General features: G+C 52.5%; 5 protein-coding genes and 1 long non-coding RNA gene across 16 annotated transcripts; 4 read left to right on the plus strand and 2 right to left on the minus strand.

The window, feature by feature from the left end:
- The first annotated feature begins 4,739 nt into the window (after nt 1-4,739).
- Nucleotides 4,740-25,950, plus strand: EIF3L (eukaryotic translation initiation factor 3 subunit L). 3 transcript variants are annotated; one of them, XM_022596824.3, is made up of 13 exons: nt 4,740-4,842; nt 5,395-5,443; nt 6,338-6,548; nt 7,634-7,713; nt 10,680-10,741; nt 13,786-13,855; nt 14,052-14,125; nt 17,373-17,544; nt 19,274-19,428; nt 20,203-20,373; nt 21,187-21,684; nt 24,452-24,532; nt 25,729-25,950. In XM_022596824.3, exons 1-13 carry the CDS (start codon nt 4,810-4,812, stop codon nt 25,765-25,767), a joined length of 1,695 nt encoding a protein of 564 aa, XP_022452532.2. In that variant the 5' UTR covers nt 4,740-4,809; the 3' UTR covers nt 25,768-25,950. The 3 variants fall into 3 exon arrangements, with proteins under 3 accessions (XP_022452532.2, XP_089777430.1, XP_030616681.1); XM_089921304.1 differs by lacking the exon at nt 24,452-24,532; XM_030760821.2 differs by lacking the exons at nt 4,740-4,842; nt 5,395-5,443; nt 7,634-7,713 and having other exon boundaries at nt 6,359-6,548.
- A 5,002-nt stretch (nt 25,951-30,952) lies between these two features.
- Nucleotides 30,953-38,324, plus strand: LOC149748073 (uncharacterized). Its single transcript, XR_016395058.1, has 3 exons — nt 30,953-31,428; nt 32,293-32,405; nt 37,225-38,324. It is a non-coding gene; the product is annotated as an uncharacterized LOC149748073 (long non-coding RNA).
- A 4,170-nt stretch (nt 38,325-42,494) lies between these two features.
- Nucleotides 42,495-70,941, plus strand: MICALL1 (MICAL like 1). 7 transcript variants are annotated; one of them, XM_089921300.1, is made up of 16 exons: nt 42,498-42,974; nt 47,151-47,199; nt 47,641-47,782; nt 52,514-52,602; nt 53,725-53,867; nt 55,988-56,433; nt 58,007-58,064; nt 58,672-59,030; nt 60,454-60,869; nt 63,415-63,549; nt 64,163-64,289; nt 64,425-64,515; nt 64,662-64,735; nt 67,740-67,854; nt 68,025-68,071; nt 69,122-70,941. In XM_089921300.1, exons 1-16 carry the CDS (start codon nt 42,829-42,831, stop codon nt 69,241-69,243), a joined length of 2,559 nt encoding a protein of 852 aa, XP_089777426.1. In that variant the 5' UTR covers nt 42,498-42,828; the 3' UTR covers nt 69,244-70,941. The 7 variants fall into 7 exon arrangements, 6 of the variants coding, with proteins under 6 accessions (XP_089777425.1, XP_089777424.1, XP_089777429.1 ...); XM_089921301.1 differs by having other exon boundaries at nt 60,454-60,863; XM_089921299.1 differs by lacking the exons at nt 67,740-67,854; nt 68,025-68,071; nt 69,122-70,941 and adding an exon at nt 65,163-67,733 and having other exon boundaries at nt 42,495-42,974; nt 60,454-60,863.
- Nucleotides 70,942-71,311: 370 nt separating this feature from the next.
- On the minus strand, nt 71,312-78,803 carry C11H22orf23 (chromosome 11 C22orf23 homolog). Its single transcript, XM_089921306.1, is given in 6 exon segments — nt 71,312-72,570; nt 72,763-72,949; nt 73,042-73,177; nt 73,885-74,067; nt 77,648-77,710; nt 78,695-78,803. Coding segments are annotated over 6 exon segments (744 nt in total). The 5' UTR covers nt 78,798-78,803; the 3' UTR covers nt 71,312-72,498.
- Nucleotides 78,804-79,347: 544 nt separating this feature from the next.
- POLR2F (RNA polymerase II, I and III subunit F) lies at nt 79,348-90,398 on the plus strand. 3 transcript variants are annotated; one of them, XM_022596994.2, is made up of 5 exons: nt 79,348-79,475; nt 80,772-80,841; nt 85,423-85,553; nt 89,616-89,718; nt 90,224-90,398. In XM_022596994.2, the coding sequence occupies exons 1-5, from the start codon at nt 79,456-79,458 to the stop codon at nt 90,263-90,265; spliced, it is 366 nt and encodes a 121-aa protein (XP_022452702.1). In that variant the 5' UTR covers nt 79,348-79,455; the 3' UTR covers nt 90,266-90,398. The 3 variants fall into 3 exon arrangements, with proteins under 3 accessions (XP_022452702.1, XP_089777431.1, XP_022452701.1); XM_089921305.1 differs by lacking the exon at nt 90,224-90,398 and adding an exon at nt 90,013-90,173 and having other exon boundaries at nt 89,647-89,718; XM_022596993.3 differs by having other exon boundaries at nt 79,354-79,475; nt 89,647-89,718.
- Nucleotides 90,399-94,288: 3,890 nt separating this feature from the next.
- Nucleotides 94,289-103,882, minus strand: SOX10 (SRY-box transcription factor 10). Its single transcript, XM_022596987.3, has 3 exons — nt 103,299-103,882; nt 98,453-98,721; nt 94,289-96,057 (listed from the first exon to the last, which is right to left on the minus strand). The coding sequence occupies exons 1-3, from the start codon at nt 103,730-103,732 to the stop codon at nt 95,354-95,356; spliced, it is 1,407 nt and encodes a 468-aa protein (XP_022452695.1). The 5' UTR covers nt 103,733-103,882; the 3' UTR covers nt 94,289-95,353.
- Nucleotides 103,883-112,708: the final 8,826 nt, after the last annotated feature.

Genomic DNA, 112,708 nt, shown 5'->3' on the forward strand with positions numbered 1-112,708 from the left:
TTCCCCGACCAGGGATCGAACCCATGCCCCCTGCAGTGGAAGCTCGGAGTTGTAACCGCTGGACCGCCAGGGAATTCCCAGTGACGTTGTTTTTCTTAAATGGAGTTAACAGGAAATTAAAATATCGCTTGTCTTTATCAAATGTGGAGTAATGAAAACTAGTGTGGAGGAAAATTATTTAGTGTCTAAAAACATGACATACAGTGATTATGTGACTCCCTAATGTCATGCTAGAGTATTTCTAATAAACCCACATAAGGGACATCTGACTCTCTGGGGAAGTTTAACTTTGACTAACAATTGACTAGGACTCGGTGATGTTTTATAAATCTGTAAAGTTAGAAGTTAGCTTTTAGGAAACTGATAAGGTGCAATAATTTCTGTATGTCCAATGGAGAAGATAACCCCAAAGGTTATGGTTTTATTATTCTGTAGGGCAGGAAACAGATTTGGATCTAATTTAGTAATTGTATTTCATCATTCCTTTGCCCATAACTATTCTCAAATTCTTTTCAAGCCATCTCTGTCATACTGTTGTTTCCTTTATTAATGATTAAATAAGCTCACTCTTTATTGGTAGGAGAATTACATTTTTAATCTCTTAGTGGCATTAATCTTTTGTCTATTGTGTAAGTTCCAAAGTTTTTTGGTTAGTTATTTGTTGTTAATTTTACTTATAATTTTTTTTAATAAATTTATTTATTTATGGCTGCATTGGGTCTTCATTGTGGTGCACGGGCTTTCTCTTTGCAGCAAGTGGGGGCTACTCTTCGTTGTGGTGCATGGGCTTCTCATTGTGGTGGCTTCTCTTGTTGTGGAGCACGGGCTGTAGGTGCTCAGGCTTCAGTAGTTGTGGCACATGGGCTCAGTAGTTGTGGCTTGCGGGCTCTAGAGCACAGGCTCAGTAGTTGTGGCGCACGGGCTTAGTTGCTCTGTGGCATGTGGGATCTTCCCGGTCCAGGGCTCGAACCCATGTCCCCTGCATTGGCAGGCAGATTTTTAACCACTGCGCCACCAGGGAAGTCCCTACTTATAATTTTTAAATCAAATTTATTGAGGTATAAAGTATATACAGTAAAATCCACACACACACAAGGGGATTAAGTGCACAAGGCTGGTGATTTTTGACAAATGTATACACTTAGGTGACTACCACCCCAATCAAGATATATAGCATGACAATTATATTTTTAACAATTTGAGAATTGATCTATTGATCTTTTAGACTGCAGAGAGAGGGCACTGTGTTTTAAGAAAAGTAAGTGAATATTTATTTGCAGGCAAGAACAACAGTCTTCAATATTCTCTGTGAAAGAAGGCTACAACTTAACATGCACTCAGGAAACATTGTTCTTTTCTGTCTAGTGGATTCCTATACCAGATCATCCCTAAAGACACTTCTAGCTCTGATTTGTAAAGACTCAGCTACTGGTCTCTCAAGGCCTACATACTCCTGCCCCAAAAGGCAGTGAGCAGAGGCTTCTGAGATCATCTCAGGAGAGGGAAACAAACCAGACAGTACATGAGCTACAAACAAACTGGAGATTCTTGGGAAGTGGGGCTTGAAATTTGAACATAGCTGAAGAACACAGGACGACTATAAAACATAACTAATGGCTTTTCTGAGTCAGAATTTCCTGCCTCAAATCCCAAGCAAAAGAAGATCAAGAGAAATAGGGTAGCTTTTCAGCTGCTGAATCCTCTCAGCCAACTCTCCCAGGTAAAATTATTCCAGGAGCTTTGTTCTGCCCCCAGTTTCTTTCCCTTTGAAGTACTGGTTTTCCATTAACCAGGGAGACTTACAAAATCAAACACCCTGTGATCAAACATTTCATAGTCTACAATGGGGTCCAGCTGCTCTCAGGTCAAAGTTGGATTTCTAAGCAGACTAAATGTGCTGCCAAGCAATGTCCGAAATTTCCATTCAAATGCAATTCTACAAATAGGGAGAACTGGAAGCAGGAACGGTGAGGAAGCTGCTACAATACAAATGAGGTGATAGTGGCTTACACTAGAATGATAGAGGCAAGGTGGTGAGAATTGAGTCTGGGAACATTTTTTTTGTTTTTTTTTTTTTTGCGGTACGCGGGCCTCTCACTGCTGTGGCCTCTCTCGTTGTGGAGCACGGGCTCCGGACATGCAGGCTCAGCGGCCATGGCTCACGGGCCCAGCCGCTCCGCGGCATGTGGGATCCTCCCGGACCGGGGCACGAACCCGCATCCCCTGCATTGGCAGGCGGACTCTCAACCACTGCGCCACCAAGGAAGCCCCGAGTCTGGGAACATTTTGAAGGTAGAGCCAAGCAAGGGCAGATGCATTGAATGTGTGCTGTGAGGAAGACTCAAGACAAGGGTGGGGGTTTCCCTGGTGGTGCAGTGGTTGAGAGTCTGCCTGCTAATGCAGGGGACACGGGTTCAAGACCTGGTCTGGGAGGATCCCACATGCCGCGGAGCGACTAGGCCCGTGAGCCACAACTACTGAGCCTGCGCGTCTGGAGCCTGTGCTCCGTAACAAGAGAGGCCGCGATAGTGAGAGGCCCGCGCACCGCGATGAAGAGTGGCCCCCGCTTGCCACAACTAGAGAAAGCCCTCGCACGGAAACGAAGACCCAACACAGCAAAAATAAATAAATAAATAAACTCCTACCCCCCCAACATCTAAAAAAAAAAAAAAAAGACAAGGGTGGTTCTGAGTCTTTGGCTTGAGGGACTGAAAGAATGGAGTTGCCCTTAAATGGGGAGAACTGTGAGAGGAACAAGGTTGAGGCAAAAAAATCAGAAGCTTGGTTTGGAAGTGTTAAGTTTGAGGGCCTATTAGACATTCAGGTACTCACATGGGCCATGAGTCCACTTCATGGGTGGGGTCTGGGATGGAGATAGAAATGTGGGGAGTCAATGGCAGATGGAGGATATTTAAACTGGACTGGATAAGCCACCCAGGAAGGGAAGGTAAACAGAGGAGACCCAAGGACCAACCCCAGGGAGGAGGGTCAGTCCACTATTTTAGTGATTGGAGAGGAGGAATCCACAAAGGAAAGTGAAAAAGAGTAGCCAGTGAGGAAGGTCCTCCCAGAGCCTTTACTATTCTCTAAGTTAGGGTATGCATTCTGGAAGAGGTAGAAAGTCCTAAATAAATAAATAAAATATATGTTAGATGGTTATAAACAAGGGATACATGTTTCTGGTGACTGAAGCTTACATGAAGAATAAAGAACAGAAAATGACAAAACCAAAACTAGGTAGGAAGGAGAATATTTATTTAGAACAAGAAATCACAACACAAATTGTGGGAGAAATCTTGCAGTTACAAACTGCAATTTGTAATTTGAAAAAGCTGACAACACAAACATCACAAAATCCAGAAACGAATTTAATTTTCTTGAACACGTCCATAATATATTTTTCTTTTTAAGGTTGCATTAACTTTGATCACCTTTTTAGACAACAACAATTTTGTATCATTTTCCACAATGAGAATGGAAAGATAATTTAGTCTTTCCTCTAGCATGTCAAATCAAAAATTTTTTATTACTGTATTTTAGAAAAAATTTCTTCTGAGTTCACAATTCTTTTCTAGTAATGTTATGAACATTTGGGGAGTTGTCAAAGTTGAGGGCAAACTGTATCAAATTTTTGTCATAGATTAACTGTAATTTCAGGTAATTTCAAGCATTCTAGTGCCCTGATTAACCTTAAATACTTATTTCATTGAAGACACTCATTGATCACAGCGGGCTAGGTGTATCTTACACACAGAAGGCCAGCAATAACTATTCACGTTAGGGTGTCACATAAATATATCCTACTAAACTCAAATGTTCCCAACAGGATTTCCTTTAGCTGAATCCCAAACGCCACTAGACACAAGGGGAAGTGTGACAGGGGAGAAATCGGAGTAGAGGAGCACGTTGCTGGGTTACCCTCCTTGAGCCGACGAAGAGTCTCGATGGGTCCTTAAGCTTAGTTCCACGACGGTTATCACCTCTAGGTAACAGACAACGAGGGAACGCAAAGCAAAAACGCGGTACAAGGAGTTGGGGCGTGGCACTGCTATTCTAAATGGCTAAACTAAGGCCCTTGACCTACATATCGGTTTGTGTTGGTTTGTTTTATAACCCACTCCCTAACTCTAGGGTTTCTTCAGGAGCCCAACCCACCCGCATGCCCGATTCCGAACACCACCCACAGCGCTCAAGGCTGCACGAGAGGGTGGGTCCCACGACTCTCTCCTCACATCACAGCTGGCTTCATCTTTGCCTGCTCCAACCTTAACGTCCAAAGTCGGCGGGCGCCTTTTCTCAATGCCCTCTCACTGTATTGGACTAAGCCTCAACTTTTACACCCAGTAAGTTTAGACTTTTGAGGGCGGAACGTTTCAAGACTTTTTTTTTTTTTTTTGCCGCAGGCAAACCTCTTGCAGCTAAATCCACGATCAGGCCCCCCCATATCCGATTTTCCCTTCCTGCGAGAGGGCGGCCGAGGAAGCTGTCAGCCATCTTTTGAGTGGCATTACTTCTTGTTTCAACTACTTTGCCCATCCTTTATTACGCCGAAATATTTAATGTGTTTATTTCTAAATTTTTGCGAGTATTATAGAATCACCTTCCTTGTGGAACCTCTATTTGAAGGAGGAATAATGTATGGGTTTGTTGCTTTCGCCCTTCCAAACATGGCTGCCTTAGGTTTCCGGCGGCTCCGGAAGAGCTTCCGGTTTCCCGGCAGCCTCGAGGGGGATGGACTTCCGGCGTCAAGAGGCAGGCGAGGCCCGCCTTTTCCGTTCTTTCCGGCCTAGGTCCGCGAGCGGCGCAGCCATGTCGTATCCTGCAGACGATTACGAGTCTGAGGTAATCTGGTCTTGAGCGTGTGCTGAGCTCCGCGACAGGGGCAGGGCTCTTTGGATGCTGGGCCCCGCGGGGAGACGGTGTCCGGGCCTCTCCGGGAGCACTCGCGGGCCGCGACCAGCCCCAGCCAGCCTCCCCGCTTGCGCGTTTCTCATGCCGTTGCCACCCGCAGCTCCCGGTTCTTGATCAGCCCGCCTCGGCCCGCCCATCTCGTGTGTCCGGTCCCCTGGTCCTCTCCTTTTCCAAGTCCGGGAACGGAGGCTAGTTATAGGATTCTGTGTGTCTGTAACTGCACTCTGATTTCTTATGGTCCGGGTTCAGTCTTGTCAGGCCCCGCAGATTCCCACAGCCTCTTCCTCTTGTGCTTTGCTCTACCTTATTGCAGCCGTAACGCGGTATTGTCGTTGTCTGTTTATTCTCCCTTTTCTCACAGGCGTGTGAGTTCCTCAAAGAACGAGACTGTGTCTTACCCACCTTTGTATCCTTAGAACCTAGAACGAGCATTTTGGATTCACGAGCTGGTGACTGTCTTGTCTGTGTCTCTTTCGTTTCTAGGCTGCCTACGATCCCTATGCTTACCCGGGCGACTATGATATGCACACAGGTGAGTCTACAGGTTTGCCTGGCCAGCTTCTAGGGATTGGCACCTTTTTGGGTGTCTCAGAGCAGCTCTGACGGGCACCTGCTTAAAACTAGGTCTTGATGGTCCAGGTTTAGAGTCAGTTACTAGCTCTCACCAGGAAAGCTATTAAACCAGGTCTTATTCATGGTCCACCTCAAAGTCTCAGAAGGGAAGGGTTACTGTCCTGACTGTGGTTTCCTTGTTGAAGCCGAAGAAGAAAATCTTGTTGTGAAAAATTAAAGTAATTGAAACCAAGTCCAAGTGAAATCTTTTTTGGAAGGTTTTTGATGTTTCCTGAGTTGTTACAGTAACTTGGTTTGATTTAGCACTTAGTAAGTGCCATGTGTTGTTCTGGGTACTTGGGGTGAAGTATTTCATTTACCCCTTACAGCAGTTCTCCAAAGACATAAATTAACATTACAGGTGAGAAAACTTGAGGACAGAGAAGTTTAGTTACTTGCACCAAGTCATATGGGTAGAAAATGGCAGTCATTCATTTATTCAAAAAATATTAAGTGCCTACTACTTACTGCCCTTCGCACAGTTCCCCCCTCCCCCCATAACTGTTCCAGGTCCTGAAGGTACACCTGGGTGCAAGACAGACAGGGTTCTTGCTTTCATAGACGCTAGGTTCTGGTGCGGGAAACAATAAGCAAATAAATAACTTCAATAAATAAAATAAATAAGTAGTGGGAAAATGTTCTGAGCAAACAGGCCCGTGGGGATTGGGAGTGACATGGAGAGGATTTATATTTCTGAGTGTTTAAAAGGGAATTATACCCGATTTTATAGACTTGATTTTGTTTAGCGGATGGCCTTGCCCTTTTGTTATGTTCTGTATGTGGATTTGAAGTATTTATTGTATCTAATCTCTAGGAGATCCGAAGCAGGATCTGGCTTATGAACGTCAGTATGAACAGCAGACCTATCAGGTGATCCCTGAAGTGATCAAAAATTTCATCCAGTATTTCCACAAAACTGTCTCAGACTTAATTGACCAGAAAGTGTATGAGCTACAGGCCAGTCGTGTCTCCAGCGATGTCATTGACCAGAAGGTGTATGAGATTCAGGACATCTATGAGAACAGGTATGGGCCATTGGCTGAAATGATCTCTTACTGGGTGAGACTGGCTTAGTAATGCAGTCCCTAAAAAGGGGTGATGTTATTCATTTCTCTGTAAAGAGAGTGCCCGAGGGGTTTCTGTGATTCTTTGGGGACTAGGGCCATGTTATTTTGTTGAACTCATTGCCCAGAACTTGTACAAGGCCTAAAATAATACCATCACTATCAATAATTATAATAGCAATAATATGTATGATCATTATAGATCAGGCAATGTTCGGAGCGCTTTTTCTGTATTTACTGATTTACCCTTCACAGTAACCCCATGAAGTAGGTTCTGTTGTTTTCCTCATTTTATAGATGAGAAAACAAAGCACAGTAAGGATAAATCTCATTGCTAGCTAAGTGGATGTGCTGAGTTTTGAACCTGTCCAGTCTGTCACCAGAACCTAATTTCTAAACTGTGCTGGACAACTTCTCAACACAAAACAGGGTGAGCCGAGCTCTGAGTGGTTGCTTCTGGTTTTGAGGGGACGGCCCTTATGTAATGGGCGTTAGAAATGAGACAGGTCAATCAGAGTTGGATAGTCAGGAAAGACTTCGTCAAGGAAGTAGGGTTGTGAAGCATCTTGGGCAGCAGTGTTTGCATTGGATGCTTGAGGGCTGTTGTGGCATCAGCCTGCAACAAATAGACTGATCTGCTTCCATGTTTGGAGAGGGGGAGGAGGCACAGTGCTCCAGGAAGTGGAAGGGGAGGTGGAAAGCTGAGGGAGGGGGGTGGGGGTGTCTAAAAGGTAGTTCTCAAGTCAGGGAATAGTAAGCAGTGAAATATGACTAGAGTTCATGATACAGAGGCAGGAGATGATCCTGAAGAGCTTGGTAGGTGCCTAGCTGATGTAAAAGAAATGTTTCACCTTATTAAGAAGGATTGTCTGGGGTGTAGAATTGGGTTGAGGAAAGTTGTAGACTTGGAGGCTCTGGCCCTGGCTCTGTTTCCGTGACTTCTTCCCTTTTTGGAGTTTGGGTACTTATTTATAAAATGTGAGGATTGTCTCTTCTCAGCTCCTTCCTGTTTTGGAGTTCTAGAATATTTTTTCTTGATTTTTCAGCTGGACCAAGTTGACTGAAAGATTTTTCAAGAATACACCTTGGCCTGAGGCTGAAACCATTGCTCCACAGGTTGGCAACGGTAGGTGTGAGTGTTTTGTGTCCCATGTGTTGGATGGGATCCTATGACTGAGGCTCATTAGAAAGCTCAGGACGATCTGTGTCTGTTTTGCTCGCCGTTTTATTTCCCCAGGGTTTGGTACATAGTAAATTCCTTAGTAAATAACTTGTTGAATGAAAACTGAATAGATGAAGAGGGGACAGAGGTGTTTCATATGTGGTGAAAGCTGAAGTTGGGATTTTTGTCTTGACTGGTTTCCTTTTCCCTCCGTAATTTTTGGGGTCATTACAGTTGCTCCAGAATGGGCTCTCTGGCCTCCTCTCACATTTCACTTTCTGATGGTGTCTTTTATATATGGTGTGAAGTAAGAAGAGCCAACTTCATTCTTTTGCATGTGGATAGCCAGCTGTCCCAGTACCAGTTTTCAGAAAGACCATTCTTTTTCCATTGAATTGTCTTGACACTTCCCGAAATCTGTTATCATGTAAATGTAGAGGTTTATTTCTGGACTGTCACTTTGATTCCCTTGATCTATGTCTATCCTTATGCTTGTACCAACCACACTGTCTAAATGATTGTAGCTTTGGAGTAAGTTTTGAAATTGGCAAGTGTAAGTCCTCCACCTTTGTTGTTCTTTTTCAAAATTGCTTTGGGTCTTCTGAGTCCCTTGAATTTCCACGTGAATTTTAGGATCAGCTTGTCAATTTCTGCAAAGAAGCCAGCTTGGATTTCAATAGAAATTATGTGGGATCTGAAGATCAATTTGGGAGAGTATTGCCATTTAACAATATTAAGTCCTGTAATCCATGGACATGGGATGTCTTTCCATTTATTTAGGTGTTTGATTTCTTTCAACAGTGTTTTGTAGTTTTGCGGTTCGCAGGCCTCAGGCTCCGGACGCGCAGGCTCAGCGGCCATGGCTCACGGGCCTAGCCGCTCCGCAGCATGTGGGATCTTCCCGGACCGGGGCACGAACCCGTGTCCCCTGCATCGACAGGCGGACTCTCAACCACTGCGCCACCAGGGAAACCCTGTTTTGTAGTTTTTTAATGTACAAGTCTTTCACTTCTTTTGTTACAGCTAACGTTTTTTGAATACTAAATATTAGTATCATCATCGTTACTCAGGTTTAGAACTCTATTCTTTTTTTTTTTTTTTTTTTGGCCACACAGTGTGGCCTGCGGGATCTTAGTTCCCCGACCAGGGATTGAACCCGTGCCCCCTGCATTGGGAATGCAGACTCTTGACCACTGGACCTCCAGGGAAGTCCTAGAACTCACTCTTTTTTTTTTTCTTTTAATTTAATTTATTTTTTATACAGCAGGTTCTTATTAGTTATCTGTTTTATACATATTAGTGTATATATGTCAATCCCAATCTCCCAGTTCATCCCACTATCACCCCCCTGCCACTTTCCCCCCTTGGTGTCCATACGTTTGCTAGAACTCACTCTTAAATGTGTTTCCATGTTGCTCAGACATTACGCTCTGTTTAATATTTTGCCTATAAAGAATATAATATTGTGTATGTTGAGCACAATAGGAGTCCTGTAATACATGTTTTTAAACAGGTAAGGATTCACAGGACTCAAAGTATAAAAGATTTGGTATAAAAATCCCCCTCCCATTTCTATCCCAAGTTGTTCATTTTTCTCTCTGGAGCCATCTAGTGTTCACCATTTTCTTGTTTATCCTTCCTCTGATAGTCTATGCATATATAAGCAATTAGGAATAACTTGTTCCTTTTTTACAAAGACTAGATAGATGCTTCTTTCTTTCCGTTTTTAAAATTTATTATATTTTTGGAGAGTATTCTGCAGCTCCAGGACTCCCAAGACCCCCCCCAGGTTTGATTATTTGCTAGAAGGATTCATAGGACTCAGTCTGACAGCTGTGGGGCTTTCTATGGAGCTACCAGAGCAGATCATTACAGACTCAATGTCCAGGCATTTTATTGGGGGCTGGTCGTGTAGGCACATCCTCTGCCTAGCATGTACTGAAATTCCAGACTCCCAGAAGGAAAGCAGGTGTTCAGTATAAACCATGTTGTTTGCACAAACAGTTGTTAGGGATAGCAGATCACCCTTATGAGATTGGTGGGAAACCCTCCTGAAATCTAGGTCCCAGATGCCAAGCAAGGACCAGCTTTCGCAGCAGGCCTTTCTAAGGCTAATAGTCTCAGACCTGTATGTTAACTTCTGCACAACATTGATATCCAAAGAGCTCATCCCCGCTTTTTAAAAAATTAATTAATTAATTTATTTTTGGCCGCGTTGGATCTTCGTTGCTGCGCGCCGGCTTTCTCTAGTTGCGGCCAGAGGGGGCTGCTCTTCGTTGCGGTGCGCGGACTTCTCATTGCAGTGGCTTCTCTTGTTGTGGAGCATGGGCTCTAGGCGCACGGGCTTCAGTAGTTGTGGCACTCAGGCTCAGTAGTTGTGGTTCACGGGCTCTAGAGTGCAGGCTCAGTAGTTGTGGCACACGGGCTTAGTTGCTCCGTGGCATGTGGGATCTTCCCGGACCAGGGCTCGAACCCGTGTCCCCTGCATTGGCAGGCGGATTCTTAACCACTGTGCCACCAGGGAGGTCCCCACCTTCTTTCTTTTTAATGGTTGCATCATATCAATAGGATAAATTCCTTAAAATAGGATGTCTAAGTCAAAGATCCCCATGTATTTGCAATTTTGATCCTGTCATATCGCCTTCCATGGAGCCATTAGTATTTACGTCTTGGTTAAGCAACTGTATGGGAAAAATATCTAAGTGGTGAAGGGAAACGGGCCTGAATGAGATTAAGATGAGGTTGAAAGGATAAAGTGGGAAATGAAGTTTCTCGTTGCATGTATTCTTGGGGTGTAAGTGTTAGAATTTTGATGTTGTTTGGTTTCTGAAATCACATTTACCACTTTACTTCCCACCATGGGCTAAAATTGCCAGAAGACCCCGGTTGTTTGGTGGGTTACTAAAGCACCCCTCTGCCATCTCTTTCAGATGCTGTCTTTCTGATTCTGTACAAAGAATTATACTACAGGCACATATATGCCAAAGTCAGTGTGAGTATCTAAACGTTGCTGGCAGTTTTTAAACTCTATGCCATTTTTGTCCCTGGAAAACAGTTGCTAGTTTATATTGGTTCAGTGTCCAAGAGTGGTTGGCATGTTTTCTGAGCTTTCTTTTAAGAAAGGATGGAGGGAATGATAGAACCCAGAAAGCTGGGTGTCTGTTTTAGGCAAATGGTACCACTGCATAGCCTGTCCATCCTTTTTAATTTCTTTATCCCCACAGTTCTTGACTGGACACTTATCACATGCACTGGGTTGCAGAACATCATCCTAAAAGTGTGTTCCCAGGTACCTTCGGATGCCTCTGCTTGGAATGCCCTTGCTTTTTCCCTTCAGTGCATTGCCACTGAGCCTCCTGCCCTCTGAGAAATACATACAACTGTTGCTGTGTGCCAGGCACAATTCTAGGCACTTGGCACACATCTGCATGTCTCTAATCCCCATGGTGATCCTGCAAAGTAGGCAAACTGAGGCGCAGAGAGGTTGCTTTTTCTCAAATTCGTGCAGCTAGTAAATGGCAAAATTCTTTGAAGCTAGGCCTGTCTTATTGTGACATCATTGTTTTTTCTACCACACTCTTCCAACTTTGGGCACTTGCTGGATTCTTTTCTTCCTGATTTCTGAATTTTAGAGTGCCCTAAGTCTCTTAAAATACTATCTACACTGTTTACAGGCATACCTTGGAGGTATTGCAGGTTTGGTTCCAGACCACTGCAATAAAGTGCATATCGCAATAAAGCCAGTCCCATGAATTTTTTGGTTCCCAAGTGCATATAAAAGTTATGCTAGGGACTTGCCTGGTGGTCCAGCAGTAAGGAATCCGCCTTACAATGCAGGGAATGCAGGTTCGATCCCTGGTTGGGGAACTAAGATCCCACATGCCACGGGGCAGCTAAGCCTGCGTGCCACAACTAAGACCTGACACAGCCAAAAATTTATTTTTAAATAAATAAATAATCTTAAAAAAAAAAGGTTATGCTACACTGTTACTGTAGTCTGTTAGGTGTGCATATAGCATTGTATCTTTTAAAAATGCACATACCTACCCTGGTTCAAGGCATTATTATCTCTTGCCTGAATGACGGCATAACTGCTCACCTGGTGTCAGTTTCCACTCTTGCCCACTTACGTTTATTCTCAACCTAGTAACCATGGTGATCCTTTTAAAACATAGTCTCATCAAGTCACCCCCCTCCTCACAATCCTACCGTGACTTCCCATCATACTTAGAATAAAATCCCAAGTCCTAGTCATGGTCCTGCTTGACCTGGCCCCTGACTTCCTTGCCAGTCTCATTTCCTGCATCTTTCCCTCCTTCCCTTGGCTCCTAGTCATACTATGTGACACTTCAGAGCACATATCGCTCTCTGACATTGTCTTATTTACTTGGGTTTTGCTTGCTTCCCTCACTAGAGGGTAAACTCCAGCAGGGCACGGACTTTGTCTTGCTCGCTGCTCTAATCCAGTGTCTGATCCCCCATGTTGACACGTTAATTGTCGGAGCGTGTATGTGCGTGTGTAAATTAAAGAAGCTGCCACCACAGTCTCCTTAGGGTATTTCCATCTAAAGAGTTCCCAGCTTCTCACACTCACCCTCACCCCCCTGAGGATGACTTGACCTGACAAGAGCTCTGGCCTTGGCCCAGGAGCCCCCCACGACCAGTGGCGGTAGTTGAAGGAGTTCTTGTTGCCAAAGTAATGTGGGGGGCCATGTTTTTCTGGCATCCCAGTGAGCTCTCTGACTACCTCATTTGATAGAAAGTAAAGATTCTCTTCTACCATTGATGCTATGGCTCAGGTACTTTGCAGGCTGGGCTAGTAATCTAGCCAGCCTGTATAACATGGCTTTCGGCAGAACGTGGCATCAGAACCCATAGTATGGCTGGTTGCCACCTCTGATCTTTCCTCTGGTCTGTAGATGAAGATTCAGCAGAAGTTTGTTGACCCCGTGATCTCTTCACTAGGTACCAGATGGGGCAGTTTCACGTACGTGATGGGGGGGAGTTGGAGGGGGAGGTTTTCATTGAAAGAGCATTTACTGTATTAGGCACTTTCACCTCATAATCTCATTTTTCATAGGGATTAAGTACCTTGTCAGACCCCACAGTTAGTAAGCAGTGGGGCTAAGACTCCAAGGCAGTGTTCTTTCTACTCCATCACAAAATACACCATACATCACGTTGTTCCCCAGCTCAGAAGTCTTCAGTGGTTCTAAGTTGCCAGCCACATGAAGTCTAGATCAGGGGTCAGCAGCCTGCTGTGTACAGGGCCAGATAGAGAGTATCCTAGGCTTTGAGGGCTGTCACGGTCTCTGTCGAATCTATTCAGCTTTGTAGCAGCCATGACAGTGCGTACACGTGGCTGTGTGCCAGTTAAGGTTCTTATTTACAGAAACAGGTGATGGTGGATTTGCTGACCCCCTGGCTTAATTCTTGTTTGGCACTGTAAGACCTCTGCATTTCTGGCCCAATGTAGCCCAGTGTAGCATTGCCTGCCTTACTCCCTAACCTTCAAGCACCACGATTTTACTTCTTTGCCTTCATTAGTCCTGTTTTTCCTGAAACACCTTCCCCTCACTCCTCTGCCTTGCCAGATCTATATGCCTGATCTTGAATGGTCAGTTAAAGCTTTTGGTATAAAACTTAACCATTGGCGTGAGGTATTCAGTGCCCCTTTGAACTGCTGTAGCACTTAACTGTCTTCCCCGTCACTTGAGTGCTCTCACATGCTAAGAAGGGGAGAGCCGACGTCAGTTCTCATATATAGTTGGCCCTTGAACAGCACGGGTTGGCACCGTGCGGGTCCACTTACATGCGGATATTTTCAATAAATATTTATAGTGTTATAGGATCCACCATCGGTTAGATCTGCAGATGTGGAGGGCCAACGATACATTATACACAGATTATACACAGATTTTTGACCAAAACCCCTGTGTTTTCAAGGATCAGCTGTATTTGTTTTCTCCTGTCAGTGGCAGGCCATTAGTAGAACGCATTTAGATTAAATGTGTCCTTTCTCTGCTTTCTTTACAGGGGGGACCCTCCTTGGAGCAGAGGTTTGAATCCTATTACAACTACTGCAATCTCTTCAACTACATTCTCAGTGAGTCTGAGGTTATGAGACCTCGTATTGGCCTTCAGCTCTTTTTAGCAGGATTTTAGTGTGCAGGTGGGAAGAGGGGGAAGTCTTGTGGTTCATAGTCCTTTTACGAGAGAAATTACAAAATGCATTCTGCAGCCTTACTGAATGGGCATATAGTCATTGATCGAGTCTGACCTTTCTATGGTCTCCTGTCCAGATGCTGATGGTCCTGCTCCCCTCGAACTCCCCAACCAGTGGCTCTGGGATATCATCGATGAGTTCATCTACCAGGTATCTGGTCAGCCTTGGCCTAATTTGAAATAACTGGTCCAGACAAGGAGCAGCTGTTGCCATTGTTTGTGTTGTTAAAAAGATCATGGTGTATAGCCACCCTAGGGTAGTGTGAAATACCCTGTGGAAGTGGCCTCTATGTTGTGGTGTTTTGAAGTTTTGAATCAGTGAGGTCTAAGAGCTCCATTCTGACCTCAGAAGTCTGGAGAACTGAGCTCCTGACATTCACCACGTTCTTAACTGACCTTGAGAGGTGGTCTGGCAGGAAGAACACAGGTTTCCAGGCTTTGGAGTCAGCTAGGAGTGGGTACTTGTCTGAGGGCTGCTACGTGGTGGCTCTGTAGTGATGACGTGTTACTTAGCTCTCTGAGCCTCTCTTTCCTCGCCTACAGGAGAAAGATTCTATATCTTGATGGTGGTGCTAATGATGTGAGTATATGTTGGATCAGAATGAAAGAACATTTTTATCAAAAGGGAAAAATTACCTATCTCAGAGTGCTGTTGCTAAAAACCATAAAATAATTGATTTTGGAAAAACATCTTTTCCATGTTTTACAGGGATGGCACAGTTCTTACTAGGTATTTCAGGAGAAATCAGTTTCCTAATAAAGCAGTTATTTGAGCCCCACGGATCAAAGAGACTTTGAGTACAGAGTGCTGATAAGTTGTGGTTGGTGAGCTGAGGAAACCTTCCTAGGGCTCTTTGAGAGAGAGGCTTCCTGCTCAAGACAGGCTTCAGTCCTTTGTGCAGTGAAGGCCACAAACCACACTGGCCTTGTTTGCCCTCTCTGGCTCCTTGGCTTATTATTTGGCGTAATCTTAGAAGATTGGCTGTCCTGTTGGCTAGCAGCAAGTCAGCGAGGATCATCTGTGCTAAGGTTCTTCATCCGTCTTAAGATAATCCTAATTCCCTGGGCTTAACTGGTGTTCTCTTAAGGGGTTTAAGTGCTCTTGCTTCTAACAAAGACTGTCCAGTGTGGGCCAGGTGTGATTCCACCAGCCAGTCTTTGTGAAAAGTGAGAGCACTGGAAGCCGCTTAAGAAGAAAACACCAGTTAAACCGCACGGGGTGAGGTGAGGGGCTCTTCCCCACCGCTCTCTTCTTTATTCTTGTTTTTTGTCTTTTTTAAAATTTAAAAAAAAACAAAACTTTTTTTTTTGCTCCTTATTCCCCACCACTCTTTTCATTTATTTGTATTGATGCAGCAATATATGTATGTGTTGCTATTGTTGAGATTTTTTTTTTTTAACTGCAGGTAAAGTGAAAGTGTCTTCCTTCCTTGCCTTTGCAGAGGCATCAATTACTGTCTGGAAAGATAGTCATCGTGTAGAGACCTGCCTTGTTCTTTTGTGCCATGTACATGGTGTACCACTCTTCTGGTGTATGTGTTACAGATAAAGTCCATTTCTAGGGATGGTTATAAGTAGAATTGTTGGCTGAAGGATATTCGCTGTTAAAATTATTTTATAAATTTGTTTATTTATTTATTTTTGGCTGCATTGGGTCTTCGTTGCTGCGCGTGGGCTTTCTCTAGTTGCTACTCTTCATTGTGGTGCGTGGGCTTCTCATTGTGGTGGCTTCTCTTGTTGCGGAGCATGGGCTCTAGGAGCGCGGGCTTTGGTAGTTGTAGCACGTGGGCTCAATAGTTGTGGCTCATGGGCTCTAGAGCGCAGGCTCAGTAGTTGTGGCACACAGGCTTAGTTGCTCCGTAGCATGTGGGATCTTCCTGGACCAGAGCTTGAACCTGTGTCCCCTGCATTGGCAGGTGGATTCGCAACCACTGTGTCACCAGGGAAGCCCTTAAAATTATATTAAATCAGATATGTAGAGTCACAATTTGCGTGCAATAAAGTGTACCAATTTTAAGTGTACAGTTGATGAGATTTGACAAATGTATACACCACCACAATTAAGATATGGAACATTTTGTCACTTTGGATTTTAATGAATAGGAATTACTGCCCTCCTAAAAGGCTGTGTCAAGTTACACTACTACCAGCAGCATTTGAGAGCAAGTTTTCTCTACCGGATGGGATCGATCTAATTTTTGGCAGTTTGATAGGAAAGAAATGGTAATCATTTTAATTTACATTTCTCTGAAGAGATTGAGCATTTTCCCTGCTAATTGACCAAGTCTGTTTTTCTTCGAAGTGATCATCAGTATCCTTTGCCCATTTTTCTATTGGATGATCTTGTTCTTTTTGGCTTATGAGAATTCCTTCTATATTCTGGATACTATTCTTTGTTTTGTTTTATAAATTTATTGTTATTTTTGGCTGTGTTGGGTCTTCGTTGCTGCGCGTGGGTTTTCTCTAGTTGCGGCGAGTGGGTGCTACTCTTCGTTGCGGTGTGTGGGCTTCTCATTGCGGTGGCTTCTCTTTGTGGAGCGTGGGCTTAGTTGCTCCGCGGCATGTGGGATCTTCCCAGGCAAGGGATCGAACCTGTGTCCTCTGCATTGGCAGGTGGACTCTTAACCACTGCGCCACCGGGGAAGCCCCGTACTATTTGTTTATTATAAATTTGGAAACGTTTTCTCCTGCACTCTTGGAGGAGGATGATATTTTAGAGTTGAAAAGTAATCTTAGGTCATCTAGAACCTAGATTCTAAGTCCCTGGTTTCCAAACCTGTGTATGCACCAGAAATCAACCAGGGAGCTTTTAATTCTGACAGAGTAACTAGGTCTCCTATGCTAGTCTCTGGGTGACAGATGGAGCCAGCCCAGTGCTGGTCCCAGATAGAAACCCTGCCCCAAACAAATAGCTGTGGTATGTACCCTATATGTGCCTTACACTTGTCCAGGCTCTGTGGTTGGGACAGGGGTGACTCAGACTGGGTTCCTGTCACAGGTGAATTAATGGTCAGCTCTGGAAGGGAAGACACACATGCAGGTACCTGCCCCATCTCTACCATGTATGAGTAGATCTGTTGTAAGCCACCTGATTCTGGTGGCCAGGCTGATGGCACTGTGATGCCCAGAGACATTAAGTAACTTTAGACTATGTTTGACTCCAAATTGAATGTTTTTTTCCACAAATTACCTCTCATTTTAGAGCTTTTTGCTTAGCTGTGGAATAAGTAACATAGTCAGTAATGAACAAATCCACAGCTTAATCAAAGATGGCTTTGAAAGAACCAGTAGTGCACAGACTGGTGTAGCGGGAGAAGTGGTAGCAGTAGCGTGTTGTGCGCTGTGCTGTCCCTTTGGCGTTAACGCCACTGCTGCATGTTTCCCTTCTTCCTCAACAGTTTCAGTCGTTTAGTCAGTACCGCTGTAAGACTGCCAAGAAGTCAGAGGAGGAGATCGACTTCCTTCGTTCCAATCCCAAAATCTGGAATGTTCACAGTGTCCTCAATGTCCTTCACTCCCTTGTAGACAAGTCCAACATCAACCGACAGCTGGAGGTGTACACAAGTGGAGGTGAGTGCTGCCTGCCATCTGTGCCTCGTGAGTAGAGGCCGCGGGTAGTGCGGAGGAGCGATGGGCTGCTCCTCTTTGGTATTTGGGTGTGAACAGGAGCCGACGGCTGATTTGGGGGCTGCTGGGCTTGGCAGTCTGTTGGCCGACAGACTGAACAAGCACTTCCTGAGAGCTGCATTTGTAAACACTTCTACTCCCTCTCCAGGGCCTTTGTTTAGATAAGCACTTCTCAAACTTTTTGGTGTGAGGACCACTTTACAGTCTTAAAAGATTAAGAATCACAAGGTTTATCTATATACAGATCTTGTTACAGTGAGAAGAGTGGTGTTTTTGCAAACCTCTTTAATGTCTGGCTTCATAGAAGCGAGCTGGAGTCTCTTGCTTCTTCACTCAGTCTGTGGCAATATGCTGTTTTGGTTGAAGTATCTGAGGGAAATCTGGCCTCACACAGATATTTAATTGGGACAGGGAAGAGAAACTCAGTAGCCTTTACAGGTAGCCTGGCTCTTCTCTGGTTCTGCATCAGAAGTTGACAGCGGGTAGTTTCATACAGGTTAGTTGCAGTGTGGAATCTGAAGCCTTATCAGTGAACTTATACTTTGTTACATTAAAGTTTATTGGTTTATCCTGCAGCTTGAATGAATTTTTTTACCCATGCGTGATTTTGTAAAATACTGATTCATTGAGCTATCAAGATTTTCTGAAAGTTGACACATTTTATTGTACAGTTTTTTTTGTTGTTGTTGTTTTAATTATTTATTTATTTTGGCTGTGCCAGGTCTTAGTTGCGGCATGCGAACTCTTAATTGCGGCATGCACGCAGTATCTAGTTCCCCAACCAGGGATCGAACCTGGGCCCCCTGCGTTGAGAGCTCAGAATCTTACCCACTGGACCACCAGGGAAGTCCCAATTATACAGTTTTTTGAAACCACATCTGTTACTTTGACCATCAACCTTATCAGATAGGTCTTCATTGGGGAGCTGTTGAGTTCATAGTGGCAGATAGAAGTTTCATGAAATTCTGATTTTTACTTAAAAGCTCAAGTTTTCATTGGCAGCAAACACTGCCAGTTGTTTTCATTGACATCTTAACAAGCTCACTGCACTCATTTTTGAGAAAATACCCATGTCTCTATTCATAGTCTGTGTATCAGTTATTTTGCCAGTTAAACATGGGGTTTTGTGGGGCAAGGGAAGTGGCTGCTTCTTTTATTGCAGGTGAGTGGTGGTAAAGGATACAGTGATGACAGCAGGGTTTGGTGCCACTACCCGATCGATGCTAAGTTGTCCATAGTTTTACCCGCGTTGTTTTTGCACCATCAGTGCAAATGTCAACTCAGTGAGAAAGGCAAATAGTATCTTAGGAAGACAAATAGGAACACACCTAAATAGTGTTATTAGGAAGATAGCTTTGATCTCATGGACTTCCTGAAAGGAGGGGCCTTGCCAAGTAACTCTTATTGATGAGAGGGGTCCTCTCATATTCTTAGGTGTGTATGGATGGGGGGGGCTGCCACACCCCTTAGGTGACTTAGAAATGTAAGCTTAGCATAAGGCCAGGCATGATGTTTCTTGGTATTCTTTCTAAGGCAGTTTTTCCCTATTGCAGGAAGCTTTAGAGACTGGCAGTAGATGGAGAGTTTACTGAGGGTAAACTTCAAGGGTCAGGCTTGCCCTCCTTCCACTGCCTCTGCTGAAGTGCTCACAGTGTCCGTGTGTCTCTCTCAGGTGACCCTGAGAGTGTGGCTGGGGAGTATGGACGGCACTCCCTCTACAAGATGCTTGGCTACTTCAGCCTGGTGGGGCTTCTGCGTCTGCACTCCCTGTTGGGGGATTACTACCAGGCCATCAAGGTGCTGGAGAACATCGAACTGAACAAGAAGGTAATTCATTCCCTGTTTTCTCAGGCCCACCTTCCCAGAGCCAGAAAGTCTGTCTGTCTGCTTCAAGAGCGACTCTGATCTATTATTAGGACAGATTTCACGGAGAATAAAAGAGGATTCCTCCCCAGGTCAGTGGAAAACTGAGACAAGAACTGGGAAAACCACTGCAGGGAAGATCTGAACCTGGACCAGGTGGTTTCTCTTTGGTGCTTAACAACACTTAAAATATTCAGCAGTCTTTTGATTCTGTTTTCAAACCAGACTGATGCTGGCAGATTTTTACTTTTCAACTTGCACTGAAGAATTAATGAAAGACTTACTTAGTTCTAAGGTGGCACAGGTGATGATACGTTAGCAGTGGTTGTTTTCCTAGCCACAGAAACTTGGTACGTTTTTGTTTGACGTGTGTGTATCTTATCTGTCCTTTCTCTTATAGGGCTATTTGGGAAAGCAAGGACTAGAAAGCAAGAAAGAATGTGAAAGTGAGGTGTAGATGATTTTAGAGCTGAAAGAAATTTTAGGGTTACCTGGTCCAGTCCTTTTCTGTTACAGCCAAGAAAATGGAGTCCTCAGGTCACATCATCAGTAAGTGGTACGACCTGCACTCAGAGCCTCTGACTTCAGAGCCAGGATTCCTCCGGGTAGTTCAGGGCCTCTGCAGGGAGCTCTCAGTGCTTCCACCTCAGCCGGCACTAGGCCCCAGCAATTCTCAGATCCTACCTGGGATGAATTGGTCTTGAGATTCATGGCTGCTGCTTCTGCCTCCTTCCACAGAGCATGTATTCTCGTGTGCCCGAGTGCCAGGTTACCACATACTATTATGTCGGTTTTGCGTATTTGATGATGCGTCGATACCAGGATGCTATCCGGGTCTTTGCCAACATCCTTCTCTACATCCAGAGGACCAAGAGCATGTTCCAAAGGACCACATACAAATATGAGATGGTAAGGAGGCCTCTGACCAGCTGACACACCTGTGCCAATAGTTTTTGGGTAAATGCCTTCCAAAATTTTGCTCTTCTATGTGCTTTTTCAGTAGGATGATTTTTTAATGGCCAGCCTACTTAAGTGTTTTCTTTGTTACACCTATTACTTCGGATCATTAACACCCTGATGATAAGGACAGGATTTTTGTCTCACTTTTATTCCCCAGCGGTGCCGAGAGGGTTCACTGTGCTGTGGGTGTTTAAAATCAGTTAGATGTGGGTACTGCCCTCAAGCAGTTTGCCTGGAGGAGGGTGGATTCAAAACACGCATAGAATTGGGAGCAGGTTTCTAAGCAGAGCGGAGGTGTTGAGACTTGGAAGTGTGGTCATGTAGTGGCACAATAAATCATTTTGGCTAGAAGGCAGGAGAACAGTCCGATTGGGGTGTTAGAGTCTGGGGTGACCTTCACGACCCAGCTGAAGTATTTAATCTTTATTCTGGAGGCATTAGGTGCCATCAGAGAGTTCTGGGTGAATTGATCATACTTGGTGTGGAATGATTGACCTGCCAGTGATGTGTAGGGCGGATTGGTGAGACCGAGGCAGAGGTACCAGTAAAGAGTCCAGGAAACAACTACAGAGGACCTGGAACTAGGCCGGAAGTTCCGTAGAGCTAGAGGGAGGATTGGAGGAGACATTGGGAAAGTTAGCTGAAGGGTGTAAGACAAAGGGAGGAGTCAGGAGGTCTGTACAGAGTGTACTTGGGAGGATGGTGGGGACCTCAGAAAACCCATTCATTTGACCCTGCACCGATCTCTCCCCCCACCCCCAGATTAACAAGCAGAATGAGCAGATGCACGCCCTGCTGGCCATCGCCCTCACCATGTACCCCATGCGTATCGATGAGAGCATTCACCTCCAGCTGCGGGAGAAATATGGGGACAAGATGCTACGCATGCAGAAAGGTGACCCACAGGTCTACGAGGAACTTTTCAGCTACTCCTGCCCCAAATTCCTGTCACCTGTAGTGCCCAACTATGACAACGTACACCCCAACTACCACAAGGAGCCCTTCTTACAGCAGCTGAAGGTGTTTTCCGATGAGGTGCAGCAGCAGGCCCAGCTCTCAACCATCCGCAGCTTCCTCAAGCTCTACACCACCATGCCTGTGGCCAAGCTGGCCGGCTTCCTGGACCTCACTGAGCAGGAGTTCCGAATCCAGCTTCTTGTCTTCAAACACAAAATGAAGAACCTGGTGTGGACCAGTGGCATCTCTGCCCTCGATGGTGAATTTCAGTCAGCCTCTGAGGTTGACTTCTACATCGATAAGGTATGACTGCCCCTTGGGCTAGGTTCTCAATGCCCACTGTTCTGGGCATCTGGGACACATCATTGAACAAAATCAACAAAGATTTTTGCCCTCGTGCTGGTATTCTAGTGTTAAAAAAATGACACGAAGCGTTATAATTAAGCAAGCATGTAGTAGTTTGGAAGTTGCCACGTGCCGTGGAGTAAGTTGGGGTAATGGTGGTGGAAGGCACAGGCTGCAGTATTAAGTAAGGTGCTCAGGGCAGACTTTGTCGAGAAACTGAAACTAAGACTTGAAGGAGGTGTGGAAATTAGCAAGCAGTTACCTGGAGGAAGAGCATTCCAGGTGGAGGGAGCAGTTAGAGCAAAGGCCCTGAGGCAGGAGCGAGCCCAGTCAGCTGCAGTGTGGCTGGAGTGGCCTGAGAGGAGGTTGCGGTGGGAGATGAGGTTGAAGAAGAAGGGGGGAGGGTGCTTAGTAGGCTGCTGGAAGTCCTTTAGTGGGTGGGAAGCCGTTGTCCTGACTTGTACCACCCTAGATTGGTGCTGCCTGGCTTTGAACTTGATATAGTGGGATTATGCAGTGTGTGGTATTTTCTATCCAGCTTTTGCTCAACATTCTATTTGAGAGAATCACCATCCACCATTGTCATATGTAGCAGTAGGTCAGTCATGCTTATTGTTCTGTGACGTGGGATGGTCCAAATTCTACTGCAGTTACTGACCACGGTGTTTCCATTCTTCTGCTCGTGGACATTTGGGTGGTTTTTGGCTGTTGAACAGTACACATAACGGTGTTTTTTGGGGTTTTTTGTTTTTTGGGTTTTTTTGGCTGTGTTGGGTCTTCGTTGCAGCATGCAGGCTTTCTCTAGTTGAGCTGAGCGGGGGCTGCTCTTTGTTGTGGCACACAGGCTTAGTTGCTCCGCGGCACGTGGGATCTTCCCGGACCAGGGCTCAAACTCGTGTCCCCTGCACTGGGAGGCGGATTCTTAACCACTGCACCACCAGGGAAGCGCCTATGAGGCAATTTTTTAAAATATCCTACATTTTTGGTTGCTTTCAGAAAGTTGTTGGTCTACGATACACATATGTACACAACATCTCTTAGGGATACACAACCCTAAGAGACAAAGAACCTCACAAGACTATACCATACATATGTGTGTGTTTATCCATTGCTAACAACTACTTTTCATTTATTTAATTTAAATACTCTTTTTTCACAACGTTGTGAATCAACTATACTCCAATAAAAATTAATTTTTAAAATTAATTTTTGGCTGACAGTTTTTAATGATAAAATTTGCATAATAAACTTCACCACTTTAAAGGATGTAATTCCATGATTATTAGTTTGTTCACCATGTTGTGCAACCATCTCTGCTATCTAATTCCACGACATTTCCGTCATCCCCAAAAGAAATCCCTGCCCATTAACAGCATTCCCCATTCCTCCCCCACCCCCGCCATCCCTGGCAAATCAGGGATCTTCCTTCTGTCTCCGTGGATTTTTCTATTCTTGTTATTTTCTAAAAATAGAATCATGAAAGATGTGGCTTTTTGCGTTTGATTTCTTTTATTGAGCATCTTTTCAAGTTTAATCCAGGTTGTAGCAGGTATCAGTACTTTATTCCTTTTTACAGCCGAATAATATTCCTCTGTTTGGGTATACCACACTTTGTTTATCTGTTCATTAGTTCATGGACAGTTGAGCTGTTTTCACTTTTTGGCTATTATGGATAATGCTGCTATGAATTTTTGTGTACAAGTTTTGTGTGAACAATATTCTCTTGGGTATATATACCTAGTTGTGGAATTGCTTGGCCAGTTTGGGTAGTTTGTTTTTGGAAGCTCATCTTGCTAAACCAGATCCTCTCATTTTAGACTTAATGGCTTTTTGAAGGCTTGGTGTTTGGCAGAACTTGGCTATCCCTGCCATGAACAGACTCACCAAAAGCAGAAACACGTCTGTTGGGGAAGTTTTTCAATGTTGTTTTTAAGTCATGTTTTTAAATATCAGAACTGTCTGTCCCCTGCAGTATCACGTCAGCTAACTAAAGTCCTTTTTGAATTTATTCCCAATGCCTGACATGTACACGTTCTTTGGCAATATCAGTCATTTGCTCCATCCGTCCATCCCTTTTAGTGGCCCAGCTGAACTGGTCCCAACCATCTGGATGGTCTTTAATAAAACACTTCTCCCAAGATTTAGCAACTTGGTTATTACAAATAAAATTTTGCTGTGAGGTTATATTCAGGTTAAATTAATAATATGATTTAAATTTCCTACATGAAAATGTTTTTAATTGCATGTTTTTATTATTGTTCCTTATTGGTTCAGGTTTGTCTTTGGCAAATTACTTTCTATTTTTTTTGCTCTTTTCATCCTTGACTTGAAAAAATCCTATCAAAGAGATTCAGAAAGTTCTTGGATCTTAACCTAGATTATGTCATAATTTACAAGTAAAATGGTGCTCAACAAAACATTTTGAGCTAAAAAACAATTTAAAATCTAGACTAATTTGCAACTTTATACTCATAAACAGTGTATAAGAATAAAATGCTATTTTAAATGTTACTATTGCCAAAAGATTCGTGTTCGTTAAAAAGACTAGAAAATAAAATAAATGAATTAACAAGAAGAAAATAAAAATCAGCCATCTAAAAAGAAAGAGCAGCTCTTGACTGGTAGTGCTCTTCCATAGGGTCTATCTGGCACTTAGCATCACTGCTGTTTGCAGGCCCGAAAGCGGCTCTCCCTCACCGCTCCTGTCTGGTTGCTTTTCCCATAGGACATGATCCACATTGCAGACACCAAGGTGGCCAGGCGCTATGGGGATTTCTTCATCCGGCAGATTCACAAATTTGAAGAGGTGAGAGGTCTGAGAGAGCGGTGTGTGGGCTGGGGACAGAGGTTAGGAACTGGGTGGGGAGTTATAAATTGTTTATTTCTCATTTCTGTTTTCAAGAAAGCCTGAAATTGGCCCTTTAAGTTTCTGAGCTAGACTGGCTGGCTGCTTGGGGTTTGGGGAGTGGGGTTGGGCCTGTAGGAGTTGCTGTGTCAGCCTTCTCTGGAGCATCTCTTTCCAAGATCTCCCGCTGCGGGTGGCCGGCTCTCTTCTCCCTCCCTGGTATTTCCTCATATGGGTGGATTCACTGCCTGCTCTTACCCATCCCTCACCACTTGGCAGTTACTCTCTGACTTAGACAGGTCTGGCCAGCTTCTGCAAGCTGAGACCATGAAGCTCTGTCCTGACAGACTGGGTGCATTCCACATCCTGCCCTTGGAGAGGTCTTGTGGGTCACTTTTTGTGGCCGTAGCTAGAGCCACTGCGTCTTGGTGCTTTGAGTCCTCCAGCAGAGGTCACTGCTGTGCTGTGGTCCGTGCTACCAGACTCCTCCTGCAGGATAATAATACAGCCCTGACAAGCCTCGTCACCCTGGGTCCCTTTCCTGTCTATAAAATGGGCAGAGCAGTATGGGATGTGTGTTTGTTGAGTGTGAAGGGCAGATAGAACAAGCTGCATGAATTGTGTGACACCATCAGAATGTCAGGTGGAGGACCTAACCGAGCATTTACACATGATAGTAGACAACTCACGCTCATGTCAGAGGGGCGGCCTGGCCTGGTGATCGTGCACACTGTAGGAAAAGGTTTGGTGAAAAAGCCATATCTGACTGGGCTTCCCTGGTGGCACAGTGGTTAAGAATCTGCCTGCCAATGCAAGCAAGGGACATGGGTTTGAGCCCTGGCCCGGGAAAATCCCACATGCCGCAGAGTAGCTAAGCCCGTGCGCCTCAACTACTGAACCTGCGCTCAAGAGCCCACAAGCCACAACTACTGAGCCCACGTGCCACGACTACTGAAGCCTGAGTGCCTAGAGCTCGTGCTCCGCAACAAGAGAAGCCACTGCAATGAGAAGCCTGTGCACCGCAACGAAGAGTAGCCCCTGCTCACCACAACTAGAGAAAGCCCGCATGCAGCAATGAAGACCCAACACAGCCAAAAACAAACAAACAAACAAATTTTAAAAAGCCATATCTGACTTTGCTTTTCTTTCTCTTCTAGCTTAATCGAACCCTGAAGAAGATGGGACAGAGACCCTGAGTATATTCATACTTGACACTACTCAGGAACCTGTTTTGATGTCATCGTAGGTGGGGAACGTTTTTGCCACCATGAAGCCTTTACCTAGCTCAGCCATCAGCCAGTCAACTGAGTTGAAGTTTATTTAAATCAGGGAGTGAAATTTTTTAAGTAGGTCTCAATAAAGAATCTTCTTTAGAGTCAGATTTGTCATCTCCTTATTGTTGGGGAGCATCTGTGGACAAGGGCAGCAATATGTAATTTCCCATTTGTCATGAGATACTTTCTCCTGATGCATTCGTTATTGGTGTTTGAATTATTTAATCCCTGGATTCATAAAGCATTATACAGTATACAGGACATTTTCATATTCAGTATCTTATCTGCATCTCACAAGACTCCTGTGAGCGTTAATGACCTGCCATAATTTGCGTGCATGTTCGTGGAAGTGCTGGGTTTCAGGAAGGAACTACTGAACACCTACTGCCAGGACTGTGCTGAAAGGAATCCATGTACATTGCCTATACTTCACAGCTCGGGTTTAGTGGGATCCCCATTTCACTGATGAGGAAACAGACTCGGGGAGTTAAGCGACTTGATCGAGATCACGTAGTTATAAGGAAAAGCAAAGAGTTGGCTCCAAGCTCTACTGTCTTCTGCTCCCAGGTCTCCTGACTTTTCACACTGAAAACTTTGGTTTATGTCGTGGGCAGCCTCTCCCACCCTCAGTGAGGTTCGGAGCTACTGCTTGTCTGCCGGAACCTTCACGGCCAGTCACAGCTGAGTTGTGTCTGTTTTTCCCTCTCTCTGCCACCCCTCCCTTAGACAACCATATGGGATCTGCCATCTTGGGTATTTCTTTGAGATGGCATCTTCTGCATCCCAAAACCGAGCAGCCCACACTGTTATCAGAGCCAATTTCTAATCTTTCCTAGCAAAGCACAGATCATACTGATCTATAATAATAACAAACTTTACTGAAACTGATTGTCTCAGGTAACTCACACAACCTACCCATCAAAGATCAAATGTTCCTGGAGCTGTAGAAACTTTATATTCAGGAGTAAGGCCCTCAGAATGGTCTGAACACTGTTCATGCATTATCTCACTCTGGAGACGGGTAGATGTGGAATCCTGATTTTATTGATGAGGAAAGTGAGGCTCAGAGTAATTAAATAGCTTGTCCAAGGCCAAAGCAGTAGGTAGTGAAGGCAGGTCTTTCGTTTCTCAAACTTGTGGTTTTACTTTAGAAATCCCTACCCTAAGACTGGCAGCAAGAGGTGAAACAGCAATAAATACCCCATCAAAATCTGCATGGTCGGGACTTCCCTGGCGGTCCAGTGGTTAGGACCCCGCGCTTCCACTGCAGGGGGCACGGGTTCCATCCCTGGTCTGGGAAGTAAGATCCTGTGTGCCGCGCTGCGTGGTCTGTATTAGCTCCAAAGCAAGGGGATATTTCCTGGAACTTGGATGGGCGTAGCTGCTACCCCCCACCCAGTGACAGGGTTGCTGTGAATTCTCAAGCTAGGCTTTGTGCTGGTTCCTTTTTGAGTTTTCTGGTTATAAGGGAGCTTGAGAACATGGAAAGAGCCGCTGGCTTGAAGGCATGACACCTAGATTCAAGTCTGAATTGTCTCACTAATTTACTATGTGACCTCTGGGCACACCTGAGGGTCCCTAGAGCCTGCGGCCAGGCAGAGCTGGGCCTGCTCCAGGGGCTTGGCATGGGGATGGCAGTGGCTGGAGCTGGGTGAACTGGCTTCCTCCTTATCTGGGGTGTCACCTGTCACTCGGGTGGACACCAGTATGGCTCTTGGGGTGGAAGCTCCTGCTTGCAGGAGCCCCGTTCCTTGCAAGTAAACAAGGATAGTAGAATCTGCCTTACTGGGCAGTCGTGAGGAATAAGTGAGATGCTCAGTTATTTATTTCTCCCCCGTGCTTGGAATTCATAAGCCCTTCTGTATCCTTGTTTCCTAGTAGTTAATGAATGCTGGTCCCCGAAAAGATACGTCTATGTCCTAACCCCTGGAACTTATCAGTGTGACGTTTGGATAAAGATGTGAGTTCAGGATCTCAAGATGAGTGCACCCTGGATTATCCAGGTGGCCCCTAAATCCAATGACAAGTGTCCTTAGACACAGAGACACACAGGGAGGAGGGGACCACATGAAGACAAGCAGAGATAAGAGTGATGCAGCCGCAAGCTAAGAAACGCCTGGAGCCACCAGAAGCTATGAGAGGCGAGGAAGTGCTCTCCCCTAGAGCTGACACCTTGATTTTGGACTTTTCACCTCCAGAACTGAGAATAAGTTTCTGTTTTAGCCACTAACTTTGTGGTAATTTGCTGCGGCAGCTCTAGGTGTCTAATAGAATGCCTGCTGTGTATCAGGCACATTATAGGATTTTATGCACAGAAGGTTGTATCCTTTTTTCTACAAGTGAGCCAGCCAGGCACTGCTAGGCGAGAGGGAAAAGGAAGTGGGTAAAAAACAAAACCCCTAGAAAACAAATAACAATTTAATTTTTAAGTTATAAAGAAAAAAAAAGCCCTTGTCCTTATGGGACTTCAATTCTGATGAGTGGAGACAGGTGGTAAAGCACGTATAGTATGTTGGATGGCGAGGTATCTTGTGCAGAAAAATCAAGGGTAGGAGTTACCCTTTTGAATTGGATGGTCAGAAGAGATCACACTAATTGGTATCATTTGGTCAGAGACATGCAGGGGGCAAGGAGGCCACACTGCAGATACCTGAAGAAAGTGTTAGGAAGAGGAAACTGCGAGTGCAAAGGCCCTGAGGTCAGAGCATGTTTTGTATGTTGAGAGAATGTAGTGAAAAGGCCAGCTGGAGCAGAGCTAGCAAGGGCGAGGGAGGAAGAGGCCAGAGACCAGTGAAGCTCCCGATCATGGGGAGTCATATAGGCCTTGTCGAGACTATAAAGGCTGTGACTAAGTCTGAGTTAGGAGGCCATTCTCCACCAGGGAGGTTACACAACTTGTCCAAGTTCCCAGAGCTAAAGAGGAGCCAGGACAGAACCCAGGTCAGCCCAGTTCTAAAGCCTGTGCTGTCTCTGGGATGCCATCCTTCCTCCAAAAGGAAGGAAAACCAAAAGCAGCCTCTTAGTTAATATGTAATAAGTCCAAACATTCATAGAGCTCTTGGTAGCTTTCCAGGCACTTCATCTGTTACCTTGCTGGAGTCTAACGAGTGGCAGCTTTGGGATCCTGCCAAGCGTTTGGATTGCCAGGCCAGTGCCAGCCAGGCCTTACTGCACCCCCGCCCCCAGTGCCTGTGTACACCCTGGTTCCCTGGCCTCGTTAAGAATGGCCCATGCAGTACCGTCTCTTCTGTACCCACAACCAGTCCTGACATTTGGCAATGGTGACTCATAGGGTATAGACGCACCTGAGCACCCCCGGTGTTAACTTGTTTTGATTTCACCACCAGAGTCTCATAATTCATGTCAGAGTCTCCTGTCTCCATCACTAAAATTATGCCAGGTCAAGGTGTGTTGTGTCTCACCCGGTCCCTCAGCACTCTTCTTTTTTTTTCTGCTTCTTAACAGTAAATTTTATTTTTTAATTTAATTTTATTTTTTTTTAGGTTTGGGGGAAAATATTTTATGTGCTTTTTTTTTTTTTTTTTTTTTTGCGGTACGCGGGCCTCTCACTGCTGTGGCCTCTCCCGTTGCGGAGCACAGGCTCCGGATGCACAGGCTCAGCGGCTATGGCTCACGGGCCCAGCCGCTCCGCGGCATGTGGGATCTTCCTGGACCGGGGCACGAACCTGTGTCCCCTGCATCGGCAGGCGAACTCTCAACCACTGCGCCACCAGGGAAGCCCTTTTATGTGTATTTTATTAATAAAATATAACATGCATTCACTTTTTTTTTTCACACACACACACTGCATTTTATTTTTACAAGAGATAAATAAACTGACACCAAGCATTGTAAGTGGATGACCACAATAAAAGCAACAATGATTGCAATTACCAAACATGAAACACACTCACACTGTGTCGTAATATTGACATTCAGTCCAGGAATCCTCCACTGTAACAGCTCCTTTACTTTGCAGTGAAAATTGATTTGTATATTTTTTGCCTCTGAGTCCTTGTGGGATTTTTTTTTTTTATTCAAACAGAAAGTCACAAAAATTATAATCATCCTCATCAATTCACTCAGTCCCATGTAATTTTTTTTATCTTCATCTTTTGTTAGCACTTTTATGAGTTCATCAGTTTTCCATTAGAGTTCTGAAAATGCTTATTCATTCAGTTCAGCAGTAGAGTCAGTTACCAGAAACCTGTCCTCGTCAGAGTCTTTTCCATGAATTCCTTGAAGATGGAACCCTTTTATAGGAACATTTTTGCGAAAGCATCAGTGTACACCCAGAACTGTCTGTAAATGACAAAAGACTTAAAAATGACCACGGTTAAAGATTTGATGAAAGTTCATAATAATGCAATTGACAAGGAAATTTAGTTATTTCTGAGATATACATTTTAAAGTAATAACTAGAATTATGACTTATAACATTATACCAGAACATTTAAGATTTTTAGAAATTTCATGTAATGTCTGAAACATTTATATTAACATATTTCCATACAAATAACCCAAAGAAAGTTTCGTATTAGTGGTTCTTTTGTTTGTTTTTTAATACTGCGGGTTCTTATTCGTCATCAGTTTTATACACATCAGCCTCGGCACTGATGTGCTGGGCCATTTGAGGAGCTCAAGGTCACACAGAGCCAGTGTGTGAGAGCCTGGCTTGGGCCGTTTCCCAGTGTCTTGGCCCATGTCCCGCGGCAGTGCTGGGCAGCCGGCAGCCCTTGTGAGGGGGCAGGCACAGCTGAACTCCGCCTGGTACGGCTTGAGGAACGCAGGGCTTTAAGGAGCTGCAGCCAGCTCGCAGGGTTTTTATTCCAGCTCGCCTGGAGTGGAAGAGGCAGGTTCATAATCCTCCCACGCATAGAGGGAGGGAGGGTTTAATTAGCAGGGAATGGGGAGCACTGGGTGGTGCCAGTTACCAAAAGTTCCTGCACCGGCAGGAGAAGGCAGCACAGCAAAGTGTGTGGCTCGGGCTTGGCCAGACCTGGGTTTGAATCCCGACTCCACATACTAGCTGTGTAACCATGGGCCAAGTTACTTAGCTTCTCAGTGCCTCACTTTCCTCATCTATAAAATGGGGGTAGCATTTCACTTGATTAAATTACATAAAGTACTTAGCACAGCACCTGGCTGTAGTGTGTGATTAGCGAATGAAGTCCATTATTATTAGCTGGCCATGACCTTGGAAATCACAGGCATAGATTATATGGATCAGCAAGGCTACTTCATGGTGGAGCTGGGACTCAGAGCCTGCAGACTCACCCAGGGGCTTTCTCTACTCCCTGCTCGTTGGTGGACCCAAGGCAAGTCTGTGTAGGGACAGTGTAGAGACCAGTTCACAGAGAGGCTGAGGCACTTGTCTAGAGCAGCCCAGCTGTAGAGGAGCTGGGGCTCGTGCAGAGTTGGGGCAGCAGGGGTGGAGAGAGGCTGGAGAATTCAAGAACCATTTGGGAGGTTACAGAGGGCAGGACTTGGCAGTTGGCCAGATATGCAGGGGCAGGGGCGGGGAGATGCCCAGTCTTCTGGCTTTTGCAGCTGCGGAGACAGTGGAACCACGATTGAGATGGGGTGAGTGGGCAGGTTTGAAACAGGAAGCATGCGAAGGTGGGTAGAGAACTGGGTTCAGACAGGAGTTCAAGGACCCTGTGAGACATCCAGGTGGAGATGCCCAGGGCGTAAGACTTGGGCAGAGGCAGTGAACGGCTGGGGCCGGAACCCTGCTCTTCAGACCCCAAGGCTGGAGCCGGTTCCTCGCCACACAGACCAGCCTCTGGTGGCCTCGGCTTCCTTTCCACAGTGTGGACTGGACTGCAAGCCCACGATGGGGCTTCTCTTCCCGGAACGGCCTTGGCCTTCGGTGGATACTGACCACCTCCTCATCTGTAAAATGAGGCACTGAGACCTGCTGTCGCCCGAAGGCTGCAGCCCTGCGGTTCTAGGATTCTGGGTAACATCCTAGGATTAAATGGGCCAGGAGCCTCCACGAATACCTGAGAAAAGGGAGGCAGCAGATGGGAGCAATGGCCTTTGCAATAAAGAGAATTAGTTGGATGAATGAATGATGAAGGTACAAGGAAGTGAATCAACGGGGTTCATCAAATGAAACGAATAAGTGTATCAATAAGTGATGGAGTGCCTTAAATCCTTTCTAGAAGGCAGATGCATAGAGCGAATAAATGAAGAATGTATTCACTCTTCAGCACATGAAGAGTGTGGGTGTGCCGCACTGGCTCTTCCCCCCGATGGCCTTTCATCCCCGTGCCCACCTGCCCCGCACACTGGAGAGGGGCCGGCCTGGGCTGTTGCTTGGGGTCAGGAACCAGGCTGTGGTGTGGGGGAAGCACATCAGGAAGAGGTCGAGAGGGAGGCAGGGGGCGGCCAACTTGAAGATCCAAAGCCTGACCAGCAATTTTCCTGATGTTTCCGAGAAAGGAAGCGGGTACGGGAAGCAGCAAGTCATCCCGGTTCCTGTGGCTCCACATTCCTGTCAGACCTGTGGTTGAAAAACCCAGCTTTCCGTATTCCTGGCCCCGCCCTTCATTAAGGTACCTTCCTCCTGTTCCCACCCCCACTCCCATTTCTCTCCCTGGGGCTGGTGGACCGGGAGGGTGGCCTTCTCCCCTCTCTGATCAGGCAGGGGGCCTAGATACAAGTCCTGACACTGCCCTCTTAGAAGCTGGGAGATTTCAGGCAGGTTGCTTAACTTCTCTGGGCCTCTGCTTCCTCGTGCATCAAATGGAGTGAGTAGTTCTTCCCCACCTGCCTCCCTGGGCCCCTCTGAGCCTCAGCATATAAAGCTGTCGAGTATGATACAAGTGTTTGCTGTTACCTTACCCGTCCCAGTTGCGTTGTATTGTGTCACCTGGAGATGAGGTTCGCCCTTGCTAACCTCCCTCTGTTCTATCTACCGGGAAAACAACTCACTCAGAGCTTCTGCAGGAAAGTCTCATGTTCTGTTTCAAATGGGAAGAGCTGCCTTGCTCACAGTTCCGTGTAGACAGTCAGGTAGGTGGGAGACAAACAGTCCTTTTCTAGTGTCTGGCAGCCTTGGCAGGTGGTCTGACCTTCTGGCTGACCGAAATCTCTCCAGCCTGACAGCCCCTTCCTTGTCACTTGGTCCTCAGAGGAGAGGTGACCTTCCTGGGGTAGGGAGGCTCAGAAACTGTTTCCCACCTGCCTGCTTTTGACTTGCAGATCTGGCCGGGTTGATACTGAGGGGTAGTTGAGAGGGCTCCAGGCCCCAGGACCTCAACTGTAACCCCAGTCACCCCTAAAGAGTCCAAGCATAAACGAGGGCTGGCTTTGCAGACCCAACTCTAAGTCAGGCCCCTCTGGCCTCCCTCTCCCTCCTTCCTGCCAAATTTCTGCCCCTGAGCCCCACTGCAGAGCCACAGGAACCCAACTTAGGGCCTAGAACATTCCATCTGCATCCAAGCACCAACCCTGTTAGCCTTCCAGTACTAGTCCTGTTTATTGCCATCGGAAGTGAGCTGGGAGTGAAACAGGAGGGAAGGGGCAGGGCACAACCTTTGTTTTTGTTTTTGTTTTTGTCTTTGTGGTACGTGGGCCTCTCACTGTTGTGGCCTCTCCCATTGCGGAGCACAGGCTCCGGACGCGCAGGCTCAGCGGCCATGGCTCACGGGCCCAGCCACTCCGCAGCATGTGAGATCTTCCCGGACCGGGGCACGAACCCGCGTCCCCTGCATAGGCAGGCGGACTCTCAACCACTGCGCCACCAGGGAAGCCCAGGGCACAACCTTTGAAAGAATAACATAGCCCGAGGACATGACATAAACTGATTAAAACCAAACGGGTCCAAGATAGCGGACAAGTCGACTTCCACTAGACCTTGAGCCTCAGTATATGCTCACCGTAACACATCAGCAAGCTAAAGACACATCCACAGGCGCCATGGCAGTTCCAAGACCAGCCATAAAGATCAAAAAGTGGGCAGTGGCCCACTTCCTGGAAATCCCCACCCCTTCCCCCAGAAATAGCTGGAATACTCCTCCCACTCATTAGCCTATGAAATTACCCACCCCTATAAAAACTGACAACCCCCATACCCTGGTGCCTTTCTCACCTTCTGAGATGGCCCACACTCTGTCTGTGGAGTGTGTTTCTCTCTAAATAAATCCACTTCTTACCTACCACTTTGTCTCTCACTGAATTCTTTCTATGATGAGACATCAAGAACCTGAGCTTCATTAAGTCCCGAAACCAGGTGTGTGATCTCAGTTGGAACGCTGTGGGTTTGGGCTGGGTTTGAGTCCCGGCCGCATGGGTTCGAGTCCCGGCACGTAGGTTCAGGTCCCAGTGTGAGGTGCACGGTTTCAGGAGCATTGCTGCCAGGCCTGCCAGGGGCTGCAGACATGGGGCACCTGGGAGGTTCTTGCTCACCAAGCTCACAGGTACATAGCAGTGAATGAACTTATAGTGAAAACTAGGTATGCAGGGGTGAACCAGACACGATGCTGGCCTCAGTCCACCAGCGGCACATCCTTGTGCTGAAAGTTCTTTGTGAAGTCAGAAAGAGCCAGACGGCGTCCTGACCATATTTTGACAGCCGTGTGGCTTCGAGAGGGCTTTACCCTCTCAGAGTTTTATCCTCATTAGTAAACAGTGATCATGTGAAGCTCACAGAGTTGTGAGAAACCAGAGGTAATGCACATTAACAAGAAAAACACCACATGGGAATTCCCTGTACGTCCAGTGGTTAGGACCCTGTAATTCCACTGCAGGGGGCACAGGTTCGATCCCTGGTCGGGGAACTAAGTAAGATCCCACATGCTGCGTGGTGCAGCCAAAATTAAAAAAAAAGAAAGAAAGGGGCTTCCCTGGTGGCACAGTGGTTGAGAATCTGCCTGCCAATGCAGGGGACACGGGTTCGAGCCCTGGTCTGGGAAGATCCCACGTGCCGCGGAGCAACTGGGCCCGTGAGCCACAACTACTGAGCCTGCGCATCTGGAGCCTGTGCTCCGCAGAGAACAAGAGAGGCAGCGATAGTGAGAGGCCCGTGCACCGCGATGAAGAGTGGCCCCCGCTCGCCGCAACTAGAGAAAGCCCTCGCACAGAAATGAAGACCCAATGCAGCCATAAATTAATTAATTAAAAAAAAAGAAAGAAAGAAAGAAAGAAGAAAACACCACACACACACACACACACACACACACACACACAATGTCTAGCATACGGTTAGTGTCAGTAAAGGTTATCTATCAGTATTTTTTTTTTAACATCTTCATTGGAATATAACTGCTTTACAATGGTGTGTTAGTTTCTGCTTTATAACAAAGTGAATCAGCTATACATATACATTTTTAAAATATATTTTTAAAAATATTTATTTATTTAGGCTGCATTGGGTCTTCGTTGTGGCACATGGACTCATCGTTGCGGCACGTGGGATCTCTAGTTGTGGCGCATTGGCTCTAGAGCGCGCAGGCTCAGTAGTTGTGGTGTGCAGGCTTAGTTTGCCCCTTGACACATGGGATCGTAGTTCCCCAATCGGGGAACAAACCCAAGTACCCTGCATTGGAAGGCAGATTCTTAACCATTGGACCACCAGGAATGTTCCAGCCATCAATATTCCTAAGGATTGGGGACTTCCTGGTGGTGCAGTGGTTAAAATCCGCCTGCCAATGCAGGGGACATGGGTTCAAGCCCTTGTCTGGGAAGATCCCACGTGCTGCGGAGCAACTAAGCCCGTGCACCAGAACTACTGAGCCTGCGCTCTAGAGCCCGTGAGCCACAACTACTGAGCCCACGTGTCACAACTACTGAAACTCGTGCACCTAGAGCCCATGCTCTGCAACAAGAGAAGCCACCGCAGTGAGAAGACTTGAGAAGCCTGCGCACCGCAATGAAGAGTAACCCCTGCTCACCACAACTAGAGAAAGCCCGCATGTAGCAACGAAGACCCAACACAGCCATAAATAACTAGATAAAATATTCTTAAGGATCAGATCTCATAGTCTAATGGGGAGAGGCACATATGCACAAATAAATGCCACACAGTGTGAGCCACTGTTCAAATGCCGTTTCCTCCACACAGCCTTCAGGGATATAGCCTCAGTCCCCGGACAGGAGTTGAGAGGCTCCTTGTGGAAGTGCTATAGCACTTTGTCCATCTCTATATCACCTCCCTTGTCTTGTCTTTCTGTGACTGTTTTTCGTGATTGTTTACATGTCTGTCTCCCACACTGGCCTGCCAGTCCCTCCAGGGTAGGCATGTGGAAATTTCTCTATGAAATTGGCAAGGATTCCCCTCTAGATTCCATCTAATTCAAGGGTGGGAATCTGTAAGAAGACCTGGAGTTGTGGCTTCCATCTGGGCCTATCAGGGAAGGCTTCAGGGAGGAGGTGATGTCTGGGCTGGGCCTTGAAGCCTGTGCAGGATTTGGAACAGCAGCAATACGTGTTTCAGAGGAAGCCAAAAGGGGTGGGGGACAGCGTGGCAGGCTGAGGCCTCCCAAGCATCCTATAGCACGGAGAGTAAGGGGCTGGGGATGGGGCTCAGCCCCAGCTCCCCCTCTAACTGCCTCTACCATCCTGGGCAAACACCTCCCGTCCTTGGCTCCAGTCTCCTGTATACTGAGGGGCTTTGCTAAATACTCCCAAAGGGTCCTTTCCAGCCTGGATATTTCAGTGGCTTCTTTGACCTGCCTCCCCTCCGGGGACAGACCCAGAAGGCAAAGTAGGAGTATCTCCCAGCTCAGAGAGAACCCTCCCAGTGACGGGCAGCACATGGTCCTCTCTGCTCTGGAGGGTTTAATTGGAGAGTTGTTTCATTTTGGGGTAAGGATTCAAACTTACTTGCCCAATCCCAGACCGATTTTCCAGAATGTATATACAGTATGTGGGGAACAGTAGGGTCTGTGGAGAACGGCTTGGAATAGCTGCCTATCCTCAGACATTGCTGGGATTCCAGGAAACCGAGGCTCATCCGGCGGGCTGGGACGGGGGCGCAGGATGCTCTCCTGGCACGCTCAGGGCATGCCTGTGGCGAAGTGAGGACCAGGAGAGCAGCGAAACCTCCCACATGCCTCCAGGCCCCAGCTTCCGAGGTCCCACAATGTTCCTATTGTCCACAGGGCCCTGCTCCCCCGGGGAGCAGCTCAGAGCCAAGGGCCTGGGCAGGGCCCTGAGAGAAAAGCACAGTGGTCAGACCCACATGGATCTTGGAGTCAGAGAAGCTTAGAAAAATGAAATCCTAGAATTAGAAGCTCATAGGTACTGAGGCTCCAAGCTGTCCAGACTGGAAGGATGGTCCACTTCCTAAAGTCCTGCTCCCTCACCTGTTACTTTTTTCATTATGAAGTTATACTTGCTCTACCTGACTTACCCGGATTTCTTGTCTTCCAGTGATCTGCTGTGGCCCTCTGTGTGAGCAAATCTCCTCTGGCTTATTTGGGGCTGCTTTTGTTTTAAAATTAGAGCCCCTTTTGCTTCCAGCGCTGTTAATTAAACTGCAAACGATGTTGTGTTGGTATGAGAAAGTTCATTTCGTTTTTCAGGTGACTGGCTAAGATTATGATCAGAGCAAGAGTCTAAAATTCATCAGCAGCAAATACTGGATGATTCCACGTATAGGAGGCGCCTAGGGGAGCCAGATACACAGAAAGCAGAATAGTGGTTGCCAGGGGTGGGGCAGGGGTGGCGGGCAGGTATTGGGTGTGAGCGCTAATGGGCACAGACTTTGGGGGGTAATGAAAATATTCTAAATAAAATAACGGTTGCACAACCCTGTGAATATACTAAAAACCACGAATTGTTCACAAGAGTGAACTTTATGGTATGTGAATTACATCTCAAAACTGTTATTTTAAAAAGTTATGCCAGCTGTTGTTACAAATTCGGACCATAATGACTTGTAAAAAGTGAATCTGGGACTTCCCTGGTGGCTCAGTGGTTAAGAATCCATCTGCCTAATGCAGGGGACATGGGTTCGAGCCCTGGTCCGGGAAGATCCCACATGCCACAGAACAACTAAGCCCGTGTGCCACAACTACTGAGCCTGCGCTCTAGAGCCCGTGAGCCACAACTACTGATGCCCTCTCGCCTAGAGCTCGTGCTCCGCAACAAGAGGAGCCACCGCAATGAGAAGCACGTGCACCGCAGGGAAGAGTAGCCCCTGCTCGCTGCAACTAGAGAAAGCCAGCGCGCGGCAACGAAGACCCAACGCAGCCCAAAATAAATAAATACATAAGTTTATTAAAAAAAAAAAGTGCGTTTGCCACACCCCCATCTCACTCCCATAGTGAACCACTGACAGCATCTGGGTAGATTTTTTCCTTTCTTTGTGATGTTTTAAAATTCCATATATCTGCACATGTACATGTTTATATACATAAGTATACATGATATATATGTTTTATATATATATAAATTTTGTTTTGCAAAAATGGAATCCTAGTATATCTGTTATTTTACAGCTAGCTTTTTTCACTTCTTTTGAGGATGTATTTCCATGACACTTGTTAAAAAAAATTTTATTGAAGTATGGTTGATTTACAATGTTGTGTTAATTTCTGCTGTGCGGTAAAGTAACTCAGTTATACATATATATATATTCTTTTTTTTCATATTATTTTCCAGTATGGTTTATCACAGGATATTAAATATAGTCTCCTGTGCTCTACAGTAGGACCTTGTTGTTTCCAGGATATTTTTTTTTTGTGTGGCCACACCGTGGGGCATGTGGGATCCTAATTCCCCGACCAGAACCTGTGCCCCCTGCAATGGGAGCGTGGAGTCTCAACCACTGGAGCGCCAGGGAAATCCCCCAGGGTGCTCTTTTTAACAGCTGGTGGTTTTCTGTTTTCCAGCTGTATTGAAACTTAATTATGCTGTCCCTCATGAACAGTTAGGTTGCTCCCAGTGCTTTGCTGTTAGCGAACAATGACCATCTTTGTATGTGCATCTTGGGGCCCCTGGGATAGTATTTCTGGAGGATAGAGGCCTAGAAACAGGCCTGCTGCATCCCAAGGTGGGCAAAGGCCCACCTTTTATAGATGTTGACATTGAACCTTTGACAGGTGACATATTTATCCAGGGTCTGCCAGCAAGTCAGTGGCAAAGAGAGTAGGTGGTGAGTGAAATGGGGCCAACCAGGCATCACCTCCCACACCCAGGAACACACAGACACAGGTGGACTTCTGGCTCTGAGAGAGAAGCAGCCCCCAGCCCCCGCCTCTGAGCAGGCGCAGAGTCAGGTGGGGACTCAACAGCCAGAGATTCCCAGAGGCAATGATGACATTCTTTTCCCCCTCAGCCTCTCCAGGTCCCTACCATGGCCGTTCCTCTCCCTTTCATCTTTCTGAAATTTACCTTGAGATCTGTGTGTGAAAATAAGTGTAAGCTGTAAGTGCTGGTCATTCATTCACTCAGCCATTCCCACCAGTGCTCATTTGACATCAGCTTCTCCCCCCACTCCATCCCCACCCCGTGGGGGTTTTCTTCATTCTGCCTTTGCATCTCCCTCCATCACAGCCCTCCTGCAAAGCAGGCTGGCAGGAAGAATGGGAAGTGGAAAGTATGGCACCCTTTCCCAGACTAGTCAGGACCCTCCTCTGGACGCCTGCTCTTCCTCGGGGCTTCTTTTTCCTTTGCCCCTTATCATTCTGGACGAAGAGTAGCCACTAGCCTGTCTCACTCACCACACTAGCCAGCACTTCCCTGCCAGGATCCTGCCTCGTGCTATTACTGGGAATAAATTAGAAGGATTCCAACTACCTGCAATGATCTCTTACTGGCTCGCATCCGACTTGCTTTCTTGGGGGATGGGTGTCATTCAGCTCAAATGTTCCCACCACAAAGAGGCCTTCCCTGGAAGCCCCGTCTGTTCCCATGGTTCTCTGTCCCAGTGTCTTACTTTATTCTCTTCCAAGCCCCTTTCACCATCTAAAATGATCTTTGTTGCTTTATTTGTTCCCTGCCTGTCTTCTCCATTAGAATGTTAGTTCCATGAGGGCAGGGATCCTGTCTTGTTCACCCTATCTACCCTGGAGCTCCCCAGCCAAGGAGCAGGTACTTGGTCAATATTTGTTGAATCCATGTTTGAATATAAATGCATGCACAAGGTCTGGAAGGTTCGACTTCATACTGACAACCATGGGACTTCCCTGGTGGTCCAGTGGTTAAGACTCTGTGCTCCCAGTGCAGGGGGCCCAGGTTCGATCCCTGGTCAGGGAACTAGATCCCGTGTGCATGCCACAACTAGAGACCCAAAGCAGCCAAATAAATAATAAATAAATAAATATTAAAAAAACAAAAAACTGACAACCGTGGCTACATCTTAGGAGGGGACTGGGGTTGAGGGAGACAGTCAAGTAGGAACTTTAGCTTTATTTTAAAATTTTTGATAAGGAGAGTGTATTTACTTCTTAACTGATAGGTAAAAAATAAATACACCAAACGAAGGGCCCAAATCCCTTAGTCCTAATCCTGATATTTTGGTATGATTTTGGGCTGGTGACCTGACTTGCATAGCTGTCTGTGGCTTCTGACCTCACCTGTAAACACAGTCCCACCTCCGACCTGAACCCTGGATTTACAGTCTGCACGGCATTTTTCCATTCATTATCTCACCGGATTACCCACAACCTTGGGACGCAGGCAAGGCAAAGATTATTATCCCAATTTTATAGGGTAAGAAATTAGGGTTCATAGGGGTGGAGTTGTCTGGCCTGTGGTCACACAGCTGTGGTCATGCAGGCCCTTACCTCCTATCATGATGAGCTGACTCAGATAATGAGTTTCTAAACCCCACAAATGGCTAATTAGGGCCCAGAGGCTGGGCTGGGTGAGCTACTATCATGGCAAAGGGATCAAGGTCAGATCTGAAACTGTCTTCAGGGACCTGAAGGGAGCCCCTTAGGCGGGTGAGGAGAGGAATATAATCCCTCCTGGGCTTTAATGAAGAGTACTGGTGGTCTTTGGAGGCCAAGGTGGGTGTGTGAGCCCAAGTCCCTGATTTAATGAGAGTACCTGGAACCCTCCTTTCTTAGAGTTGCTTTCCCACAGGGTCAGGGCCGGAGGTGGCAGCGAAGGCTTGGTGAGGGGCCAAGGGGGCTGGCCAGGCAGCCTGGCTCATGGCAGCCCCTTCCTAGGTAACCTGAAAGTTGGCGTTCTGGGCCAAGATGGTGGCCTCCCAGCTGTGGACAGATCCAGGGTGTGAGGCTGCCCCAGGCTGGCAAGCTGGGGTCCCCTGGGTCATAATTGTATTCCCAGCTGGGACTCAGTGAACCTTTGAGGAGGTGGGATTCCCCAAGTTGGCCTGTTTCCTCCATAATTTACTCACAAAGGTCCAAGGGACAGGCTGGGTACAAAATGTTTTCAATCCATTTTATCACGTTTACCAGGCACCAGGTATCAATAGTTAGAGTTTATGAGTGAAGACTAATTGTGAGGCACATCTTACTCCTCTCAGCCACTTTGTAAAGCAGGAATTATCCCCATTATTAAGATGTGGCAACTGAGGTTCATGGAGGCACACGGTCACACGCTGAGTGAGTGGGAAAAGCCAGGATTCGAGCCTGGGTTGGTACACCCCTGTTCTTTCCATTCCTCCAAGGGCTGATGGCTGACAGAGATGACTAGGATCCCGCTCCTTCCTTTGGGGGGAGTGGTGCGACAGACTCATCCCAGCTAACTATTGCACTGGTCAGAGTGATGTCACTGCCACGGCAGCCTAGTGGAAGCTGATTCATCTCCTGGAGGTCAGGAGAGGCCTCTGGGGAGGGTGGCTAACCCAGGTCTGGATGGGGGAGCAGGAGAATGAGGCTGCAGAGGTTCCAAGGCCAGACACCCAATGTCCCATTAGACAAGGGCCTGCTTCCCATAGGTCCTTCCCATGGGACCCCAACCCCCCCAACCCTAGTCAGGATGCCCCAGTGGGGAGGGGTGAGATCCCTGACCCTACACGGGGGGGGGGGTGAGGAAAACTCTGCAGGACCCCTTGTCAGGCTCAATACATCACTGAGTGGACACCTGGACCACTGTGGTGGTGGTGGTGGGGGGCGTCCCATGGGAAGGGCCCCGGGGTCCAATGGGTGGGAGCGTGGAGTCTCCTGGTCCGGCTCTGGGGGGAGGGGAAGGTGGCAGACAGAACTACCTGTAGGTCAAGGGTGTTTTGGAGTGGTGAGACAGGGTGAATGAAGCTAGTGGTCATCTGGGGGTGCTTTGGGGTCTGCAGGGGAACTGCCTGATTGGCCGAGGGTGGGGAGAATGCCTCCTAAAAGTTTCAGGCCAGGGGAATGTGGGGGATTTGCAGGTCCTTAGAGTGGGAAGCACTCAGGATGGGAGGAAGAGGAGACTTCCCGGTGGGCAGCGTGGTGGAGGAAGAAGTCACTGTGGGGAGGGGCTAGTTTGCGGTGGGTGAGGGGTTCAGGGGCCATCCCAGAGTTCTTTGAGGAGTCCACGGCAGGGAGTGGGAAGGGGTGACCGGGATCGCCGAGGAGAGGGGCGGTGGGGTGCTGGGCCCGTGAGGTGGGTGGGGGTGCGGGGTCCGCGTCTGGGGGGCGGAGCCACCGCTGGGTGGGGCGCCAGGCCGCCGCCCCCTCCCCGCTCCCCCGCGGCGGCGGGCGGGGACCGAGACCAGCGGGACGCCCGCGCCCGCGGCCGGCCCACAGCAAGGGGAGCGGGCGGCGGTGAGTAGGCGGCGGCCGGCCGGGCCGGGCCATTCGGGCAGCGGCTGCTCGGGCAGGTCCGGGCAGGGCCGGGCGGGAAGCAGGCAGCCGATCCGGGACCCCGCTCCGGAGCCGGAGCGAGGACTCCGAGGCCGCGGCCCCGCCTCCTCCCCGCCCCGCGCCCGCCGATAGCGGGTCGCGCCCCGAGCTCCAAGCCGCGCCGGCTGGGCCGCGCCGGAATCACAGCCGCAGCCGTAGCTGGAAACCGGCCCGAGCCGGGTCCAAGGGTGAAGCCTGGTCCCGGCGGCGCCCGGAGCCGGGCCCGAGCCCCGCGCGGCTCATGGCGGGGCCGCGGGTCGCGCTGCTGGCTTGGTGCCGCCGCCAGTGCGAGGGCTACCGCGGCGTGGACATCCGCGACCTGAGCAGCTCCTTCCGGGACGGCCTGGCTTTCTGCGCCATCCTGCACCGGCACCGGCCCGACCTGCTGTGAGTGCCGGGAGGGCGGGCGGCCGGCCGGGGCGCAGGGCGGCGCGGGCTCGAGGTGGGGACCCCCGCCCCGCTCAGTGACGCGGAGCCGGGGCGGCGGCAGGCGCCGCCCCCGGAGGCCGAGACTCCCACCCTCCCGCGGGCCCCCAACGCCTCAAGGAGACCCTCTGATCCAGGGCACCCCTCCCCCACTTGGCCTCTTTGACCCCGCCCACTGGAACACAGCCCGCCCCCCATGCCGGTCTTTCTGCTGAGGCCCTGGCCCCGCCCACAGGGCACTGATTTCCGCCCAAGGGACACCGAAACCTCCAAGGCCTTGCCTCTTTGAAGGAGCACCGAGCCCTCCTCGGGGACCCTGGGCCTTTCTTACACTAAACTCTTAAAACAGGCACTCTGAGCAGCCCCCTCCACGTGGGGCATTGAGGCCTGTTCCCTCCGTGGGGCCCCCTTGCTTTGATTCCCCCATGCGATCATGTTTCCAGGGCACTAGCACAGTGCCTGGCACAGAGGAAACCCTAGGTTAATAGAGGTCAGATGAATGGATGTAACCCCCTCCCCATTAGGACACAGACCTGTCTCCCCAGGTGTGTTCCGCATGACTCTGCTGTCCTCAGTGGGGCAGGGAGGCTGAATGAAGACTCCTAGGGTCTGACCTACAGCCCTAATGGGCTGCTCCAGGGTGTGAAATGGCCTCTTCTTGCCCCCAGGTGCCCAGTGAGGTTCCACGGGAAAATTTATTCAGACCCCAGAACAGTTGACTTGGTGTTTCTATCTCAGCTCCCTCTTCCTTGGGCCCTGGAACCTCTTCCATTCATTCATTCATTCATAAAACGCTGAGTGCGTGTTTATCTGGCAGCTGCCATTCCTTGTACTTCTGATCTCATCTGCAAACTGGGGACAAGAGTCATGGTCCTTGTCTGTCTTGCTTACAGCCCCTCGGACAGGGTTCCCCAAGCCTGACAGGGTCTGGAGTTTTTGTGTGTCTGTTCCACCTCCTGTGCTCCCCAAAGACAGCACCTGGGAGGCTTTGATGAAGGAGGGAAGGAAGGGAAGGATTGCCTCAAGGATTCGATGGTGTAGATGCATTTAGCTTATTCTGTACCATGTAGGTGGTGGGGTGGGCCCTGGAGGGGTGGGTTTTGGGGGTTGTGGATGCAGAAGCGAACGAGATGAGGTGGAGATGAAGGTGGGCTGCTGCCTCTTGTGGGGCCTGTGGCACGGGGTAAGGGGGCTCAGGAGCCACGCCTTGAAGCTTGGAGAAGGAGGGCACCCAGATTGGACCCACGCATTAGAGCGGAGGGCTCAAGGGGTCTTCTGTTTTGGCTGGGGGGCAAGTGGTGAGGCAGGGTTGGCCAGCGTGTGACAGGACTTAGGTGTCAAGCTAAGCCACGCAATGGACCCGAGCCTGCCAGCACAAAGTGCTGGGAAAATCACTGGATCCCTCCAGGCATCAGCTTCCTGGTCAGTAAAGGGGGGCTGATAATAAGACCTACCTCCCAGGATTGTTGGGAGAAATTAAATGGGACAGTGAACATTCAGTTAACATTAGTTATTATAAGAAGTGTTATTAAGCAGGAAGGGATGATGAAAGTGTCTCATTCCTTCGTTTATTCCACGTCTGCAGTCTGCAGAGTTATACTCTGTGCTGGCCACTGTGCCTGGTAATGGAAATAGCTACTAACCAACCAAGAGGCAAACCCCACACAGTCTCCCATGGCCTCTGGGGGTAACAGATGTATAAGCAGTGCTGATAACTCCACGTGGGAAGTGCTGTATCAAAGGGCTAGGTTGGGAAGGCCTCCCAGCAGTCACATAGACTTCAAAGAGATAGCAGGAGCTGGGTCAGGGCTGAGGGAAGGGCATTCCCGGCAGAGGGGACCACTTGAGCAGAGACACAGGCGGCACTGTTGGAGCCCATAGCACAGGGCAGGGAGGGCTGGGAGATGTGGCTGGGCCAGAGTGCTTAGGGCTTCCTGCTGGCTAAGGAGGGTGGATGGGGCCACAGGGAGGGATGTGGCTAGAGTTCGTGTGGAGCGGAGGGGGCTTCCCTCCTGCGAAGAGATCCAGAATCAGGTCCAGGCATTCATTTGCAAGGCAGGCCAGCATCTGGGCTGCCAGCCCATTGCACGGGAGAAAAACCGAGGCCCAGAGAGGCATAGAGAGGCATAGAGAGGACCTCGGTGATGGCTAGGGAGGATCTCCATGAGAGTAGGGCTGGGGTAGGGGCGAGGGCAAGCACCATCTTCTAAAGTGGTTCAGGCTTCTCGAGCTGTGGGCTCATTCCCCCTCCTCAAATCTAGGCATCTTTAAGCTCCCTTGAGGGACCCTGTGGGTTTCACTTTTGTGCTCCTCACCTCCCCCAGAGCCAAATAGAACTTCGCAGCCTTCGAAAACTCTCAGAAAATATGTTTCCAAAGCCTAGATGTTGATTAGGGACGAAGGTAGGGGAGGGAGAAGTGGAGGAAAAATTGTGGTACGCGGGGACCTTTACAGTTTTCACGCTGTTTCCGGCATTTACGCATTCAGTAGACGTTTATGGAGTGCCTACTAAGTACCGGGCACTGTGGAGGGTGTTGAGTGCACGCCGTGAACAAAATGTGACCCTAGCCTCCTAAGAGCACTGCTGGGAGACTGAAATAAACGGCCCAGACAAGCTGCTTTTGTCTCATTCAGCCTCAGAACAAGCTTTTGTTGGGGGCTGGGCTGGTGTCACAGTGTCCCCGAGGTTTAGAGAGGTTGTGTAGCTTGCTCAGGGTCACACTCTTAGGCAGCGGCCAAGCAAGGGGAGGAGTTCGGGACCCAGCTGAGGGGAGAAAGAAGCGGTCTGGCCAGAGGTGGCAAAAGGGGCTGAAGTGCATACACAATCCCCTCCCCAGTCCACTCGGCCTTTTGGCCTTGGGCACCTCCTGGGGGGTTTGCAAACTACCCCTTCCTGCCTTGACCCACGTTCACTGTACCTTGATCTCTGCCTGGAGAAGTTAGCAGGCAGGTGGGCAGGAGGAGGAGGGCTCTCTTGTGTCTGGGAGGCTGGCCTCTAACAAGCCTGGTCCTCCCCACCAGCCTGGGAGGTGGTACGAGGGCTTCCCCTAGTTTGCAGATGGGAGAATGAAGGCCACAAGGACTGCCGACCCGTCCAAGGTCACACAGCCTGACCTGGAAGAGCAGGGCCTGGGACCCAGACTTTGGAGGCCGTACTGCCTTCTCCGGCCTCTGGGCCCACGTCTCAGGCAGTCAGGCTGCAGTTTCCAGCCGTAGAAGGACAAGGCTTGGGGCGGGTGTACCCAGGAGGCTGCTGGGCAAGAAGGCTGGGTCTCCTCCGCTGGTTTCAGCCACTCCAGCAGCTGGAGCCAGGAGGTGGGGAGGGGAATAAATAAAAGCTAGGTTACTCCGGCAGGCCCTGCCACTTCTCACCTGTCCCAGCTTAGGAACTGGGACACCCTTCACTGCTCCCCGAAGGATGGTGCCCCTAGGAGTGGCTCAGCGGGGTTGGCCGACCGTTCCGTGCCAGCAGCTCTGGAGAATGTACTATTTCCAGGCTGGTTCCGACTTGTTCTGTTCCCGGCCCCATTGAGACAACATTACTCTTCGGCCTGGGTTAGGGTTTCAGCAAGTTGGTGTGGCTGTCCAGGTTTGTGACATGCAGTGGAAGGAACAGAAATGTGGATTCCCAGGACGGCTTCCTCTTCCCGGGGTGGCTTCCTCTCTCTGGGCCTCAGTGTCCCTATCTATAAAGTGGGGTAAATACCTGCCAAGTAGAGTTGAAAATAAATTCAAGACAGGAGTTCAGCCTAGTGCTCAGCGTGAGGTCAGCAATCTGTGGGTGTCCTTGTTGTCACCAGCATTGGTCCTGGTCTTAGTTTTGTCTTTGCCCCTGAGTCAGGACATGGCTTCCTGGGGGATAAACTTGAAGCTGGGGCTTTTCAACCCCGCCCCTTCTGAGTGACTTCCAGCCTCTGCTTGGAGGCCCCCGGGGGCCATGTGCTCATTCTCTGCCCCACCCGGCAGCCCCCGCTCTATTAGCACGTGTTCCTTGCCTCAGTTTCCTCCTCCACAGTCCACAGACCCCTCCCCCAACCCTGCTGAGACCCAGGCTGGCTGGGATGTGGTCACCTCCACTGGTCACACCCCTGCCCCAGCCCTCTCCTCAATGCTCCTCCCCCACTTTGTCTCTTGCAGAGAGTTTGATTCACTTTCCAAGGACAATGTCTTCGAGAATAACCGTTTGGTGAGTCCCCCAGACAGATGGAAGCCCACGAGGCTGTGTGTTTTGGGAGGGTGTGTGTCGGAGGGCAGGGGTCTTGCAGGGCAGGAGCTGAGGTGAGGGGCTCATGGACCAGCTCCCAGAGCAGCTGCCTTGCACTGGGGCCCTGGCCGCTCCTCTCCCCACCCCCTGCTCCCCTCTGGCCCACTTGTGCCTGGAGCACCAGACCTTCCCCTTCTCCAGGTCACAGTCACCCCTGCCCTCATCCCCCTCATCCTGCTGAGCAAAGCTGGGTCTGTGCAGAGTGGCGCCCACTGACCCTGCCTCATCTTCCTCTTCCTGCTTGTGACTGCTTCTGTGCACCCCCCATCCTTCTCCCACCCCTGCACCTGCCCCCCACCCCACACGTCCCCCCCCCCCCCCCGCCTCAAACCTTCCCCCACCCTGGCATCTGCACGCCCCCAGGCCTTTGAAGTGGCTGAGAAGGAGCTGGGAATCCCTGCTCTCCTGGACCCCAGTGACATGGTCTCCATGAGTGTCCCTGACTGCCTCAGCATCATGACCTACGTGTCCCAATATTACAACCACTTCGCCAGCCCTGGCCAAGGTGAGAGGGGTGCAGCCCTTCAGGGAGGCTGGCCCTGGGGGCGGGGCATGTGTCACACTGTCTTCTGAGGTGCAAACAGGCACAGGGAGGCAGCTCATCATTCATTCACTCACTGAAATATTAATTGAGTAAAATAACACTGTGCTGGGCCCGGGGGGCACAGCGGTGAAGGAGATCGCTGCCTTCGGGGAGCTCATAGTCTGGCGGGGGAGACAGACAACAAACGCGTGAATCAGTAACTGAGTGAAATAATGTCAGAGGAGGGAATTTCCTGGTGGTCCAGCGTTAAGGACTCGGCGCTCCCAGTGCAGGGAGCATGGGTTGAATCCCTGGTCGGGGAACTAAGATCCCACAAGCCACTTGGTGCGGGGGAAAAAAAAAAAAAAATTAATAATGTCAGAGGAGACAAAGCAGGACGAGTTCATCAACTGTCTGTGAGTTCACCTCTCTGGCACCCACCCTTACTTCCTGTTTGCAGACACCTCCCTGGGGTTTTTTTTCCTCCAGTGGAGAAGTGGTCCTGTAGGGCTGTTGTGCAGCATCTCCCCCAGCAGTGACCTTCAAGGCCTGAGAACTAAGAGGCTGGGGAATTGTGTGGGGTGGGATAGGGGGGTGGGGGTGGGGGGATGGGAGGCTGCAAGGGTATTTCTCGGCCCTGAGTCAGGTCACTGGGTGGCTACTGAGCCTCCTGCCTGGAGAGTCCCCATGTGGGAATCTCTCCTGGGCCTTGTCTTCCGCAGAGAGGAAATGAGCTCAAAGAGGGGAAGGGAGGAGCTCAAGGTCATACAGCAGGAAAACCAAGTTCGGGTGTCCCGACTCCTGCGCTGTGTCACTGCTGTCAGGGGTCCTCTGGGGGTGGGCACCTTGCCCCTCCGCTGCCATGTCGGTCCTTCCTCCAGCCTCTGCTCTCCATGTGGACAATCTCAGCCCGTCTCTTAAAAGAAAAGTATTTTAGGAAGTACCGATTTTTTTTTTTTCTTACTAGGAGTAAAACATGCTTACTGTAGAAAATTAGAACATAGAAAACATAAAAATTAAAAGATTAAAATAATCTGTTACTCCCCATCCCCCCCATAATGCTAGGGATTAATATTATAATGGAACAAATGACATTATATGTATTTTACTAGAAATAAAAATGAAAGTATTTCTCAACTGCCGAGTGTCTGGTGAGAGGCAGCGTGGACTGAACGTTTCTGTGCTGCCATTTACTGTCTGGGTGACAGTGGGCCGCAGGGTCACCTCTCGGCTTAGGGTCCCCTTTGCAGTAAGGATAAGGACAGCACCCATCTCACAGGGTTACTGGGAGTAAATGAGGAAGGATGACCTGTGTCTGGTCCTTATTGAGGACTCCAGGTTACTATTATTATTACTTTTTTATTCCATTGGTTAGAATTTAGCTTGCTCACCTAGAATCACAATTCAGTCTTATCTTCTGGAGGGTTCCCTGTGGCCAAACCCCGATCTCCCTCTACTAAGCTCTTCTCTGGAAGGCCTCCTTCCGGGGACCTGCGGGCTGGGCAGGTGGAGCAGGGCCCTTGGTAATACTGTCGGTGGTGCCTACTTTGTTCCCGGTCCTCACCAGGCACCCTGGGGGTGAGGTCACCCTGGTGGCTCAGCTCCCCGTGTTCTGCCGGGGCAAGAGCACCCCCTGGGCCTGTGGGGAACTCCTGTTGCTAAAGGCACAGCTTGTGCTACAATACGGCTTGGCCCCTAAATGCAAACCATTTTTATCCCACCTGCTGCTCAACCAGAGGGAATGCAGCGAGGTGTTCCAACGCTGGAGGCGAAGCTGGCTCTTAGGCTCCCCCAGATGGTCCTCTTCTGTACTTTCTGGGTGAGGGGAGGGATTTCAAGGGTAATTTTGACCAGGCTTGACTTTTACTGTACTGGGTAACTTTGGAAGCTGGCCGTGGCTGAGACAACACCGTGCCGTGCTCTCCTTTCATCTTGTGCCAGGCTCCGTGGAGGCCGGTGACCCTGGGCATGTCAGCTGACCCCTGACCTCCAGGAGCCACAGCCTAGTCTGGAACCAGAGTGTGACGGAAGGAAGCCCAGTGGCTGAGGGACTCAGAGGAGGGGTACCTCCCCCCTACCAGGGTGACAGGGGTGGTGTCATCAGGATGAAGCCCAGTTTCTTAGTGGGGTCCCTGAGGGCCTCTCCCGACTTAGCTTAAGCCGCTCACTGCCCCAGCTGTAGTCATACTGAATTTCTTGTGCTGCTTTGAATGTATCACATTCCTTTACTGCTAAGCCTTTCTTCTTGGTGATCCTCCAGTCCCTGTCCTCACCCCCCATGCTCTGGCACATTCTTTCCTACTCATCCTCTCACCCCACATTTTGCCTCCTCCAAGCAGCCTGCCCTGATATACTCCAGGTGTTCTTATAGCCCCCTGCCCCATGGTGAACATATAAGACTCTGGTCATAGTATCTCAATTACTCCCTCTCCCCTGTAGACCTGCTACATGACTCCAGCACCTGGCACTTATTCATTCATTTAACAAATATTTATTTCGCCTCTACCGTGTGCCAGACACTGTGCTAGGTGCTAGGGAGAGAGCTGAGAACGATACAGACTCACAGAGCTTGCAGTCTAAAGGATGGGGGAGGGAGAGAGAGAACAAAGTAATTAATATAATTGCAGATAAGTCCGATAAGCAAACAAAATAAGGTAATGGTATAAAAAGCAATGAGAGGGGCTTCCCTGGTGGCACAGTGGTTGAGAGTCCGCCTGCCGATGCAGGGGACGCGGCTTTGTGCCCCGGTCCGGGAGGATCCCACGTGCCGCAGAGTGGCTGGGCCCGTGAGCCATGGCCGCTGGGCCTGTGCGTCCGGAGCCTGTGCTCCACAGCGGGAGAGGCCATGGCAATGAAAGGCCCACGTACCGCAAAAAAAAAAAAAAGCAACGAGAGGAGGAAGTGGCTATTATTTCAGGTGAGTAGTCATGGAGGACTTCTCTGAGGAGGTGACATTTGAGCTAAGCCTTGAACAAGGAGGAGAAGGAGGCCATGTGAAGATCTGGGGAGGAATATTCCAGGCAATGGGGCAGCAGGGGGGCCTGTGTGCTCCAGGGGAGTGAGGGGGAAGGAGGAGGTGAGGCCAGGGTTGGGGTGGGGGTAGGGGGTGGGGGGGGTGGGGTAGTCGTGGTGGTAGGGAGTGGGCCCAAAATTTTTGACCATGACTCATGGTAAGAAATATGTTTCCCATTATAATCCATGTTCATGTACACATATGTCACTGAAACAAGTTTCAGGAACCGATTCTTCCCCTTAAAACATGAGATGCCCACAGATATTTCCTTCTAATTCATCTTTACAATATGCTGGTTGCAGTCCACTCAGTTGATTTCAGGGTCCGTTAATGGATTGTGACCTGAGGTTCTGGCAATGCTACCTTAGACCAGTGAGGAATTTGGATTTTTTTTGGCCGGGCCTCACAGCTTGCAGGATCTTAGTTCCTCAACCAGGGATCCAACACAGGGCCCCCTGCATTGGAGGCGCCTAACCACTGGACCACCAGGGAGTTCCCTGGATTTTATTTTTAAGAATTAGCATAGGGCTTCCCTGGTGGCGCAGTGGTTGAGAGTCCGCCTGCCGATGCAGGGGACACGGGTTCGTGCCCCAGTCCGGGAAGATCCCACATGCCGTGGAGCCTGCGCGTCCGGAGCCGGTGCTCTGCAACGGAAGAGGCCACAACAGTGAGAGGCCCGCGTACAGCAAAAAAAAAAAAAAAAAAAAGCATACAGTAGTATTGATTTATCTTTTGGTATACAGTTCTCTGAATTTGGGGGTTTTATTTTAATCACTGGGTACAGAGTAGGTGCTTAGTGGATATTTGCTGAAGTAGTGAAGGAGCAGAGTCATGGAGGAGGCGGGTGGGCTGGGCCATGGGTTTCTTCTGGTTCAAGGGCGTGCAGGCAGGGTTCCGGGCTGCACCTGCCCACTTGGGCTTGGGTGGGGCAGCTCCTCGGCCCCAGGGAGCCAGCCCATCTTCCTGAACCTTCAGGCCGGCGCCATGTGGTTCCTCTTCTTTCCTTCCCTTCACCTGTTCAGCCTCGTGGGAAGGAAGCTACCCATCCTTTCACATGTTGGGTGCTGATGGTTCTGTGCTTGTCCTGGTGCCTTATCTTATTTTATTTTTTAAAAATAAATGTATTTATTCATTTTTGGCTGCGTTGGGTCTTCGTTGCTGCACACGGGCTTTCTCTAGTTGCGGTGAGCGGAGGCTACTCTTCGTTGCGGTGCACGGGCTTCTCATTGCGGTGGCTTCTCTTGTTGCAGAGCATGGGCTCTAGGCACATGGGGTTCAGTAGCTGTGCCTCGGGGGCTCTAGAGCGCAAGCTCAGTAGTTGTGGGGCACGGGCTTAGTTGCTCCGTGGCATGTGGGATCTTCCCAGACCAGGGCTTGAACCCGTGTCCCCTGCATTGGCAGGCAGATTCTTAACCACTGCACCACCAGGGAAGTCCCTGGTGCCTTATTTTTCATGCTGCCCTGTGCAGTGGGAGTCACTGTTCCACTTTGCGGAGGCCTGGCAGGGTTGGGTAGCTTGCCCTTGGCACTTAGTTTGGAAGGAGGCATCCCCTGCCTGTGTGAAGTGGGAGCCTGGTCCTACTGCGTCAGTGGTCTGCCCTCAGGTGGTAGCCATGGAGCTCAAAGCTCAGGCCAGGTTGGGCCTCCTGGACCTCCAGGGTCTCCAGCTGCCTCAGAGTCTCTTTCTGGTCTCTTGGCAGCCGGGGTCTCATCACCCAGAAAGGGCCTGGCAGCATCCTCCCCGCCATCCAAAGCACCCACTCCCGCGGAACCAGGAGACAGGGCTCAGGTAGGCAGATGCCGGGGGTGGGCAGGTGGGGTGGGGGGACAGCTGCCACTGCCGCGTTCCGCGGGTGTTCTTGGTCCCTTTCCCGTTGGCTTTGGGACTAGATTCTCACAGGCCAGGCCAGGGCGGTAGGGGCAGGGGATGGCAGGCCTGGGAGGGGCACAGGGCATCCACAGCATTGACTCTCCATCATGGGACTCACAGGACTCTCCCATGCAATACAGCAAATTCTCCCCTTGATTCCCGTGAGACAGAGCTTTAAACTTCCTAGGGGGATTCTGCTTAATCCTCTCAGCAAAACTGGGAGGTGGGTATTGTGTGTCCTGACGTACAGATGAGGAAACTGAATCTCAGAGAGGTTTGGTCATTTGTTCAAGATCTCTCAGCTGGGAAGTGGGGGCCTCACTGCCAGCCCCCTGCTCCAAGATGCTTAGGGGATGACACCAGCGTTTCACGTCTGGACAGCACTTCACAGTGTGCAGAGGGCTTTTCCCACCTGCTCCCAACTGCGCCTTGCTGGAGGACCTCTTGAGGGACAGGGAGCCCAGCCCACGGTGGGTGTCCAGTGAGCATGTGCAGGGCTGAGACAGGCAGGGGTTATAGGATTCCACTTGGCAGGTAGGAACCCAAGGCTCAGAGACGAAGACAGCTTGCTCAAGGTCACAGTGCTTAGAAGCTGCGAAACTTGGCCTTAAATCTGCTTGGTTCTAGTTGGGGGGACAGAGAAGGCAGACGAGGTGGGCCTAAGAGGGCAGCCACCTGTCAGGCAAGGCCCACCTGTGGGGACGGGAGCGGGACAAGAGCAGCTCAGGCAAAGGGGTTATACAGCCGGAAGCTGCCTTCCTGGCGGACAGGGCCCCAGAAACCGGAAGTCTGGATTTTTGTGTTTCCATCCTGACTCAGTGACCTTGAGCAGGTCTTTCCCCCTTTCTGGACTTCAGTTTCCTCATGTGCAAAGCAGTGACAGTCCCCACCCTCTGCCCTTCTGGGGCTCTGACGGAGTCTGTTAGCACTGCACACTCTTGGGAGATGGCCACCGTTAGAGCGGGGAACAGGGAGTGTTCTTGAACAGGAAGGCTGGTGACCCCGACCCAACCCCCAGTCTGTCCACCCCGTTCCCTGCAGGGCGATGAGTGTTCCTCGGGCAGCCTGTCAGAGCAGGGCGCCCGCCGGACCCCCAGCAGCACGTGTGCGGCCTGCCAGCAGCGCGTGCACCTGGTGCAGCGTTACCTGGCCGACGGCAAGCTGTACCACCGGCACTGCTTCCGGTGAGTGGGCGGGCCCTGGGGGGCAGGGAGCTTCCCTAGATCCAGCACCATGGTGTGCCAAGCCCCTTGGCAGGCTCATCATGCTGGGGCATCTTGCTTTTCCCCATTTTACTGATGAACAAACGAAGGCCTAGTGAGGGGAGAAGACTTGGTCAGTCACAGAATTAGAGACAGAAATGGGGCCAGAGCTCTTTGAGACTAAGTACCTGATGGTGATTAAGGAGCAGAATGTGCTCTAAGAGCTGTTGAAAAAAGAAAGCATTTAAAAAATCTTATTTTATTTTTTTCTTCCTTTTTTTTTTTTTTTCTAAAGAAAGCAGTTAAAAAAAGAAATCATAGTAACAACTTGCTTTCAGTGTGTGGTTCCCAGGGGAAGCCAGGTTTAAGAAAAATGGAATAAGAGGCAGGGAAAATATAAATAGCTTAGAGAATGTATGAAAACGATTTATATGTTAGAAAAAAAATCAGCAAAGAGAATTGAATAGTTCATGGAAACCAGTGACTGGGAGTTATAGTGTGTATTCAGTTGTGGTTTAGAGTATGTGTGTGTGTGTGTGTGTGTGGTGTGTGTGTGTTTGGTGTGTGTGTTGTGTGTGTGTGTTGTGTGTGTTTTGTGTGGTGTGTGTGTGTGTTGTGTGTGTGTGTTTGGTGTGTGTGTTGTGTGTGTTGTGTGTTTTGTGTGGTGTGTGTGTGTGGTGTGTGGTGTGTGGGTGTGTGGTTTGGTGTGTGGTGTGTGTGGTGTGTGTGTGGTGTGTGTGTTTTGTGTGGTGCGTGTGTGGTGTGTGTGGTGTGTGTGTGGTGTGTGTGGTGTATGTGTGTTGTGTGTGTTTTGTGTGGTGTGTGTGGTGTGTGTGTGTGGTGTGTGTTTTGTGTGGTGTGGGTGTGTGGTTTGGTGTGTGGTGTGGTGTGTGTGGTGTGTGTGGTGTGTGTGTGGTGTGTGTTGTGTGTGTGGTGGGTGTGTGCGGTGTGTGTGTGTGGGGTGTGTGTGTGTGGTGTGTGTGTTGTGTGTGTGTTGTGTGTGTTTTGTGTGGTGTGTGTGTGCGGTGTGTGTGTGGGGTGTGTGTGTGTGTGTGGTGTGTGTGGTGTGTGTGTGTTGTGTGTGTTGTGTGTGTTGTGTGTGTTTTGTGTGTGCGGTGTGTGTGTGCGGTGTGTGTGTGTGTTGTGTGTGTTGTGTGTGTGTGTTGTGTGTGTTTTGTGTGGTGTGTGTGTGCGGTGTGTGTGTGCGGTGTGTGTGTTGTGTGTTTTGTGTGGTGTGTGTGGTGTGTGTGGTGTGTGTGTGCGGTGTGTGTGTGTGTTGTGTGTGTGTTGTGTGTGTGGTGTGTGTGTTTTGTGTGGTGTGTGTGTGCGGTGTGTGTGTGTGGTGTGTGTGGTGTGTGTGTGTGGTGTGTGTGTGCGGTGTGTGTGTGCGGGGTGTGTGTGGTGTGTGTGGTGTGTGTGTGGTGTGTGTGTGCGGTGTGTGTGCGGTGTGTGTGCGGTGTGTGTGTGTGTGGTGGCTGGACCTGGAACCCCAGGCACCTGATTGCAGAACTGAGGTATCATGGGGGAAAAATCTCGAGGAAGGAAACCATTGCACAAATAGTCACGTCTGGCCATCAGGGCAGTGTTTTAAATACTTTTTATGGTGACATACATTTGACACTATGACCAATTGTAAGTACATCTCTGAAATCAAACTTGTATGAATAGATGCACAACTGGAATTAGAGTTTCATAAAACAAGTGTGATACATTCTGATGTATCTTATTTTATTCTATTTCATAACAAAACAAAACAAACCAAAAACGCCTGGTTGGTTGAAAACCACTAAATTGATTTCTTGAGCCACTAATGAGTGGCAGCCCGCACACTGGATGGAACCTCCGTAGGAGCTGGGGGAACCTTTGCTTCCTCTTACAGCAGAAACTGAAGGCGTGTTTCACAATTTATGTTGCTGATTTCGCATGGTTTTATTGTCCTGGTGTGATTCTGACATTTACCCTTTTTCTTTTCCGCTGGGAAGTTCTGGGTACTGAGACGGATCCAGGCTGGCAGTTGGGAGGAGGGGTAGCCAGCACCCTGGGCCGGGCTGCCTGGCTAAGTTGATCCCCCCATCCCACCCCACCCCTGTTTTCCCTGGCAGGTGTCGGCGGTGCTCCAGCACCCTGCTCCCCGGAGCTTACAGGAGTGGGCCGGAGGAGGGCACCTTCGTGTGTGCGGAGCGCTGCACCAGGCTGGGCCCTGGTGGGCGGTCAGGGGCCAGGCCCGCACTCCCCCCGCAGCCAAAGCAGCAGCAACTTACAGAAGAAGCCAAGGATGTGGAGAGAGGCGGCCCCAGCCCTAATGCAGCTGCAGGGCCCGAGGTGGACGTACCCAAGGCCAGCCCCGAGGGCCGACCCCAGATCCCCACCAAGCCCCAGGTTCCCGGCAAACCACAGGAGCTGGCCAGCACCCCGGGCAGCCGCCCCACACCTGCCCCCAGGAAGGCCTCTGAGAGCACAGCCCTGACGCTCCCCACGCCCCGGCCCCGGTCCAGCCTGCAGCAGGAGAACTTGGTGGAGCAGGGAGGTGGCAGCGGCCTGGTGAATGGTGAGCAAGGGCCCGACTGGGGCTGGGCGCTTCCTCAGATGTGCCTGGCGTTTAAACGTACACGTGCCTGGGAGTATTCGTGGGGCCGTGCTGTCCTTGCCTGTGTGTGCTGTGGATGTGCTGGGGACGACTGTGGTGCTGAGGTTATTAATTCACGCAACAAACAGTTACTGAGGCCCCTCGGTGCGTGCTCTGTTCTCCATGCTGCAAGGACACAGATTCCTGCCCCATTCTGTGTGCCCAGGATGTGTGTCCTTTTGTGTCCATCTTGTGTGCTTCAGTTTCAGGGTGTAGGGAGTGTACATCATGTGTGCCTGTGTCCCGAGTGTGTCTGGTTCTGTGTCCACACTCAGGTGACCTCCCCTCCCAGGCCCAGCCTGTGTGCTTGTCCACATCTGGATGTCTGGCAGGGGACAGCTCAGGGGCTGGGGGTAGGGGAGGGTGTGTCCCTGGTCAGATGGGCCCCTGGGGCACTCCCCAGGCTGGCCTGTTCTGTAGTGGAGACCCCTGCCTCACCCCTCATTGTCAGACCTTCCCACATGACCTCCCTGGGCTTCCATGAGCTCATGGAAACATGGTTCCTTGTAACCTGAGACGTGCTGGGCAACTCTTATCAGAGGAGGCCCAGGGGAGGGAGACTCCCAGGGTCTCCCCCTGGGACTTGTTCGTTCTGTTCCGCACTCGTGGAGGCCCGTTCCTGAGGTGGGCGCTGGGGATAGAGATACTGTTCAGACCTGTTTGTGCCTTTGAGGTGCTGCCAGTCTCGAGGGAGAGATGGACACAGCCATGAGGATTTTGGTAGAATGTAGATGTCTGTTAAGATGGGGGAGCAGAGGCTATGGTGGGATTCACGGAGGACACTTGGGAGTCAGGGGAGGCTTGCAGGAGGAGGTGACCCTGGGGCTGAGTTGAAACAATATTTTCTGTCCACTTTGGGGAAGTGTCAGAGGGGCACTTGGGTTCCCCCTTCTTTTTTTTTTTAATAAATTTATTTATTTTTGGTTGACGCGCATGGGCTTTCTCTGGTTGCGGCAAGTGGGGGCTACTCTTTGTTGTGGTGCGCGGGCTTCTCATTGCGGTGGCTTCTCTTGTTGCGGAGCACGGGCTGTAGGCGCGCAGGCTTCTGTAGTTGTGGCTCGCGGGCTCTAGAGCGCAGGCTCAGTAGTTGTGGCGTACGGGCTTAGTTGGTCCGCGGCATGTGGGATCTTCCCAGACCAGGGCTTGAACCCGTGTCCCCTGCACTGGCAGGTGGATTCTTGACCACTGCGCCACCAGGGAAGTCCAGGGTTCCCCCTTCTTAACTGAAATACGAATGGGGTCTCTAGGTGTCCTGGCCTTGCCCCTTTGACCTTCTCTACCTGTCACCTTTGGTGTTTATCTAATCTCCCTGAGTGCTGGGCTGGGGAGGTAGGAGGGTGCAGGTGAGGTTGCCATGGCCACCTGGAGTCCATGACCTGCTAGGTGGGACGGAAGGGCATCCTTGGTAAGGCAGGCACTTGGGCTGGCTCCCTTGGTGCCCCACTGTGCTGTTGGGCTGCCATGAAGACCTGTTTCATTCTCGTTTCCCATCTAGGGAAGCTGCATGAACCCCCCATCCCCAAGCCCAGAGGGACACCCAAGCTGTCAGAGAGGTATGCTGGCCCTGAGGGGTTTCAGGGCCCTGGTAGGGGGAAGGGGAGTACCCTGGGGTCTGGGCGGGTAACAAGGCCGTGTGACCCACCAGCACACCCTCCCGAGAAGGGGTGGGGCTCATCTCTGGGGGCAGGAGCCTGTGCCCACACCCCCTTCCCTGTGGCTCCCCTGGGACCCCCTCTCCTGCCTGTGGAACGAGGGAGGCCTAGGCCTCGCTCCTGGAGTCGTGCGAGTCAGCAGCAGAGTATAGAAGACACAGCAGAGCTCAGCTGTACACCTGGCTCAGATCCTCCAGCCCTGGGACCCTGCGCCACAGGCGAGGACATCGGTTGCCAGCTGTTCTTTGGGAGCTGTGTTTCCCCTGTATGGTCCATGAGAGAGAGGGCCGGGGAGAGAGAGCCAGAGACAGAGGAAGGGGAAGGGAGAGGCCCCCTTCTTTCTGTTTCAGCTCTGGGCCCAGACTGGCCCCACTGGGCTGGGGTGGGAGAGGAGAAGGGTGCAGTTTCTCATCCACCCCCTTTGGGCTGCACTCAAGACTGTCTGGGGAGAGAAGGACATGCCCCCCTTGCCTCCTAACGGTTTCTGCTTCTTCCTGCCTCTGTCCAGGACACCAGCCCCCAGGAAAGACCCCCCATGGATCACACTGGTGCAGGCAGAGCCGAAGAAGAAGCCAGCCCCCCTGCCCCCGAGCAGCAGCCCCGGGCCGCCGCCCCCGGGCCGGGACAGCAGGCAGGTGGAGAACGGAGGTGTGCATGAGGTGGCTGGCCCGGAGCCCAAGCCCTACAACCCCTTCGAGGAGGAGCAGGAAGAGCCCCCAGCTGCACCCCGTGCAGCCACCGGCCCTGCCCCGACTCACCCGGAGTCCACACTCAAGTCCCTGCACCCCTGGTACGGCATCACCCCCACGAGCAGCCCCAGGACAAAGAAGCGCCCCGCCCCCCGAGCACCCAGTGCATCCCCCCTTGGTGAGTGCCGTTCTCGGGAGCTCTCCTGACAGTTGGGACTCTGGGGTTGGGCACCTGGGTCAGCCCAAGGCCAGGGAAGGGCACGTGGTGCCACAGGATCCCCTCCAGGCCAGGTGCCGTGTGTGTCATGTCTGTCCTCAATCCTTGAGCAAACCTGTGAGGTAGATATTATACCCCATTTTGTAGGTGAGGAAACTGAGGCACAGAGAGGGTAAGTGATTTGCCCAAAGCCTCACAGCACTTAAGCAGTGGAGGCAGGATTTGAACCCAGACGCCTGACTATACTCTTAACCCTTTGTAACCCACCTCACAGGGCTGTTGTGAGAATTAAACGTGTTATCCATCGATGTACGTAACACCGAGTTAGGTTCGTGGAAAGCGCTGGGCAGCTCCAGCCCTGCCCATCTAGTCACTCTCCTCCAGTTGCCAGGCGCCTCGGGCTCTGACCTGGCTGCGTGGCACGGGTGCTAGTGGCTCTGAGCAGTTCCTCCCCTGTGTCTGTCCTCTGTCTCCCCATCCGGGATATAGAGGTGGTGGGCCAGCTCCCAGGCGCTGTGCCTCCCTCCGCCCAGCCCTCCCTCTCGCCGTCTTGCAATCTTCTCGGGCCCTGTGCCTGGCCACCTTCCACCACGGCTGGGGTCCAGCTGCCTCTGAGACCTCAGTGGGAGCCCCTCAGACAGTGGGTCCGAGGGTACATTAGAGATGACCGGAGGCCGGTGTTCAGGTGGCCCAGGCCCCCCTCTCCGGCCCCTGCTGGTGCCCTGGGACCCTCCAGCTGAGCGTGGTGGGTCAGTTGATTGGAGGTGATGCCGGGTGGGAGATGCAGCCAATGGGATGAGCTCTGAGTCGGATACAGCTTGGTCCAATCCCAGCCCTTCTCCTCTCTGAGTCTGTTGCCTCCTGGGAAAGCGCAGAAGATACTCTGAAGCATGGTGTCCCTCAACGCATGAGGATGAAACTGGCATGGGGCAGTGCCTGGCCTGGCGCCAGCCACCGCCAGGGCTGCCTGCTTCTCCCTCCCACCTCTGCTCGGGTCAGAGGCAGAGAAGGCAGACAGAAGCAAGGCTTTTTTTTGGCCTTTTCAGTTTGGCTTTGCTTTGGGTCACATCAGACGTGGGAGGGGAAGTGGAGGCTGCAGCCACGCTGGATGGGGAAGCGAGGGCCGTAAGGAAACCAGGGCCGCGATGTGCCACGAGGCACATGCCAGGGCCCGAGGAGCGCAGGGTGACTTGGGATGATTTGTCTGCCAGTGACCTTGGTCCAGTCACACCTTTGCTGTCCTCTGGGCTCTTGCCTGTCTGGATGTGGAGGACTTGGGTTGCCAGGGCCTGCAGCTCTGTCGAGAGTGGAGCGTGTTAGGTGAGGCCGGAAAGCCTGACTGTGCCCCCTCACGTGGCACCCACTTGTGTGTGTGTTTGTACAGCTCTCCACACCTCCCGCCTGTCACACTCGGAGCCACCCTCAGCCACCCCGTCGCCAGCCCTCAGCGTGGAAAGCCTGTCATCTGAGAGCTCCAGCCAGCCCCCAAGTGGGGAGCTTCTGGAGCCACCAGTTGTGCCCAAGAGCTCCTCAGAGCCTGCTGTCCATGCGCCGGGCAGCCCTGGGACCTCGGCCAGCCTCTCTGCCAACTCCTCCCTGTCCTCCTCTGGGGAGCTGGTGCAGCCCAGTGTGGACCGGACACCTCAAGCCAGCCCTGGCCTTGCCGCCAATACTAGGGGCAGCCCAGGTCCCCCTCCAGCCAAGCCCTGCAGTGGCGCTGCTCCCACCCCTCTCATGCTGGTTGGAGACAAGAGCCCTGCGCCTTCCCCTGGAACCTCGTCCCCACAGCTCCAGGTAAAGGTGAGTGCCTCACCCTCGCTAAAGGCTGCTGTCCTGTCTAGTGGCCATGGGCCTGGTCTCAGGGCGGGGTCTCTGATCCTTCCATCGTTGCTGGCCCTGACTTGTTGGGTGACCTTGGCTGTGCCCATCTACCCATTCACCACTGCGTTCATTGAGGCACGGCTCCACCTCTCCATCCTTTCATCCATTAGCCAGACCTCCCGTCCATCTGTTCATGTCTCCACTTGCCTGGTCTTCCATGTCTTGAGGCATCTAGCCCTTATTTACCTGCCTAGCACCTGCACGTGCCCATTTGGGACGCATCCACTAGCCACCACTTAACCCACACATCCTTCCGTTCACCCTTCCATTCACTGAGGTCCTATTTGTGCCAGACCCTGGCACAGTGGCATTGAGACCTTGTCCTTGCCCTGTAGGGGCTCACAAGCTGCTCAGGGAGACAGGCCTAGATGATTGTTCTACAAGGCCGCCGGGGGTAGAGCACAGAGGGGAGGGGATGACTCCCTTCTTGGGGTCATTTTCCTTCTCCAGAGACCTCAGTCTTCCCTCCTATAGAATGGGGCAGATGGTGTTCATTGAGTCCCTCCTGTGTGTATGGGCTGGCCTGGGCTCCAGAGGTGAGATGACCGTGGCGATCCCTGCCCCCCAGGTGCTCACAGACAGGTCGGGGTAGGGTACTGGGATGACTGTGCCTTGTGTAGAGTTTGTTTTTGGCGGGGACGGGTAGAGGAGGGGTCGGCCCTCAACAGGCAGAGGGCCGAGGAAACAGCTTTACTGGGTGCTTCTCTTGTGTGCCACTGCAGGGGTGCGGACAGCCCGTGCTGTGGGCTCCCCTTACCAGGCCCCTTCCCAGGCTTGCCCCGCGCTCCATCCCCTCTGGGGGCTGCAGTGGGCACGAGGAGGGTCTGCTGGACACCCATCCCTGGGAGCTCGTTTTCCACTTGACCTCTGTGGCTGGTGAAGCACTTGTTTCTCAGTGTCACGCCAAGAACCAGGGGTAACCAGGGGTCAGGACATTCCTCTGGGCACCTAGTTCATGAGGGGGCCTCTCCTGCCACCAGAGTCCCTTTGCACCACCAGGTTCTGATTCTGCCTTTTTTCCCGTACCCTGCAGCCCTCTGAGGGCCCGGCTGTAGTCCTGGTCTGACCGACCTGACAGAGGATAAGTCTGGGGAGGAGCCTGAGCTGTTGGCCTGTGCACCTTTCAAATGCCACTTAACCTTCCCTGGCCTGGGCAGCTGCCTCCTGTCCAGCTCTATCACCGCCTGCTGTGTGACCTGGAGAAGGCCCATCCCATCTCTGGGCCTCAGGATGTTCTGAGGAGCCCCAGGGCTCCTTGCTGTGGGAGGTGGGGGAGGGAGTTGATTTTGGACGCCCCTCCCTTTCCCCCTACAGGCAGCTGCCTTTCAGTATGTTTCCTGTCCCGAGGTCTGTGAAAGGTTGGTCTGAAGGAGTTCTGTGGCTGAGAACCCTTGAGGGACTCAGGGGCCTTTGGGCTGTTTGGCCCTGCTGGGCCCCTCTGGGTGTGACTGTGGAGGGTGTGGGCAGAGCCCAAGAGGACTTCCTCCTGGGGTGCCCCATCCCTTACCCTAACCCCAGGATTCGGAGAGAACCCGAGACACTGGGGCCAGGAGACAGGCAGGCCCCTTGGGCGGGTGCTGCCCTGTGGCCTGGCACTTCCCTTGCTTCAGATCCCAGAGCAGCTGCCAGCCTGAAGGAATCTCCCCCAGGCTGGCACAGGTGAGGTGAGTGGGGCTCCTCCCTCCCCCCGGCTGTTGGAAAGCCCGGTAAATACTCCTGGGAACACTCCATGGCCTCAAGTGATGCCTGGGGAGGGTGGTTGGAAGATGCTGGCACTGCCCGCGTGGCAGGCAAGGCCTGTCCCAGTGGGGGGCCTGCCCGGCTGTGCTGGCCTCAGGACAGGGATTACCCCAGAAGGACAGAAAAATGCAAGAGGATGGGGCTCTTCCCTGGGCAGGAAGGGAGCTACCTTCCTCCTCCCTCTACTGATAGCGGGTTCCCTGTTTTTGCTCTTCCTGGCTGGGGGACCCTGGGCAAGGAGCTGAACCCCGGAATCCCCGCTGGAAAAGGGGTGGTTGTGAGGCCTGGATGAGCTGCTATAGCTCTGTCCCACCCTACACTGCATGTCCTGACCACTGCCCCCAGCGCCGGAGGGCTGCCCCAGCCTGAAATAGAGTCTCACTGCAGCTTGGGCCCTTGGGAAGAGCGTGACCTTGAGCCAGTTACTTAACCTCTCTGAACTTGAGTTTACTCAGCTGTAAAGTGGGCACGACACTACCCACCTTGTGGAGTGGTTGTGAGAATTGAACAGGAATGTAGAGAAGTATCCAGTGCGGCAACGGGAGGCGCTGGGAAGTGGAAGTGTTTGTTGAATGACTGAGTTCCTCAGAGACTGGCTGCTGGGGGATTCTGTCTCTGCCTGATTCCTACCGCCCGCTGCTTTCCATGGTCCCATGTGATCAAGCTGCCTGGGTCTTACTGACCCCTCCCTGACTTACCTTCTGCCACGTCTCCCTGCCTTTAGTCTTCCTGCAAGGAGAATCCTTTTAACCGGAAGGCATCACCCACAGCGTCCCCAACCGTAAAGAAGGCCACCAAGGGCTTCAAGCCCGCGAGACCGCCTGCCCCAGGACACGGCTTTCCGCTCATCAAACGCAAGGTACAGCTGGGAGCCCCAGACAACTGGCTGCCTGGGCCCGGGCCCCCTCCCTTGGCCGCCTCAGGCTTCCCGTGGGACTCTGCCACAGGATGGGCTGCCTGGGCAGCTTCCCTCAGATGCTGGAGGGGGCATGCTTGGGAGGCACAGCTGGGAGATTTATTAACTTGCAGCCAGGGGGATTTTGAGCAGATTAGCTGCTCTGACCAAAAGCATTGGGTGATGCATTTAAATTGTTACTAATAATAGTTCAAGGATCTGAAGCATTCACGTGACAAACAGCTTAGAGTGTTCTCAGGTTTCTCTGTCTAATAGGGTCACTTTCGCACATTGTGATATATTTTCTGGAGTGGCAGAGGAGGGGAGGAAGTTGCCAGAGAGAAGCAGGAAGTTGTATCGCCCTCTGGGCATGCCTGTCGGAGCTGGGACCAGGGGCACGGCAGGGGCGTGGCTGTCCCTACATCCGTCCCTCGCCACGCTGGGGTGTGGGACGGAGCCAGGGCGCAGGGCCTGTGGAGGCCAGTGCTGGCCGGAGAGAAGAGGGAAGTTCCTGTTCCTGGCGGCCAACAGGTGGGAGGGCGGGCTGACCTTCAGATAACTGGGCGCTGTCGGGCAGGTTCAGGCTGACCAGTACATCCCCGAGGAGGACATCCATGGGGAGATGGACACCATCGAGCGTCAGCTGGATACCCTGGAACACCGTGGGGTCCTGCTGGAGGAGAAGCTGCGTGGTGGAGCGGACGGTGCGGGAGCTGCCGGGGGCCTGGCGGGTGGGACTCGGGTAGGGGGAACCTCTCTTCCAGGGTAGGAGCCGCCATGGCCCCTTTGAGGGTGGGGACTGCCTCCAGCCCTGGCCTCAGTGGGCATCTGGTTTCCAGAGCGCCGTGAGGATGACATGCTGGTGGACTGGTTCAAGCTCATCCACGAGAAGCATCTGCTGGTTCGGCGGGAGTCCGAGCTCATCTATGTGTGAGTCCTTGCTCCCCTTGGCTCCTGGCTCCTCCCCCCAGGATCCAGAGAGCTTAGGACTGGGAATCTTCACCTTCTTCCCTTATCAGTGACAGCACAGGGCAGGCAGCCGCAGAACTAACAGTCACCTTATTCCCACCTTCCAGCTTCAAGCAGCAGAACCTGGAGCAACGCCAGGCCGACGTGGAGTATGAGCTCAGGTGCCTTCTCAACAAGCCAGGTGAGTGTGGCCACACCCACTCCCCAGACGCCTGCCCTGGGGCCTGGTGACATGGAGGAGTGGGCCGGGGAGTGGCCCTGATGGGAATGCACGGGCAGAGTCTGGGAACAGGGCAGGGGGTGCTGTCTGGGTCATAACAGGTGAAAAATAAGCTCAAGCCAAGACGGGAGAGGGAACGGCACGGCCAGCGTGGGGCTGTGACGTCTGTGGTGTCGGGATGGCAGGCCTGCAGAGAGCACCGAGACCAGGAGCAGACTGGCTTGTGGTTTTTTAGATGTTGGGGGTGGGAGTTTATTAATTAATTAATTAATTTTTGCTGTGTTGCGTCTTCGTTTCCGTGCGAGGACTTTCTCTAGTTGTGGCAAGCGGGGGCCACTCTTCATCACGGTGCGCGGGCCTCTCACTATCACGGCCTCTCTTGTTGCAGAGCACAGGCTCCAGACGCGCAGGCTCAGTAGTTGTGGCTCACGGGCCCAGTTGCTCCGCGGCATGTGGGATCCTCCCAGACCAGGGCTCGAACCTATGTCCCCTGCATTAGCAGGCAGACTCTCAACCACTGCGCCACCAGGGAAGCCCCCTTTTTTTTTTTTAATAAAGTATTATTTTTTAATATTTTTTTATATTTTTGAATTTTATTTATTTTTGGCTGCATTGGGTCTTCGTTGCTGCGTGTGGACTTTCTCTAGTTGTGGCAAGCGGGGGCTACTCTTCGTTGCGGTGCACGGGCTTCTCATTGTGGTGGCTTCTCTTGTTATGGAGCAAGGGCTCTAGGCACGCAGGCTTCAGTAGTTGCAGCACTCGGGCTCAGTAGTTGTGGTGCACGGATGGGCTTAGTTGCTCCGAATCATGTGGGATCTTCCCGGACCAGGGATCCAACCCTTGTCCCCTGCATTGGCAGGCGGATTCTTAACCACTGTGCCACCAGGGAAGTCTCGACTGGCTTGTTTTGGTACCCTCCTCTCCTGGAATGTGTGGGTGGGCTCCTGGTGGGGAGGGGTCAGGCTCCATCCAGGGCCCAGGGCTGCCTTGCTGAGCAAGGGAGAGCAGGTACGGTACCTGTCCAGAGGCAGCTCTGGGCTCATGGCCGTTAGGCCAGAGCATGGCAGGGCTCTGCTGGTGGGGGGAGGGCCAGTGGAAGCGCCCCTGCACAGCGTGGCTCAGGGTGACTCTGGGAGGGAGGGACGGGATGTGCTGGGAATGGAGCGGGGCCATGGGAGGATTGGGTGTGTCGTCACACAGCCCTGCGTTCTGCTGCTAACTTGCTGGGGGCCCTTAGGCAGCTTCCTTAGCCCCACCGAGCCTCAGTGGCTTCATGTGTAAGACAGGGATGAAGGTGCCCGCCTGGGAGGGTATTCTAAGGCCCAGGAGCCGGTGCATGTAGAAACACTCTGTGCCCTATGAGGGGCTGATGGCTGATGGTTATCATGGGGCTGAGTTGGGGTCTGGCCGTGACATGGGGTGAGCACAGCTGTGGGCTGAGAGAGAGCACAGGACTGTGGAGTGTCCAGAGGCTGGAGCCAGGGCTTTTGACCACTTCCTCTGGCCCAGGTGGTAGGAATCGTTGTTCCCATTTAACAGATGAGGAAATGAAGAGCCAGAGAGGCTGAGAGTCTTGCACATTGGTGGTGGAGCTGGGCTTCTAGCCACTGTCTCTGACTTGGGCATGTCCCTGCACACGCAGCCCCTCCTGCCGGCTGGGACAGTGGCCCTGCTTTTCCACTGACCAGGGAACTTGGGAGGCTGGATGTGACCCAGAGGCAGGAGTGTCCCTGAGGAAGTCACAGAATGTCCCAGCTCCTTGCTGCCACCTATGAATCACTCCCAAATCTCTGGAGGCTGGGGCGTGGCCGCCACTCAGAGGAAGCCGCAGCGGCACCTTGTGGTCGAAATGGGGACAGCACCTCTGTACCCCAGGCCAGCCTGGCCCTGGGCTTTTTGTTGTTGCTTCTCCAGTCCTCTGTGTGGTGGCAACACATCGGGGCTTGTCATCCTGTCCTGGTTGTTGCCTTTGGAGCGTGAGACTGGCTTATAAGGCCCCAGGTGGGCTGGAGATCCATAAGGCACTGTAAGGGCTGGCCGGGTACAAGCACTGGCTCCACCCTTGCTGTGCGACACCGGTCAAGGACTTAACTTCCGCAAGCCTCGGTTTTCCCACACGCAGGTCGGGGACGTAACTTACCCAGGCCCCAGATTTGGGAAGCAGCGGAGTGGGATGTGAACTGGGGTGGCGACACTGAAACCCACGTTGTCCCCAGAACTATGCTGGGTCAACGGTTCCAGTTTTGGCAAGAGGTGGTGGTAGGGGCAGATGTTGTGGAGGGAAGGTCAAGCGTGGGCATCCCTCCCCTGGGAGCCTGTGGGCTGGGTGAGAGGAATACCAAGGTGCAGGTGGGCCTCTGAGGGTGGTTCTGTGGGATGGCTCAGGTTCTTGAGAGGAGGCTGGAGGGGCAGCAGCTGTCTGAGACATCAGGGACACCTCCTGGCAGGGCTCCCTGCCCCCAGGGACCCCTCTAGTCCACCCTCCTTCATGGCATTAGATGAATGTCCCAATATGCCCCTTGGGTCACATTGCTTCTCCTGCATGAGGACCCCTGGGGTTCCCTGTTATCTCCCCCCCGCTGCCCCACTTTGGCCAGCTCGCCATTGGAGGCTCTCAGCAGACCCAGCCTGAACCCTTCCCCCAAGAAACCATCTAGTGAACATTTGTTGAATGAGTGCATGAACATAGCAGGAAACTCTTTGGCACGTGCTGTTCTCTGTTCTCAGAACACGTATTGTGCTGGACCTCCCGGAGCCCCCTTGGAGAGTTTTTTTGGTAGGCAGACTGCTATCCTTGGTCTCTCCTATGACAACCTTCATTTCTCCAAAAATTTGTAATCCCCACCCATCTGGGCCCCCTCCCTCAGAGTGTCCAGCGTGGGGCTGGTCTGCAGCCACCCTTAGCACTTAGGCGTTAGTTCCTCGCTTCCTGGGACTCATGTCCCCAACTTTTCTCCTTGGGCAGAAAAGGACTGGACAGAAGAGGACCGGGTCCGAGAGAAGGTGCTGATGCAGGAGCTTGTGACCCTCATCGAGCAGCGCAACGCCATCGTCAACTGCCTAGATGAGGACCGGCAGAGGTGATGTGGCTGGGGGAGGGGTTCCCTGGGGCTTCCTGGGGGCGGGGCCCTCACTGCCAGTCATCCCAGCGCCGCCTGCTCAGCCTGCGTGGACTCGGAGTCTGGAGGGGCCTGAGAGATTACCTCGTCCTTCCTCCCGTGGGACACTCAGCTTCCCTTTCTCATTTCAGGGAGGAAGAGGAAGATAAGATGTTGGAAGCCATGATCAGGAAGAAAGGTGAGGCCCCTCCTGGGGCTCTGGCCCGCTTGAACTCCTGGAGGGTGGGGGGTAGGTTGGACAGAGGGTTGGAGTGGGCGCTACAGGGACGGTGTGTGCAAACTCCTAGCCCCTGTTTTGCCAAGAAGGCCGTGGATAGCAAGGCAGGTCACCCTACGGCCAGGAGAGTGGGCGTGGGATGCCCTGGTGCCCACAGGGAGGACGGTGGCATGTGGGAGCATTTCCCAGGGTGCGTCTGCCTTAAACTGTGCGTTCCTCCTTGAGATCTGCAGCTGGTCTAGGAGGGGTCTGTGGGACCAAACAGCAGGCCCTCCCGCAGATACGATAGTGCCTAGAATGGTTAAGAGAGCACTGGACTGGGAGGCAGGAGCCCTGGGCCTAATCTTGGTTCCACCAGTGACTCATTTTGTGGCCTTGCGGTTAAGTCTGGGCTCCAGTTAGACTGGATTCCAGTCCCAGCTCTGGCACTTCCCAGCTGGGTGGCTTTGAGCCAGCCACTTCACCCCTCTAGGCCTTGCTCTCCTTGTCCGTGGAATGGGGGTGATGGAGGCACCCACCTCCCGGGCATGTGCTGAGGATGACTGAGGTAATGTGTACAAAGCACTTAGTCCAGGGCCTGGCACCTGCAAAAAGCTCGGTTGGTGTTAGTCTGTTTCAAAACTCACATTTTCCTCGTCCATAATAAGTTAGGGGCTGGGCGAGATGATTTCTGAGGTCTCTTCTACCTCTGACAGTCAGTGTTCGTGTTGTAACCCACAGAGCTGTGAGCACCAGCCTAGGGGAACCAAGCCTTTTAGAGATGAACGTCTGCCACGCTGTAGGGCTCCCCCATTGCTTTCACGGGCGCTCGTCTCCCGATCCCTGCCAAGACACTGGGAGGGGGTAGGGTCTCGTCCTAGAGACAAAGAACTGGAGGCTCAGAAAGGTGAAGGGGCGTGCGCACGGTTCCAGGAGAGGTGGTAGCGGTGGGCTGAGCCTCTTGGCCGGTGCTCCTAGGCCATCACCACCATCCCCGGCCTGCCCCGATCGACTCCCCTCTCCCTTCTGCAGAGTTCCAGAAGGAGGCTGAACCCGAGGGCAAGAAGAAGGGGAAGTTCAAGACCATGAAGGTGCTGAAGCTGCTAGGAAACAAGCGTGATACCAAGAGCAAGTCCCCGGGAGACAAGAGCTAACAGTGCGGGCTGCCAGCTGGGGACTCCACCACTCCTGGCTCGGCCCCCGGGCTGTGCTCTGCCAGGGACGCCCAGCTTCCCTTCAGGATCAGTCGAGGGGAAAGATGACTTAAGGGGAGGGAGCCTCTGGGTGATGGCCTCTCCCTCCTCAGGGTCCTGTGGCTCGTCTGGGCCAAAGAGTTTTCTTCCCTCTCCTCTGAGCCACCGGCAGCTGCGCCTCAGCCCTGCCCAGCCTGGCTGTGATGACCCCAGATGCTGTGACTGACCCAGGGAGCGAGCCGGCTCCTGGGTCCGGGGAGCGGCCGCAGCCGAGCACACCCGCCCCTCGTCCCACCCAGCATCTGGCCTGCCGTGCCAGGCAGCTTCTTGGTCCCTCTTCTCTTCTATGCCACGTGCAGAGGGGAGCCTTACCTGTCAGAGTCTCTGGGTCTTTCTGCCCACGAGGTGGGCCCGGGGTGGACCTCTGGCCTGGGTCTCCCGCCCCGGCCCTGGTTCTGAGTCTCTGTCTTCCTTTCGGTGCAGGTGGCCCTGACTCTCTTTCTCCTCACTCAGGACCTCTATTTATGAAGTCTTTTAATTAAGTTCGAGGTAGTTACTGTGTCCTCAGACACGAATGGGCCTGGACAGATCCCTCCCTGTGTTGCTCAGAGTTCTAGGAGCTTCCCTCGTCTCCCCTCATTCTGTAGGAGGTCTCTCTGTCCAGGACACCGTGCCGGGGTGGGTGGGAGCCAAGTGCTGAGCCCCCGCAGGGAGGGTCCCGGGGACACAGGGCCCAGCTGCGGTTCTGGCCCTGCCCCTCGGCCAGATCAGCAGCAGGCGGGGCTGCTGCCGTAGGTGCTAACCCTGGTCCTTTACCATACTGCGGCCCGCCCCCTCCTTTAGGCTCTCCCCGCCACCCCAGGGCTGGGGCGCAGTGGACCCACTCCGGGTGGTCATTGCCAGCCTGTCTTCTCACACTCGTCTGTTGTCTGTTCTCTCCCGACTTGTTGCTGCCGAAGGACTCATGGTCGCTCGGCCTCTGGGATGGCTGTGGGAGCGGAGGAGCCGATGGGGGCCACCACCTTCCCCCCACGGAGTGTGCCCAGCAGCTCTTGGTCAAAGCACTGTTGCTGTAAGCTATTTCCGGGGTGCCTCTAGGGCCCCCTTCCCTCAGCACACCTATGGGGAGAGGTTGCACTGTATTAATTTGAGAAGGTTTTCCTCCCCGACAATAAATGGAGACCACCTCAGTCGCCAGTGCCCTGCAGCCTTGAGGCGCCTTCCCCTCGCCAGGCCTGCCTTCTTCCCTGCCTCTGCCAGCCCTCGAGGCCGGCGTCTCTGCTTGCCCAGGAGGGCGTGGAGGGGCTGTCCACCGCTGGGGGCCCTGGCCCTCACTGCCTGCCCCCAGGGCAGGACCCCTTCCTCTGCAGGGACAGGTGGCTCCCGCGCCTGTGCAGCCCCCGGCCGCCTCCTTCCTGACATGCCTGTTGACCTGCAGCTGGGGTCACCAACTCCAGCGGCAGGTGACGCACGTGAACCGGGCTGGGTGTGTCCTGAGGGACGGCCCCCGACACCCGGGTGGTGGGGACTGGGGTGAATGGGGGTGGATATGCCGCAACTAGAGGGGAAGTTCTTCCTCATTTAAGTCAACTGTAGCCTGTGGGATGTGGGCCCGGTGGGGCCAGATCTTTCCATTTTTCAAGAGAAACTGGAAATCCAGATGGTGCGTGCGTGTGATTTGTAAATGTTGGTAACTGATGAGAACTTGAATCAAGGGCGGGCTGCCGTGGTGTCACGGGCGGGCTGACTTTGTCCCGGGCTGTCCTGGGTTCTCTGGTTCGCTGCCCCTGGGCCACGTGCTGGGGCCTTCGAGGTGGAGGGCGGCTGTCCTCGTCATGCTGCACCCTTGGCCCTCAGGTTCTGGAGGGTGTGTGGATACAGGCTTCTCATAGAATGTTACAGAGCCCAGCCCTTGATCTGGTCCTCTCTATTTGTTTGAGGCTGCAGGGCCGTGTTTATTCTGCAAACCCAAACTTGGGTCATGTGGCCTGAGAGGATTATATGAATCCCTCCAAGTGGGATGGTTGGTTGAAATTTCTGAAATACTTTGATTTATGGGGACAGAAAAATGACAGAATACTGCAGACCATAAGGCTTGTGGTCGTCAGGACATGGGGACTGCCGTGTGCTGTGCGCCAGGCCTGGGGCGCTGCTCCTGTGGGCGGATGTCTCCTCAGCAGCCCTTTGAGGCCGGCCGCACAGGCGAGCCATCGGAGATGAGGCCGCTGGGCTCAGACCGCACAGGCTGGGAGTGGACTTCCAAAGCAGGACCCCTTCAGTCTGGGTCCCTCCCACCCCTTTGGGTTTCTTTCTATGGGCTGTGCGTTTGGTGGAAAGACAGAAAGCTAACTTTTAATCCTGAGTAGGCTACTTGCTAGTTAAATGACTCTGGTCATAGCATCTTGGTGAGCCCTGGTTTCCACACGGGGATAACGAACCACCACAGGCGTTTACCGAGAATCAGCCGAGAGTGGTACCGGCACCTGCCGTAATGCCCGGCCGTGGGCTGCTCCAGGAGCCTTCGCCCCATTTTCACTTGAAATGTGCAGGACAGCTAGAAACCAACTGGGCTTGAAAAATTCTAACCCCTTGAACAAACAAGGTTTATCCCTCACAAATAAGGTTTATCCCTCTGAAAACAAAGTGGTGCGCGTAATGACCTACGTTAAATGTGTTTTATTAACCTGTTAATCATAGTGGTGGAAATATTTGCCCAAAGCTGTAAGGAGTCAAATAAGTAGGTCCTAAGACAGGTAGGAAGAAAGGAATCATGTTCATTACTAAGTTCAGAGAAACTAATGTGCCGGACACAGGGACACGCAGTGGGTGAGGCCGTGGGGAGGGAGCCCAGTGGATGCCCTTAGACATACACCCAAGATGGTGAGACCTGGATCCTTGCTTTCACTGTGTGTGTGGCTCTTTCCCCAAGAATAGACTCTGTGTGTGTGTATGTGTCTGTATCTGTGACTGGTCTCAGAGGCTCAGCTGACCGAGGATCCCTGGGCAGAGTCTCAAGGAGAATCAGCTCATTTTCTGAGACGTGGTCCATTTTCTAGGGTGCTATGTCCAGGGTGCCCTAGGTGGGGGCAGTGCTATACAACCATTTACATGGCTGAAGGCCGGGGTGGGTGGGCTGACCTGGGGGTGACCCTGTTTGGCAAGGGGGTGGGCTCCAATGGTAGAGGTTGGGCTCCCCCGCCCCCCTCCGGAGGCAGATTAAGTGGTGGCAAGAGCCTTCCTAAGTTCCTCACTCCTCTTGTGGTCAAGGTCTTCCATTTCCTGTAGTTTCTGCAGAGGGCATCAGGGAAAGCTGGGGATCAGGGAAGGAACTCCAGGAGCCACCGCAGATGGGGAGGCTAGAGCCGGACTCCCGAAATGGCCGCAGCTGACCCTTTATTCCTGCTCACATCTCGTCCTCCACACTCACAGGGGTGCATCGCCCCCTCCCCGCCGGCTCCATTTCCCTGTTGCTTCTCCTACCTGGGAGATTTCAGTAAGGATGATCCCTTGGTACTGTCTGCCCTGCCCTAGGGCCTCCATGTCAGCCAGGAATTCTTTCCTCTCCTGGATTTCCTTTACCACTGGAAAGGGAAAGGGCCGTCAGTGTACAGGGCAACGGGGGCCCTCAGGCTCCCAGGAGGGATGGCAGGGACGGCAGGTTGCTTTTCTTGGGAACAGGAAGCAGTTCTGCGGTTGCCCCTCAGGGATTCCCCCCTCCACACACACTCCCCTCCCCAGCGTAACTGGCCCATCAGGGGCTCACGTTCTTCAAACCGGTCCAGCTCAGGGGCTGGGTTCTCCTGTCGCACAGGAGGGGGCTTTCTTTTCCGTTCCGCTGGCTCCTTCCCGGTGGCAAAAATATTTTGGAGTCTTCGCTTCTCCTTCTCCAGATCTCCTGTTGGGCCCGGACATGGCCTAGTTAAGGCGTGAAGAGCACCCGCATTCATGGTCCGTGTTCCCAGTTGGGCACGCTCGCTCCAGGGTAACATGGGTAGGGCTTCTGCAAACCCAGCACCTTCTACCCTAGGTGCCCCTGAGCTGGTCAGTCATGATAGGTAGGCAGGAAGGGGTTGAAAGGACCCACCAGAGAGCTTCGTCAAAACCCACACGTTGCCCGGGTGCAGAGCAAGGCTAAGAAAACTCAGTGACTGCCGCAGTGCAGCTGGGATGGGGAGGCTGCCTGGGAGCTGTCGGAGGGGCTAGCCCAAGAGCCATGTCAGGTGCCAAGTAGAAACGGGTGGGGGGAACGACTCCCTGAAATAGGCTGCAGCGCAGAGGAGCCCTGGGTTCCAGGCACCGTGTGAGCTTGAGAGAGCAGTGGCCGTGATGCCTGACCGCCGAACATTCATCAGAGATGGGCGGAAACCAGTTAATGGTTAAAGAGAGTTCTGGAAAAATGTATGAAAACGAACACCTAACTGGTTTCCCGTGCACCCTGAATGCCCCCAAGCTAACACGTGCTGAGGTTCAAGAGCATCGGTATAAATAACGTGAGAATTTGATTAGCTGCCCGCTCAGTGCTCTGCGGGCTGCAAGTCTCCCTGCCCCCTACCCCCTCGGAGGGCGGTAGGAGAGGGGCTCTAGTGGAGGCCCCTCACTTACGGGTGGCTTGGGGCTTGAACTGCTCCCGGCTGTAGGCCCCGTTGGCTTGGCACATGCTGGCAGGCCGGAGGTGGGACCGGACGGCCAGGATGGGAGGCAAGTAGATGGCTGAGGCCGGCTGCTTGGAAGGCAACACCCTCTGGCTGGAAGTTGGACTACACTGTAGGGGGAGAGTGTCTCCTCCTGCGGAAGGAAGGGTCAGGGTGGGGGGGGCCCTCCTGGCTTTTTTTTTTTTTAGTTTATAAAAGTGGTCCCTACCTGTTATAACAAGTCAAACAGTACAGAAGGGTCTTCCCTTCTCCCCTCTGAGCCCCCCTCTACGAGAAGCCATGGTAACAAGTTGGTGGTCTCGGCCCATTCTTTTTGTTGCTTACATAAACATGTTCAAAGATACGTGTGCATATGTAAGATTCATGTTTCAAACACTGGATCATACTGTATTCTATTCAGTAATAGACTCTTAACAGTCTGTCATGGACGTCTTTCCAGATCACTCCATTTATATATAACTTATGTTTTATAGCTGTATACTAGTCCTTAGAGTGGAAACATTATTTATTCAATGAGTCTCCTAGTTTCAGAAATGCAGGCAAGTTCCAGTTTGTTTTTTTTTTTAAACTATTTCAAACAATGATGTAATAAACATTCTTGTACATCAAGCCTTCGTCCTGGTGCTTTTGTTTCTATAGACGGATTCCTAAAACCTGCTTGGTCCATGGGCAGGGAGGGATGGTTTGGATGGTGCTAGACACCAATCCCTCCTGTCCATTGCCCCCAGGGATTCCCCCCTCCACACACACTCCCCTCCCCAGCATAACTGGCCCATCAGGGGCTCACGTTCTTCAAACCGGTTCAAACCGGTTAATGGCCTTGACCCACCCAGACCTGGGGCTCCTCCCCCAGGCCAGCCAAATGTGTCACCTCCTACCTGGTTGACTGGCCCCTCCTCTCAATTGCCTTAAAGCCCAGCTCAGCACAGTCCCCAGCCACTGTTTTGATCTGGCCCCTGCCTACCTCCCTTACATTTCCAGCCTTCTTCTATCATCCATCTGGCAAATACGTATTGAGCGTGTACCCTGTGCCAGGCCCAAGGCACTGGGGGTCAAGTGTAAGTAAGATGAAGCCCTGCCCTCATGGCACTTACGTCTGCGGGGTAGATGATGATAAAACAAGTAAAATAAACCGTACGTTAGTGACAGTACAGCCATGGAGCACAGGGTGTGTCGGAGCAGGATTTACAGTTATAAATAGGGTAGCCAGGGAAGGCCGCACGGAGACAGAGACATTTGAGAAAAGACCCCAAAGTGGTAAGAGGCCAGCCCTGCAGGTATTTCAGGGAAGAGCATTCCAGGCAGAGGGAACGGCAAGAGTAAAGGACCTGAGGTGGGAATGTGCCTGGAGTGTCTGAGGAACAGCCAGGAGGTTAGGGTGCCAGGAGTGGACTGAGCAAAGGGTGGGGTGTAGTGGGAATAGAGGTCAGAGGTCACGGAGGGCAAGAGACATACCGGGCTTCGAAGGCCTCTGGAAAGACTGGCTTTTACTGTGTGCGTGGTGGGAAGCCATTGGAGGGTTCTGAGCAGAGGAATGACATGAGCCCTTTAGCTGCCCTTGAAAATACAGCGTTGGGACTTCCCTGGCTTCCCAGCGGTTAGGACTCTGCACTTCCACTGCAGGGGGCATGGGTTCAATCCCTGGTCCAGGAACTAAGATCTCACAAGCTGCGCGGCACGGCCAAAAAAAAAAAAAAAAAACACCGTTGGGGGTCGAGGGTACAGGTAGTCACAGTCAAGATATGGTTTGAAGGTCAAGCAGACAGAACTGCTGATGGGTTGGATGTGGGGTCTGGGAGAAAGAGAAAGAGGAGGCAGGATGTCTCTGAGGTATCTGCCCTGAGGAACCGGAAGTATAGAGCTGCCATTATTCCCCACTACCCTTCCCTTCTCACGCCCTCTACCTAGGGCCACACCATGGTTTATCTCTCTTCTCTGAAGAGATGCTGTGCTTTCTAGAATGTTCCTCCTACTCTCTCTGCTATTTCTACCTGTCCAGTACCAAATGCTACCTCTTCCTTTGGCTCAGTCTCAGTAAATAATTATGGCCCAAGTAATTCTGGGAATTCAGGTGAAGGAGAGGAATTTGTGGCTTGCAACAGAATTTGAACTAAGCCTCAAACCAACAAGTAGGACTTGGTTAAGAAGAGAGGAATAGGGCTTCCCTGGTGGCACAATGGTTAAGAATCCTCCTGCCAATGCAGGGGACACCGGTTCGAACCCTGGTCCGGGAAGATCCCACATGCCGCAGAGCAACTAAGCCCGTGCACCACAACTACTGAGCCTGCGCTCTAGAGCCCGCGAGCCACAACTACTGAAGCCTGCGCACCTAGAGCCCATGCTCTGCAACAAGAGAAGCCACCGCAATGAGAAGCCCGCGCACCACAAGGAAGAGTTGCCCCCGCTCGCTGCGACTAGAGAAAGCCCGCGCGCAGCAGACCCAACGCAGACAAAAATAAATAAGATAAATTAAAAAAAAAAAAAAGAAGAGAGGAATAGAGAGATGATTCTAGGAGAAGAAACCAGACTCAACACCAATGCTTGGAGGCAATATTTTAAAGGAAAAGCATTTAAGGAGAACAAAACTTCCAGGCAAACTGGTGACTTGTGTTGCCCTAACCACTAATGCAATTAGTCCTTCAACTAATGTTGAGCACCTAGGAGCCAAGGTACCATGGTGAACAAGGCAGACCCAGTCCTTGGTCTCCTGGTATTTACTTTTAGTGGAATTTCTAGCATATTCTTTGTAGTCATGTTATAGGGGACCCTAAATGATTAGTAGGTTGCTGAGTATGGAGATTGAGTTATGTGACTCAGCCGTGTTGTGGTGCTAGGCAATGGCGGCCTGAGTTGTCCTTGTCTACAATGAGGAAGGAGATCTGACTTCTGAACTGGTGTGACGGAGCCTCCCTCCCTCTGCCAGTGCTGGGCAGGCACTGTCGATATTTGTCTCTCTGACTTTCCCACCCCTATGCCTCTGTGGTTGACCAGATGCCTCCTGATAGGTACCTTCTTTCTGGAGAGACGGCAATAGCTATTGGTAGATTCAAGTGAAATTTGGCAGGTTTGGACCTTCTGGCATCCTCTTAAAGGTAGCTCTACAGATCTCTGTTCTGACCCACTACGTGTTGATTCAGTTAAATCTCAGAAAGCAAGGTTGTTTTTAAGATCTTAGAGAGCACCTTGTTATTGTGCCCAGGTACATTCACTTTTTTGTTTTCCTTAAAAATAAATAATACAATGTGTGGTTAGAGGTGAGCTGTGGAAAGGTTTTGCATACTTTTCCTAAGTTGGAAGCCTGCCAGTAATCTTGTTCCTGCCAGCTAAGCTATGAATGAAAAAATCTATGAATGAGACACACACAGTCCTCTCCTCTGGCGAGCTCATATGGTATGTGTGTAAGAGGGCGGGATTAGTTTGTAGACTTGACAGCGTTCAGGGTATTTGGCTGGGCAGGAAGTCTCGAAGGGGCTGTGATCTGTTGGGAAGGTTGGCTGGAGCCAGACTGCAGGAGGGGCTCATGTGCTGTGACCCACGTTGGGGGAAGAAGCAAAGACCCTGCAAAGTCAGTTCCCCAGGAGCAAGAGTCAGAAATACTATTCAATTTTTTTTTCTCTTTTAAAATGAGGTCCCCTACTCCTTAATATGGAGAAGCATGAAAAATGTGGCGCAGGATCCCTCTGCCCTGGAAGCTTCTGCAGGTGGCCTCTTACGTTTCATGGTGTCCATGATGTGGCGCCGTTGGAAGTTTGTCAGTTTGGATTCCTTCATCATCACTGCAGGACAAAGCACTTCAGTGAGGCCTCCTGAGCTACAAGCAGATGCCTTTATCTCACCCCACTGAAATTTAACATTGTATCACCTCCTGCCCCCATTCAGCACCTGAGTACTTGGCCGCCCCCGCACTGCGGCTTGTGGGATCTTAGTTTCCCGGAACAGGGATTGAAGCCAGGCCCCTGGCAGTGAAAGCGACGGGTCCTAACCACTGGACCGCCAGGGAATTCCTTTCCTTTCCTGCTTTGTTTTTTTTCTATAGCACTCATCACTACCTAAGTTCTATGTACCTCATTATTTGTCACCTTCCTACTAGAATATTAGCTCCATGGGACCAAGAATTTTTTTGTTTTTCTTTTCTTTTTTTTTTTTTATTGCTGTATTTTCAGCACCTAGAACGATGTCTAAAGCACATGGTGGGCTTAAATTTTTGTTGTTGTTGAGTGAATGAAGGAATGAATGAACAAGAATTCATTAAGCATGTGCCAGGGGCTGGAGCTACAATTGTAGCTACAAATGTAGCCAAAACAGGCATCCTGTCCTGATGGGGTTCATGAGCTAGAGGGGCAGATGGATGTGTTAATTCAACGGGACACACTAGGTATCTGACTACAGGTTGCCAATGAAGGAAATTGACTACTGAGTATCTGACTGACTACTAAGCCCACAAAGGAAAAGGTATTGGTAGAGTGCTGGCGCCTAACGGTTGGTTGCACTGTGGTGGCGGGTGGGGAGGAAATAAAGCTTCCCTGGGGAAATTGAAAGTGTGATCTAAGGGACGCAGGGGAGTTAACTACTCTAAAATTCTTAGTTCTTTGACTTTTGGCCACTTCCAAGTTGTAGGACCCCTTAATCTTTCTGAACTCCAGGCTTCTTATATGTAAAATGGAAACAGCAATTGCTAAACCATAAGTCATGCGGGGGAGAACTGAGTTACAGAGAGTAACTGTGACCACCGCTCTTCTTGTGTCCTTTAACGCACTGACCTCTGAGCAGCTCGCAGGTCTCTGGGGTGTAAGTGGCCGGCTTGGGGCAGCGCCAGAGCCCTGTTCCTTTGGTCACTGTCTCCACCCTCTCCTGGGAAGCCATGGAGGGCTCTGAGGAGGGAAAAACGCAACGACACCCCCCCTGTCTCCCAGATCCAACCTCTGCTCCCACACCCCCAACACCACCCATAGTTTGGGAGCAGGGATCGGATCGCAAGAGAATCGTGATGCCGTCTGTGAACATCGCGACAGTGCCCAATCCTCCCACCCAGAACAGATCCACTGGCAGATCCACACGCGAACAGAGACCTCAACCTGACCCGGCGCCTGTGTCAGAGAAGTCCCCTCGGGAGGAAAGGGGCGTTAGGGTAACCGTGCCTGCTGGGTGACACGCCCAAACGGAAACCTCACCCTAAAGTAAGACCCCGGCTGGGTGGTCCCTCCCCACAGAGAGCGGAGGCTGCGCTCAGCAGATCGTAACCAGGGCTCTGAAGCAGAACCCGCGCCGGGGCGCCGTAGAAATACTTTTGAGATCTCAGCGACTAGACCCCGCAGCTTGTCTGTCTGGCTACCATGGTAACGCGCACGCGCCGAGCGGCGCATGCGTACATTTATCGCCGCGCCTGCCTCCCGGAAGTGATTACCTCTAGGTCACGGCGCAGGCGCAGAGTACGTTTGGCGTTGAGCGAGGCGGAGACGTGCTCTTTGCGGCCTCCGCTCGGGTCTGGGGCGCAGAGCCCGGTAGCTGTGGCGCGGGTGTCATGTCAGACAACGAGGACAAGTGAGTGCGGGAGCGAAGTGACTTTTGCGGAGCCTCGCAAGGGGCGGGTGAAGCGGGAGCCTGGGTCGAAGGAAGTTGAGGAGCCTGGCGTCGCGGGGCAGTGTCTGAGGGCACTGGGGGTGCTGAGGGGGCCCGCGGAGCTGGAGAAGGGTAGGGCGGTGAGCCGGCAGCATAGACCCGGCCAGAGGCTGGGCACAGAAAGACCCCGGCTCGAGGGTCCAGAGAGGATCACTGAAAAAGGTATCTTTCAGCAAACTTCCGCTGAGTCGGGCTCTGTGTCAATACCTAATAGGTGTATTAGGTATAGTCTCTGCTCTCCAGGTGGGGTCCCTTTCTAGAAGAGGGGGCAGGCCCATAGACATAATGCCGGGTCGTGTGAATTGCGTAGTAGGTCTGTAGTACAGAAGTAATCGCGAGGAGGGTCTGGGGAGACTTTGAGGTGGTAAAGGTCTGGGAGGCTTGCAGTAATCCAGGTGAGAAAAGGTAGTGACTTGCACTAGGGTGATAGTAGTAGAAGTAGTGAGAAGTGGTTTTGAAGTCTGGATTTATTTTGAAGCTAGAGCCCAGGAGATTACCTGACGCGTGGTGTCGGAGGAGAGGTCTATCCTGAAGATAAAAACAGGGGAGCTCTCAGCATAAGTATATCAGTCAAAGCTGAGAAACAGAGGAGATCATCAGGCGGGTGTCAGTAGAGAAGAGGAGATGACTGCGTGTCAGAGCATCCCAACACGGAGTGCTTCGGGGGAAGAGAGGAGAAACGGGCAAAGGAGACTGAGAAGGAGTAGCCAGTGAGGTGGGAGGACACCAAGAGTGTGAGGTGTCCTTGCAGTCAAGCGAGGGGAGTGTCTTGAGTGAGATGAGCGGTCCTGTGGGCCAACTGACACATCAGGCTAAATGAGAACGAGAATAGTCCATCACGTTTAGCAATGTGGGAAACATTAACAAACTTGAGAGGATGGTTTGGGTGGAACCATGGAGGTGAAAGTCTTTGGAGTGAGATGATGACAGAATGGGGAGAGAAGAATCGGAAACAGTGAAGATGGACAACTCTTGCAAGAATTTTGCTCCCAAGGGGAGCATGGAAATAGGGCTCTGTGAGGAGGGAGTAGAAAAGTAAGCTCTGTTTGTTTTTTTAGACGAGGAACTTCAAATGACTTAATGATTTATTAAGTGATTCACTCATTAAGTAGCTATTTATTGAGTGCCTCCTATGCTAGTAACTCAGATGAGACACAGATCTCTGCCCTCTTTGATTCTACTAAGTGGTGCTCTGACTGGCTTCTTCTTCTTGTACAGTTTTGATGGCGACGACTTCGATGACGTGGAGGAGGATGAAGGGCTAGATGACTTGGAGAATGCCGAGGAGGTCAGTATTTAGCCTTGGGCTCCCCTCTCTGCAGCCCAGGCTGCTGCATAGCCCGGCCAGCGATGACTGACTGACTGCATCTGCCTCCCGTTTGTGGTCAGGGCACCGCCAGTTAGGGTGAGGAGAGATCTAGTCCTGGGTCCTAGTCCGGGAGCCCCTCAGGGTGGGCCTGAAGGCTTTTGTCCACTTGGAGCACAGCGCATGGCTTCTGGGGCAGTTAGCTTACTGACAGTTGAAATATTCCCTTCATTCATTGAGCAAACATGTGTTGAATGTTTATTACGTACCAGGAGCTCTGCAAGGTGGGGCTACATGAAGAGCAAGGGGGAGACTGACCTGGGGTAAGGCTGGAGAGGTAAGAGCCAAGATCAGGCAGGATTTTGTAGCGTGAAGGTATCGGGAAGCCACTGACAAGATTTGAGCTGGGGAGCGGCATGATCCAGTGAGGAGTGAATTGGGGAGGAGCAAGGGTAAAAGAGAGCCCAATTAGGGAGCCCTCATAGACTTCCAGGTCAGACCTGTAGCTTGCACTTGGGTGCTGGTGGTGTCGGTGATGGGAAAACGGATGAAAGAGATATTTTGGTGGTTTGGATATGGGGCTGAGAAAGTGGGAGATGACAGGGATGACTCCCATGTTTCTAGCTTGAGCAACTAGGTAAATGAGTTACTAGCGTCATAGATAAAATAGGGCTTTCTGTCCCTTGTGACTGATGGAAGGAGAAGTGCTTTATGTCTCTTGGAGAGAGAGTGATCCCTCGATTTTTTTTTTTTTTTAAGGCTGGGAAGCTGAAGGCCCTCTTGGGATTTCCTGTCTGCCTGGCACTCTGAGGTTATATGTTCTCTGAGTCAGAGACAGTCAGAAACCTTCTCTATCCTTCTGATCCCTTTCCATCTCTGTCCTATTGATTCTGCCTCCTCTATGTGGTTCGGTCCTGTTTTCGTTTCTCCATTCTTTGTGTCTCAGCCTGGTTTGGATCTTTATTGCTTTTCACCCACATTACTGCAGAAATGTGTTGCCGGTTTTCCTGCCCTCAGTCTGCTGTTTGCCTTTCTGCCGCCAGAGTCGTCTTTTTCACCTGCCCACGTGATTGATTACTGTTGGTCTTCCTAAAAGGTCTCTCTGCTTCTGCGCTTTCTACCTACAGAATATTCTCAGCAAAGTATCCAGAGTGATCCTTTTAAATCGTAAGTCACTTTGTCTCTCCTCTGTTCCGAATCTGCATCCAGTGGCTTCTTAGCTCATTCAGAGTAAATGCCAAAAAGATGTACAAGGTCCTCCATGATCCGGCCACCTGCTCCCTCTGGGACCTTATCTCTTCTTGCTGTCCCTGTCATGCCAGGGAGACCCCAGCTCAGAACCTTTGACTGTGCTGTTCCCTCTTCCTTTCCCTTAGATATGCACGCGACCTGCTCCTCAGCCTCATCAGGTCTTTGTTAAATGTCACCTCGGTGGGGCCTTCCTGACCATCCTGTTTAAAATTGCCACATTAACCCCTTCCTCCAGCATCACCACCCTGGCACTCCCTGTCTTTTCTCTGTTTTCATACTACACATTGTACTTAACTAATTTTGTTTATTGTTTGTCTCATCTCATTATAATGTAAGTTCTATAGGAGAAAGAATTTTTATCTGTCTTACTACACTATCCCAAGTGCTTGGAATACTATCTGACATATAGTAAGCGCCCAGTAAATATTTGTTGACTTAATTCTTTATTATAGAATTTATTCTTCTGCCTATAACCCTGTACACACCTTTTGCTCTAATCATACCCAAAACTAGGTGTCCAGACCTAGTACATTCTCTCCCTCCTCTGTGCCTGTGCGCATGCATTTCAGACTGCCTGGAATGCCCTTTCCTTCCTTGTTAGCTTGGCAGCTCCTACTCATCCTTTTGGACCAGCCCAAGTCTCATCTCTGGACCGTATTCGTAACCCCCAGTATGAGGCAGATGTCTCTCACTTTCTTGTTAAGTTTGTGGCACACTTGCATACTTTTTTTTTGAAGTGCTTTGATATTCCATTTTATTTATTTAAATACACATGCTCACACACACAATTACAACTCTGTAAATTAGTGAAATGGCACTCATTGGATGAATTAAATTACAACCAGTAAATGAGTGAACAGGAAAGACAAAGAGTTAAAGAAGATATTTGCAAAACATATAACTAAGTACATCTATACAATGAATTCTTACAAATCAATCATAAAAATGCAGAAAATCCAATACAAAAAGGGGCAAGGGATTTGAACAGCTACATCACAAAAGAGAATATCCAAATAGCTAATAAATATATAAAAAAGAGCTTAACATCATTAGTCAACAGGAAACCGGAAAGTAAAACCACAAGACAGCACTCCACACCCACTGAGATGGCTAAAATTAAACCAGACAAAGCAAACATCTTACAGTGACAATACCAAGTGAGAAGAAAGATGTGGAGCAATTGGAGCAACATTTATATTATTCTGGTCCAAGTGTAAATTGGACCAGCGCTCTGGAAAACTCTGTGGAGTTATGTACTAAAGGGGAGTATAGATGTATATTTTTTAGGGACCAGTGATCCGGCTCCTGGGTGTATACCCAACACAGATGCATACTTATGTTGACCAGAAGACATGTACAAGAAAATGCATAGCATAATAGCAAAGTAGTCCAAATGCTTATTATAATTGAACGATTATATGGATTGTGGTATATTCCAACAATAAAATCCTAGATGGCTGTGAAAATGAACAAAGTACTGGTAGACACAACAGAATGGATAAATCTACAAATATAACATTGAGTGGAAGAAGCTATATAGAAAACAGTACATAAGGTGTGATTACATCCACAGGAACTTCTTTTTTTTTTAAATTTTTGAATTTTATTTATTTTTTTATACAGCAGGTTCTTATTGGTCATCAATTTTATACACATCAGTGTATACATGTCAATCCCAATCGCCCAATTCATCACACCCCCACCCCCCCGCCGCTTTCCCCCTTTGGTGTCCATATGTTTGTTCTCTACATCTGTGTCTCAACTTCTGCCCTGCAAACCGGTTCATCTGTACCATTTTTCTAGGTCCACATACGTGCATTAATATACGATATTTGTTTTTCTCTTTCTGACTTACTTCACTCTGTATGACAGTCTCTAGATCCATCCATGTCTCAACAAATGACTCAATTTCGTTCCTTGTTATGGCTGAGTAATGTTCCATTGTATATATGTGCCACAACTTTATCCATTCGTCTGTTGATGGGCATTTAGGTTGCTTCCATGACCTGGCTATTGTAAATAGTGCTGCAGTGAACATTGGGGTGCATGTGTCTTTTGAATTATGGTTTTCTCTGGGTATATGCCCAGTAGTGGGATCGCTGGATTATATGGTAATTCTATTTTTAGTTTTTTAAGGAACCTCCATACTGTTCTCCATAGTGGCTGTATCAGTTTACATTCCCACCAACAGTGCAAGAGGGTTCCCTTTTCTTCACACCCTCTTGAGCATTTGTCGTTTGTAGATTGTCTGATGATTCCCATTCTAACTGGTGTGAGGTGATACCTCATTGTGGTTTTGATTTGCATTTCTCTAATAATTAGTGATGTTGAGCAGCTTTTCACGTGCCTCTTGGCCATCTGTAGGTCTTCTTTGGAGAAATGTCTATTTAGGTCTTCTGCCCATTTTTGGATTGGGTTGTTTGTTTCTTTAATATTGAGCTGTATGAGCTGTTTATATATTTTGGAGATTAATCCTTTGTCCGTTGATTGGTTTGCAAATATTTTGTCCCATTCTGAGGGTTGTCTTTTCATCTTGTTTGTGGTTTCCTTTGCTGTGCAAAAGCTTTTAAGTTTCATTAGGTCCCATTTGTTTATTTTTGTTTTTATTTCCATTACTGTAGGAGGTGGATCAAAAAAGATCTTGCTGTGATTTATGTCAAAGAGTGTTCTTCCTATGTTTTCCTCTAAGAGTTTTATAGTGTCCGGTCTTACATTTAGGTCTCAAATCCATTTTGAGTTTATTTTTGTGTATGGTGTTAGGGAGTGTTCTAATTTCATTCTTTTACATCACACTTGCATACTTTTATAGCACTTGTTGTTTTGTTTACTCTTGTCTTTTTCGCCAGCCTGTGTATCCTTTGAGAGCAGAAGCTCTTAGCTTCCTGTCTCAGCGCCTATGATGACGTCTGGCACATGACAGGTGCTTAACAAGTGATTGTTAAATATATGAATATGTAAAGATGGGGTGCTTGTTCCTCTTCCTCTTAGGGTGATTTGTTGTCTGTGCTCAAGGACTTCTCTTCTGGATGAGGCAGCTGGCTTTGGACTCCCTGATCATGAGTGCTTTTTTACTAGGTCTGAGACTTTGGCCAAGTTAGCTAACCCTCCAAGCCTCTAAAATGGGCATTGTAATCCCCACCACATAAGGTTATTGTGAGGATTAAATGAGGTGTTAATAAGGCAGTTGCATGGTCACTGGCACGTAATAAGCAGTAGCATAGTGGTGGTTATAATCGTTGTCGTCGTCATCCTGCCCCTCACCCCCAATAATGCATCCTGAGATTTTTCCCTCTTTTCTTCCTTGGTGTCCAGGAGGGCCAGGAGAATGTTGAGATCCTCCCTTCTGGAGAGCGACCGCAGGCCAACCAGAAGCGAATCACCACACCATATATGACCAAGTATGAGCGAGCCCGTGTGCTGGGCACCCGAGCCCTTCAGATCGCGTGAGTATGAGCCTCCTCACCATCTTTTCCATCAGACAGGCTACAGGGAGCCTGCACGCTGTTGATGCGGCTCAGCCTGGCACCTGACCACAGACCTTCCCTCTTCTCACACGCTGAACAAGGGTGGTGCTGTCCCTGTGTGCCAGGCACGGTGCTAGACCCCCTGCCCTCAGAGAGTTTGTGATCCAGTGGAGAAACGGGACATAAACATCCGTGAAGTCAGATAACAGCACAGTAGAAGAATAGTGATAAGAGTACAGAGTGTAACGAGTGCCTGTCGGTTAGGGAAGCAGAGATAAATAAATAAATAAAATAAGATCAGCCCTCGACCGTTGTGGGCTGGTTAGTTGGGGGTGCTGCGGCAGCACCCCCTGGGCTTAAGGTGGTTCTTGAGTCGATAGACAAGGGCCAGCCCAGAGGAGTTGGGGAGCCCTCCATGTAGAGGTCCCGCTGGAAACGTGAAAGCACAGAGCAGTGGGGGGGGTTGGGGTTGGAAATTAGCAGCCTTTCCTTTGTCTCCCAAGCTTGGAGCTAGTTGAAGACTAACAGGATTCAGGAGCTAGCAGTAGGCAGGTGGGGATCGCAACGTGCGACGCTTCCGTGTCCACCCCAACAGCCGTGGGCACTGCCGCTGCCAGTGGCCCTGTGTGCAGGCGTCAGCCTGCCTGCTAAGCTTGTGGGCATCGTGGAGGACAGGTCAGGCGGCTTTGAGGAAGCAGGGACTCTTGAAGAGGCTGGACCACAGATGCGTGCTTTCCCCGCCAGGCTCCCTTGTCAGATGAGTTCCTCCTCCGTTGTGGTGAGAGTAAGTGGGAAGACAGAGAGGGGACGGGCATGTTACTGTGGCTCTCGTGGAACATCCTCCGCGGGGAAACGTGATACCGGGGAAAGGAGTCCTACCCCAGACCTCTTATAAGCTGCTGTGGGAAATGGTGGGTACCTAGAGGAGGGGGTGCTTCAAGTAGGGAGTAGTCGAAACTAGGCTTGAAAGAAAAGCTGGGGCCAGAGTTGTGGGACGATGCGTGCTGGCGGAGTGGTGATGCTCAATCTATGCATCCATCCGTCCCCGCCCCGCCCAAGTTTTTAAACAGCATTGGGCTTCATCTCCTCCAGTCTTGTGGAGTGAAGGTGACCACCGCGTTCACCTCGATAGAGGGCTTTATGGGCGGGCAGCGTCGTTCCTCACCCACTTGGCAGCAGTAGGCCTCCTGCCAGCCTGGTTGTGCTCCTTGCCCGTCTGGGTGAAATGAGAGCTGCACTCAGTTTGATGATTTTGGTATCGCTGGGGTCAGGATCCTCTAGGCCTGCACCGCAGTTATGGTTGCCACTGGCTACATTTGGCCATTTAAATTTAAGTAAAACTAAATGGAAGTTCAGTGTTTCAGTCTCATTAGCCACACTTCATGTGCCCAGTAGCTCCCTATGGCTACCGTAATGGGTAGTGCAGATAGAGGACATTTCCATCATTGCAGAGCACTGATTGGGCAGTGCTTACGTCTGCTAAACATGATCAAGCAGAAAGAATAATTCATAAATTATTTTTCAAACAAACAGACTGTATGCAAGTTAAAGTCTGTCAGCATCGAATAAGATATAGTGCTTGCACCTGTTGGGGATGCAGGGATGATCACAATTCCCCAGGTCTCTAGGTGTTTACAGTCTGGTGGGAGAGATGGACCCGTTCTAAATACCCAGAACCCAAGGCGGATGGGATTGCTGCTTTACAAGAGAAACAAAAGAGAGAAGGGAGTAATGGCAGGGGTGACTGGGGAAGCCTCATGAAGAGATTAGAATTAAAGTGAGGTGGTTTTGAACGTATCCCAGGCGCCAGAAACAGCACTAGGAAAGGACCAGGTAGAGGCAGGCATGTATGGATTGTAGTGGGGGAATGGCAAGTAGCTTGGGGCACAAGACTGGAAAAGATGTCACTGGTTCATTGAGTGACAAGTTCAGAAGATGGGCTTGCATTTGGTGGACAGTATGGAGCAGGCATTTCAAACACTACCAAGGCCCAGGTCCTGCTTTCCTCGGGGAGCAAGCCTCGGTCTAGCTTAGTCTAGTCTATAGTGCTCTTTCCGACTGAGGGCTAGGGTGCTGTCTGGTGGTTCCCCGGCTGCTGTAAGCCCTTGGACAGCCAGGGCTGGAGCTTATCCTGAGTACGAGGCCTGCAATTCTGCACTTAGTAGATGCTGAACAGATGTTTCTTGGATATTTGTGGATGAAACCTCTCTCTGGTTCATTAGCCCCACCTGGTGGCTGAATGGTTGCCACAGGTGGAGACGTTCCGGGCACACTCTCACACTTCCTGTGCACATAGTAGGGCTGGATGAATGAATGCTGTTGAGTTATTCGTATCTTGAAAGAAATAAGGCATATGCAGATCAGGGAAAGCATTTTGCCCCATTCTTTAAAGGTTTACATTTTGGGGAAGTTCAAATAATTATTGAGAGAGGATATAGAGAAAGTTAAAGAACTTGGTCTCTGCCCTTGGGAAATTTTCAGGCTTTGGGGAGTAACAGACATCAGAATATTTAGCAATGAAATTAGTGGAGTATTTAGTGTGAACTGGTGGCTCTCAGACTGGCTGGTTATGAGAAGCACCTGGGGAGCTTTGCTAATGCAGGTTCTCAGGATCCTTCACTAGAGAGTGAGGGGGAAGGGTCTGGGGAAGGACCTGGGAACCTGTATTTTTAGCATACTTTCCCAGTAATTTTGATGATTACTAGGTTTGGGATCCATTAGTGTAAACTTGAGCTGGAATCAATAAGTGTGGCTTCCTAGAGGAGGTGGGCCTAGAACTGGCCTGTTTGTTTCTAGAGCCTCTGCTGTGGGCCAAGTGTTGTGCTAGGGCTTGGGGTCCTGGGCCACCAGGTCTCGTTGGAAAACTTCAAACAAGTAGTCACAGTGTAGTGGTAGTGGTGCCAAGAGAAGCGTATGTAAAATGAGTCAGGGCACTGAGGCTTCAGCAAGTGCTTTCCAGAGTGGAGACATTTGAGCCTCTTGCAGGCCTGTAGGGAGAGGAAGAGCTTGTACGAGGATGCAAAAAAGGAAACAACAGGGTATGTCTAGGGAACTGTAGTAATTTGGTATGGCTGGAATGTGGGGTAAATATAGGCAGGTAGCATGAGAAGGTACTAGAAAGGTAAGCAGGGGCCAGGTGAGGTTCTGCCTGCCTGATGGCTGTGGGGTGTCATGGAAGGGTGGTAAGGAGGTGAGCGCCCCACCACAGGCCCTGTGTAGAGGCTGGAGGAGCAGGACCCTTGTAGGGGGTATTGCCAAGTCAGAGAAGGAAAATGAGGCGAGCTGGGCCCCGAGGCAGGGCTGGGGGGGTCGAGTTAGAGTGGTCAGAAGGGTGAGCTTTTGCACGTGCGGGTCCTTTGTGCTGGAGCCCTCTGCTGTGGCTGCAGGCTCAGGAGTCTGTGATGGGCCCTGGGGGAGGCCCTTGGCAGGGGAGCTGACATGACGCATGTCACACGGCCCAGTGATGAAAGCTCACACTTGTCCCGTTCACAATACCGGTCTTCAGTTTGTGAATCACCAGCTTTTAAAAATAATGGGAGGTGGTGTAGCACAGTAGGGAGGAGCCTTTGGGGTTCAAATCTCGGTTCTACCACTTACTGGCTGTGGGTCCTTAGGCAAGTTACTGACCGTCTGTGCCTCAGTTTCTTCATCAGTAAGATGGAAGTAACAAGCGTACTTACCTCAGATACAGTACTCTGTGAAGGGCTGAGAGCAGCTATGGCACTTACTCTTTGCTTGTTCCAGTAGTGTTTTAGCATCATTGTTGTGTAGGTGTGGCAGGCCTTTTTGTCTTCATTTTCAAATGAGGATAGTGAGATTTGGGGAAGAAATTCAGTATCTTTGGAGGCAAAGTTTAAGTCTAGTGTACAGGCTCCCGCTCGCGTACCCTCGCTGTCAGTTCCCCGGAACTGCCGCTCCGCATCCGCTGTGCCCGCCTACCTGGAAGGTGCCCTTTCTGGGTGAGGACTGGGATGCTGATCTGATCCTGTTTGTGAAGCTACCCCCCGACTTCATGCTGGGCCTTTCTCCCTGTGTTTGTAGTCTCCCCCAACACCTGTCCATGTACCTACAGGATGTGTGCCCCCGTGATGGTGGAGCTGGAGGGGGAGACAGATCCCTTGCTCATCGCCATGAAAGAGCTCAAGTAAGTCGCCCAGATCATGGTTCACTGCTCCAGAGCCCTGGGAGGCAACCCTTGGGTTCTCTGCTGCACACCCTTCCCCCACTTCCCTGATGGGGAAGTGTGGTTCTTGTTCCTGTAGACCCTTAGTTTGTTTGGGAGTCAGCCCTGCAGGGAGGAGGAGGGAGGGGGAGGAGGGGGCAGGCAAAGGGGGCGGGGAGGACATTGATGAGACCTTTGCTGTCTGTCCGAATTTCCCTGTTCCTACTGCAGTTGGCCTTACCAACATCCCTCTACGTTTCCCCCTCCTCCCTTCAGCCATGGGATGGCAGAGCCCTTCCAGACTGAAGTGCCCCACTCAGAGGTGCGGGAACTTTTTTTGTTGTAATTCCTTTCCTGCAAAGTGCATTCGTGGTCTCAAGAGGATGCTGCTGAGGCTCCTCTTGCCTTGCATTGTGCACACTCTGTCCCTCTGCTGCGGGGCGGGGGCCACCAGCCCTCACGAACCTCGACTTCTCCCCCGCCGCAGGGCCCGAAAGATTCCCATCATCGTTCGCCGCTACCTGCCTGACGGGAGCTATGAAGACTGGGGGGTGGACGAGCTCGTCATCGCCGACTGAGCCGGCGCGTCTTCCTGCCTGCCTCGGCCCCAGTGCCTACTCTCATATTCTATACGTGCAAATAATAAATTCTTCAGCACTTCAGCCCCTCCGCCTCCAGCTGCCCGGGAGGCCTACCACTTCTTCCGCCCTGCTGCCTGGAGGGTGCGCCCGTCCCAGTGGCCCTGCGACTGTCAGCTCTTTAGGAAGCACCAGGGGCCCTGACCCCCTGCGGCTCCCCCACGTCCCTCCCTCCATCTCGTAGTCCACCAGAGCAGAGGCTGCTGCAGGAGACACCTCAGCTGCCTTCCCAGCAGACAGACAAGCCTTTGTGCCCAGGGAGCTGGTTGCCACGGAAACCCCCAATTTCCTTTCCAGTGGGGACTGGCTGCAGGGGCTTCTCCCTTCTCAGGAGTATCACAGAGCAGGTCTCATCAAGCCACCCATTGTTTCCTAAGGACCTGCCTCGAGCCTCTTATCGTGGGCTCGGATCCCCTTTCAGGAGCCAGTGCCCCAGCAGGAAGCTTGGGGATGCAGTGATCTCCTGCCCTCCCCGAGAGAGCCCTGCCGGGCAAGTCAGCAGCTGGACCAAGGGCCGAGCACCTGCCCACCCCTGCCTCCCCTCCCCCGCCCCGATCCCCGCTCATCAGGCCACTCCCCACACACCATCCTTCATGACCCACCTCTCTGGTCTGCCACACCCATACCCTCTCCTTCCCAGCTTCTGGAAGATGTCCTTCCCCTTCTGTGTGGGGCCCCTGCTCCTCCGAGGCCTTCACTAGGATGGGTGCTGGGATGATGGTGGGCAGGGGAGCAGGGCTTCTGGGTTCAAGGCGTGACATTAAATCAGGACTGGAGCTCCCCTTTCTCTGCCCTAGGTTCTAATGGGTCCTGTTCTCTTCGCTCTGCTTACCCAGTCAATCATGCTGGTTCCTCCCTTTCTCGGGGTTGGCGGGTGGGGGGAACAGATGACAGGGAGAGGGTGTATACTGACACCAACAGGGATAGAAGGGAAAACGGGCTTCCTGAATATTCCAGCCTTGACCTCCCTTCTGCTGCCAGCTCCCCTTCCACGAAGAGGAGGAGCTTGCCTGACCTCTGCAAGAGGCAGGGACCCTGGGTGTGGGTGCCCCCTGGACAGGGTGGGAGTGATGAGCATCCCCAGGAGCGGGAGGGGTGTTTGCTGCTCTGGAGAAGGGTTAATTTGGGGGAGCAGTGGACTTCGCACCCCCTTCCACCCTCCTCCAAGCCTGTGGAATCCTTTAATCAAGTTGGGTGCTGAAATTTCAGCTCTGAAATGCCGCCTTTGTGCTGGCATCCAGGCGGCCGCCCCAGAGTGCGGGGGTCACTTTCTTGGCCCCGTTTCTCTAAATGGTCTCTTTGTTCCTGCTGGGCCGCTCAGTATCAGATGTGATTAAAGGGAGATGGGGCTTGGGTGGAGGAGGAGAGAAGCGGCTGGGAGAGGGAGGGGGTTAACCCTTAGGGGATAGGGTGTAGAGGAGTTGGAGAAAGGGGTGTTTTTCCTCCCATTTCCCCCTTCCCATTCTGCTGCTCTTTCATGGAGTCAGCCCCTTCCTGCTCAGCCGGCCAGGCCACGGCATAGTCTCCTCAGCCCTCTCCCGATACACCTGCCCCTTCTCTGTTTACATGTGGAGCCACTACTGAGGCCTGAGCTCATCCAGAAGCTCAGGTCTAAGGCATGAGCACAAGCTAGGTCTCCCGACTTCTGTTGGGTTATTTGTTCTTTTGGGCCATTTCCCCTTCTCCCGTATCCCCAGTGACTTTCCAGTGAGCCTCACGAGGTCCTGGAGGTGGTGATTTCATCTTCTTGATGTAGCCCCTCCCACCTGCCCTGCCAGCTCCGTGTCCGCAATCCCACTGAGCACAGGAGAAGACTGGAAATACTGAACAGACCAGAAATGGACTAATGTCCTGCTTGTCAGTAGAGGGAAAGGGTGGGTTGTAAGAATTATGAGCACATAAGGTTGGTACTGATTGATCCCTAACAAAATTCTAGAATAGGCTATTGCATATTTGAAAACACTTGGATAATAAAAGGATCCTGGAGCTGGCATAGGGTTTCTAAGAATATCACCAAGTGAACCAAATTTTCTGTTTTCAATGGTTACTGGTCTGGTAGGTTGGAAGAATGCCACAGATACAGTGAACCTTGATTTTAACAAGGCATCAGGCAGTCTTTCTGTGCAGCTATGATGGAGAAGAGTGTACTTCAAGGTGATAAAATTAGATTCAGAATTGACTGGACAGTCTTTTCCCTAAGAGTATAGTTAACAGAATGGATGGAGAGGTTTTTAGTGATGTACACAGGGCATGTCCACCTTCATTCCAGCCTTTTTTCATTAGTGACCTGAATGAGGATATTCAAGTTTCAGACATAAAGCTCAGGAAAACTATAAGTTGGGTTCGGAATTCTGAAGGATTTAATATAGGTGGGGAAATGGTCAGATGCAACAAGATGAAATCTGTTAAAGATCAATATAAAATCCTGCATTTATCTACAACACAAACAACATCAACAAAACACTAGAAAACCACTTGTATACAGGTGGTCTGACTTGGCCGCAGGTTTTATCTACAAGAGCAGGGGTTTGTAGTTACCACTCCCCTTCCTGGGAGCCAGCGGTTTTGGCGAAGTGGCCTGAGGAGCTTGCGTGACATAGCTTCCAGATGGCAGTCTGGCCACTCGGGAGGACTGGGCTAGTTCTTGGTGCCCCCTACCCTGCCCAAGGTCCTGACTAGGAGGTGAGGGGCTGGAGCCCACAGACAGAAGAAATAGATACAAGATCTGGGGATGCTGGCCTGGAGCCGTGAAAGCATCATCGCTTTAGATTACAAGCGGAAGTAGGGCAGGTGGAAGAGATGGTTGAGGGCGCAAGCTTTGGAGTCAGCTGGCTTCAAAATCTGCACCAGCACTTCTCAGCACCCACCTCGCAAAGTGTCAGGTCCCCATCTGGGAAATGGGGATAACGATTGGACCCACTCCCTCATAGGCCTGAAGGATATAAAGCACTTGGCCAGGGAGCACCCAGTACATGGTAGCTATTACTGTTACTATGAGCTGAGTGTAAGGAAGGACTTCCAGCCATTGGAGGTGTCTATCAATGGAGCACGGGGAAGAGGGGAAGAGATTTCCCTGTCCCTGTGGTGGAGGAGCTCCTGGTGCCAGAGTGCAGGTTGGAATTCCGTTGAGGAAAGAGCTTTTGGGGAGGAAACCCTGAAGGATTAGATGGCACGTCTGCCATCCTGGTTTACACTTAGACACAGGCAGCTGCTACGAGGACTCGGCTAGATCCTGGTGTTGGACAAGTTGTGTGTGTGTGTGTGTGTGTGTGTGTGTGTGTGCGCGCGCGCGCGCCTGTGTGTGTTATTGGGGGAGGTGGCAAGTGGAGGGTACAGTGAGAGAAGGCCCATCCACCCATCCTAAAGGACCAGGCCTGCTGACTGCAGACAGCAAGACATGAGGCCTGATCTACCTTTCAAATACTTGCTCCTTGAATTCTTTGCAAGGCCCCCTCTCTGCTGGGCGAGAAAGGGCTGCTTGGAAGGCGCTCTCGCTGAGTTCCAGCTGGGTCAGCAAGTGGCCCACCTGCAGTGTGGGCACAGCTGGGCTGGGGGCAGAGCTCCCATCTGAGGCCTCAGTTCTGAGCACACACTGACCCCACTGTGATGCCAGTTGTCCTAAGCTGCTGCACTGGGAGAGAGGAGACCTTTGGATTGTCTGTTCTTTGCATTCTACCCCTAGCTACTTTCAGAAAGTGTTTGAAAAAGCACAGGTACAGGGATAAGAGACCAAGAGACAGGCCAGGTCAGGCCCACCAAGCAGGTAACCGGAACCTTTAATTTTATTATGTAGAATGCTTAATGCAGAGTTAATAGGGGCTAGAGTACCTAGCAGAGGGGAAGGGGGAGAGGGAGCTACTGAGATAAATAAGAGGGGGGCAGTAATGAGTTACATGTGGATTGGGGGGCTGCAGAACAGGAAAATAGGGGCAGAACAGAGCTACATACTTTATTCAAATACCATTGGGAGGCAAAGGGCAAAAGGCCAGGGCAGAATGTACATGTCAGGAGTTTAGTGTCTTCAGCCTGCTGCCAGCAACCTGGGTGCTGGGCCCTGGGTCTCCCCCTGGAGCTGAGGGTTTGGGCCTGAGCAGCCTTTAACTCTGGGAAGCCCAAGGAGTTGGGGCTGACAGAGCAGGGGCCACAGAGCCTGGTGAGGGGAGAGGGAGTTGGCGGGGAGCCGGGAGGAAGGCTCTGTGAATTGTCTCCGAATCCTGGGGTCCCTGCCTGCTCATCTCCTGGGATGTGCCTCAAGATCTGGGAGCTTGTAGTGGAGTAGGACCTGGGTCCTCTTTCTCCATTAGACAAAGAATGAGGTTACTGGCATGAAATTGGATCTGGGGGCCTCTGTGCCAATCCATTCCTGTGTTCAGGAGGGGAGGGGGCACTGAAGGGTTGAGGAGACCTCCCTTTGAGCTCCCCACCCCCACCCCCTCTCCCTCGAGGCTATTCAGAACTGTCCTCAGCCCCTGAGGGGCAGACGGAGCCTGCTGCAGGCACTGACGCAGGTCTCTGGCTGGCCTTGCTCTTAGGCACATGGCGCAGGTGGCACGGGTTATGTCAGTCCCCTTATTGCCCACGAAAGAGGAAACATGGGCACAGGAGTGGCAAGGCCTCCAATTCCCATCTGACCCTGGATGCTTCCCCTCCTCCCAGAGGAGGGTGAGCGGGGCCTGCTCAGATCCTGGGATCGAGGGTCATTCCTGGGGGGAAGGTGCAGCCCCTCGTTTTTCAGTCTGGGGCAACAAGCAACCTCCTTCTCCTCTGCCCAGCCGAGTAGCCCAGGGCTGTGCCTGGGCTGGAGTCTGGATAGGACGGGGTGGGGTCATCAAAGGCAGTGGGCCAGACAGAAGGCCTTCCCTCAGCTGTCAGCCTCTGCAGCTGCCTCCACAGCCGCCACCGGGCCTGAGATGGGCGAGGAACAGGGCGCGAGGGCTGGGGGAAGGGGCAGGGCGAGGGTGGTGGTGACAGGGCCTTCTTTAAGGCCGGGACAGCGTCGTATATACTGGCTGCTCCCAGTGTGTGGGGCTGTGGGACTGGGGCCCTGAGGGGCTGGGGTCAGAGATGGCCGTGTAGAGGGGCCGCTGTGAGGGCCCCATGTAGGAGAAGGCCGAGTAGAGGCCAGAGGTCTGGCCTGAATGGCCATAATAGGGTCCTGAGGGCTGATGGTCAGAGTAGTCAAACTGGGGGCGGGAGATGGAGGGGAAGGCAGAGCCATAGTGGGGCAGACTGAGGGAGGTGTAGGCGATCTGCGAGGTGGACGGCTGGTCAGTGTAGTGCGGGGGCCCCTGGGGCCCCGCGGTCTCCGTCTTCACCTGGGCTTTGGCATCCACACCAGGTGGCGAGACCGTGGGCAGAGCCACACCTGGAGGCTTGGAGATCCAGGCAGAGTGTCCACTGGCCACAGCCAGGGCGCTGCCCAGCCCGTAGCCAGCTGCCGAGTAGCTGCCCACATGGCCCGGGTGCCCGTTGGGCGGCAGGTACTGGTCCAACTCAGCCACATCAAAGGTCTCCATGTTGGACATTACCTCGTGGCTGATCTCACCGATGTCCACGTTGCCGAAGTCGATGTGAGGCTTCCCGCCCTCCCCCATGGAGCGCCCATCCCGCTTGGGGTCTGCCTTGCCCGACTGCAGCTCTGTCTTTGGGGTGGTCGGAGGGGTGGGCGGGCCATGGCTCTGGCCTGCGGGGGAGGGATACAGAGAGAAAGGAAGCAGGAACCGAGGTCAGTGGCTGCTGGATTCTGATGGTTCACTTTCAGACAAGATGCCTCCAGAGGCTGAGGACTGATCACTGCATGACCCTGCAAGTTTTACATGTTTGGGCAGCCCGAGGTGGCATGTAATGATCTTGGGTTGATCTCTAGTTATTTATGAAGTTCCCCAATCTTAGGAATGAGTCCTGTCTCCTACCAAAATAGGACTCCCACGTCACCCACCTCCTGGAGAGGCCTGCTTCATTTTGCAAAGCCCTTCCCATTGGAAAGTTCTTCCTCACACCAGCTGAAGTCGGCTTCCCTCCCTGCTCCCATTGTTCCTTAACTGTTGAGCCCGATGGGGTCTGGCCTGTGGGTCTGGGCTCGCCTGTTCTCTCTTAAGCACACAGCCTCTGCTGGCCGCTCCCTCTGCTGACCTCTGCCGCCCTCATCGCTTTTGCTGGCTTGCCTGGGCCTCCTCCAGCCCTGGGCCCTGAACAGCGATGTGTCACCTCCAACCCCCTCCTTCCTCCCAAGGCCACCTCAAGTTCCCCTTATTCAAGGAAACCTTCCCTGTGATCCAGTGCCCCCGACCATGCTCTCAACTCCCATCACACACCGCGCTGTCCCATTGTTCCTCCAGCTTTCTCCCTGCCTGTTCAGGAGAGCAATGAGATAAGTGACCTGCTCTACCCCGTTCCTTTGTCTGTCCATTTGCTCATTCACACATTCATTCAGCAAACACTTAGGGGGCACTGCTAAGTGCCAGGCACTGTGCCAGGCGTAGGGGATACAAATGTAAATCAAATGGGTCCTTGTCTGCACAAGCTCCTAGTCTTGGGGGAGATCCAGGGACCCACGCATGGCTAGAGGGCAGCATCCGAAGTGCTGTGATGAGGGGATGTGTGAAGGGCTCAGGGGATCAGCGCAGGAAGCTGCTCACCCTGCCCTGGGGACGTGGGGAAGGTCTCACTGAGGAGGAGTAGCTGAGCTGTTGAAGGGGAAGAGAAAGCCCAGGCCTACAGTAATATAGTGAACTGGTTGTTCTGTACAAGGTCCAGGGTCTTCCGGTGTGTCTGTGTCCCTGAATCTCCGAAGGAGTGTGAGGGCGGAATGGCTGGATTGAGGATCCCATCAGAGAGAGAACATGTTCATGGTCTCGGAAACCAGACGCTCCTTGAGGGCAGGCCTGTGCCTTCATCAGACCAGAGGCAATGCTGAGTCCTGTGCTGGCCAGAGTGTCTAGACTTTGAGTTTGAATCCTGGCTCTGTCACTTACTGTGTGACCCTGGGCAGACCCCCTATCTTCTCATCAGTTTCCTTATTAGTAAAACAAAGGTGATACCAAGCAGCTCAGACATGGCCTCCTTCTGGAAGCTTTCCTTGACCAGAGTCTGGTGGGTAGCTGGGTATCTTTGGAGACCGACTGGGTGGACAGGTCGATGCCTCCTCCCTAGAGGTCATGCCCCCTCATGGGCTTTGTGTGCACTCGTTTCATCCTGTACTAATTCAGTTGTTTTCATCCCTCTAGAGTGGGCTCCTGAGGCCAGGGACCGTGGCTTCTCGTTTGTATGCCTGGTGTCTGCTTCCAGGTCTGGCACAAAGGAGTACTCGGAGCGTGTCTTCTGAAGGCAGAGCTCTGCTCACTGAGACTTGCCAACGTGCCTGACCCCAAGCACGGTGTTCTGTATGCTACGAACACAAGTGAGGCAGCTGTGGTGCCAGCAGAGGCCCCGGAGCCAGACCACCTGGGCTTAGACCTCAGCTGTATGGCAAGTTACTCTCAGTTTTCTGTAGAGTTTTCTCTCTGTAAAATGAGAGTAATTTGCCAGAGCTGAGGTCTCACCCCAGGCAGTGTGACTGCCTCATCACAGTTTAGAGTGATTGGATGTGTGCCTGGCACACAGTAGGTACTCAGTTAATGTTAGCTGTTATTATCATTAATGAGAAGGAAACAGGATAGATACCCTGTGTCTGGCTCATCCATGGCACGTGCTCAATGTCACATGCCGTGTCTCCCCCATCAGACTGGGAGGTGGGAAAGAGGCAGTGATCTCCCCTTCATCTGCTCTCCCATTTCTCAAAATCGTCCTGTCCCACTTTTCTTTGGTGTAACTCCCCCACTGGCCTCCATGGCCTCCTTAACTGGTCTCTTCACCCCAAAGCAGTGCCCCTTCTATCAGTCCTGGTCAGAGCCCTCTTGCCCAGCCGCCTCGCCTGACACCTGAGTCCCCACTGAGCTCCCTCTGGGCCCCTGCACCCTAGCTGGGCAACCACCCAGCCCGGCCAGCCCTTCCCAGAGCCTCGGGTCTCAAGCCAGCCAGCCTTTGCCTCTCCCCACCGCCCAGCCTCCCCCAACCCAAGCTCCCAGCTCCGTGCTCACCCGAGGGGTGCTCAGGGTTTCCATCTGACATCGGGGAGCCCTCGCCCGGGTGCCGGTGGTCCAGGTGGGCGCTCTTGTAGTGGGCCTGGATGGCAGCAGCACTGCCCTGCTCGGCCTCCCCGCCTGGGCACTCTGACTCTCCCTGGGCCGCCTTCCCGTTCTTCCGCCTCCGCGGCTGGTACTTGTAATCTGGGTGATCCTTCTTGTGCTGCATCCGGAGCCGCTCGGCCTCCTCAATGAAGGGGCGCTTGTCACTCTCATTCAGCAGCCTGAGGTGGGGTGGTTGGGGGAGGCAGCAGAGGGGGAGACATCATGAGTGTCTGCCCTGGAAGAAATGAGGCCCCGGGACGGGGAGCCCAGCGGGCAGGGGGCTGTGCCATTTGATTTATGGACTGGAGGATGTGAGCCCAAGGCACCACAGCCTCAGAGGGCAGTGATCTCTGCCCCAAATCTCTCGGGGGCTGGAATCTGAGAGAGGAATCAGCCTGCTGCTCCTGGCAGCCCCTGAGCGTGGAGTTAGAATAGAGCTTACAAGAGGCATAGAGCTTCCTTCAGTTCAAGGAAGAGAAGATGTTTCTCGTCATCAAAGCTGTCTGCAAGTGGAGCTGGCTGCCTCGTTAGGGGGTGAGCTCCCTGGGACTGGAGGTGTGCAAACAGAAGCAGCATGGTGAGGGGGAAGAGCCCAGTGTCTGCTACTTACTAGCTGTGTGACCGTGGGCAAGTCACTTCTCTGAGCCTTAGTTTCTTCACCTATAAAACGGGGATGATAATACCTACTTCACCAGGTGTGGGATTGGCCAAGATAATGGCTGTGAAGCGCTGTGCACCAGACCTGGGGATGGGGGACTGGCACCTTGAGTAACAGGTGCAATTCTAATGCTGCTTGTGGGGTGGGTGGACAGGAGGACCTGGCGTGGAACCCCTCAACTCTAGAATCTGGATTTTTGTGAACCCCAGTGTGGTGGGGCCTAGGGGGCAGGATGTGAGTGTCCCTTACTATGTAGGAGCCACTGCCTCCTGGGGGAGATCAGATCTCCTTGTCCAGGGGGGGTGACAGAGGGTAAAGGAAGCTAGACTCTCTTCTGAGACCCTGGACAGGGGCAGACAGACCTCGTCCCCAGTCCAAGCCCAGCCAATGGAAGGCAGCCCCTGAAGACAGTACCCCTGCCCACTTCAAGCAGGGGTACTCCAGCCTCAGGCCAGGGCTGGGGCAGGGGGAGTTCAGGGCTTGGCTGCTCAGGGTGAGGAGGGCAGGATGGGGTACCTCAAAGAGGGGCTCAGGGGAAAGAACACACACTCAGACTCTGAGACATAAGGCGCTCTGTGGGAGCAGCTCTGTCCTTTGGCCCAAAGGGCCTCTCTCTCCAGCTGCCCCCCCCCACAGTGGGCGCCCTCTTCACCCAGTCAGCAGAAGGCTGAGCCCTCCCTGCCCAGGATGGGAGGGGGTGGTCATACCAGGCACCTCCTAGCGGGCAGCGGCATTCCTCTGCAGCTTAGCCTCCCCTGGCTGCCCTCCCCCTAGGCCACCCGGCCCAGCCCTAGTGCAACTTTCACTTTCCAAGGGTCCCTCTAGCTGAGTGATGGGGTGGAGACCCCAGACCAAGGCCTCAGGAGTGAGGGGGTGGGATGCAGCCTTTTTCACCCCAGCTGTGCCCGCCCCCCAACCCCAGCCAGCCTAGGGGAGTAGGTGGGGCAGGCCCAATGGTGTGTGTGTGGTGAGGGGAGAAGCTGCATGTGAGGGCGCCTCAGCCAGCTGTGGCCCCAGCACAGAGGCTCCCAGGATGTCTGGGGACACTGCACTCCCTCTTCCACCCCAAACCTTCCCTGTGCCCTCTGTCCAGCTGGCAACCGGATGTGAATCAGCAAGAAAATGGCAGGGGGCACGGAGCCAGGGCACAGGCCAGAAGAGAGGGAAGATTCCAACACTGCATCCCATTGGCACCTCCCATGCTAGTTCCCAGCAGTACCCTAACCTCGATAGAAATCTAGCCCGGGGGCGGGGTGGGGGGATGGCCAGCTTTAGCCCAATGCTAACCTCACCCCCAAACCACCCAGCCGCACCCAGACCTTCAATCTCGGCTCTTTTCAGGCTCTCTCCTGACCCCAAACCCGCCCTGCCCCACCACGTAAACCCAATCCCAAACTTAATCTTGACTCCAGCGCCAGCCCTCAGTCACCACAGCTCTAGCTACAGACCTCATACTCATCTGTACTTCACTTCATCTCTGGGTCTCCAAGGTCTGGAATAGGGATGGGCAGGGGGTAGGCCGGTTCCCCACCCAAACTGGAACCCCATCTGGGGGGCTTCCACGGTGGGGCACTGGCTGCCACTTCACCTGCTCCTGTCAGGGAAGGGACCTGGGAGTCGGGAGAGGCTCCAGCCTGCTGTAATTATTCTCTCCAGGCGGGCCAACCTGTATACCCCCAGCACCACGTGAACAACATCTAACAGTCCTTTCCCAGGCGGGCACCGAAGGTTAGCGTGACTGTCAGCGCTCCCCCAGCCATTTAGGAGCCAGGACCTGGATGCTGGTGTGTCTGACCCCAACCCCCTTCCAGCACCCCACACAGTCTGTATGCATGTCTTTCTCTTCTCAGGTATAGGGCCCCTGATTTCCAGTTCTGCCCAGATAACCATACCCCTTCCTGACAGCCTGGGAGTCATGAGCCTGGGCCGGGGGTGGGGGGGATTTCAGGAGGAGCCCCTGGAGAGACTGGCCAGCCCAGTGCATATACAGATGTTTCCTGGGGCCCCCACCCAGGCTCTAGGTAGCCCGCCCCCTGTTGGCGTAGCCTTTGATCCTTGCCATTGTCTGGGGTTGGGTCCTGAGTAAGCAGTGCCTGCTTTCCTGATTGCCCCACCCCAGGTTGGCCCCTGGGGGGCACCCTGGGCCCCTGTGCGCACAGCTTGAGTGGCGGCCAGGAACAAGTCCTTCTGAGGTAGCCCATGCCTGGGCTAAGGGAACAGGGACAGACAGGGACGATGGAGGGTCCAATTTTAAATCCTTGGCAATGGCATGGGGGAGAAGCAGGGTGTCCATCCTTGCTTTGATGCCCTCACTGTGGTCTGCTCGTGGTCCCAGGGCCTGTTTTGTCTGCCTGTCTCCCTCCTGGTTGTCCGTCTCTCACTTGCTGTTCTCTGTCCCATGGCACCAAGGGTACTGGCCTGGCTGAGCCCTGCCACAGTGTGGATGGACCTTGGGCAGAGGAGCTAGCTTTGACCTCTGCTCCTGGGCAGGGTTAGACCCTCTGAGTCCATGCAGCAGGTTGGCCACTGAGCCCAGCGCCTGCTGGGGTGAGCAGAGCGCTGAGAGCGGGACGGGAAGGAGCACCAGGCCTTTAGCAGACACATGGCCAAGGACGGGGCCAGGGGGCTGGATGGGAATTCCTCTAGGTCTCTTGGGGGCCCTCCCGCCCCTTCCACCACCTTAAGCCTTTGGCCTTCTAGGCCAATCTGCACTGTGCTGGGGCCGGCAGGGGGAGGGCAGCGGCAGGAGGGTGGCAGGCCCCTCTGACAAAGCCCAAACTTTCTGTAGCTCAGAGGCTCCTCGCTCCTGCTCTCCTCTGCCCTCACCCTCCCCACCTCCTGACCGTGTCTTAGAGTGGAGGCGTGACCCACTTCTGGCACCAAGGATGGTGTGTGGGAAGACCACTGGACGAAGAGCCAGGAGACCTCGGTTCTGGCCCTGGCTCTGCCCCAAGCTGTTACGTGGCCTTGGTGGTCCCTTTGCCTCTCTGGGCCTATCTCTTGGGCAGTCCAGTGGGGAATCAGGTAACCTCTGCAGACGCACATCTTCTGGAGCCCTTGCTCTCGATCTGAGCTGCCCAGGACTTCTTGGGGGGCGGGGTTGCCCTGGTCAACAACATATTCCCAAGGGGCCAGCCTAAGCCCCAGACCTGAGGTGAGGCCGCCTTCCTCCTCGAGGGCTGTTTTTCCCAGAGGTTTGGGCTGCTTCCAGAGAACCTGGGACTCTGAGGGACCCTGGGTAGGCAAGGCACCAACGTTTCCTCCTGGCCAGGGCTCTCAGGTCTAGGGCTGGAGGGGTAGGAGGTTACTGCTGGGTGGGGCCCTGGAAAAGAAGATGGCGCCTGGACTGGGAGAGGGAGGGAGGGGAAGAGACGGGCCTGGCAGCTCTGGGGCCGGGTGGGAGGGGGAGGCTTCTTTCCATGTGTCCCCTTCCCGGGGGGAAGAAGAAGCCCCCGGCCTGAAGGAAGGGTGGTCAGAAGGGCACAGAGAAGGCAGCTGGGGTAGGACAAGATCCTGCAGTGGCCGAGTTGTCCTCAGCAGTTCTCCATCCCTCACCCTTTCAAAGACCCGGATCTGAATTCCTTGTCTGCACCCCCCCACCCCACCCCATCTCACTCCCCCAGCCCTCCACCTGGCTGCCTCAGTTTCCCTGCCTCTCCATCCTGGCCTTCGGTTCCTTCCCAAGCGTTTCCCCCGAATCCCCCTGACCGGCGGCAGTGGCACCCTTGAGTGGCTTGCCTGGAGCCCTGTGGTGTGGAGTCCTCCACCAGCCTTCCCTCCCTTCCGCCTTCACTCTCGCCCCAAGAAACCCAGGCCCGAGCGCCTGCCACCGACAGAATTCCAACCGCGAGGGGGCGCCTTCCAGCCCGCTGCCCCGGCTGGGGAGCCGGGCCTAGGCCGCTGGAGATCCGAGCGAGCGCAACCACAAAGGGGTACTGGGGGAAGGGCGGGTCCGATGCACCCAGCTGGCCTTCCAGTCCCCCCATCAAGGCGGTGGCTGCCCCAGGAGAAAGGCTCAGGCAGTGCCCGTCTAGCCCGAATCCACCCGCAGGTAGGGGGCCCGCGGGAGCTCCCCGGAGGCGGGTCGGGGTCGCTCACCTCCAGAGCTTGCCCAGCGTCTTGCTGAGCTCGGCGTTGTGCAGGTGCGGGTACTGGTCCGCCAGCTTCCTGCGCGCTGCCTGCGCCCACACCATGAAGGCGTTCATGGGCCGCTTGACGTGCGGTTTGCTCTTGCTGGCGCCGTTGACGCGCACGGGCATGGGCACCAGCGTCCAGTCGTAGCCGCTGAGCACCTGGCTGACGGCCTCGCGGATGCACACGGGGAACTTGTCATCGTCCGCCTCGCCGTCCTGCTGCTCCTTCTTGACCTTGCCCAGCTCGCCGGGCCCCGGGCTGGCTCGCAGGCCCGATCCGCCGCCTCCACCGCCGCCGTCGGGCCCCAGAGAGGGCGCGCTCCCCGGGGACAGGCAGCGCGGCTCCTCGGAGCCCACGGGGCTCAGCTCCACCTCGGACAGGTCCTGCTCCTCCGCCATGTCGCCCCCGGCCGCCGCCGCCTCGGCTGCCTCCCCGGGGCCCGCCGCCGGGGTCCTCGCAAAGAGTCCAACGCCCACCTGGACGGGAAGGCGGGTGCGATGGGAGGAGTGCGCGCAGCCCCGACGGCGTCGCGGCGCGGGACGCGATGCAGGCACGGCCCCGAGGTGGCGTCTGCCCGGCTCCCCCTAAACCCACCACAGACCCTGGGCCCCGCGCACATGCTAGACCCTGGCTCGGCCTCCTAGCTCCCGCCTCCGTGTCTTCCCGCCACCTGGTCCCAACCGTCTCTTGGTGTGGGTGGGTTTGGGTTTTTTTTTTTTAAAACCTCCTCTTGGGTGGAGGTTTGTTGATGGAAAGGAAGAAAAACGGACTCTTTATTCTGCTCTAATCCTGGCTCCTGGAATTTCCCACCTTTTCTCTCACCTTTCCTTCTTCCCTTCCGCCTGCCCCGACGGTGCCTGGAGGAGCTGGGTGGGGGGCAGATGCGGGTGTCAGCCTCTCGCCACCCCACGCCCCACCGCAGGGTCCCAGGCCTGGGCCCCGGAAGGGAGGAGCGGGCTGCGCACTCACCTCGGACCTCTCCTCCAGTCTGGGGCTCGTCCTTAGGAAGTGGAAAACCGTGTCCCAAGGTGTGCGGTCCAGCTCGGGGCTGGGTGGGGGACGCTGGTGGGCTGGGAGGGAGGGGCTGGGGGCCCTGAGCTTCAGGCCACGGCCTTGTCAGGACGGAGCCTGAATCCTCACCACCAACCACCCTGGCCGGACAGCCTGAGACTGACTGAGCGCTGAGCTGCTGCCGAGGGCTGGGGAAGGAAGGAGGGGGAGAGGGGGAGGGGGAGGGGAGGGAGGGAAGGGCAGAAGGTGGAGCCTCCAGCGCTTTCCTTCATCCCCAACACTCAGGGCTCCTCCGCCAGGCCCCCCCCCCCCCACGCCCGCTCCCTGCGCTGCTGCCCCAGGCCCATCCTGGGAGGTGTAGGAGTGGGGTGGTCAGGCCAGGAAAGCCAATGGATGCAGGTGGGCAGGGTCACAACCTGTAGCTTGAAGGAAAATTGGGCTCAACTGGGACCCCCCACCTCTGCCTCAGGTGGAGGGATGGGCAGTTGGCAGAGGATTGGGGAGGAATGAGGAGAAGGCAGGTGAAGCCTCTGTCACATGTGGGGCGCTGGCCTGTGTCGCTTCACTTAAGACCTCTCGTTGAGTGCCAGCCTGTCTCACCCCACCTCCTGCCCGCACCCGGGCTGCCCTCTCTTTCTCACCTTAAACAGAAAGAGAGGAAGATTGCAGGTCCCCACCTGGTGAGGCGGGGAGAAGCTGCACACCCCCTACCCAGTGCAGATGCCCCAGCTTGACCCCTGGTCCCCTCTCACTGGACACCCAGCACCGCAAGGGCTGGGCTGGCTCAAGGTAGAGGGACAGGACTAACGTGCAGGAGGCTGGGCGTGAGCTGGGCTGGGGTCCGTCTCCAAGTAGGTCTGAAAGGCTTCTGGGGCCCCACTTCCTGGCACCCATCTCCCTCCACCCTGGTAGGGTGAGTCTCAATCCTGGTTATCATGATGTCCCCCCCTCCCACCCCGAGAAAGAGTGGGGAGTTGCCCTGCCTCTCTCTTCCTCCGCTCTGCTCACTTCTCCCGTCAGCCCCCTCCCCAGCAGGGTGACCCCTCCATTTTTCTGTCCTGCTCATCATCTAAGGCTTCCCCAGGCCTCTCCTCCACAGATCGCAGCCCCTCTCTCTTCTCAAAAGGTGGGTGTTGAGGCAGAGGTGAGGGTGTGTGTGGAGGACAGATGGAGCCTGGGCCGCACTGGCGACCATGGATGGCTCAGCAGCTGGGCGAGGCCCCAGGCCCACCCCAAGGGAGTCCTGTCTGGAGTGGGGCTGGGAAGGGGGCCTAGGCAAGGCCTCATGCTTGGGAAAGGCCAAGGGGGTGGAGGGGTGGGTAGTGGGACACAATAAGTTAGTCACACGAGGCGAAGGCATGTTGGGGGTGGGAGGAGCGGACACTGGAACACACACACACACACACACGCTCGCACACACACAACCAGCCAGACAATCGGGCCAGTGTGTCTGGGCCCTCGGAGCCCAGTGAATTAGGAGTTTGATAAGGGTTTTCTCTTTCTGTCGCTCGCCGGCCTTGGACAATCTCCCCCCAGTTTTCCTCGACGCCACCCCCGGCGCTGCCAACCCTCCCCCCCCCGTCCCCCCCCACCCCTCCTCCCTTCTCTTCCCTGTGCCCAGACTCTTGTTCGGGGCCTTGAAACAGTGAGCTGCCTTTGTTCGAAATACAGGTGAACGGCGATCATGTGATTAACACACACACACATAAAAAGCTTTTTAACAGCGCCCGCCTGGCCTCAGAACCGCCCAGAGAGGAGCCGCCCTGGATGGACAGAGGGACAGAGGGACGAGCCTCCAGCCGGTCGTGTCTGGCTACCCTCAGCAGTCTCCGACACTCGCTGCTGCCCGCCCGCTGCCCGCCTGCGTGGCATCTCTCGATCCCGGTGGGTCCCCGCTCATCCTTCCACCCCTCGGTTCCTCCTCTCGAGGAGGTGTGGTGCCTGTGGCGTCTGTGACTTGGCCTGAGACCCCCTGGGGCAGGGAGGGGTGGCTGTGGAGGGTAGGAAGCCAGGTGTGGGGTCCCACAGCTCCCCTTTCGACTCCCCGCCTCCTCCCCTACCCTCCTTGGCCCAGCTGTGCCAAGATGGGGGTGGGGGTGGCAGTGGGTGCTCTGGGTCTGCAGAAGAGCCACACTGGACAGAAGGGGCCTCTCTCTTCCCTTCCCTCCGTCTCTCTCTCTCTGTCCCTCTCTTCCTGTTTCCACAGTGCTATGTGGGCTCTCTGCTGAGAGGTGCTGGATGAGGCAGGTGGGCCTGCAGGGGGGCAGGCTGTGCGTGGGTGGGGTACCCCGTGCTGTGAACACACTGCCCACCATGCGGGCAACTCTGATCCCCTCCATCTGTTGCAGGCCCCTGGGGCCCAGCTTTCTCCAGCAGGGGAGGGTGAAGGATCCATATGCATCCCCGGAGAGCAGGGAGTTTGGAGAGGGGGAGGGCTCCTGGATGAGGACACCGGTGCCTCTGCCCTTAACAGAACAACCTTCTGGTCAGCGCCCGCTTCTGCTCCCTTCCCTGCTCGGGGTGGGAGGGGTCCTTTTCCCCCTCATTCCTGACCCTTCCCCAAGGATGCTGGTGACCCCCTTGCCACACCCCGAATCCCACCTGCCCATTCCGGGTGAGGTGTGATGCCTGGTGCACTCTCTGGCCTGTTCTCCCTCCCCAGCAGGGAGGGCCCAACATGAGAGTATAATGGTGAGGTTCAGGCTTCCTTCCCTGGGCAGAGGCCTTTCAGGAGTATCAGGGTTTTTCTGCGATCCAACCTGGGCACTGTGAAGCTGGTCCCAGATTTACTCCTCAGATGGGCCCCTGAGAGGAGGAGAGCAAATGAAATTCTGTCAGTCAAAGTAAAGCCCAAAGCCCGCTGATGCCCCTGCCTGGCGGAGCTGCTTCGGTTCGCTGTGACCCTTAACCCCTTAGCTCCCTGAGTCCCCCTCTTGAGGCACTGGTCCTGCTTCGTGGAAGGCCCACCCTTGGCTCCCCGTCCTGGGTCCCAGTGGCTCATCTGTCCCCTGGAGTGATGACCATCTTGCCTGGCCTGCCTCTCAGAACACCCCAAGGTGAGATGGCGAAATCTCCTGTTCAGCCGAGCCAGGGCTGAGCAGGGAAGGCACTTTCCCACCTCTAGGCACTGTGGGGGTGAGACCTGCGTGGGCCAGGCTGTCCTCTCACTCGTTCCTCAGGCCTGGGCCCAGCTCCCCGTTTCTGACCAGCTCCCAGCAATCGCCTTGAGTACCGCTTCTAAGTCTCGCTCCACGTTAGGGTCACTGTGGAGTCTTAAAGAAGCATTGAAGCCTGGATCCCCTGCAGACTGGCTAATTCTGAATTTCTGGGCATGGGCTCCAGACATGTTTCCTTTTTGAAGCTCTCTGGGAGGCCTTGCTTTCCCTCACTGGGGTCTCTGTAACCCCGAGGCGGCGGTGACCCTCTGCAGGACCCAAAATCTCCAGGGAGAGGGGAGAGTGCTGGGCTCTGGACCCCAGAGCTGGAGACCAGAACTGCAGTGACCCTGGGGTGTGCAGGGAATTGTGGGGTGTGGCATGGGAGGGGCTGTGCATTGGAAAGGGGGAGGGCTGAGGGGCACAGGTCAGGGTCAAGGGTACAATACTGACTGAGACAAAAGCTTAGTCTGGGTGAGTGTACGGTCGGGGGGTGGTGGGAGCTCCCCCACCTCTGGACAGGTGTGTTCTTCTCGGTTCGGGTGCAGTGGAAGGAGCATTGGTCTTGGAGTCAGGAAATCCTGCCACTAGTATCCATATGGCCTTGGGTGGATTATGCTGTTAACCTCTCAGGACTTGGTTTTTGCATGTATAAAATGTTGATGATTTTATATATCACCGTATCCCAAGTGGATGGGAGAATTAAATAAGAATACACAGGGAATTCCCTGGTGGTCCAGTGGTTAGGACTCGGCCCTTTCACTGCTGGGGCCTGGCTTTGATCCCTGTTTGGGGAACTAAGATCCCACCCCATGCAGGGAGGCGAAATTAAAAAAAAAAGAAAAGAACACACACACATACACATTTGGTGTGGAGTAAGTGCTCCACAGTTAGTTAGAAAAAGTAGTTTAGGGACTGAGAGGTGGGGAATGCTGACGTCAGTTCAAGTGCACAGGTGTTCACAGAGCAGCCACCGTGGGTTAGCCTCAGGAGTTTGTAATCTGCCTGTTGAATCCCAGCATCAGACCAGGGCGGTGTGTGATAACCTCCTCACGGGTAGGCCTCTCCTGCTGTGCCCCTCAACAGCGAAGGCCCGCACTTCCACAGCCCCGCTGTGGGCCGGCCCAGCTCCGGGCCCCTCTGTCCCTGGAGTCTCAACAGCTCTCTCAGTAGGTGCTGTCATTATTCTCCTTCTAGGAAGGAAACTGAGGCACAGAGACGTTCAGTGATGAGCCCGGGCTCACCCAGCTAACGATGGGAGGGCGCGGCCTGGTGCCCGCAGTTTCCCTCGTAGCCCAGCCTCTGATCCTACGCTGCTCTACTGCCTCTGGACCCCAGGCACGGCCCCCACTGCCCCCCAGGCCTTTGCACTTGCTCTGCGTTTCCCCTCCCCGTCGTCACTGCTTGCAGCCCAGCTCAGAGGCCCTCTCTTCAGGGACGCACTCCTGGACACGCCCTGGTTGGAATTCTTTTCCTGTATTACTTTCCCGTGGAGGAGAGGATGATGGCTTCATAGCTGCCTCACCTCCTCACTGCGCAGCCAGCCGGGCATCCAGACCCGTCTCCCCTTCCTCCTGGGAGCTCCCCGAGGGCAGGGCCACGCCTTCCTCTTGGTCTTGGCCTCTCGAGGCCCCAGCACAACCTCAGGGAGTCTTCCCTGAGTGGAGTTGCCATCAGAGTTCCAAGGGGAGAAAGATCAGGAAGGCTGGGGTGGGCAGGAGTGGCTTCCTGGAGGTGGAGGGCCTGAGTGCTGGTGGCAGCGGGGGGAGAAGCGGGGAGGACAGCATTCCAGGCCTGTCCCGACAAGCGCTCTCTCCCGTCCCTGTTTCTGGTCCAAGCTGAGGGTTGAGGACCTGCGCCAGGAAGACAGCTCCTGGGGCCTGCGTCTTCCTTCCCTCCCAACCGCACCCACTCCGGGAACAAGGAAGCCGGGGCCAGTGCCCAGCGCTGCCTCAGGGCAGTTGGCCTCTGCCCTCTTCTTAGAAGCCCTGAGCGGAGACTGCTCGTTCCTGTCATCTGAACCCAGCTGCCGGAAAGCCCTTCCTGGTGTCTCCCCAGACCTCTCACGCTGCAGTGAACTTTTGTGAATGTACCCTCTGTGCAGGGCACTGAGCCAGGAGCTGGGGTAGGGAGGTGCTGGAGGCCAGACCTTGCTTTGAGGAGCTCAGACTTTGATGAGAGAGACCTGCATGGAAACCCAGAACCCTGGCACAGCCGAGGTCCTCCATGGCCAAACGGGGGTGAGGGAGGTCAAGTCCCAGCCGGGCTGTGGGGGTCCTGTGTTGCCTCTGTCGCCTTCTTCCCTCTCTAGGCCTCAGTTTCCCAATCTATAAAATGAGAGGCAGGCTAGGTTATCTCCGAGGGCATTTCCAGATTCAATAGCCTGTGAATTTTATTTCAAAACAAGAGGCCAATGCCTGACCCAGTGTTTCCAAGGTGCTGCCTCAGGGCCCTCGGTGTTCCTTAGACATTGATCAGCATCTCTTGAAGAGACAGTTTTGTGGTCTAGTAAGTTTGGGAAATACTGCTTTCCACTTTTTCTTTTTAAAGATGAAGGCCTTTGAGGGTGTTAAAAGTTCTAAGTGCTGCAGATAAGAAATGGATCTTTGTTTGTTTGTTTAATTTATTTATTTTTGGCTGCGTCGGGTCTTCGTTGCTGCGTGCGGGTTTTCTCTAGTTGCGGCGAGCGGGGGCTACTCTTCGTGGCGGTGCGCGGGCTTCTCATCGTGGTGGCTTCTCTTGTGGCACACGGGCTTAGTTGCTCCACGGCATGTGGGATCTTCCCAGACCAGGGCTCGAACCCGTGTCCCCTGCATTGGCAGGCGGATCCTTAACCACTGTGCCACCTGCGAAGCCCTAAGAAATGGATCTTTGTTTAAAATACCCCAACTCCTCGTCCTCCTTATCCTTCTCCTAACGCCTTTCCTCTGACTCTGGTCCTTTTCTCTCCTCCTTCCTTTCTCCTAAGAGTCAAGAAGAAGGTGGGGTGCTCCTGTGAGGAGCCTGGGTGTCCCGTAGGGCATGGTCCTCAATTCCTCACTCCCCTCAGTGCCAGCACAGAGCTCCACCACCCCCATGCCCCCTTTACCCCCGCCCTTGACCGAAACTGCAGCCACGTCTCCTCTCCCCGCCACCCTGTGTGGCCCGAACCCCGCAGGCCAAGCCCTGCCCACAGGACGCCTTGCCCGTTGGTCGAGGCATGGAGCCTCCCCTGTGTCCTGACTCCGTCACCTTTCCAGCAGGACATTGTGCCTGCGGGGCTGTGGGTCTGTGAGCTGTCTTTCTCACCTTCCTCCACGGTGCCTGGCGCACAGAAGGTGCACAGTGATGCAGATGAACGAATGACCTGCAGGTCGATGAACGTACACAGGCAGCGAGGTGCGGTGCCCTCGAGTCAGGCAGCTCAGGCTTTGAATCCTGGCAGCCCCGCTCCCTAGCTGTGTGTCCTTGGCAAATGCCTTAATGCCTCTGAATCTCAGTTTCCTTCCAAGTCAGGGTGAGGATTAAAGCAGATCACGTGTGTAAACACTTAGGACAGTGCCTGGCACGTTATGGGGCTCAGTAAATGGCAGCTCGGGGATCTGCCTCAAAGGGTGGCTGTCGGTTGACCTTGGGTTTGATAGAAGTCACTGCTTCTTGTCCCGTCCAAGCGCCGTTATCAGATGTTCTCCCATCGGCAGGTTCGTCATCCCACTGAACAAAAGCAGAGAGGGGAGTGATTGGCTGAGGTCACGTGACTGTTTGGTCTTGGAACCTGACCTCTCTGCCAGGACTTTTTGCCCCAGGTTTCCTGAAGACCCACCTTCTGCCGTCTGTGAGGTAATAAAGAGAGGCGGGCGCTCAGCTTGTGTTCAGGGAGCTTGTGGACGAGCTGGGAGCTGGCTCGTTCATCCGGACCCTCCCGCACACCTATTAGGCAGACTCGAGTGGGGATGAAGAGAGTGGAGACGGCGGAGGAAAGGAAGGGTGGGTGAGGAGGGCTGAGGGCGGCCTTTATCAGATGGGACTCCTGGTGGTGTCCCCGGAGGGGGCTGCTGCTCTGAGCAACAACTGGGCAGCTTGTGGGGAGGGGCTTATCCAGGTTTGCCGGTTTAGGAGGTGACTGGAAAAACCCGAGTCTTCCCATTCTGGATTCCCTGTCCTTTCTGTCCTCCAGGGCATTGCCCAGGACCAGGCTGTGGATGCCAGACGCCAGGGGACTGGGCTGGGTGTACATGGAACCAAGGACGCCCATTTGAGGTTGGTGCCGTGAGTGCATCCCTGCTCTCGCAAGGTTACCTCCGTTCCCTGAAAGTGAAAATGGGTGATCCAGTGGGATTTCAGTGTTTGTGTGAGCTTGGAGGACAGCCTCCCCACAGTGAGATGACTTTATCCTTTGTCGATGTCACTTTATAATGAAGAAGGGAGCTGAGTGATGATAAGCCTGAGACCCAGAGCCAGAGAGACCAGGGTTCAAATCCAGTCTGTGCCCCACTAACCAGCAGTGGGCTCGCGCCAGTCCTGTAATCGCGCCAGTCCTGCCTCAATTTGCTCATCTGTAAAATGAGGATAACACTGCCTGCCTCATGGGAATGCAAAGGTGAAAGAAACAAGGAAGGGCGGGTGCTTTAGCACAGTGCCTGGGACAAAAGGCAGGCCTTCTGGTCATTGCCTTCTCTACTCATCTCAGCTGCTGCCTGATGCCCAGCATTTTCCAGGTCGTGTCAGGTAAAATAATGCCGTGGATATAATGCACCCAGGAAAATCTCTTCCTTTTCTAGGGGCGAGAGTTGTACTTACTGCAATAAGAGCACAGGACTCGGCACAGCCCCGGGGGTGCTCTGATTCAAGCAGAAAGTGTAATATATCCTTGAGGCTGCCGGGCACGGGAATTTTGTATCCAGGTGGCAGGTTGAGAAGTCAGAGTTTGAAGATCTCCTGTTTGGGGCTACAACCCTGAGCGGAAGTCTCCGTGCCTCAGCTTTGGCAGGTGCAGTGGGAGGAGCTGCTTCCGACTCTGCCAAGGTCTCCATTCTTGCTGTGTGACGTTGGGCAGGTCAGCCACCCTCTCTGGGCCTCTCATTCCTTCATCTGTACGATGCAGGAGTTGGCCTCTGAGATATCTGGGGGTGCTTTCAGATTTACTGTCAGGGGTTTCGGGGTTCTGTAGGAAAATGCCCGTATCTGGTTTTGTCTCCCTGAGGCAGCTGCTAAGGTCTGGGCATGTGA

The sequence above is a fragment of the Delphinapterus leucas genome, chromosome 11, assembly GCF_059928025.1.
Source record: "Delphinapterus leucas isolate spDelLeu-1000000601 "Yukka" chromosome 11, BTC_Dleu_Yukka2, whole genome shotgun sequence".
Lineage (NCBI taxonomy): Eukaryota > Metazoa > Chordata > Mammalia > Artiodactyla > Monodontidae > Delphinapterus > Delphinapterus leucas.

Excerpts from the sequence above, each read along its gene's own strand:
- EIF3L (XM_022596824.3), top strand. The coding sequence starts at position 4,810 with ATGTCGTATCCTGCAGACGATTACGAGTCTGAG. Across the intron at positions 10,742-13,785 it reads ACATATATGCCAAAGTCAGT|GGGGGACCCTCCTTGGAGCA; the intron begins GTGAGTATCTAA and ends CTTTCTTTACAG. Across the intron at positions 20,374-21,186 it reads CCACATACAAATATGAGATG|ATTAACAAGCAGAATGAGCA; the intron begins GTAAGGAGGCCT and ends CCCCACCCCCAG.
- MICALL1 (XM_089921298.1), top strand. The coding sequence starts at position 42,829 with ATGGCGGGGCCGCGGGTCGCGCTGCTGGCTTGGTGCCGCCGCCAGTGC. Across the intron at positions 58,065-58,671 it reads ACACCCAAGCTGTCAGAGAG|GACACCAGCCCCCAGGAAAG; the intron begins GTATGCTGGCCC and ends GCCTCTGTCCAG. Across the intron at positions 64,516-64,661 it reads GAGTCCGAGCTCATCTATGT|CTTCAAGCAGCAGAACCTGG; the intron begins GTGAGTCCTTGC and ends CCCACCTTCCAG.
- POLR2F (XM_022596993.3), top strand. The coding sequence starts at position 79,456 with ATGTCAGACAACGAGGACAA. Across the intron at positions 79,476-80,771 it reads ATGTCAGACAACGAGGACAA|TTTTGATGGCGACGACTTCG; the intron begins GTGAGTGCGGGA and ends CTTCTTGTACAG. Across the intron at positions 85,554-89,646 it reads ACCCGAGCCCTTCAGATCGC|GATGTGTGCCCCCGTGATGG; the intron begins GTGAGTATGAGC and ends ATGTACCTACAG.
- SOX10 (XM_022596987.3), bottom strand. The coding sequence starts at position 103,732 with ATGGCGGAGGAGCAGGACCTGTCCGAGGTGGAGCTGAGCCCCGTGGGC. Across the intron at positions 98,722-103,298 it reads ACGCTGGGCAAGCTCTGGAG|GCTGCTGAATGAGAGTGACA; the intron begins GTGAGCGACCCC and ends ACCCCACCTCAG. Across the intron at positions 96,058-98,452 it reads AAACCCTGAGCACCCCTCGG|GCCAGAGCCATGGCCCGCCC; the intron begins GTGAGCACGGAG and ends CCTCCCCCGCAG.